Source organism: Saccopteryx bilineata, chromosome 6 (assembly GCF_036850765.1).
Source record: "Saccopteryx bilineata isolate mSacBil1 chromosome 6, mSacBil1_pri_phased_curated, whole genome shotgun sequence".
NCBI lineage: Eukaryota > Metazoa > Chordata > Mammalia > Chiroptera > Emballonuridae > Saccopteryx > Saccopteryx bilineata.
In genome coordinates, this window is record NC_089495.1 from 91,104,823 (window position 1) to 91,249,001 (window position 144,179).

Below are 144,179 nucleotides of genomic sequence, written 5' to 3' on the forward strand. Positions count from 1 at the left end.
CTTGATAGAACAGTCCTTTAAAAAAAATTACTAGCCTATTTGAACTAGCATAATTCCTGTGGTGGTAGAAACAGTATCCAAAAAAATCACAAAAGGTGAAACAATGGACTTACAGATAAAAAAATATATAAAATCCTTGTCTTTATTTCAAACAATAGCTAAATTAATATGGATGTAAGAGGCACAGCTGAGCAAATGTAAGTGCAAAATAGTAGCAGTAAAATTGACTGACAGGAACTTGATATAAATCAATATTTGAGTAGTGGGTGCCAAATAGCTAATGCAATTCTTGGCTGTTTTAATAGAATATTTTGTCCAGATCAAGAAAAATAATAATTCCATTTTATTAAGTCTCTATATTAAACTACATCTAAGTCACATACTTCAAGAAGAAAAGTAAACTGGAGTACATTCAAAGGAGAGTCACCAAGAAGGCGAGTAGAATCAAAGCTATGTTGTACAAAGATTAGCTGAAGGATCAAAGGTGTTTACTAGAGAGAAGATTTTGCAAATATTGTATCAATAATTGTCTTCAAGAGGGAACCAAGATGGCCATGCAGTAGGCAGACGTACCAACTCCCACTTCCCAGAATCAAGGTGGATTACAACTTAAATTTGAGAATACTCATGTGAAAGACAAATTTTGAATTGAACTAGGAGGATTCTACAGCCAAGAACCACCAAAGAACCCACACTGAGTCTGGTAGGAGGGGGAGACATGGAGAAGGCTATACCACTCCTGGTATCAGGGAGCAGAGACTGGGGAGTGGCACCTGGAAGAAATTTTCATGAAGGGAAGGGCTGTCCAGTGAGATGCAGGTCCTTATCCCCAAAACTGGAATCCCAGCCTAGAGCCCTAGAGCCAGGAAGGAGCTGATGGACTATATTTGGCTGAGAAAAAAGCCTAGAAACGGTTTGCAAAAAGGAGGCAGGACTCTCAGATCCAGGCTCTGTATTAAAGGAACTGCATGAAGAGTGAGCTCACAGCCACTTTCCCGGGTCTCCAGGAGGATACCCTAACCCCTGGACTGAGTCACTCCTTAGTTTTAAATTAAACCAGCAACACCAGCAAAGAAAAGAAAGTGCCCCATCCACAGGATGCTCCCTTACCCTAGTTAGAAAAAAGGTGCTTAGCACCAGGCACCATGTTAGGAACAAAAATAGGGAGTGCAGAGATCTAAGCTACACCACCCACCACATTGCTGAGTGTTCACCTGGGAGAGACAGGCCAGAGGCTGCAGGGCACTGCTGCAGAGGTTCAAATGAGCACACACAAACCAGCCTGTGGAGCCCGGGACTGCCATAGCTGCTGGAGAAGCCTGGGCTCACACACACCCCTGCTCCCTGAATGGCCCACCCTAGGCAGACACAGAGGCCCGAGAATCAACAGAGGGGTAACTCATGGGCACACTTGAGCCTGCCAGTGGTGGTCATGGAGGAGGGCTGGAGCCAGCATCACCTGAGCCCAAAAGCCCGGGCAGCAACAGCACCAGTGGCCTAGTAGAGAGACCACAAAATGGGAGCTAAAATGTCTAGATAGAAAAACATCTGAAATGAAGAAGTAGGCCACATCTAATACTATACCTACTCACTGAATTAGAGTACTGAGCCCAACAAGTAGCCAGTAATAAAAGACAACAGAAAGCGGATTTTAGGGGAAATTGAACTTTTAAAGTATCTTTTCTCAGGCCAAGAGTAGATGAAAGCAAGCCTAGGAGTGCAGCTGATATTTACAATGGCACCTGGACCCAGCAGAGGCAGCCACAAGATCTGGATAACCTATAGCTCCCAAAAATTGGATAAGAACCAGTCACAGGCAGTGACCCCCACTGACCTGCCCCAGACCCCAACCAGGGAACTCCAGGGCAACACAGACAAAATGGGAAGATAGAGAAGTGCAATCCAAATGACTCAACAAAAAAAACCCTCAGAAAAAGAGCTGACTAAGACAGACATAAGCAAACTACCAGAGGCAGAGTTTAGAATAACAATTATTAGAATGCTGAAAGATCTTAGAACAATAATGGAAGGTGAAAGTGAGCACATAAATAAAGAAATAGCAAGTATTAAAAAGGACACTGAAATAATAAAGAAGAACCAGTCAGAAATGACAAATACAATATCTAAAATGAAGACTATACCAGAAGCAATTAAAAGCAGGCTGGATGAAGCAAAGGAGCCAATCAGTGAATTAGAAGACAAGATAAATGAAAACAAGGAAGCAGAGCAGCAAAAAGAAAAAAGAATGAAAAAATCAGAGGAAATTCTAAGAGACCTCTGTGATAATCTAAAGAGAAACAACATCTGCATCACAGGAGTTACTGGAAAAAGAAGAAAAAGAACAAAAAACAAGGATTAGAAACCTTGTTCAATCAAATCATAGCTGAAAACTTCCCTAAATTAAAGCAGGAAAAACTCTCACAAGTTCAAGAAGCACAGAGAACTCCATTAAAGAAAAACACAAGAAAATCAACACCAAGACACATCATAATTAAAATAGCAAAGCTAAGAGATAAGAGAAAACCTTAAAAGCAGCTAGAGAAAAAAAGGCTATCTCTTCAAAGGAGCCCCCATAAGGATGACATCCAACTTCTCAACAGAAACACTTGAAGCCAGAAAGGCAATGACAAGAAATATTCAAAGTAATGAAAACAAGAACCTACAACCAAGATTACTTTATCCAGCAAGGCTATCGTTTAAAACCGAAGGAGAAATAAAAAGCTTCCTAGACAAAAAACAAAACAAAACAAAAAAACTCAAGGAATTCATTACAATCAAACCAAGGCTGCAAAAAATGTAAAGGTGCCTGTAGTAAACAGAACAAAGGGGGAAAAGAATACAGCAAAAGAGGAATATAGCTTTAAAGAACAAAACAGCAATAAACAACTACATTTCAAAAATAACCTTAAATGTAAATGGATTAAATGATCCAATCAAAAGACATAGAGTAGCTGCATGGATAAGAAAACAGGACCCATACATATGTTGTGTACAAGAGACATACCTCAAAATAAATGATACACATAGACTAAAGGTGAAAGGATGGAAAAAATATTTCATGCAAATGGAAATGAAAAAAAAGCTGGGGTAGCAACACTTAAGAGATAAAGAAGGTCACTACATAATGATAAAGGGAGCAATCCAACAAGAAGATATAACCATCATAAATATCTACCCACCTAATTATAGGAGTACCTAAATATATTAAGCAGACTTTGATGGCTATAAAGGGTGAGATCAATAGCAATAATATAATAGTAGAAGATTTCAATACCCCACTAACATTACTAGATAGATCCTCAAGAAAGAAAATTAACAAAGAAACAGCAAACTTAAAGGACACACTAGATCAACTCAATTAAATACATATCTTCAGAACCTTTTACTCTAAAGCAGCAGAATATATGTATACATTCAAGTGCTCATGGTACATTTTCTAGGAGAGACCACGTTAGGACACAAAAGCGGTCTCAACAAATTTAAGAAGATTGAAATCATATTAATTGTTTTCTCTGATCACAATGGCATTAAACTAGAAATCAATCACAATAGAAAAACTGAAAAACACTTAAACACATGGAAACTAAATAACATGTTATTGAATAATGAATGGGTTAACAATGAAATCAAAGAAGAAATTAAAAAATTCCTAAAAACGAATAATAATGAACATACAACAAGTCAATATTTATTGGACACAGCAAAAGTAGTCCTGAGAGGGGAGTTCATAGCACTACAGGCATATTTTAAGAAGCTTGAAAAAGCTCAAATAAACAACTTAACCCTGCATCTAAAAGAACTAGAAAAAGAACAGCAAGAAAAGCCCAGAGGTAGTAGAAGAAAGAAAATAATAAAGATCAGAGCAGAAATAAAAGACATAGAAGCTAAAGAAACAATACAGAGGATCAGTGAAACTAAGAGCATGTTCTTTGAAAAGGTAAACAAGATTGATGAACCTTTAATGAGACTCACCAAGAAAAGAAAAGAAGAGAGGACTCAAATAAATAAAATTAAAAATAAGAGTGGGAAATAACAACTGACACAACAAAAATACAAAATATTGTAAGAAAATACTATGAAGGACTGTATGCCAAAAAATTAAAAAAACCTAGGTTAAATGGACAAATTCCTTGAAACATTATAATCTTCCAAAAGTTAATCTGGAAGAATCAGAAAACCTAATCAGACCGATTACAACAAATGAGATTGAAATAGTTATCAAAAAGCTCCCAAAAAACAAAAGCCCTGAGCCCAATGGCTTCACTGGTGAATTATACCAAATATTCAAAGAAGAACTAACTCCTATCCTTCTCAAACTCTTTCAAAAAATTCAAGAGGTGCCCTGGCCAGCTGACTCAGTGGTAGAGCGTCAGCCTGGCATGCAGGAGTCCCAGGTTCGATTCCCGACCAGGGCACACAGGAGAGGCACCCATCTGCTTCTCCACCCCTCCCCCTCTCCTTCCTCTCTGTCTCTCTCTTCCCCTCCCGCAGCCAAGGCTCCATTGGAGCAGAGTTGGCCCGGGTGCTGAGGATGGCTCTGTGGCCTCTGCCTCAGGTGCTAGAATGGCTCTGGTTGCAACAGAGCGGTGCCCCAGATGGGCAGAGCGTCGCCCCCTGGTGGGCATGCCGGGTGGATCCCGGTCGGGCGCAATGCGGGAGTCTGTCTGACTGCCTCCGTTTCCAACTTCAGAAAATACAAAAAAAAAAAAAAATTCAAGAGGAAGGAACACTATCAAGTTCCTTTTATTAGGTGAGCATAATTCTATTTCCAAAACCAGGCAAAGACAAAACAAAGAAAGAAAATTATAGGCCAATATTCCTGATGAATTTAGATGCTAAAATCCTCAACAAAATATTAGCAAACCGGATCCAGCAATACATGAAAAAAAATTATACATCATGATCAAGTGAGATTTATTCTGGGAAGGCAAGGGTGGTACAACATTAGTAAATCAATCAATGTGATTCATCACATAAACAAAAGGAAGGAGAAAAACCACATGGTAATTTCAATAAATGCAGAAAAAGCATTTGATAAAATCCAGCACCCATTTATGATTAAAACTCTCAGCAAAGTGGAAATACAGGGAACATACCTCAACATGATAAAGGCCATCTATGACAAACCCACAGCCAACATCATATTCAATGGGCAAAAATTAATAGCAATTCCCCTAAAAATCAGGAACAAGGCAGGGGTGCCCCCTTTCACCACTCTTATTCAACATAGTTCTGAAAGTCCTAGCCATAGCAATCAGATAATAAGAAGAAATTACAGGCATACAAATTTGAAAAAAAGAAGTAAAACTATCATTATTTGCAGATGATATGATACTACATATAGAAAACCCTAAAGTCTCAGTCAGAAAACTACTGGACCCGTTAAATGAATTCAGCAAGGTGGCAGGATATAAAATTAATACACAGAAATCTGAGGCATTTTTATACACGAACAATGAAATGTCAGAAAGAGAAATTAAGGAAACAGTCCCCTTCACTATCGCAACAACAACAAAAAAATAAAGTACCTAGGTATAAATTTAACCAAGGAGGTTAAAGACTTGTACTCAGAAAATTATAAAATATTGATAAAAGAAATCAAGGAAGACACAAACAAGTGGAAGTATATACAGTGCTCATGGTTAGAAAGAATAAACATCATTTAAATGTCTATATTACCCAAAGCAATTTATAAATTCAATGCAATACCAATTAAAATACCAATGACATACTTCAAAGATATAGAGCACATGTTCCAAAAATTTATATGGAACTAAAAAAGAACACAAATAACCTCAGCAATCTTGAAAAAGAAGAATAAAGTGGGAGGTATCATACTTCCTGATATCAAGTTATACTACAAGGCCATTGTATTCAAAAAGCTTGCTACTGGCATAAGAACAGGCATATAGATCAATGGAACAGAATAGAGAACCCAGAAATAAACCCACACCTTTATGTAAAATTGATATTTGACAAAGGAGGTAGGAGCATACAATGGAATAAAGACAGTCTCTTCAACAAATGGTGTTGGGAAAACTGGACAGTTACCTGCAAAAAAATGAAACTAGACCACCAACTTACACCATGAACAAAAATAAACTCAAAATGGATAAAGGACTTAAATGTAAGTCGTGAAACCATAAGATTCTTAGAAGAAAACATAGGCAGTAAGCTCACCAACTACCGCAGCAATATACATATTTCCTGATTTATCTCCACAGGCAAGTGAAATAAAAGACAGGATAAACAAATGAAACTATATCAAACTAAAAAGCTTTTGCACAGCTAAGGACAAGAAGAACAGAATAAAAAGACAAAGCACACAATAGGAGAACATTCGACAATATATCTGATGAGGTTAATAACCAAAATTTATAAAGAACTTGTAAAACTCAACGCCAGGAAGACAAACAATCCAATAAAAAAAAATTGGGCACAGGAAATGAATAGACACTTCTCCAAAGAGGACATACAGATGGCCAATAGACAGATGAAAAAATGTTCAACATCACTAATCATTAGAGAGATGCAAATTAAAACCACAATGAGATACCACCTCACACTAGTCAGAATGGCACTCATTAACAAAACAAGACTTAAAAATAAGTGTTGGCAAGGGTGTGGAGAAAGGTGAACCCTCCTGCACTGCTGGTGGGAATGCAGACTGGTGCAGCCACTGTGGAAAACAGTATGGAGATTTCTCAAAAATTTATAAATGGAACTGCCCTTTGACCCAGCCATCCCACTTATAGGAATATATCCCAAGAACACCATATCACCGACTGAAAAAAAGAAATGCACCCCCATGGTTATGGCAGCATTGTTCACAAAAGCGAAGACTGGAAACAGTCCAAGTGTCTGATAGTGGATGGGTGGATTAAAAAGCAATGGTACTTATATACAATGAAATACTATGGGGCCATGAAAAATAAGAAAATATTACCTTTTGCAACAATATGGATGGACCTGGAAACTATTATGTTGAGTGAAATAAGCCAGGCAGAGAAAGAAAAATATCATATGACCTCACTCATTTGAGGAATCCAAGGAACAATGTGAACTGAGGATTGGAATTAAACCTGAAGGGAAGGAAGGATCTGTTTGGAGGGGGTAAGGGAGATGTTGAGGGGAATACAAGGGAGGGGGCATGCTTTTGGGGAGACACTAGAATCCATATAAACAATAAATAAATAAATTTTTAAAAATAGTTGTCTCTAAAATTTGTAAGGCTATCATGTCTAAAGATACTAATTTTTTTCCTGATTGGCCCCAAAAGATGAACTTCAGCCTAATGCAAAGTTAATGTCATAGTGGACTGCCTCAATTGCCCAAAAGTGAGATAGACAATGTCACAAAAATATTCTCAATCTTTAGTGTTTGTTCAAAACCAAAACAAACAAAAAATTCACTACAATCTGTATAAAGTTGGCAGCTAAACTTCAGATAATGCGATAAAGAAAACCATTGTGGTACCTTCCAGACATAAATGACAGGCTGCCCAAAGAAGACTTGAAAGAGAGAATCAACTCAGCCAAGATAAACAAAATGGGATAAAATATATGCAAAATATATCTGATAATGTGTTAATATACAAAGTATGTAAGAAACTCATATCATTCAATAGCAAAGAACTAGTCCAATTTAAAAAATTGCAAAGGACCTGAATAGACATTATTTCCAAAGAAGATATTTAAATAGTCAACAAATACATGAAAAGGTGTACATCACTAATTATCAAGGAAATAAAAATCAAAACCACGATGAGATATCACTTCACACATTAGAATAGCTACTGTCAAACGGGCAAGGAAGAAGAGCTGACTCGGGGTAGTGACTGCATGATGCAGTATGGAGATGATGTGATATAGGGTTGTACACTTGAAACCTGTATGGTTTTATTAGCCAATATTACCCCAATAAATTTAATAAAAATTTAAAAAATAATAATATGAAAACATTTAAAATATATACTTTTTAAAAGGCAAGAGATAAGTGTTTTTAAGAATGTGGAGAAAAGAATTCTTGTACACTATTGGTAGAAGTGTACAGGGGAGGGCAAAAGTAGATTTAAAATTGTACAGAAATCAGTACAATAATTAATAATAATAATACAAAAATAAACTCTATGTTTTGAATACTCACAACTACAAACCTACTTTAGCCCCACCTGTATATGGTACAGCCACTGTGAAAAATAATATGAAGGCTCCTCAAAAAATTAAAACTAGAACTATCTTACAGGTCAGTAATCCTACTTCTGGATACATAACCAGAGGAAATAAAACCATCTGGGAAGATACTGTCATGCGTATATTCTCTGTAGCATTATTTATTGATACACTACTCAAGATAAGAAAACAACCTGAGTGCAATTTGACAGAAGAATAAAGGAATTCATAAATTGATAGATGATATGGATTATTATTCAATCATAAAAAAGAAAATTCTGCTATTTACAACCTTGATAGACCTTGAGGGAATTATGCTAAGTGAAATAAATCCCACAGAGAAGGACAAATATTATATAATTTCATTTACATGGAGAACCTTTATAAAATGAAATAATAGAAACAGAGAACAAATTGGTGGTGGCCAAGGGTCGAAGGAGTGGGTGGGTAGGTGAAATGGGGACGGATTGTCAAAGGTACAAATGTCTAGTTATAAGATGAATAAATTCTGGGGATCTAATAAACAGTATGATTGGTGACCTTAGTTAAGAATATTGTATTATATATTTGAAAGTTCCTAAGAGAGGTTTTAAAAGTTCTCATTACAAAAAAAAAAAAAAAAAAAAGAAAGTATTTATTGTGTGAGGTGATGGATGTGTTAACTAACCCTACTGAGGTAACCACTTTACAATATATACAACTGTAAAATCATTACATTTTACGTATACCTTAAACTTATACAATATTATATCAATCATACCTCAAAAATACTAAAAGAATAAAAAGGGATAATGCTGCCCCCATAACAATTAAAGAAAACATGTTGATCAGAATGAGAAGAGGAAATAAATTGAAACCTATTGTACAGTTTACACAGCACTGTATAAGGGAGCTTTCATTTACATTTTTCTATTGAATCTTCATAACATAATAAGATAACATATTATCCCCATTTCAGAGAGGAGAAAACTGTAGTTCAAGGAAGTTAAAAGTAACTTACTCATTGTCACAAATTTAGTGAATAGAAAATATAGATTCCTATGATTCCAAAGTTCTTTACTACAAATGGGAAAACTTCTGGTTTAACTGTTGCCCACATTTTTCAGTTGCTCTTGCCAAATCATTAGTTCTCCCTTCTAAAGAGAGCTGTTGGTGCTGTACCTACAGTCACTCAGGAAGAAAGCATAATCCCACCTCGGACTGTGAGGCTCACTCATTTTGGAGATATAGTCTTGGCCCTGACCATTTAGGATCTTTCATCTCTTTTTTGAAATTTTACTTTTTGTAATGTGGCTAATTTAAAATCATATATATGGCTCACATTTTTTCAATATATTTTATATTAGTTTCAGTATACCATTAGACATTTATATTTTGATCTACATTATGCCTGTTAAAATAAAGAAACAATGCTATTACCAGATTGTCTGACTATGACAATACTTTAAAATTTTATTAACCTAAGTTTTGCACAAAATAGAAGAGATTTAATAGAATCTATTTCTAATGATAATAAGTTTGTAATAACAAGTTTATAATAAATCATCATTCCAAAGAATTCAGAATATAATTCTAAACCTTCCTTCTTCTTTAATAGTCTGGTTTATTTAATAAACTATTATTTATAGTTATTCTAAATTCTTAAAACTTACTATATTTTTGGCCCATGTAACCTAAATTCAAAACCCTCCAGTGGCTTTCCGTCTCTCCTGGAGTGAAAGAAAAAGTGTGTGAATGGCCACATGGCCTTACACAATCACCCTCCTCACCCCACCACCACCTCACCTTCATCTATTATCAGCTTCAAGCTCACCTCCAGCCACAATGACCTCTCTGCTGGTTGTCAAACAGCTCTGACCCCTGAGAACATTTTAGTCTCCTACCCAGGATGCTCTTTCCCCAGATACCTGAATGGTGGGCTTTCTCACAACTTTCAAGTTGTGAAATCAAGGCCACCTTCTCAATTAAAGCCTTCTCTGACCACCAGAGGTGGATTTAACGGTGGACTTCAACTTCTGAAGGGCCCTGTAAAACACCTACTTTACACTTTTTTCTAATGACAAGGGGCCCAATATTTTCTTCTGCTCCCGGGGCCTCAACCGACCTTAACCCGCCTCTGCTGACCACCCTATTTACAATTCCAACACCTTTAGCTGAAGCTCTCTGTTACCCTTACCTCCTTTATATATTATACATGGCTCACAAGCATTAGGGGATACTTGATCGCTTCATATTCATTTTGAAATATCCCCAAATGTTTGTGAGCAGTGTAATTTTTCCTCAGAAATTGTTAGACTTTATATTCTCTACATTTTATTTATTTTATCTATTTTATGTTTCCTACTGACTAGCATATTATTAGCTCCACATAGAGGAAGAAGCACTTTTATTCAATACTATTGTTTAGAATAAATGCTTGTTGAATAAAATATAAATAGATGAATGAATGAAGTAGCAGTGATATTTACACAGTAATAATTCTTTAAAATAAACTTCATGTAGCTCTACTACACAAAGATGATATAATGCACTGTTGTGTTTATAGCCTCTGTATAAACATCTCTACTAGCATTTTGTAAAGACCTCTCTAAAAAATGTTTTGAAAACAGTAAAATACCTATTAACATAGTAATTGCTCTGAAATTCAAGAGAAGAATTATAGTTTAGGTCTTTTCTACACACATAAATGACGTGATTACAGAGAAATATGGTGACTTTCTTTCCGTTAAAACATTGCTAAGAGATAGACATATTAGATTAAGTAATGCATATTTAAGCCTTAGCATCATAGTCTTTCCAAAGCATGAAAAAAAAAATGTTTTCTTACTCCCTCACTCAAGAAATGTATCCTTGAAAATATTTCCATCAACATCATCAAATGCCTTTACAAACTCCTCTATTTAGAGGTCTATATCTGAATTAGTGATGTAAGTAAAGCAAGTGAACAAGAGTCCCGCCCTGGAAAGGATTCCAATTATGGCTGAACAGAACATAAGGGGAGAAACCGATACTGACCAGTGCCTCTGTGGAATTAGCAGAAATACCACCAACACTCTTACAGATGAATGATACACAGGAGAATCTGAAAGGTTTTAGTTGAAAAGCTCACTCCATATTACTTATAACCTGTTCTCAGTTGTTAGCTTTCTTGAGTGCCTTAGAAGGATTAATAAGGTTATCAAGACAGAGTGTCATAACTGTTATGTGTTTTAACCCTTTCTGTGACCTGCCTGGCAGAAACTGTGAAACTATTGATAATAGTATCTAAATTGTTCAGTGCTGGAACAATTTACATATGAGTAGCCTATTTGATTCTTTTATTCCCATGACTAAAGAACTCAGCAATATTTTTTATTGGTGTCACTGCAGGTATAATATTCAAAGCTGCAGTACTCCAAAGGTCTGTGTTACATACTTTTCAATTCTCTACCCTCAAATCTCTCTTAGTAATACTTCTGGATTTTCTTCTAAAATTCTTGCCCTCTCAAGCATATATCCTAGCCAATCCAGTTATAGAAAGCAAATATCTAAAAACATCATTCAATAAAGTCAAAGAAGAACTATGAAATACCATACAATTCAGAATCAATACATATTAATTCTGTTCATAATTTTAAGTGCATTTTTTGTAAATTTTCAAATACTTTATTGGCTCATGCCAACCAACTGAAGCAACTAGGTTGCTTCTTAAAAATATCATGAGTATATTACCTCTTTATGACTTGAAAAGCAAACCAAATGTTGACTTTTTAAAAAAAATCTATTCTAGACATCCTGTATCTCCAAACCCTAGGATAAGATACAACTAAGACTATGGAGAGAAAAGCCAGCTGTTGCTGCTTACCACCACCTGTCCAGGAAGGTTATGCTGCCAACATATATCCACCCTCCCCATATTTTTTTTTAGTGAGGGAGAGAGACAAACAGACAGGAACAGACAGGAAGGGAGAGAGATAAGCATCAGCTCAAAGTTGTGGCACTTTAGTTATTTATTGATTACTTTCTCATATGTGCCCTTACAGGGGGTTGGGGGGCTCTAGCTGAGCCAGTGGCCCCTTGTTCAAACCAGCAACCTTTGGGCTCAAGCCAGTTACCAAGGGGTCATATCTATGATACCATGCTCAAGCCAACAACCCCACACTCAAGGTGGCAACCTTGGGGTTTCAAACCTGGGTCCTCAGTGTCCCAGGTCAATGCTCTGTCCACTGTGCCACCACCTGGTCAGACAACCTTCCCCATATTTGTAGCAATAAATGCAACATAAACTGAAAAGATAATAAATGCTGCATTTTGATAAGGTTTTAATGAAAATGGACATTTTAACAAAGCTATGATGGGTGACAGCTGAAATTCAGTGTCTAAGAAAGCCCTTAATTAAGATTTATAAACCCAGCTATTGGAAGCCAATATAAAATGATAGTTATATATGGTTAAAAAAGAAAAGTGAGATGGTTGATGGCCCCAGTGGTTTATAGCTAACTCTCATTTTACTTTAGATAATGAATTAAAAATCCCAAACTTGGAAGATTTGTAGCTCTGTGTCACAGGAGATGGAGAGGAACCACTCAGAAACTGCACAGGCTGGAACCAGAGAGTCAGCAAGTGGCAGCTCTTAGCCTGAGCGATGAGGAACAGTATCCCAGGGTCCCACTGGCTCTGATGATCAGGAACCATTACTTCCAGCACAGCAATGCCCTGCAGAGTTTCAGTCTCATCCCCTGTAATGTAAAACAGGCCTCTGTTGCTCATTCTCACTCATTCAAAAGTAGGCTCAAAAGTACTTGTGCAGTCACCAGCAAAAATAACACTTTACTGTATCTGGGTTGGAATGAATACTATTAACCTTGAGAGACAGCCCAAAGCCTGGCTCACAGAGCATTCACCATGCACTGCTAGCAACTCTCGCCATACCAGGGTTCACGTAGCAAGGGTCTCCAAACTTTTTACACAGGGGGCCAGTTCACTGTCCCTCAGGCCATTGGAGGGCCACCACATACAGTGCTCCTCTCACTGACCACCAATGAAAGAGGTGCCCCTTCCGGAAGTGCAGCAGGGGGCCAGATAAATGGCCTCAGGGGGCCACGTGCGGCCTGCGGGCCATAGTTTGGAGATGCCTAAGGAAAACTGTAACGTGCACATGTTATGAAAGACATATTGCGGTCATGTTGATTAAGCAGTTGTTTTTGTAGGGTTTTTTTGAGGTATGTGTGGCAGGGGACAGACAGGGATAGACAGACAGGAAAGGAGAGAGATGAGAAGCATCAACTCGTAGTTGTGGTACCTTAGTTGCTCACTGATTGCTCCTCATATGTGCCTTGACCAGAGGATTCCAGCCAATGACAACTTGTTCAAGCCAGTAACCTTGGGCTCAAGCCTGTGACCTTGGGCTTAGGCCTGCGACCTTTGGGCTCAAGCCAGCGACCATGGGGTCATGTCTATAGTCCCACACTGAAACCAACAACCCTGTGCTCAAGCCGGATGAGCCCGTGCTCAAGCTGGTGACCTCAAGGTTTCAAACCTGGATCCTCAGCATCCCAGGTCCACGCTCTATCCACTGTATCACCAGCTGGCCAGGTTAGGCAGTTTTTATTTTAATTGGAACATGGTCAATATCTAGGGAGTAACTATAAAAACCAAGAAATGAAAAAATACTAAAAATAAACCCACAAAAACTATGTGCACTAATTTCTACTATTACCAAAATAATTTAAAGTTTCTTCCAGTTATCTTAGAGTCACATAATATCAGATTTAGAAAGAAACTAATAAGTAGTTCAAAAGACATTGTGAATTTTAAATTCTATAAACTGAAATTAAATGAAATATCTTGTTTTTTAAGTGAGAGGAGGGGAGATAGTGAGGCAGACTTCTATATGCGCCCCAACTGAAATCTACCTGGCAACCCCATCTGGGGTCAGTGCTAAAATCAACCTAAGCTATCCTCAGTGCCCAAGGCAGGACACTCAAACCAACTGAGCCACTGGCTGCAGGACAGGAAAAGAGAAGGAAGGGGGAGAGGGACGGGAAGGGAAGCAGATGGTCACTTCTCCTTTGTGTTCCGACCTGGGGATGGAACATAGGACATCCGCACGCTAGGCTGACACTCTATACACTGAGCCAACAGGCCAGGGCCAAGTAAAATATCTTAAATGCACTCATCATTTTAGAACTTTTCTGTCAAACTATAGTTTCTTTTTTCAAGTAAAATGAAGACAGGGGCTGTAGAGAAGACAATACAACCACATGGGACACAGAATAAGACATAAAATGCAAAATTATTATTTTGCATTTTATTGCAGAGTTAAGGTAAAAGAGTTAGATATCCAAATGATAGTGCTAAACTTGAAGAGAAATTAGAATTATTAAATTTAACGATTAACAAGCAGCTACTCAATATATTTTCATAAGTAAAATTAATATGCTTGTTATAAAAGTAAGCTGATAATGAAGGAAAAGTATTTAACAAAAGTCTTTTATTCATTTTGTTCAATAAACACAAGTTCAACCCCTTTCCTATACTACAGTGCCATCCGCAATCTTCTTAGAGAATATTTTATTGCATATATTTATTTACAGACGAAGTCTATAAATTTACCAAAGCAGAGATTGTTCCTTGGCTATATTGTATTTCAGTACTTGAAGTAGTTCTTATAACTAGCAGGCACTTAATAAATGCTTTTTGAATAAATGAGGGATAAGTGAAAGAATGAATGAATGTCAGGACCTGAGATGAATGCGCTGCTCCTGCTCTCACATAGCTTACGGTTTAGTTGGTACCTTAGTCTTTTTAGGATATTATAACAAAATACCACAGACTATGTGGTGTAATCAACAAACATCTATTTTTCACAGTTCTGGAGGCTGGAAAGTACAATACTAACTGCAGAATAAAACATAGCTGTAATTAATCAGATTTAAGTAAGCACTGGTTCAGAAGAGCATTAGTTAACTAAATTAGCATATAGTTCAGAATAGCTGCAACTAAAGTAGTTGAAATATTTTGAATGTAAATAATGTTTCTTTTAAAGATAAGTTAATATTACAAACAGACTGGAAGCAGTTCCCTCCAGTCTCTATACTAAAATTGCCATCACAGATAAGCCAATTCTCCCTCATAAACAACTGGTTCAGCACTGCCAACTAATTTGAATCACCTCCTCCCTTACAGAGAAGTTTCCCTCTTTTCTAATCAAAACTCGTCCTTATGTTGTAAATCCATTGTTTATCCATTTTGTCTAGGTATATACCTTTCTACCTTTAACCTACGGAGCTTTTAGTTACTATATAGTTTTTGTCAGATATTACTTACTGTTCATTTTCAAGGCAAAATTGGAACAAAATTTAGCAATAATAACCATGTATTCATGAGCCATGAAATCGGTGCAGTGAAATAAATTCCACTAATTTGGCTTAAGGTTTGAACACTGCCAAATGAATCCTCTTAACACAGACTGTGAGATGATATAAAGCCTCATTTTTCACACAGCTCAAAAACATAAGGGTTCATTCTGCGGAAATTAGGTGACAGGATAAAACAGAATACAAATTATAGGCTAGAACGTGGTATTGGCATTTGGACAAACTCTCTAAAGCGGATTAGGACCTTCCAGTTGACCATCATTATGGGCAGTGTCCCCTTGAGGGGAGATCTGTGCATATCCAAGTACATATTGGAAAGACACTCTTATACACACATGGACACAAATGCCTCCTGACAGGGTCTGTGCTGACCATCCTGGAGAAATCTGATTTAAACTGCCGCAAATGTGAAATGTACTCTCCTTCCTTTGACTTTGTTTTGAAGGGCATTAATGAGGCCTTGGGAAAAGTTTGATCCATGGCTGATGGACCTCTCTTGGTCCCACAAATAAACAAGTACTTTATTTCTTGGGGAGGAACATGTCTGCTGTTCTGGAATGTGTCATTATTATAAGAAGCAGCTCTGCATTTTGAAAAGAGAATAAAAATGTCAGTGTAGATATAGAACATTTTTTTCCTTTTAAAAACACATAAAATGTGATGTTGAAGCCATCTGTCCCTGCACCCTTTATCAATTTTAAATCAGCTCTAACCCATTCAGTCTCCTCAGATGTTAAATTACCAGATACCACTCTATTTCTCCATCCTTAATGCTAAGGTCGTATAATTGATTCCTTTTCAGGCCTCGATTGATATTTAAACTAGTTCAGTCGTGTGGGGAGTATATTATCCTCTTTAAAACGGACATAATGTTAATTTATTAGTTGAATACTTGACGTGCCCTAGGATAAGCTGACATTATCTCACAGAACTCTCGAGCATTCTCTACAGCCCCATCAGTAAAAGGCTACTATGGCATCACCCTGATTTGCCAAATAAATGGCATGCAATTTATAACAATTCAATTGCTACCCAAATAGGGCTGCATCTCACAGTCTCCCAAAAAGCTATTTTAAAATAGTTTTTAATAGATTGGGGCTATTTAAAATAGTCTCACTTTACACCTACTGGTGTAGAAAATTTTGATTTCTATACAGTGGTCCCTTGTCTATTGTGGGGGTTAGGTTCTAGAACCCCCTCGATAGGTGAAAATCAGCAAAGTAGCGGCCTTATATTTATTTTATTATTTATATATATTTTAAGGCTTTATAAACCTTTCCCATACTGTTATTAACCTTTCCCCACACTTATTTTGCTTATTTTACTGCAAAAATAATTAAAATAATAAATATATAAAAATACCTATATACCGCAAAATCCCACGATAATAGTGAAAAATCCGTGATACAAAATTAGATATAAACCATTTAAAAACCCATGAAACACTGAAACCACAAAAAGTGAACCACAATATGGCGAGGGACAACTGTATTTTAAAAAAGAGTCAATGAAGACCCGGATGCTACATACAAATCCAGCCAGTCTCTTAACTGCTCTCTGGTAATGAGACAAGATTCATGGAAACTTGCAAGAAGATAAAGCATCCATATAATGTGAGATCTTTCAGATATTTAACAAGCACTAATATACAAAACCAACATTTAACAGAAGAAAAAAACTGAGGCCAGAAGAATCTACATGACTTTTTAACAGCAATAAATCTAGTTTATGGCCAAATGGATGATTATAACTACATTCTAATTGGTGAAGAGAAATGTTAAATAACGTGTTAGTTTAAGCAAAAGAGATAACCAAACACCCCTCTGATTCTTTTGATTATTTTCCAGTATAAATATTTTCCATTGCTCCTTATCTAACTGTCAAGATGATTTTAATCTGAACTGCATAGAAAATAGTTTGATTACAGCTAATTCAAGTTAAAGAGCAAAAACTCTAAAGGATAAAATATAAACAAATTGCTCTCCTTTTTTCAGCAATTAAAACTGGATGTTTTTAAAAGAAAATTTTTTTTAGGAACCTCCATGCAGTTGTTTGTAGTAGTTGTACAAATTTACATTCACACCAATAGTGTATGAGGGTCCCATTTTCTCTATATCCTTGTCAAACACTTGTTACCTCTTGTCTTTATGATGGCAGCCATTCAACAAGGTTGAGGTAATACTTTTTTATGGTCTTGATTTGTATTTCCCTATTGATTAGTGATAGTGAGAAACTTTTCTGTAACTGTTGATCATTTGCATGTTTTCTTTGGAAAAATGTCTACACAGTTCCTCTTTTCATTTTTTAATCAAATTGGTTATTTTTGCTATTGAGTCTTTTATATTACTGCTCACAAAAATTAGGAGATATTTCAAAATGAATATAAAGCATAAAAAAGTATTTGATTTTTTTTATTAAACAAGAACATCAGAAAAGCAAGCAACAAGTCAAAGAAAGTTGATTATGCAAATGAGATGCAAGACCAACTTTTATTTCATTGGTGAAAATGCACTATACAAAAGGCTGAAAGTACTGGAGTATCAGCATGTTCCCTGATTTCCTAATTCTTGTAAGCAGTATATATTTTGGATATTAATCCTTTATTAGATTTAAGATTTGTAAATATTTTCTCCCATTTCATAAGTGGCCTTCTCATCGTGTTGATGTTTTCCTTAGCTGTGTAGAAACTGTTTAGTTTGATAGTTTCACTTATTTTTTTTGTTGTTGATTGTGCTTTTGGTCATATGCCCTGAAAAAATTTATTGCCAAAAACATTATCAGGGAGTTTCTTCTCCGTGTTTTCTTTTGGGAGTTTCATGGTTCCAGGTCTTATGTTTAAATCTTTAGTCTATTACACATTCCTTTTTGTGTGTTGTGTAAGATAGGTTATACAATTTTTCTAACACCAACTTACTGAAAAGCCTACCCATTTGACATTGAGTGCTGTTCATTTTCAGGTCAAAATTAGCTACATTTATTTGTCAAAATGTGAGGGGTTATTTATGGGCTCTTAATTCTGTTCTATTGGTCTATGTGTCTGTTTTTATGGTAGTACCATACCACTTTGATTACTATATCTTTATAGTATAGTTTAAAATAAGCAATATGATGCTTCTAGTTTTGTTCTTCTTTCTCAGGATTGCTTTGACTATTTGGGATATTTTGTGTTTTCATACAAATGATAGGACTATTTTTTCTATTCTGTGAAAAATGCCATTGACCACTGAAATTTTGATAGAGATTGCATCAAATCTATATATGGCTTTGGGTATTATAGACTTTTTAACAGCAATCTCACTTCTGGGTATATATCCAAAGGGAATAAAATAAGGATCTTGAAGAGGTATCTGCAGTCCCATGTTCATTGCAGTATTGTTCACAACAGCTAAGGCATAAATGAATGAAGATGTGGTGTACATATCTATATAATGGAATATTAGACAGTCAGGAGAAAGAAGAAAATTCTGCCATTTGTGATGACATGGATGAAATTTGAGGACATTATGGTAAGTAAAGTAAGTCAGAGAAAGACAACTACTGCATGATTCACTTATATGTGAAATCTTAAAATCCTGGCCTCATAAAAACAGAATATAGTGGTAGTTACCAAGGGTAGGTAGTGGGAGGGGGGTGGCAGTATGAGAAATAAAGAGATGTTGGTCAAAGGTTACAAACTTCCAGTTGGAAAATGAATGAGTTTTACAAATCTAATGTATAGCATGGTGATTATACTTAATAGTGCTATATTATATACTGGAGAGCTGCTAATCAAGTAGATCTTAAACATTCTCACCCCCCAAAAAATAATGTTAATTATGCAATATGAGGGATATGATGGAGGTGTGAGCAAATACTACCATGCTAATCATTTCACAATATATACATGTATTAAATCAATACACTGTACACCTTAAACTTAACGTAATGGTATATTGTAGGGAATCATCCATCTAACCTTGAACTCTCTATGACTTGGATTGAAGAACTTTAGTTAAAAGCCCTGAGTGAATGTCTCTTGGATGCAAACACCAAGAGACTGTGTGGGTGAGTGAGTGACCATTTTGCAGACACAAAGGAATGCATGTGAACTGGGCTTTAGAAATTTAGCCTAGAGGTTCTAGATTGCCCCTTCTTTTGTGCTTAATTAGCAAAAGAAAAAGAATGTACTGATCAAAATTAGCCCTCTCTCCATGTCAGCAAAAAGTCCATTAATCATTCTTCTCCTCGTCACCTGATCTCCCTCCCTTGTAATCCTGTTATCTCTGTTCTGCTTCTGATCAATCAAAGCTGAAGGAGAAGGAAATTCAGGAGGTCTTCTTTGTCTCCCTTGGCAGGCCTCTCCCTCTTCCTCTTGACATCAGTTTGTGTCTTGAATATATTTTTTTCCACATGACACTGGTAGTTCCCAGTAGGCTGGAGTGCTAGAGTATATCTCAATTAAAAAATAAGAAACTGCTATGGGAACATATTGCTGTCAGGGTCCTGTGGAAAAATCAAAAGGAGACACAAGATATCCCCTGCTCCTCACCTTTACTTTATATAAATATTCTGGCTTGCATCCACTTCACCTTCTAACTCCCCATGTTCCTGCCTCACTTCCACCTCACATTACCATTATTAGACTAAGAGGTAAAACAGAGAGGAGAAAACTGGCCAGCCATTGGGAGGTATGTATTGTCTTGACAAGAATGAATTTTTTTCCAGGGAGAATTTAAACATGAGAACCCTAACTATATTACTCTCAACACTCCTTTAAAGATGTGTATGGCCAGGGGCCGCCATCTTGGCCATTCACATGCAGGTTCTTATTGAATTTGGGCAGATGGTAAAGAAATGACGGAGTTGGAGGATGGTGGGCCATTCTGTTTATTGGTGTCTCACCAAGACAGGCAAGCCACAAGAGAAGCCAAGGGAAAAGCAGAAAACCTGCTTTTCCCATGGAGAGCAAGGGATCAGGGAGACCTCTGCAATGCTGATAGCAGACCAAGAGAGAAAGCCCCTGGTCTGTCTCATTTTATAGTATAGAAAACTAAAGCCTTTAAGCCAATATACAAATAAGGAAGTATCTGATACAAAGCCACTTATCTGAGGCAAAAATGGGATTCCTCATAAGAGTGCACCACCCCCTATCATGCAACAGTCAAGGGTGTGAGGAAAATCTTAGTTCTGAGAAGACCTTAGTATTAGAAGGGAGGGAAAAGCTTAGTCTTAAAACTAAGCCTTAGGCTATAATGACTTTGCCAGCTTACAGCCTGTCTCCCACACCCAAAGTGAGCAAATATATATATCATATTTACAAACTTATTTGACCAACAAGATGTATGTTGACCCAAATAAAAAGTATATTAACTCCAGAGCTTGCTACATCTTTAGAGAGGAAAGGAGCATTGTATAGTATATAATGATGCCAAAACTTAGGGAGAAAGAAGGTGAGGGCCTAGTTCTACAATTCTTTCTTATATCATAATGTAAAAATGTGCAACTTTTAAAGCAGGGTACCGTCAAAGTGGAATATAGTGCTCAAAACTATTAATAGCAAGAAGATCAGTGACTATAATGTGAATATCTTTAGCTACAGAGCAATGCTGCTGATTTTGCTATTAGAATCAAGGACAATTATACACAACCAGGTGTGCTGCAGACTATTTTTTCCTTTTAATATTTTAATATGTACCAAGGAACTTTAATAATGATACATTTTAATGAACCAAGAAGTTTTAATAACATGGTATATTGAACCTACACCCAAAAATACATTCATTGCAAACACTACTCCAATAGAAAACTTATACTTCAAATTATAACAATGATGCTATTTATAAAAACCTCCTCTAAGGCATTACATGCATTAATATTCAAATTATTCCCTTTACTTGTTTATTTAGACTCCACCCAATAAACATAACCTAGATTGCCAAAAATATATAATATTATGGGTTAGACATGTCCAATTTTACACTATCAAACATAGAAACACTCAGTGCAGTTTAAATCTGTTGTCATTGTTTCATATCACTTAAAACTTTCATTACTAGTTTCCACATTCCTTTCTAATTTTTCTTTCTTTATCTCAAATACATTTGCTGGCCCCAAATCATACTATTTTTTAAACAACATCTATGAGCAAACAGCTAAATGTAGATTTAAATGTGAAAAAGAAAAAAATGCAAAAGGTGTGGTGATTTGATACAGAGATTGTATCTCACTATATTTAGAATACTGTATTACAATTATTGGTATGATGTCTTGAAAATACTAGGTGCTTACATAGGTTTGTTGAATAAATAAACTTTTGTGCAAAGATCTGCAAAATTTCAGGAAGAGATTGTTTCACCATATTGTAAAAAAGATTACAGTATCCAAAGACTAATTCTAGTTCACGTAGTCCAGAGTGTGTGCCTTTGGATTAAGTCACTTAACCTATCTGAGCCAGTTTCTGTATCTTAGTTTTTTATTTTCATTTGTAAAACACAATGCTCAAAAGATATGTGACCCTGGTTGGTTTGCTCAGTGGTAGAGTATCCACCTGATAGTGGAAGTCCCTGTTTTGATTCCTGGTCAGGGCACACAGGAGAAGCGACCATCTGCTTCTTCTTCCCTGCCCCCCTTCTCTTCCTCTCCTGTAGCCATGGCTTGAATGGTTCAAGCAAAGTTGGCCCCAGATGCTGAGGATGGCTCCATGGCCTCAGCCTCAGGTGCTAAAATAGCTGGGTTTGTAGAGCAGTGGAGCTGCAGCCTAGTAAGGCAGAGCATCGCCTGGAAGGACCTTACAAGGTGGATCCTGGTTGGGGCACATTCGGGAGCCTGTCTCTGCCTCCCCACCTATTACTTAATAAAAAATATATAATTCAGTTTTAATAGTCTATGAAATTGAATAAGTATATAGGTTGATGATACTAGATAAAAATCATTTATAATAGAACAAGCTAATAAATAGAACTATCTTTGTAACTTGTCTAGGAGTTGAGTCTTGTTTCTTACCAGATAGTTTAAATTTCCAAATAGTCAATTACTTCTAAATGCCTCCCAACACACTAATTTCTGTCTCCTCCAACTCTTACCAGGAAGGAGTTGTTTTTAGCTAACACAAAGTTTTAAAAGTTGCAGAATAGATAGACATATTAATATCTTGTAATACATAAACTAAACCTTCCACAGAAAGTTATTTCATTAAAAACACACACAAAAAAATGGAAAGGTGAAAATAACATCACTGGATACAAACATAAATATAATTCCATTAAATTACTACCCCTCTATAATAACAAGTATTAGTTAATTTTGTTGCCATTGTTGACTATTTAAAAATTTACTAAGGTCTTACCACTGGTGCTAAGAATTAATCAGGTGTGTATTTCATCTCTGAGTGTGACTAATCAAAATATGTAAAAATTCCTCACAAAATAAGAAAAAGGAAAATAATAAGAATAGCCTTTTCCTCTTCTCCAAGTCCTCCAAAGAGAAGGGCTCCCTAAAAACTTCATCTTTCTAAAATTGTTTCCTGGCCTGACCTGTGGTGGCGCAGTGGATAAAGCGTCAACCTGGAAACACTGAGGTTGCCGGTTCAAAACCCTGGGCTTGCCTGGTCAAGGCACATATGGGAGTCCATGCTTCCTGCTCCTCCCGCTTCTCTCTCTCTCTCTCTCTCTCCCCTCTCTATAATGAATAAATAAAAAAATCTTTAAAATTGTTTCCTATCACTCTGGTTATTTACCTCAAACTGTGTTAACAAAATTTCTACCTTAAAGGAATACAGCCTCCCAATATGCAGCTTAAATGACAAAATCAGGGACTTGTTGAGATTCTCACCTAAAGAAGAAAAATGTCTGGTTGATTATGTACTGTTTATTTTGTTTCTAATGCAAACTGAATACAGAATAGGAGTCGATATAAGAAAAAGTGTAGCATGACTGCAGCTGTCCTGACAAATAACAGCTAGGAGGAGGGCTGAAGCCCTGCAGCCTCAGGAGTCAAGCAAACACTATCAACACCGTTAGATGCTAGGCTCAGAATCTCTCAAGGAGATGGCCAGAAACTAAAGTTTCAATTCAATGGGCCACCTGATTTTTAACTTGTAGTATAGTAGTAGGAATTATGGTGCAACCTCATTCACTTCTTTTTCCAACAGGTATTAGCTGAGCACAGTCTATGTACCAGAAAACATAATAAAATGTCTGTTTTCGAGGGACCACTAAGCATCTAAGTTCCCTTTTAGGTAGCGGCAATTCCCTGCTTTCATAAATAATGTACTAAAAGCAACTCTGGAAGGGTATATAAAAGTCCAATCATCAGTTGTCCTGTTAAAAGAAAGATTCCAACTTCAAAGACCTAAAACCTTTTATAAAATCTCTAATTAAATATTACTTCATTCCAAGTATTGACAATGTATTTCTGGCATTTCGTTCAGGATTTTATATCATCCTCCTCTTTCTTAATTTCGGTCCCGCGAGCCTTCAGTGAGGCTGAGCATCTGCCATGCTCTCAGTGTGGCTCGTGACTTCTTGCCTTCTCCCAACTGCAGTGCATATACGAGGGCTATTCTTATGAAAACCAGTATTATCAATTTTATCTTTTTCCTTTTTCCAACCTAAAGTAAATTTAAAATTCAAACAATTGTGCAAACTGCTATTTTGACAAGATAAAAAATTTCTTAAAGACTAGCCAGTTGATTGGCAAGCAGTGGCACCTCACTGTACCTCAGAAAGTTAGTTTCCCGCTGCCATATAAATGTCCAATCCAGCTACAAAAGAAGTTTCTATGTTTGATGTATGAAAATGTAGGTTTTAAGAAAGTCAAACTTCTGAAAGTCAGGGATTGCTTGTATATGTAATTGTATTTTAGAGGAAATTGATGGTGCTTAATTAGATAGGTTTTAGCTCTAATATTGGCAAAGGTATTTGTAGAAACCACTTGACTCTTTTGCCCATCCCTAGTCATGTTACCTATCGATTCATTATAACGTTGTGATTCAACTTTTCGGGCCCATATAGCCATACTGCTGCTTTTTTAGTCTTTCTGAATTTTTCTACCAAAGCTTTAATTCTTTCTTTCCAACTCCTCACCAATCATTTGGCCCCTTACAAATTTATCACCTGCAATTAAAATTTATTTCCTTAATCTTTCTAGGATCCCCTTTGTGGGTTCGAGATACAGATGTCTCCACATTCTCACATACTCTTATCTTCTATTTCCATCCTGCATTGAAAACCAGACCAATCAGAAGAAGGCAGCCTGACCTGTGGTGGCACGGTGGATAAATTGCTGATCTGGAGTGCTGAGGTCGCCAGATGGAATCCCCATGGAATATATGAGAAGTAAGTACGAGTTGAGGCTTCCTGCTCCTCCCCCACCACCTTTCGCTCTTTCTCTCTCCTCTCTCTAAAAATCAATAAATAAAATACTTTTAAAAATATATATGTTATCTTAAAAAAGAAAACAAGAAGACAGGTTAATAATATGTGAGCACTGATGATTTCCAAGACTCCAAAGTGACAAATGTCTCCTTCTTAAATTTCAGAAAATTTTGAAATCTCTGTTATATTTAAATCTCTACTGTGCTAGCTTCATAGTACAGGGTAGTGTATCTTTGTGCTAGACAATAACTAATATTACATGATCTGGGGGAATAAGAAGCTGTTATTCCTTCTTATTTAATAAGTCTGTACTGTTACTAAAATTATCTTTCTGGTTGAATGATATTGATATTTAATTCATGAGGCATGTATGAAGCCCTATTGTTAAAATTCCTAACACCAGAATTCTGCCTTCATTTTATAGCAGTAACAAGAATTAAGTGTAAATTAAAATACTATGAAAGAGCAAGGTATGATAATTTATGTTTAAAAGATCAGTAAAACTCATAACCATAAATAGAGATACTTTAAATTTTATCACTAAAATTGGCTCACTAGAAGCAATGTTGTTCTCATTAACTCCCATGTGTACTCTTCTATTCTGTATCTGTTCTGTAATAGTGTTCTCCACTCAAAGAAACCAGTATTGGGGGGAGGGGTAACTGATTCTGTAACAAGTTTAGACTATCCTAATGATGTCAGTGAATAGAATGAATCATAGTTATAAAGAAATAGAGTCAACTTAAAAATGATTCTCCTGGGCAAGTAACAACCATTTATACCTTCTGGTATAAGTTCTGGAACAAGATGAATCTGCAAAAGGACATTACATTAGTGCATTATTAGTACATGGTGATACTCAAAAGAGAAAAGTAAACACAAATGGTTAGAGAAGCAAGGCAGACTCAGGTCCCAACAAAGAATCTAAAATCTAAAAGGGCAAATAAATAAGTTAGATTGTCTATAAATCAATAGAGGAAGGTCATTTATATGGATGTATTTACATGCTTAATATACTTATTCTGTTAAATGTTTCTAAAATATAGACTTGTATTTGCTTCTCTTTGTGTAATGAGAAAACAGAAAGTAACAGTGAAGAAATCAAATAATCTTGGAAAGGGCAGAATTAATCAAGAAAGAAAAGATAGATCAGTTCTATTGGTCATATATAACAGGCAAGAGGGTTAAAAAAATGGGCAATTAACACAATCGATCAATAACAGAGTAGAGTTTCAACCATGTGTTTTAAGGTGATTAATAAAATAAGTGTACTATAAACCAGGGCTAAGATAACTGACTCTATCCTTAATACTTTGTGAAATATAATAAAAACTAAATGCTACAACAATTGATAAGCCTCATATGTTTTTATAAAATCAGCATATCATAATGACAAAATACAGAAGATAGCAAATTGCAAACAACTAAAATCTATGTCAGAAGTATTAATTTTAAAATAAGCATTATTGACCTAACAGTGAAAATTTAACACTATAAAAAGAAGCTCAGAGCCCTGGCCGGTTGGTTCAGCGGTAGAGCGTCGGCCTGGCGTGCGGGGGACCCAGGTTCGATTCCCGGCCAGAGCACATAGGAGAAGCGCCCATTTTCTTCTCCACCCCCCCCCTTCCTCTCTGTCTCTCTCTTCCCCTCCCGCAGCCAAGGCTCCATTGGAGCAAAGATGGCCCGGGCGCTGGGGATGGCTCCTTGGCCTCTGCCCCAGGCGCTAGAGTGGCTCTGGTAGCGGCAGAGCTACGCCCCGGAGGGGCAGAGCATCGCCCCCTGGTGGGCGTGCCGGGTGGATCCCGGTTGGGCGCATGCGGGAGTCTGTCTGTCTGTCTCTCCCCGTTTCCAGCTTCAGGAAAAAAAAAAAAAAAAAAAAGAAGCTCAGTTTGAAGATCAATGGCTGAATTTTGAATTACCTTGGGATAAGCAAGGCAGAGTCAGGTCCCAACAAAAAATCTAAAATCTAATTGTTTAGAGAAGGTATCCTTTATTCATTTGGTCCAACTACAGATAACTACAACCCTGGAAATATATCAAAGTAATATCACTAAACCTTTAACAGATGTCAAAATACTATAGCTGTAATATTTTTGAAAGATATGCTCACAAATAAAAAACTAATAAAATTGAATCACAGAATTGGTCTGTGTGCATAATTAGTCTAGTGATAACTGTGTTGTCTTCTGTTTAAAGAACATGACATTAGTCATAACAATTTCATAATTATAGGTTATTTTTTCAAATGGAATTTCAAATATGTAATCCATTTTTAAAAGTTAAAGTGGTTTTAACTGTTTATTACATTTATGTGTTTAATACACTGAGCATTAAACAAAGAAAAAATAATCACAGATGTGCCTCTTCACATATAAAAACTCTCAGACATAAAAGAACCTTTTGTTAGGAAATAGAATGTACCCATTAGCACATATTGTCACATTAGCGAAAATCATTTCCTTAATAAGAGGAGAGGGCAATATTCTTAGAACACCCTCCTCAGAAAAGATTTTTCTTTTTCTTTTTTTATTTTGAAATTAAATTTAATGGAGTGACATTGACCAATAAGAGTACATACATTTCAGATGAACGTTAGTAGCATTTGAACTGTTGACTGTGTTGTGTATGCCCATCACCCAAAGACAAATCTTTTTCCATCACTATGTATTTGTCCCTCTTTACTCCCCTCCCTCCCATCCCCAGAAAAGTTTTAATAAAAAATGAAAAGTAAGAGCCAGAGGGATTATCCAAATAGGGGAGGCCTGACTAAGACAAGACAGTATAAATATTGTTTCCATCATTGTGTTGATAATTCAACTGTATCAATGATTTCTGACTTATTTAACATTTCTGTATCCTAGCACCTCTTCTGATGATAAATCTGGGTAGTATAACTTCATAGCAAAAACTGGAAATTTGCAGTGTAATAAATCTGGATTTAAATCACTTTCCCATTATTAACTGTGTCTGGGCCACATTATTTAGTATCTCTAATCTTCCATTTTTAACTATTAGTATTGGTTTATTCATTTCTGCTATAAAGGTGAACAAGGATTAGATATATAAAAATGCCTGATATACTGTAATTGATTAATAAATGTTGTTGCCCTTATTTCATAAGGATGAGGTAGAAACAAACATAAATAATGTCTAACCCTCCCTGGCAAGTGAGAGAGATGTTTCATCCTTGAAGATGATGAGACCATGAAAATGTGCCTCTCAGATCTCCCCAAGGAGAAGCATAATTGACCTAGAGTTCTAGCCTCTATACTCTGAAATTCTTTATGACTTCTACCCTTCCCAGTGATGCTCCCAGACACTGGTGGAACAAGGCAAGCCAACAAAGTCTGGCCTACTCCCGAGAGATGGAGGACTATATCAAAAGAAGGTTTTAGTTTTTGGATTCCCCATCAGCCTTACCTTACTGAACTTTATCAGAACAGTACTGCAATCTAAGACTCTTGTCCCTGATCTTCCTTCTTATTTCTCTCCTTCACAGAATCACATCTGCATCACAGTCTAATCATCTCCCAGCTCATCCTAGCCCCCTTCCTGCTTTCTTTCACAACATTTCCCTTAAGAAATATGTATCTTATATGTCTAATACTGTTTTGGCATCTGTTTCTCAAAGGATTTGGACTAATATGGTCAGGTTCTTTTATTTCATTAGGACAATAATTTGTATTATTTTAAAGCTTTTAGTAGGTCAAAGAATTAATCTCTTCTGAAAGAAAACCTTCACTCACAGGTAAAAGCAGAACCAATAAATTTAAGAACCTAAAAGTCCTAACATTAAAAGACTATATTAAATCTATTAAAATAATTAATTTACAAAGACTAATGTTAACATCAGTGAAAATAATGACAAACGCTTATGAAAATGTACACTTAAAATTCAAGATAATACTTGGTCAAGACCATGTGGCCTATATCTTTTTTTTTTTATTTTATTTATTTATTTATTTATTTATTTATTTTTGTATATTTCTGAAGCTGGAAACGGGGAGAGACAGTCAGACAGACTCCCGCATGCACCCGACCGGGATCCACCCGGCACGCCCACCAGGGGCAATGCTCTGCCCACCAGGGGGCGATGCTCTGCCCCTCTGGGGCGTCGCTCTTCCGCGACCAGAGCCACTCTAGCGCCTGGGGCAGAGGCCAAGGAGCCATCCCCAGTTCCCGGGCCATCTTTGCTCCAATGGAGCCCTGGCTGCGGGAGGGGAAGCGAGAGACAGAGAGGAAGGAGGGGGGGGTGGAGAAGCAAATGGGCGCTTCTCCTATGTGCCCTGGCCAGGAATCGAACCCGGGTCCCCCGCACGCCAGGCCGGCGCTCTACCATTGAGCCAACCGGCCAGGGCCCATGTGGCCTATATCTTAAAATCAATCATAAAATATAGTTTCTGAAGTCTGTATTTATTAAAACAAGTGCTCCCAAAAGGCCATGTAAAGATCAAGAAATAAAGAGTAGGGTTCAGACTACATGTTCTAAAAAGGCATAATTTCAAATAGTGTATTAGATATGAAACAGAATTCAGAACCCCAAACTGACACTGAAAAAAAACCATCAAAAAATACTGAAACTCACATTTCATCCATGACCAAAACCTCAAATTTTCTATTACTGAAAAGCGTTCCCATTCTAGTTTATTTAAACTTTTTCTTAGAACCCTGGAAAGAATCTAATATAAATTAGATTCTTGCCAATCAATGAAATTTCTCCTTAAAAATGTTTTCATAGTCTTCTTTCTTATTTTGAATTTTAAAATATACATTTATAAGTATTATAACTATGATAGTAATTCCTTCAGATATCTAGATGCCAAAGAGATAAAAAATTAACCAAATTGAATTAGGAAAGAATTAATACCTTTGCAAAGTGCTCTCTCTGCTAAGTTCACACAGTCTACTTTTGCTCTATGGCTGTATATGAACTCAGACGCTCCACCCAAATGTAGTCACTAAACATTCAAATGCTTACTAAACACCTATTATAGGAGGTACACCATAATAAAAAGGGAAATGTCTTTCTCCTAATTACTCCCACATTATAAGCATTATAAGATATCTAAATACTAGAAATTCTATCTTACTCAAAGAATGGATTCAACTACATAAACCTAATGAATTACTGTTACTGAGTTTTATCTATTTCCTGACCTTTGACAATATTTTTATAGAAGAGCCACACTCAGTTAGTAAATGGACAGAAGTAGTGAACTTCACCATTTTCTGTGTTGATTTACCCACTGAATACAGCTCTTCCATAAAAATATTTAGCTTTCAATTATCATTTCTAAATATTAGTTCCTTTAGTCCCTTAAACATTTTTACCGAAATACTAATTCCTGCCAATCAATGACATTTCTCTGGAACTAAAATTTGCAAAAAGATTTAAAAATGTATTCATAATACATATAATTATATGAACTCTATAATACAGAAAAAATCCAGCACTTTGTCATAATGTTTTTGTTTTGTTTTTTTAATCCAAGGGCAATTATCTTCTGGAATGTCATGATTTAGAGAGGTCTTAAAAGCTAGAACTGTTTATCTTATTTAACAAACACTTATTCAGTGCTTGTTATGAGAAATAATTACCTTTATTTAGAAATACTAACTCATAAAATGCCCTCAGCAAATCCATGAGGTAGGCATTATTCTCAGTGTTGTAGATGGGGTTAAATCATCTGAAGGTCATGCAACACATAAATCACAGGTTAGATTTGAAACCAGGTACCCTTGATCCAGAGTTAACAATCTATGCTGCCCACAGCATGACTCCAGCGCCTACAAACTGTGATTATATAACTCCATGTGATAGGAAAGGAATGATTAGTTTCTCTATAATTTTCATAGATGACAAGGGGATTTCCTCCTATTTCCACTAGATCAGGGGTCTCAAACTCAACTCAGCATGTGGGCCACAGAGCAAGATCACAGCCATTCGGCGGGCCGCACTAGGTCTACAAAAGGCAACTGTTATGCAACACTTTTCTCACTGCAGTTGAAAACAAAAAAAAATCAGTACAACAAGCACAATCATACATGCAGTTTACTCAGTGTCACAAAACCACCAGAAACTGTAGTTCGCATCACAACTGCTGTTAACTAAGCTAATATCTAGCTTGGATGCTAGAGAAATGAAAAATACAAGTAGGCCCCTAGGCTTACTTAATTTTATCCAAAATATTTTGAACTTCGTGGATTAGTCTGCGGGCCGCACAAAATTGTTCTGCGGGCCGCATGCGGCCCACGGGTCGTGAGTTTAAGACCCCTGCACTAGATAATGGCTGATGGTAGCAGCCTGGAGGTCTGTCAAAGAATCTGGAATATGGGTCTGCATCCAGTAGGAGTGTTCCGTAGTCCCCTCCTTATCTATAAATTTGATTTCCACAGTGTCAGTTACCAGGAGTCACCCACAGTCTCAAAATGTTACATGGAAACTTCTATAAATAATTCATAAGTTTTAAATTGCATGCCATTCTGAGTAGTGTGATAAAACCTCACACTATCCTGGGCTGTCCCTCTCCAACTTGTCCTGGAAGTGAATCTTCCTTTTGTCCAGCCTATCCACACTGTATGTACTACCCATCCGTTTGTCACTTAGTAAATCTAAGTTTCCAATCAACTCCTGTGATATCACAAATGCTTATGTTCTAGTAATCCTTATTTTACTTAATAAAGTACTAAAAGCATGACAGTAGTAGCTCAGGTCTGCTAAAGAGAAGCAGTAAACTGCTTCCTTTAAGTGAACAGTTGAGTGCAGTACAATAAGATATTCTGAGAGAGAGATCATATTCACATAACTTTTATTATGTTATACTATTACAACTGTTATATTAGTTATTGTTCATCTCTTACTGTGCCTAAGTTACAAATTAAACTTTATAATTGGTGTGTATATATAGGAAAAACATAGTATATGTAGAGTTGGTACCATACACAACTTCAGGGGTCTTGGAATGTATCCCTCATAAATAAGAGGGGACTACTATGCTGACTGACCACAGATGTCTGACAAGGGCACAGATGGGGTAAACTGTGCTCTCTAGGCACATATTAGCCATCCCTGAGTTATATTTGTCTAATTTAAGTCTATTGCATTTGCCCCTTCTGGACTTCCGAGATGTAGGAGGTTTCTGAAGTAAGACCAAAGGAACTGAGGACTCACCAGAAACTTAAAGAAGGTCCTGAACTGAAAATTTTTCAGAATCACTGAGCCTAACTTTTATTAAATGCAGGAATCATTTTTAACTACTCAGTCTTTTCATTATAACCACAGAATAATGAGATTTGGGGATCTCAAAGATACTTCTTTAAAAAATCAGTATCTTGGCATACTAAAAGTCCATAAAATAAGAAAAGCAATCTGGTATAGCCCTGGCTGAAGTAAGCATGGTCTGTTGGCATATACCTAATTGGCTTCCAGATAGAATTTTAACAGAATTGAGGAAAGGGCACAGTAATTTAAAATAACAATCTTTCTCTATTCCCTATTCTCAGCAAACATTTCCCTCTTTTCAACTTTTTTAAAGATTTTATTTATTCATTTTAGAGAGGAGGGAGAGAGAGGGTGAGAGAGAGAGAGAGAGAGAGTGTGTGTGTGTGTGTGTGTGTGTGTGTGTGTGTGTGTGAGAGAGAGAGAGAGAGAGAGAGAGAGAGAGAAGGGGGGAGGAACAGGAAGCATCAACTCCCATATGTGCTGGGACTAGGCAAGCCCAGGGTTTTGAACTGGTGACCTGACGGTCCCAGATAAAGTGGCGCTTTATCCACTGCATCACCACGGACATGACTCATTTCCCTCTTTTGGAAAAGTACATTTTCAAAGATTTCCTCTAGCTAAAGATCTAGTAACTTTCTCATTACTTTTAAGATATGTTTTTAAAAAATGTGTTATAAATATAAATGGTTAATTCTCTAACCAAAAGCAAGCCAATCACATAAAACGAAAATCTTATATACATTTTCTAGCTGTTCATCCATTCATTTACTCATTCATCAAATGTTTACTGAGAACATTCTCTATGTGTGATGTAATATAGGTACAACTGTACAAAGAATATAACAGAAGCTCCCGGTACTCAGAGTTCAGTATAGGGGAAGTTATAAATAAGCCAAATTTGGAACAAATGACTAGATGATTAGTAGAGATACTGACAACACATAACAATGGGCATAGATGAGAGCATATTTAATTTTTTGCCTAAATTGAGAGGAGAAATCAATTCTTCAATATAACAACTTTTGTTCTGAGTATTAAAATGTATTAAGGATTTGTTAAGTGGACAAGAAATGAGAGATATTTAAAAGATTTTTTAAACAGCAGCTATGAAAAAGCATAGAGAAAATTAGCATGCCACAAAGCAGTTCAATGGAGGAATGGGAACGGTAGAAGAGAAAGCTAGGAAGGTAATCAGGCCAAACTGAGCTCATTTATACTATGAGAAATAGACAATTTGGACTCTATCCAGAGCATAGTAAGAAGCCATTGAGAAATGAATATTTATTATTGATATGACATGATTAGAACTATATATTTTAAATATGTTTTATCCAGACTTTTTTGTCTATCTGAAAGCATAATGAAGGATACAGAGTATGGCACAAGATGAGGGTAAATAAATCAGCTAATTAATTAAATAGTAAAGATGATGTGATGAAGGCCTAATCAACAGAAAACACAAATTCAATAAATATCTATATACAGCTAGTGCTCGACTTACGACTACAATTGGTTCTGACAGACTGGTCGTAACACGATTTGGTCATAAGTTGAGTAGGCTATATGTACAGTACTGTGAAATGATGTTATAAAAATCTTTAAGTCATATTTTATCATAATTTTCTTTCATTATTGTTATATATCATAATTTTCTTTGTTCGTTTTATGCCATTTGTATCATCTTTACACCATTTTGTTTATTTTTACATTTGTCAGGTTTAAGTAAAACACTGAATTACCAGTACAACTGGTTTAATATTTGCAAAACATACAAAATTACAAAATACAGGTGCATACAAAAATACAAAATACAGGTGTACAGGTGTAAAAAATACCATAGGAAACATTTTCCCAATTGCAAAACATATCAAAATATATAAACATGTACAAAACATTTTATTGGCCAGCACTGTCATATGCCTAGCTGGGCAACGCTTGCACTGCCAGATGTGGAGCAGTCGTGGATAGCAAATGTGGTCATAAAGTCGAATGGTTGTAAGTTGCATAGGTCGTAAGCCGATCAATACCTGTATATGAAACTTCCAATAATATATATCTTTGGACTCCAAACTGATTTATTTTATTCATATTTTTAAAAATATTTTCAAATTTATTCATTTTGAGAGGAGAGAGAGAGAAGGGGTAGGGGGAGGAGGCATCAACTCCCATATGCTCCCATATGTGCCTTGACCAGGCAAGCCTAGGGTTTCGAGCTGGTGACCTCAGCATTTCAGGTTGATGCTTTATCCACTGCACCACCACAGGTCAGGCCTGTTATTTATATTTTGATTCTGCTTTATATGCATGTACAGGAAAGGGCAGAAGTAGGTTTATAATTGTGAGTACCAAAACACAGATTTTATTATTGTATTATTTTCTATGTGAACAACCATAAATCTATAGAGTCAGATTTGTGTTTTCACATATTCTTCACAATAGCTTTATGAAATTAGTATTATAACCCAAATTTACTGATAAGAAAATTAGTTCTGGAGAAGCAGTTTACCAAATGACATACTGATAAAAATAATACTAAAGCCAAAGGTCAAAGATGCCAAACCTCATTCTTCTCATTGAACTTTAATTAAAAACTATCAAAGTGACTAAAAAGTTGACTTTTGTTGTGACAATACTTGATTGATATTTCAGTGATCAGTTCTGCTATGCTAAAGTTCAAAATCTATGATTTTCCATGCTGTTAGGGACATCATAATTCTTTCAAAGATTTAAAATGCCAATTAATTATATAAATATAAAATAAATAATAAATTTTATTACCCCATAAAAGTAAAATATTTTATCTAATTCTATAAATTCGCCTTACGAACCATGAGGTAAAAAGCTCCCTATTACTTATTTACAAAGAAATAAAGATGAAACAAAGCTTTCTGTTATGTTCTAGCTATATTTTTGTTAAGATAAAATTTTCATGCAGTGAAATGCACAGATCTTAAGTGTACTGTTCCACACAGGGCTACTTTATGGAGAATTTGTCCATAACAACACTCCATCTTCTACCAAGGCATTAAAATAATCTTTTCTCCTCTTCATAAGAAGAGAAAAACCAGTTTACTTCATCCCTCATCTACAGAGTGTCTAGCTACTCTAAATGTAGGACATTTGACCTCAGTGTCATTGTGTCACTCCAGGGGAAATCATATCCTGCCTGAATGGGGTGGGTGGCAACACCCTTATCAATTATTGTAGAGTAACTAATAAACACTATATCTCTGTGCCAGACTACCTTGTGGTCACATGAAGGAGAAAATTGATAAAGATGAATACCAAAAAAAAACCCTAACAATATGTTAGGAGCCCCATATTATTACATTATTATTTATGCTTTTAACTGTCAGTTAAAATTTACAATTATTTTTATAATAATACAAAAAGTATCATTTATTTATCCACATATTTACCATTTCTATTCTTTTCTGGCCTTTGTGTAGATTCAACTTTCTATCTGGTTTTCTTGTCCTTCTACTGGAAGAATATTTTTTAAATGATTTTTTGTAGTATAAGTCGGTTTCCAGTAAATTCTCTCAGCTCTATTTTCTTTTGTCCAAAAAATATATCTATTTCACTTTCATTTTTGAGAAATACTTCACTGGGTTTAGAATTCTAGGTTGACAGATTTTTTTCACTGATCTTCTCATCTGTAGAGTCTAATCTACTTGTAATCTCTTTCAGTGAAATTGTTCCATTGATATGCCTCCTTTACTCAGAAATCGTTCTTTTCTGGAAGTTCTTTGCCTGGCCTCTGGGGTTTTACCCTACTCATGCACAGATTCAGTAAAACATTAAAGATGACATCTCTGCAGATTTCTGGACCCCTTTCTTTCTACAACTTCCTTCTGTCCAATATTTGACCCTATATAGTTTAGTCATCTTTGCTCTACAAATTCTGACTTTTATTTCCTGAACTCAGTGTAACTGCCCAGCTTAGCTTGGTTTTTCACTCCCTGTACCACAGAATGAAAAGTGCCTCTATACAGAATGCTGAGTCGATTTGGTGGGATGACCTTTTCACATCTCTTCTCTCAGGGGTCAGTTGCATGCCACAATACTGGAAAGTGCTATTTCTAATTCTTAACCTTGAAAGGGTCATTCTGTAGCCTCTTTTGGATGAAAGAAGACTTGTCTAATATTGTTTTTGAGATTCATCCATATTTTTGTGTTTGTTCTTTTTAATTGCTGAGTAGCATTCTATTATTTCAATATACCAATTTGTTCATCCATTTTCCAGTTGATAAATGATTTGATTGTATACAGATTTTATCTATTGGGATAAAGCTTATACAAACATTTATGTATCAGTATTTGTACAGAGATACATTTCTATTTCTCCTGGATATTTACCTACAGGTGGAATTACTGTGTTATAAAATAGATGTATGACTACTAACTTCATAAGAGAGTACATGGCAGTCCTCCAGTATAATTATACCATTTTACATCCTCACCAGCAATATAAGAGCATTCCAGTTCCCTCCAAATTTGATATTTTTAGTCCTTTTTAGTCATTCTAACTGGTATAAAATGGTATTTCATTGTGATTTTATTCTGCACATTCCCAATGACTATTAAATATAGTTTTAGGTGTTGATTGACCATTTAAGCATATTCTATAAAGTGTTTGTTCAACATTTTTGCCAATTTAACTGAGTTTTTCTTTTAATTGAATTTTCTAAGCAGTTCACGTTATTTCTTATTATATGTTGGACATTCTAAGGAATATTACATGTTAGACATTCTAAGGAATAGATCTTTTAAAGCTATTGAGATTGGTGGTGGCAATTACATTATTGGCAGCTCTTTTTGATCTCTTTAGACTTGCTTTTATCCCTTGAAACTATCTGTGGCTTGTCTTTAGTCCTATTCAAACTATGGTATGTTGTCCTTGCTCCAGTGGGCATCTCTGGGTCTCAACTGAAAGCCTGGGAAGCTGTGCAAGGTCTCTCCACTTGAGCAGGTTTGAAACATCAACACTCTCTGTATCTCAGTTCAGCTCTCAGACCACCAACAAATACTCTTAGTTAGGGCACATGGAAGCTTACCTTAAACATGGCTACATTAGCCTTTGGCCAAGAACTTGCAGTATAACCCTCACAGACTTCTAATGCTCCCCTCTGCACAGCTACTTTTTTACTAGTAACCTTTCCTACAAATACTACCCACTTTAGCAGCCCCAAACTCTAATATTTGCCTCCTCTACTCAATGAGACCACCATGCTTTGCTTGTCTGTATTATAGACATATTCTTGTCTGTCGAAGGAAGCATGCCTCAATCAGTCTTTGCAAACACATACTCATCTCATGTTTTTCCTTTATCTCATAGATTTTAAAGACACCTGGCCCATACATTTTGCCTACTCTTACAGTTACAAGGCAGGAGAGCAAGTTGGGTACAAGTTGCTTCATGATGGTCAGAGTGAAAACTCTTAGCTATATTTAACCCTAACCAAGTGTCAAGCAATCCTACCTTCTACTACCTATCTGACTACATTTTCCTTTTCAAAAGCTTCCTGTAATAATTGGAAATATTTCCAACCGTCTTCCCATGCCTTTGAAAGTTCTCTGGAAAGAGGTATTAGTTAGAATCTGCCTCTAAGATCTCTAACCTATGGTAACACTATAAAGCATAGTAATTAAGTTTTTTTAAATTATATATAAATATTAATCTTCACCTAATACAGAAAAAAAACTGTGATTATTAAAACTGTATGGAAAACTATTCATCTAATCGCAGGTTTTTAGAATGTATGAGTAAAGTAATAAAGTTATCTCAAATCAGGTACAAAATCTTTCATATCAATCAAAAGCAATGTTACATATACAGATCTGACATAAAACCTATATAACAAGGCATCTGACAGATGTTTAAGGAACAGTAAAAGATATTAACATGCTGCTTTTAGAAAATCGCAGTTTAGTTTCAAACTGTATGTTATAAGCCACAATGTCAATATATAAGAATTAATAAATCAAAGGATATGTTTTATTCTAAAATAGAATGGGTGAAGGAGGTGAGAATGGAAACAGCAGGAAGCATATATTAATTTTACAAATATTTTATCAGCATGTTTTTAACTTAAAGACATATCATATCATTGCAATTCAATGTTTGACAAACAAGATAGTAATTTTATACCTACTAAAACTAGAGAATCCTAAAAGTATTACTAATTCTGTTCAAACATACTTATGCTGAATAAATTAAGATATTTTTATATTTTCTTACCCGCTTTCTGTCACCAGTTTGTACCGATACAGTATCAAAATGTACATGGATATTTACAGTCCCTTCTAATGTCCCCTTGGGTTCCTGGAAATCTGAGAATACAGCAGCCCTGAGGGGGATGCCTGCCATCACATTTCTAAATATTTATAATGGCATTTGGTCATTTATGAGTCATCTAAAAAATTCAATGCAGACTCTAACATGTTAATGGCCATGGTCTATGAAACATTGGTGAGGATGAGAATGGAATTGGGAATTAAGACACTCAAAACCCTCTTTTACTCACTCATCTTCAGTATTATACTAAATTAAAAAGAAAAAAAATATTAGTTTTTTTCAAATTATCTGAGCCCCTTCATACAAAATAATTATCAGTGCCATGTAAATAAAAATAAAAAAGTAGAGGAAAAACTTAACTAAATGAGGTTGTAAAAATGATCTATCTAACTGATCCTTTCTGTTTCAAATATTATTTGTTTCAGGAATGCAAAAAAAATTTCTTTTCAAAATCATTCAATGGAAGCATCCTTGGAAAGGAAGTAAAGCTGCCTAAAATGATTAATTTGCAGATTATAATGTTCATTTGAAGGTAAACGTTGCGGTATGTTAACAGAAAATCATTGATTTTATCAATATTTTATATGTAGGATTCACATATTATAATCAGAAATAAGCTAAAATTTCCTTGAAAGAGTTTATACCTATTGTCTCAAATCTGTCTACTCCTATTCTCTCTTAAATGTACTCCAACCACATTCTGTGCCCTCCCAACCCCCGTTCCTCTGTCATAGTGACTCCCAGTTCTAAGTCCAATGACCAATTCCCGGGTTCTATCTTACTTGACCTAACAGCAGCATTTAGCATTCTTAAGATATGACCCCATGATTAGTCTCAAGAACACTTTATTTTCCTGGCCATTCATCCTTATTTGCCTTTGTAGACTCCTCATTTTCTCTAATGATCAAAGTTAGAGGCCTCAAAGTCAGTTCTTGAACCTTTTAACACTCTCATTTCTTGGTGATTCTATACAATTTCATGGATTAACTATCACTGATATACTGGCAACTACCAAAGTTATATCTCCAGCCTGTCCTATCCAAATTCTTAATTAAATTAATTCCTTCTAGATTAATCTGACTTGTTGAAATTAATACATCCAAAAATGATTTCTTCATCTTCCCTAATGATAATTCTACTTGTTTGGGGTCAAAAATCTCAGAGTCATCTTTGGTTCTCTTTTTCTGTAGCACTGGATTGAGTTCATCAAATCCAGTCAGCTCCACTTTCAAAATCTATTCAAAGTGCTTTCACTTCTCATCACCTCCACCACTGCCAGCCTAGTCCAAGCACCATGCCTACTGCTTACATTATAGCATTAGCCTCCTAGATGGTGTCCCTTCTTCGGCCCCTTGCACAATCCTTTTCCAACAAGGAAGCCATAATAATGTGGCAAAATTTAGACAGATTATGTCAATTTCCTTGCTCAAAACTATCCAATGGCTCCCATTTCATTTCAAATTAAAGCCAAATTCTTTACAACAGCTAAAAGTATGTGGTTTGCCTTTCCACAATTCTCAAAATTATGCCTCCCTACTTTCCCAAATGGATCTTCTTGCACTTGCTGGAACACTCCAGGCATGCTTCTGTCTGAGGGGCTTTGCTTTTTCTGAAGCTGATGCCCCAAATGTTCTTTTCCCCAGATACCCACAGAACTCACTCCTTTAACTCCTTCACCCTTTTAATGATGCTTTTCATGGCTACCTTTTAATACTACAGCCACATCCTTCACTGTTTAATTTCCTCTTTACTTCTATCACAATCAAACTTTCAAATAGATTGTTTACTGTCTTCTCATTGGACTATAAGCTGCAGGGGGGGCAGAAATTATGCATGTGTTTTTAATGACTGTATCTCCAGAACCTAAAAAAATGCTTAATAGGCACTCATTAAATGATTATGGGTTGAGGAATGTTGCTTTACCAGAAAATGAATAATACCCTTCAGGTAATGAGTTGTTTAACATCACAAATATTGCAGGTTTACAAAAACAAAATATCCATCCCAGGAGCTTTCTTCTATTACAGAGTATTTGGAAAATTGACTTAAAAGGTAAAAAGTCTTGAGGAGGAAAAAAGAAAATGCTGTGTTTCTACTTATTGGTTGAGATATACCACAAAATAACTATAACTTTGTCATTTCAAAGAAATTAAGATGATAAATCTCAAAGGCAGTGAAAGTTTAAGGATGTTTGCTAAACTTTCTTTTACAATGTTTTATGTTTATGGGCAACCCAAATTTCAAATATGTTAAAAATATAAATACTTCTTCAAAAAACTTAAAATGGTTTCTTATTAAGAAATATTTCTATTGAGAAAATCCACATTTTTCACAGGGTATATTATAAATCTCTTTAACCTCTCTGTTTAGAGACAAACAACAAATTATTAAATATCCATTCAGAAATACAAACTTAAGGCCCAGAGAAAGAAATATATATATGATTCTCAAGGTCAAAAGAACAGTTGATTGCAAATTTGTTATCTCATGGTCTCCTAGAGTTAACAATACTGTTTCTAACTTTCTCTGTAATGTTTGGATTTTGTTACTCATAACACATTCCCTTTTAGCAATTTATTTTAGAGAGAAGAGCTCTCAAATTAGTTTAGCAACATAATGTCATACAAATAAAGATTTAACATACAGCATCTTAAATGCCTTAATGCAACAGCTGTTATCCTAATTTCTAGCTGAGGTTACATCAAATAAATCATTTATTATTTATGAATTCAAAGGAAGGGACATGACTTTAAAAAATTTTAATATCTAAATGAAAATTATAAAAATAAAGAGTGATTTATGTTTCTTAGTTCATGATGCCATACCTAATTCCCACCAATGTTCCCTAGACTGTAAATGTATATAATATGTTAGGGAGACACATCTGAATTTGCCAGATAGCTCAGAAATAAATGGCCAAAACGACATTTCAAATCTAGGAGTGGGGTGGCAGCCATCACCTTCAGCATTTCTCTGTTCTGAGATTTTATGAAACCCTCCAAAAAACAAAAAAAATAAATAAAGAACTTCAAAACTTCTTTTTATTCCACTCTAAACCTAATATTTTGTCTGAAACTGGAACAGTGTTACAAGAGTTATATTAAAAAAAAAGAAAAGGTACCCTGGCTGAGTTGTTCCATGGATAAAGCATCATCCCAGAGCACCAAGCTTGTGGGTTTGATCCTAGGTCGGCGCATGTATGAGAAGCAATCGATGAGTGTACAATGAAATGGAACAACTAAGTGGAAAAATGAGTGGATGCTTCTCTCCCTCTTCCTTCTTATTCTCTCTCTTTCTCTCTCTTTCAATAAAAACAAAAATTTTAAAAATTTGTTAAAAAGAGAAGAGGTCAGAAAATTTCTTTGCCATGGTAGAACTTTCTAGAACTAACTTTCCTGGTACTGTATTTCCAAGTCCCAGAATATAAATTATTGCAAAGAAAGAAAAGTCCATGAACTCAACTTGTAAGTACCAACTTATATCTACCACATGCCAAAAAATTTACTAAAAACTAAAAATATGCAGTTTTTTACTGAAGCAATCATTGTAATAAGAGATGCAGGTGTGAACAAATAATTATTATCAGTGTAATGACTTTTACTGGCCTCCAAAAGATACTATTAAATTTTGTACAAGTGATACCAAATTCAGATAGAAAGCAGGAGGAAATTTAATGCTAAGACTCGAGGAAGAGTACGAAAAAGTCAGAGAGGAAACACCAATCATCAAAGCAGAAAGCAAAGAGAATTGAGAAAAGATGATGACACGAGGAAGAATAAATCCATCATTTTCCATATCATCCAATATCAAAGTTTGAAATAAGGTTTTGTTTCTCCCTATCTTCTCCAGTACAAATATAGTCTTCTTATTTTCCACTTCCTCTGCATTAGCTGGTCCAGTGTTCACTAAATGCATGTAGCATGACCACAAAGGCACACCTCCCCAAGGTCATTTTGTCTCAGTCTGGATTCCCTCAAGTTCCTCTAATAAATTATTTGATGATAAAAAGAAACACATATATACAGAATATGTATTATATTATATATAGTAAAATATCTACATATTGGATGATATATATATGTATAACAAAATGCTAACTTTACCGATGTCATTGAAATAAAATAAAGACTATAAATCTTACATAACTAAGGCAATGAAAAATCTAAAGATATCTGCCAAACTTGCCTTTACACTATTTTGTGTGTGTGTGTGTGTGAGTGACAGAGACAGAGAGAGTCAGAAAGAGAGACAGATAGGGACAAACAGACAGGAAGGGAGAGAGATGAGAATATCAATTCTTCATTGCAGCACCTTAGATGTTCATTGATTGCTTTCTCATATGTGCCTTGACCAGGGGGGCTACAGCAGACTGAATGACCCCTTGCTCAAGCCAGTGACCTTGGGCTCAAGCTAGTGAGCCTTGCTCAAACCAGATGAAGCACGCTCAAGCTGGGAAACTTGGTCTCTTGAACCTGGGTCCTCTACATCCCAGTTCGATGCTCTAACCATTGTGCAACCACCTGGTCAAGCTACACTATTTTCCGTTTTTGCGCAACCCAAATTTCAAATATATTAAGAATATAAATATGTCTTCATAAAACCAGTATATACATATTTGATTGGGGGATGGGATCCTTTAATGATTTTAGTGTAAAGCTCAAACTTCTTAAAATGAAGCTCAAGGTTCACCATTAGGTTGGTTTTACCCAATCTGTTCAGCTTTATTTCTTATTTGTCCATACCTATTTACAGTGATTCTTTATATTGTTTCTACATACACACATATTAACACATACACGCCCCCCCCCACAACACACACCCATTCACATTCCACTCCCTTTTGGCCTAAATCTTTTGTTCCTCAACAGCCACCTCAATTTGCAGATTTGTCAGGTTGCTCTTAGCAGGTTTTCTCCTTCATCCCCATTTGTACTGCAGTCCTCTTTCTCATGACATCTGTAACCTCCTCATCCCAGGTTTGTGTATCATCATGCATTCCAGATAGTATATACCAATAGGACCCTGGCCAGAGGCAGATTAAGGTCGATTGAGGCCCCAAGCACAGAAGAAAATATTGGGCCCCTTACATTAGAAAAAAAGTATAAAGTTGGGGTTTTGTGGGGCCTCTCAGAAGTTGGGGCACAGGACACTCGCCCAGTGTGCCTGATGTTAAATCCACCTCTGACCCTCTCATAAGTCTGCAGATACAGAAATAAGCAAAGTAAACATGATTCCTGTGATTTCATGCAGTATTTTTCTGAACATGGTGTTTCACATAGTCACTTTTATATATTATGGACTTCTATACATAAGGATTACGTCAAATAGTTATTTTGTAATCTCTATAATACCTAGTTCACAGGTAGTATTCATAAAAGATAGATGAGTTAAAAAGGATCAAAAAGTACTTGGGGCTAATTTTAAGATGAAATAATTTTTTCTTTATCTCATCTCTTTATACTTCAAGAAAGATTAACAATAAAAAGGTTGTATTTGAATTCCAGATTCAAAACAGTATTTCTCATAGATCTCTATTTAAACTTAAAAATAAAATGATTTTAAAGCCTACTATGTCCAATAGATTGTCATATCTCTTTAGAGAATATAATCTTTCAGAAGCTTTCCAACATTTTTATTAATATGCCTTCTGGGAACTTGCCTGCTATCCTTTTTATTTGTACACTCATTTTTCTGGAGTCTAATCAAAATCCATTCCAATGCATTTTTTTTTTGCAACAAAATTATTTATTAAAATAATTCAGAGCTAATCAAACTAAACAAATAAACCTTATGTGCAAAGAACAAGGGCACCTTTAGAGAAATGTTAACTAAAATGTCTGCCTTATTATTTTTAAATAACAATCATTTTGAGACCTATGACTATAATGGACATAAACATGTTAAATACAATGGCTTAGAGCTAAGAAAATAATGACAGATAACTTTAACTGATACTAGCTCCTCAATAAGTCAAACTAGGCTTTCATTACTGTTATGAGATGGGTTTTGTCCTGCTTTGGACCTACATTTTTAGCTCTGCCTTCTCCTAATTTAAATAGAGACTACAATGCTCATGGCTTTGAGAAAATACTTCAAAATAATGGTATTATTAGGTGCAATAAATTTACTCTTTGTCTATTGTGTAGGAAATGAGGGAAAGTTAAGATATTTTGGAATATGACCAATGATAGCTCTAAGGTGTTTAAACACACACACATACACATGCACACACATGCTCTTGCATGTGTGTTCTCTCTCTTTCCCTAAGAAGGAGATAAATGTTGAAAACAAACATGAAAAGCAATATATAGGGTGTTACTCCAGAATACATCTCATTTATTTCTCAATTGTTTTAGTGCTCCTATTCTCCAAGCCATGATAAATTTAAAGCATACTTTTTAAAAAGAATAACCCTCTCAGCTTCCTACTCTCATTTTACTATAAAGAAACATGCACATTCCTTTTTTTATTTTCCCCTTTTATTGCCAGACCCATAGGACTATCTCTGGGCCTGTTGATCTCTGAAATCTCCTTCTCTCTTCAGGGCCTGATTTAAATGAATGTCCTTCTTTTTGTCTCAAGAGCCCATCTCTGAAGCTAAAAGGTTAATGATCGATTGGTTTGGGCCCCCTTGGAACTAGAACTTGAACATTTCTCACCTAGCCAACATGATTCTTCTTGCATGCCTGATTATCTTTTCTTCACTGTGTTATTTACCTAGGGCTATTCACTAGTATTCAGTTACTAAAAAACATATGATATAGCATTTCATAAAACTCGAGAATGTAAAAGGGAAAACCTGTGCAAGGAAATTGTAATTTTAGAGCCAAGTATTGAAAGAATATGAAGTCAATAAATCATAAATTCCTAAAGAGGCTTTCCGCATTATTTACATATTGTAATCACCTAGAAACGCCACACTCACACTGGAGCCCAGAGTAATTGCATAAGCTCCCAAGGGGATTCCAAGATGCAAGGCTGACAATCTCTAACCCAATAAGAACGTAAAAACTCATATGGGAAAGCTAAAGGAAATCTCTGATTCCTGAATGGACTAAGAGAGGAGCTAAGTGGGAAAGCCAGGTGATGTGACAACCTTTCTCCATTTAGAAGGACCATCTGGGAAACAGAGAATGAGAATCCCAATACTTCTATGGGCAAAATTCAAAAACTGGTATTATGGGTTCACTTACGTACCCCCCAAAAGACATGTTCTAGTACTAACCACCAGCATCACAGAATGTGACCTTTATTTGGAAACAGAATGTCTGAGGGAATCAAGTTAAAATGAGGTTCTATGGGTGCACCCTAATCCTATAAGGTCTTCTCATAAAAAGAAGAAATTTGGACACAAGACATGCACGCATAGCTGGAAAATGATGTGAAAGACACACAGGAAGACGACAGCCATCTAACTGAGGGATCAATTTACAAACCAAGGAACACCATGAATTGCCAGCAACTCCAAAAGCTAGAAAAGAAAGTCAGATTCCCCCATAGGGCAGATAACATGGTCCTGCCGACACCTTGTTTTCAGACTTCAAGTCTCCAAAACTGTGAGACCATCGATTTTAGTTGTTTTAATCCTTACAATGTTTAATATTTCATTATGGCAGACCTAGGAAACTAGTAAGTTGAGAAAGGGGAAAAAACTGACAATTGTTGCAAAACAAACAAACAAACAAAAAAACACTATGCAAGGGTAAGGGAAATACAAAGTAATTTAAAGACTTCAGTATTTTAATAGCTGGAATTGCTTAGCATAATGTTCTATCAGAGACTAACAATTAGGAATACATTTTCCTTTTATTCTAAATTAATTGTCTGCTTATTACTAAGCATGACCATCTGCAAAACCCAACTCAGTTATTTTTCCTTTAAAAATGTCTTTTGCACTATTAATTACATCAGCATGCATTTTGGCTTTGACAGTTTGAAACACTACAGTAACTGTTTTTAATCTGATTTTTTTTCATTGTAGAGATACATATTTCCAACAGCATACGCATCTTCAACATTTTTGCAGGAAACCCAAATACTTCTATTTTATGCAGATGAGAATAACTATTTTGTAAAGAGTCAAAAACAAAACTGAGCACTGACAATATGAATGTTAATGATAAACATAAAATCCAGGAATAGTTTAGTTTTTAAGTTCACTACTGAATTTTACTTATAGTATTGTGATATAAATATGCATGAGCATATAAGCATGCATGCATAGTATATAACTAGTATATAGTTATATATATTACATACATACATTTATACATATATATATACCATATATTATAAACATACTTTTCTTGGTTTAATTTCCTATTTAAAACACTAACATTCAATACCTTATACTATAATAATGAATTTCAAAATTAATCAAAAGGAAAGAAAAAACAGATTGTCATACTATAAAATAAAGCTAATAAGTTAGCTTTTAATTACTAATTTCTACTCCTAACCTCTTATGATGACTCAGAGTAACATGTCCATTATTCTTAGCTTAGATAAAACACTTTCTGATTTTTTGGCTTTATTACAGGGATGGAAACACCCACTGATAACCTTCTTCCAACTTGTAGCATTTATAGGCCATGAGTCACAAGGCCTCTGTTAGAGATCAAAATCTGCCGCTCTTTAGCTACTTGATTTCAGACATATCACAACTTTCCTGAGCTTGGCTGCTTATTAAGACAGAAAGTAATAGTAATAAGTAGCAATAATGTCAAAAAAATAGAGTAGAACCATTCATTAAACAGTTGTCAATTGATGCTTTCGCTTTCTGGCCTATTATTTAAATCAAGTGTCCCCAAACTATGGCCGCGGGCTGCATGCAGCCCCCTGAGGCCATTTATCCAGCACCCTGCCACACTTTCAGAAGGGGCACCTCTTTCATTGGTGGTCAGTGAGAGGAGCACTGTATGTGGCGGCCCTCCAATGGTCTGAGGGACAGTGAACTGGCCCCCTGTGTAAAAAGTTTGGGGACCTCTGGTTTAAATGTTAGAAATTTTTCTATCTGTTGTGATCTCATTCTTTTGTTTTGTTTCTTTTTTTTAAATTTTTAATTTATTATGTTTACATGGATTCAACTGTCCCACTGAATATAATCCCCTCACCCTCCACCCCTTTTTATATCCCCTTTGTCCCCCTCCCACTAACTACATACCCCCTTCCCTCCAGGATTTGCTGTCCTGTTATCTATATCTCTGTTTATGTATATATAGTGTCACTAATTCCTTTACTTTCTCTGATTCCATCCCTTCATCCCCCTCTGCTCCCTGTGACCCCTCCTCTGCCTCTATTCTGTTCCTCAGTTCACTTTGTTCATTAGATTCCACATATATGTGAGATCATATGATATTTTTCTTTCTCTGCTTGGCTTATTTCACTTAGCATAATAATCTTCAGGTCCATCTATGCTGTCACAAAAGGCAAGATTTCCTTCTTTTTCACAAATGTGTAGTATTCCATTGTGTATAAGTACCACTGCTTTTAAATCCACTCGTCCACTGATGGACACTTGGACTCTTTCCAGATCTTCATTATTGTAAACAATGCTGTCATAAACATGGGGGTGCATATCTGCTCTTCAATCAGTGATTTGGTATTCTTATGGTATACACCTAAAAATGGGATAGCTGGGTCAAAAGGCAGTTCCATTTTTAATTTCTTGAGGAAACCTCATACAGATCTCCACAGTGGCTGCACAACTGCATTCTCATCAGCAGTGTAGGAGGGTCCCCTTTTCTCCACACCCTCGCCAGCACTTATTTTTAAGTCTTGTTTTGTTAATGAGTGCCATTCTGACAGGTGTGAGCTGGTATCTCATTGTGGTTTTAATTTGCATGTCTCTGATAATTAGTGATGTTGAACATTTTTTCATATGCTTATTGGTCATTTGTAGATCCTCTTTGGAGAAGTGTCCATTCAGTTCTTTGGCCCATTTTTTAATTAGATTGTTTATCTTCCTGGTGTTGAGTTTTAGAAGGTCTTTATAAATTTTGGTCGTAAACTCCTTATCAATGTATTGCTGAATATGTTCTCCCATTGTGTGAGTTGTCTTTTAATTTTGTTAATGGTGTCTTTTGCTGTGCAAAAGCTTCTTAATTTGATATAGTCCTATTTGTTCATTCTGTTTTTTATTTCACTTCCCCGTGGAGATAAATAGGCAAAAACATTGCTACAAGAGATATTGGAGAGTTTACTGCCTGTTTTCTTCAAGATGTTTATGGTTTCACGACTTACATTTAAGTCTTTTATTCATTGTGAGTTTGTTACTGTGAACAGTGTAAGTTGCTGGTCTAGTTTAATTTTTTTTTCATGTAACTGTCCAATTTTCCCAACACCATTTATTAAACAGACTGTCTTTACTCTATTGTATGCTCTTACCTCCTTTGTCAATATCAACTGACCATAAAGGCATGGGTTTATTTCTGGGTTCTCTCTTCTGTTTCATTGATTTATATGCCTGTTCTTATGCCAGTAACAAGCTGTTTTGAGTACAATGGCCTTGTAGGATAACTTGATATCAGGAAGTGTGATACCTCCAACTTTATTCTTCATTTTCAAGATTACTGAGGCTATTCATGTTCTTTTCTGGTTCCATATTAATTTTTGGAATATTTGTTCTATATCTTTGAAGTATGACATTTGTATTTTAATAGGAATTCCATTGAATTTATAGATTGCTTTGGGTAATATAGACATTTTAATATTTGTCTTTCCTAACCATGAACATGAAGTATGCTTCCACTTGTCTGTATCTTCCTTGATTTCTTTTATCAATGTTTTATAATTTTCTGAGTACAAGTCTTTTACCTTCTTGGTTAAATTTACTTCTAGGTACTTTATTTTTGTTGTTGTTGTTGCAATAGTGACGAGGATTGTTTCCTTAATTTCTCTTTCAAACAGTTTATTGTTTGTGTATTAAAATGCCACTGATTTCTGAATATTAATTTTATATCCTGCCACCTTGCTGAATTTATTTATCAGGCTAGTAGTTTTTTGACTGAGACTTGAGAGTTTTCTATGTACAGTATCATGTCATCAGCAAATAATGATAGTTTAACTTCTTTTCCAGTTTGTATGCCTTTTATTTCTTCTTCTTGTCTGATTGTTATAACACTATGTTGAATAAGAGTGGTGAAAGGGGGCACCCCTGCCTTGTGCCTGATCTTAAGGGGATTGCTTTTAATTTTTGTCCATTGAGTATGATGTTGGCCATGCATTTGTCATAGATGGCCTTTATCATGTTGGGGTATGTTCTGTGTATTCCCACTTTATTGAGAGTTTTGATTATAAATGCGTACAGGATTTTATCAAATGCTTTTTCTGCATCAATTGATATTATCATGTAGTTTTTATCCTTCCTTTTGTTTATGTGATGAATCACATTGATTGGTTTGTGAATATTGTACCAATCTTGCCTCCCCAGAATAAATCCCATTTGATCATGATGTAAGGGTTTTTTTCATATATTGCTGGATCCAGTTTGCTAATATTTTCTTGAGAATTTTAGCATCTATGTTCATCAGGGACATTGGCATAGTTTTCATTCTTTGCAGTGTCTTTATTTAGTTTTGCAATGAGGATTATGCTTGTATCATAAAAGGAGCTTGGAAGTCTTCCCTCCTCTTGAATTTTTTGAAATAGCTTGAGAAGGATAGGAGTTAGTTCTTTGGTAATATTTGCCTGTGAAGCCATCCGGTCCAGGACTTTTGTTGCTGAGAGTTTTTTGATAGTTGTTTCAATTTCATTTGTTGTAATCAGTCTGTTTATGTTTTCTAACTCTTCCAGATTGAGTTTTGGAAAATTATGTTTCTAGGAATTTATCCATTTTGCCGAGGTAGTCCAATTTTTTGGCATACAGATCTTCATAGTATTTCCTTACAATCCTTTGTATTTCTGTGATGTCAGTTGATACTTTTCCACTTTAATTTCTAATTTTATTTATTTGAGTCCTCTCTTTTTTTATCTTTATGAGTCTGGTTAAAGATTTATCAATCTTGTTTACCCTTTCAAAAAACCAGCTCTTGGTTTCATTGATCTTTTGTATCATTTTTTTAGGCTTTATGTCATTTCTTTTCACTATGATCTTTATTATTTCCTTCCTTCTACTACCTCTGGGCTTTACTTGCTGTTTTTTTCTAGTTCTTTTTAAATATTTTATTTATTGATTTTTAGAGAGAGAGGAGTGAGAGAGAGAGAGGAGGGGGAGGAGCAGGAAGCATCAGCTCCCATATATGCCTTGACCAGGCAAGCCCCAGGTTTCAAATCGGCAACCTCAGTGTTTCAGGTCGACGCCCTATCCCACTGCGCCACCACAGGTCAGGCATTCTAGTTCTTTTAGATGCAGGGTTAAGTTGTTTATTTCAGCTTTTTTTTTTTTTTTTTGCTTCTTAAGGTATGCCCATAATGCTATGAACTTCCCTCTCAGGATTGCTTTTGCAGTGTCCCCTAAACTTTGAGTTGTTGTATGTTCATTTTCATTTGTTTCAAGGAAATTTTTTATTTCTTTCTTAATCTCATTGTTAACCTATTTGTTATTTAATAACATGCTATTTAGCATACAAGTGTTTGAATGTTTTTCAGTTTTTCTTTTGTAGTTGATTTCTAGTTTCATGCTATTGTAATCAGAGAAGATGCTTGATATGATTTCAATATTCTTAAATTTATTTAGACTTGTTTTGTGTCCTAACATGTGGTCTATCTACAGAATGTACCGTTAGCACTTGAAAAGAATGTATATTTTGCTGCTTTGGGGTGAAATGTTTTGAAGATATCTATTAAATCCAATTGATCTAGTGCAGTGATGGGCTTGAGCTTGTTGTGTCAAAATTCGCCAAAAAACCGAGCATAACTTGGGTGGTATGTCATTTCAAGAAAAAAACCCCATAATTTTGCGATATTTATAGTTTAAATAACAAAAATGTATAATTGTAATATATAACTATTTAATAAACCAAAAACTAATTATTTAACTTACCTGCTTAGTGACTTCTTTGTTCATCTGTCAGTCGGTTTCTTTTGTTGGTCTTGATATTATTTAACTTGTGTGGAGTGCCGTAAACTAAGATAAGTGATGGGGAGGGGGAGTTCTTTAACTAATCTGCCTATTAGTGACTTTTTTGTTGCTGAATTTTATTGGCTAAATCTTCAATTGAAGGTTAGTATTTTGTACACTTCAACCCTAAGCAAGCACTACTAACTCCATATGTCAATCTGTTTCTTTTGTTGGTTTTGATATTATTTAATGCTGAGAATTAGGTCTCACAAAAGTATGTAGAGGGAAAAATTGTAAGTAAAGCCATTGTTATATTTTTCAGGGTGCTAAAAGTGTCTGGTAATCGGTTCCAGGCACTCCAAATTTCCTGTTTCTTAGTGGCACTGCTCTTGATTCTGCAAGCCACACCTTTCCAGATTCTCAAGCTTTGACCTCAAATTAACAAACACCTGAGCCCAGATGTTGTCTTGAAATTCTGCAAGTTGCATCTTATGTAAATTAAGATGGCTGCCACTATTTCTAATGGCGGGAAATGGCACCCAAAGCACAGGCCCTCGCCTCTCCCAGCCTCCCCCTCACTTATCTCAGTAATGATGATCAATTATAAATCCATGAAACCCCAGAACAGTAGATTGGATGATGGTTGCTGTGGTTATGTGGTTGCTGGTAATGGCAATCGCAGGGCCCCCAAAGATGCATCCCCATGGCATTCCACTGCTTCCTGCTCCACTGGCTGGAAGTGAGGTCAAAGATCCCCTAACGGCCTAACTGGAAGTCCCAGAACTAGATGCTCTGTGCCGCAGTTCTGTTGTTTTGGTCTACAGACCTCTGGCACAGAGTGTCTACACTAGAGCAAATGTTTTATCCTCAGTAACTGCACCAGGCCATGCAGGAGCTGAGGATAAAAGGTCCTTCTTGGCATACGGCCCCATACTTCTCTAGTATGCATTCGCGTGTCATCAAAAATGGCTATGTGTGTCAGTGCTGACATGCGTGTCATAGGTTCACCATCACGGATCTAGTGTGTCATTTAAGGTGACTGTTTTTTTTGTTAATTTTCTGTCTGGAGGAGCTATCCATTGATGTTAGTAGGGCATTAAAATCCCCTACTATTATAGTATTGCTGTTGATCTTGTCATTTATGTGCATCAAAATCTGCTTTATATATTTAGGTGCTCCTATACTAGGCACATAGATATTTTCAATGGTTATATCCTCCTATTGGATTTCTCATTTTATCATTATTTAGTGGCCTTCTTTATCCCTTACTAAAGCCTTTGTTTTAAAGTTTATTTTGTCAGATATAAGTATTGCTACCCCAGATTTTGTTTCATTTCCATTTGCGTGAAATTCCTTTTCAATTTTTTCAATTCATGTGTATCTTTTATTCTGAGGTGGGTCTATTGTAGACAGCATATGTATGGCTCCTGGTTTTTTTATTCATTCAGCTACCCTATGTCTTTTGATTGGAGCACTTAATTCATTTACTTTTAAGTTTATTATACATATGTACTTATTTATTGCCATTTTCTTTAAATCTACAATCCTCTTTTTCTAGATTTTTCCCCCTTTGCTCTTTTTATAGCAGGCCCCTTAACATTTTCTGCAGTACTGGTTTGGTGGTAATGAATTGCTTGAGTTTTATTTTGTGTGGGAAGCTTTTTATTTCTCCTTCAATTTTAAATGATAACATTGGTGGATAAATTCTTGATTATAGGTTCTTGTTTTGCATCACCTTAAATATTTCTTGTCAATCCCTCTGGCCTCAATCGTTTCTGTTGAGAAGTGGGATGTCATCCTTATAGGGGCTCCTCTGTAGGTAATTAACTGCTTTTCTCTTGCAGCTTTTAGTATTCTTTCTTTGTCTCTTAACTTTGACACTTTAATTATGATGTGTCTTGCTGTAGGCCTCCTTGGTTTCCTCTTTAATGGAACTATCTGCTTCTTGAACTTGTGTGAGTTTTTCCTTCATCAATTTAGGAAAATTTCCAGCTCTAATTTCTTCAAACAGGTTCTCCATTTCTAGTTCTCTTTTTTTTTAGGAGCCACTATGATGATGATGTTGTTTCTCTTCATGTTGTTACAGAGCTCTCTCAGAGTTTTCTCCTTTTTCAGCCTCTTTTCTTTTTGCTGCTCTGCTTCTGAGCTTTCATTTATCTTGTCCTCTAAATCACTGATTCATCCTTTGCTTCATCCAGCCTGCTATTAACTCCTTCTATTTCAGTCTTCATTTCTGATATTCTATTTGTCATTTCTGACTGGTTCTTTTTTATGACTTCAATGTCCTTTTTGATGCTTGCTATCTCTTTGTTTAGGTGCTCATTATGTCAATTCAGTGTTGCTCTAAGGTCCTTGAGCATCCTAAAAATCATAGTTTTAAACTCTGCATCTGGTATTTTGGTTACTTCTATCTCATTCAATTCTTTTTCTGAGGATATCTCTTGTTGATTCATTTGGATCGCATTTCTGTCTGCCCATTTTGTCTGTGTATTAGGTAGTGCTGTCTGACTTTGAAATTTTTATGTGGTCTTTATAAAGAAGATGGGCTCGGTGGTACTGTCCTCCAGGCTACTTGTTTTCCTTGTTCTAGGAATGTTTCTTGAGGGTACTATTTTCCCTCTTGTTGTATGTATTAGATGCAGTTTGTCCTTCTATGGGTATAGTTATCCCTTCATGCTGGCTGGCTCTAAGGGTCAACCTTGATTATGTGTATTACACACTGTGCCCTGTCTGTCCTGTTGGGTATATTTATTCTCCACGGTGTCTGGTGCTTGCGAGACTCCACCTTTGGGTGGGCTGATTGTGTAGGTAGTTGAGTCTAGGGTTGGTGCTATCTACCACCCACTACTAGTAGTATTGGCTCTAGTTCTTCTTGGGTTGGCATTAGCTGTTGTTTATAACCCGCTGTAGGCTACAAGTCTGAAGGTACTGCACTTTTCGCTTTTTGCGTCTGTGTTTTTTGTGACTGGGTACTCTGGGAAGAGCCAACATTTGTATAAGGATCAACTTCTTCTGCTTCAAGATGACAACAGGTTGTAAAAGCCCCAAACTCTGTAAGATTTTTCTCCACTTTTCAGCTGCTCCTCCTCTTCTTGAGCTGCTTGGTCTTCCCACAGAGTCTTCTGTAGTAAGACTGTAGTGTGGGCTCAGATTGGCCTCACCCAACAAACCCCTCTACAGGTTGCAAGTTTGGTGGGTTACAGCAGCTGAGGTTGTGAGTACAATGTTTGTGGGACCCCCTACCTCAGAAGTCTCTTGGTCAGGAGGTCAATACAGGTAATATGGTCCCTACTCCAGAGCTTGATCCCTCAACCACTGCTGGACACTCAAATTTTATTTCTCTCCAACAAGGTAGGCAGCAGGTTTAGACTGAGTGTGGCCAACAGTCCTGTGGGTCAAATAAGTTTGCAGATATGATGTATATGTTTGCTTGCTTATAATTTGCATTGGGTATGGGGAACAGGCTATAAACAGGCAAGGTCCTTATAGCCTAAGGCTTAGTTTTAAGACTAAGCCTTTCCCACCCTTTTAATCCTAAGATTTTCTCAACACTGGGCTTTTCCCCACACCCTTAACTGTTGTATGGTGTAGGGTGGTGCACTCTTGTGAGGAATCCCATTATGCCTCAGATGGGTAACTTTGTGTCGGAGACTTACTTGTTTGTATATTGGATTTAAGGTTTTGATTTCTACACTATAGAATGGGGCAGAGGAGCCCATGCTGGAGGAGAGCAAAGAAAGGCCATGTGGAAGAGAGGAGAAGCAGCCAAGATGGTGGAATGCTGAAAGAGAGGCCAGTTTGTGTAGAGTTTGTGCAGAGAGGAGGAAATCTGGAACAGAAGGAAATGGGAACAGAGGTGAATAAGGCTGGTGAAGTAGAACCTTTGATTCTAGGAAAATCAGATAAGTCAGTGACTTTGGGAGCCCTGAATGGAAAAAGAAGTGTTTCCCCACTGTATTTCTCACCCACCAGGTGCAAGCTAGGATTGAAGGTAATGGCCCACCAGTTCTTGGCTTCGTTGTTTCATTACTGTCTGTCTGAATCAAATGCGAACCTGCATGGGCCAGGTGGCTGTGATGGTGGCTGTGGTCACTGGCTTTACATTTGGTGTAGTCTGTGGCAGGATTCAGATGAGTTTGGTATGAAGCCACCATCACCTATGAGCAATGGAGTAGAGGACTGCTGCTGTTATAGTTCCCCATGGCTGTCCTTTTGGGAGCCGTAGGCTGGCTGACTTTTACAGCCATACATAAGGAAACCAAGAGCTCTGTGGAACAGGCTTCCCAGGACCTGCAAATCAAGCAGTGGAAGGAGCTGAAGCAAATGTGAGAGAAAGAGATGCCGACCCTGGAGCTAGAGCAAGCACCGAGGAGGCCAACCAGGTTCATTAGATCCACTTGGAAATGGAGCAGTGACTGGAGAAGGAATCACAAGTTTATGAATTACAGATTGCCCTGGACATTGCAGAGAACCACCAGTGGCAGGAGGTCAGGGCTGAGGCTGAGGCCAGGAATGCAAGGCCTGTGGAGCAGAAGGCAGCAGCAGCCCAGGACTCAAGCCCGGCAGCAGGAGCTGATGTTTTCAGTTCCTCTTTGGAGGATGAGGAGAATTGGGCTGGAGTTGTGATTCGCAGTCTCCAGAAGATGAGAGCCCAGCATCAAGGAGTACCTACTACACCCCTGGTAGATCTGCGATTTTGGGACATAGGGTTGAATGCTATCATGCTCTCTGGAGCAGAGATGGAAATGCTGACTGTTATTGCCACATGCTCCTCCTTAGGACAGTGTTAAGTCCTGCCAGGATGGCAGAAATGAAGGTGGTGGTTGAGGCCCCATGTGCGTGGACTGATTCCTGGACTACAACCAGAGTGGGCACTGGCTCCTTTGTTGGATGGACTTATGTATTTTGGACAATGTGAAATACCCTGATAGGGGTGGGGGGGCAGTTTTGCTGGAGGCCCTACCCCTGCCCTGGGAAGCTGTTCGTACGGCTAGAAAGAAGTCCGAGGACACTTTGCACTTTTGGCAAAGTGCTCAGAAACTGGTGAAATGTACTTTTGTAATTGTTGAAACTGTATAATTTGTGCTATTGTAATTTGTGTAATGTACCTAATTTCCTTGTGCAGGAATACGTGTGCTTTAGATTGTAAGTGAGCAAAAGGGTTGGAATGTGGGTCAAATAAGTTTGTAAACATGATGTATATGTTTGCTCGCTTATACTTTGCATTAGGTCTGGGGTCAGGCTGTAAGCAGGCAAGGTCCTTATAGCCTAAGGCTTAGTTTTAAGACTAAGCCTTTCCCACCCTTTTAATCTTAAGATCTTCTCAACACTGGGCTTTTCCCCACACCCTTGACTGTTGCATGGTGTGGGTGGTGTACTCTCGTAAGGAATCCCATTATGCCTCAGATGGGTAACTTTGTGTCAGAGACTTACTTGTTTGTATATTGGATTTAAGGTTTTGATTTCTACACTATAAAATGGGGCAGAGGAGCCCATGCTGGAGGAGAGCAGAGAAAGGCCATGTGGAGGAGAGGAGAAGCAGCCAAGATGGCAGAGTGCTGAAGGAGAGGCCATTTTGTGCAGAGTTTGTGCAGAGAGAAGGAGATTGGGAACAGAAGGAGATGGGGAACAGAGGTGAATAAGGCTGGTGAGGTAGAAGCTTTGATTCTAGGAAACTCGGATAAATCAGTGGCTTTGGGAGCCTGAATGGAAAGGGAAGTGTTTTCCCACTGTATGTATTTCTCAGCCACCAGGTGCAAGCTAGGATTAAAGGTAATGGCCCACCAGTTCTTAGCTCTGTTGTTTCATTACCATCTGTCCAAATCAAATGCGAACCTGCATGGGCCAGTGGTTGTGATGGTGGCTGTGGCCACTGGCCTTACAACTCTCCTCTGCATAAGTTCTTTTAGCTGGTGAGACCCCAGTCTCAGGGAGGAAGACTGAGAGAGTCCTCTCCTAGGGCTGACTGTGCCCCTCCCAAAAGTGGCTAAGCCTCTCGACCAGATCCAACAATAGAATCACAGGGACCCACACTTTAAATGTCCATATTCCAAGCCTGTCTCCCTTCCCCTTGTGGAATCTAGCCTAGTAGGACAGAATATCCAGTGCCCAGGCCAGCTGACCATGAAGCTCCACTCTATCAAATGCACATGAGCCTCTGTGCCAATGCTGATTACAGAGAGTGGAACTCACCTCAGCTGGGCCCAGTGAGAGGAGGTTTTCTTTTTTTTTTTTTTTTTTTTTTTTTTTTTTTTTTTTACAGAGGCAGAGATAGACAGGGACAGACAGACAGGAACAGAGAGAGAGATGAGAAGCATCAATCATCAGTTTCTTGTTGTGTGTTGCGACTTCTTAGTTGTTCATTGATTGCTTTCTCACATGTGCCTTGACTGTGGGCCTTCAGCAGACCAAGTAACCCCCTGCTGGAGCCAGCGACCTTGGGTCCAAGCTGGTGAACTCTTTGCTCAAGCCAGATGAGCCCGCGCTCAAGCTGGCGACCTCGGGGTCTCGAACCTGGGTGCTTCCGCATCCCAGTCCGACGCTCTATCCACTGTGCCACCACCTGGTCAGGCTGAGAGGAGGTTTTCTTTATGATACCACTCTAGCAAGGGTTTTTAGGTCCTGAACTAATGCTTTCCACAATTGGCCCCTGGATGTGCCAGCCCTGGGCCTCCCAAGCAGGAACCCAGCACAGACCAGTGGGAGACACTGCCAGTGACTGGCCCTCAAGAACCTTCTTGGAGCTACAAGCAATTCATAGTTTGTAGCTGCCTCTGCTGGGCCCAGGTATACATGGAAATACCAAGCTACATTCCTAGGCTGGCTTTTACCCACTCTGGTCCTGGGAGAAAGTCCACTCAAACGGCCGAGTTTCTCTCAGTCTCACCTTTTGTAGCCTGTCTGCTGGCTGCTCTTGGGCTCAGCCACTGAATATACTTCTGCTGGAGTCTAGAGCCTGCAGCAATTCAGTGATTAGGAAGTGTGGTGGGTGTAACTCTGCTCCTTGTCTCTAGGTGTCAATATGTCCAGACCTTTTTCACTGAACTCAGTAGGGTGAGGCCCAAGGAGTCTAGGCGTGTGTCCTCTGAGATGCAGAGGTGTGGTCTACTCACCCACATTTTCAACTGAGTCTCTTGTGAGGTCTAAGCACCAGTCATAGATTCGGGAGAGTGTGGTGGGGGATCTCCAGTCTCAACACAAGAATGCTGAGTCACTAATATGCCTCATGCTTCCTGGTCTCTCAGAACGACTGTGGCCATCAATGGGATAGGAGAGACTCCCAAGGGTGGAACAGTTGCTTTTCTCCAGTCTGATGCCACTCAGAGGGAATTGCTCCACCCAAGAAAGATGGCGACTGTAGTACTGGAGAATGACTCAGCACAGGGGTTCTGGTGGCTGTCCACAACAGTGTCTCTCCCTGTGCCTCTAACTTTGCACTCTCATCACATTCTATAGTCCTCTTAGCTCTCCCCTGCCAGAGTCCCAGGTAAGTGGCTGAGAACAAGGTTTTCTGAGTGGGCCCTTTAAAACGGAATCTGCGTCTAAGAGTTGTGTCTCTTTCTTGCAGACAGAATCCTGGCTCTTTTCACAGCTAAATCTTGTCTAGGTGCCTCTTCTAGGCTCTGTGGCTCTAGGCTGGGGCTCTGGGGCTGGGGCTGAGCACCCAGACCTCTCAGGGAAACCCACCCCTCTGGATCCTCAGCCACCACTGGCTCCTGGGAGCGGGGCAGCCCTTTCCATTTCTCTGCCCTTCCTACCCATCTCGGTGTGGCTTCTTCTGTGATCCTTGGTTATAGACTCCTCTTAGTTTAGTTCAAAGTTGGTTTTTCAAGATGATTGTTCTTTAATTAAGTTGTAATGCAATTTAATTCTGGGAGGTGGCAGTTGGAACATCCGCGTACTCTGTTGCCATCTTTCTTCCGCTGCATTCTCTTTTTAATCTAAAACAAACTCTCTCTGCACAATTATCTTCTGCCAAAGTTCCTATTGTTCCCCTCTAAGCTCCAATTTCCAAAGTTGTTTATTAAATTAACTATTACTAAAAATCAACTATGTTTGCATCACAGTCTCTCTCTCTTGACAGTTATATTTGTATACCCACCTTCTGGTCACACACCCTTATCTAGCTGTCTCAGAGATAGCAAAAACTCACAAAGTCTGAAAGAGAAGTCATCTGCTTCTCTTCTCATGTTCTCTTCTTTGTGACTGGCTTCCTCTGGAAAAACTAACCCTTCGAAAAACCAGGTCTATAGGTGAACATTCTCTTTGGGTCTGTATTTTTATTGGTGTCTGTGCTCTGCTGGAGACAAAGACATGAACTGGTATCAAAATAATTTAACAAGCCTGACCAGGCGGTGCCGCAGTGGATAGAGCATCAGACTGGGATGCGGAAGACCCAGGTTCAGACCCCAAGGTCTCCAACTTGAGCGCAGGCTCATCTGGTTGGAGCAAAAGCTCACTGGCTTGAGCCCAAGGTCGCTAGCTCGAGCAAGGATTACTTGGTCTGCTGAAGGCCCGTGGTCAAGGCACATATGAGAAAGCAATCAATGAACAGCGAAGGTATTGCAACACACAACAAAAAACTAATGATTGATGCTTCTCATCTCTCCATTCCTGTCTGTCTGTTGCTGTCTATCCCTCTCCCTGACTCTCTGTCTCTGTAAAAACAAACAAACAAATAATTTAACAATCTCCAACCTCAGGCCTTCAGCTCTCTCTAGCATGTACTTTATTTTGAGGGATGTCAGTGGGTTCCATGGGCACATATGTATGATACACACTGTTAAACAAGTTATATAAGCTTCTTTACTGAAGGAATTCTTGGTTTCTAATAAGTTAATGAGCACCGCAAATTTACGAGAGGGTGGGAGAGTTGTAACTCTCAGCATTCTCAAATTCATTTGCTCGTACAACCCCTGTCCCTGGACCATCTCACAGAGAAAATGTTCATAAGAGCATATTTTGATTAGCTCTTGTGTAGCAGACCCAGGATATGTCCAGACTTCGCCAAAGCCAGCCCATCAACCTGGACAGAAATTAACCTCCTGGGGTCTTCTTCATCTTCAGCACAAGGAGCAATATGGACTTTGAAAGATTAACTTGCTTTACATTAAAGTAGCTCCTAGTAGCTTTTTTTTCTAACCAATAGAACCCAATTATTTTCTTTTTAATTCTCTGAGGTATTGTTACCTCTAGTTTACAAAGAAGGAAATAGGGTCCAGAAAAATCAAATATATACTCAGGGAACATAGCTATAAACTCACAGAATTGAAGATTTAAATTTTACCAGATAATAACTAAATCAATATTCTTACCCCTGTTTTAAATGTCTATAATTTAGAATTTTTAGCATAAAAGAAAGAATAGCAAACTGTGGGGGGAAAATCTCTCATTTGAACTAAGTTAAAAATTAATGTAAATCAATAGGAAGTCAAAATTACTAGATACTTTCAAAGAAATACATTTTTTCCTACTATTTAAATATATACAGTAATATTAACAAGTATACTTTTAATTTATACTTTTCTGACATTAGAACAATTTATAATAAAATCATAAAATATTTTATGCAGCCTTTTAGATTTATGAAAATGAAGAACTCTTCCCTTAAAATTTCTTTACATTACCAATTTTTTAAAGAAAGCTTTATATCATGATATAAACTTCAATCCTAACTCTCTGTGAAACAGTAATAATGGTGATGATAATAGTCAACATTTACCTAGAATTTATAATATGTGGTATTACAGTGAAAGCTTTACGAGCAGTATCTTAATTCTCACAACCAACATTTGATGTAAGTCATTACTATCCCATGGTACAGAGCTATAAAACCATCCCCAAGCCATGAACTAGTAGGCAGAACTAGAGCCAGACCTCTGCCCACCTGGCTTCAGAAATCAATCCTTAATGAACATACTTCAGTGAGAGCTGAGTGAAATAATACATATCATTAGTAATTTAAGAGGACTACCTCAGGCTAGAGTTTGTTACATATTTAAAATATGTAACCACACTGGAAAGAGATTTTAAATTAAATATATTTGTGCATTTCAGAAAGCTCTCCACAAAAAATGAACAAAGTCCGGATCACATCATTTGTCTTTTGACATTAAAAAAAATTATAAAGCCGACTCATCTAACAAGAAAATGCCTTAAGATTTGGTGGCTCCCATTCCAGAATTGACCTGGAATTACTTTTCTGGTCAGAAAGAGGAAGGGAGTGAACCTAAGATGATCCCAAGGCCACGGGCCTGCCTTTGGGACTGGAGCTGCACGTACTATGTTTGTGTTCCTGTGCCTCTCTGGCCCAGGCCTATACAGATGACTACTCAAAATTCCTTCAAACTGCTATTCTATGAGCCTATGAGTAAAGTAAACTACTCCCTCGATGTGAGGTAACAATTCTTCTAGGAGACATGTTATTGCTTCAGGCTCCCAAATTGCCAATTAGTGTACTGGAGATGAAATGTAAAGTCCTGAAGAGTTAGTGTTTGTTCCATAGAGCCAACAAGATGTACCTTATTCACCTTGAGGGCTGGCTGGTGGAAGTTACCTAAGAACCAGTACACCATTTTGAAATATGTACCCTGAGAGTCAAGTTAGGTTTGCTTACCTTTATCCAAATCTGCAGCAAACTTACACATAAAAAATGAAAAAAAACAAAACAGGTGTTTATGAGGAAAAGTGACATTATCGGAGAAAAAGTAATTGGAAAACTTTTATTTAATCTTATAATTCCCTGCTGATATCACTTATCAAAGACATTTGTGTCCTGAGCTATTATATATGATGCTACCCAAACAGTGAGCTGCTAATTCACTGCCTTATCTCCTCAGACCCTTCATATCTTTTCTCATATTTAGTTCTCTTGAATCTGTAATGAAGTGTAAGGCTGTGGGGAATCTGTGTGCTGCACAACACCAGGCGCTTCTAGGCCCACCCACTGATACACTTTGGCTTCCCTCCTGTCAACACCACTGTCATTCCCATGTAAGTGGGACCTGCCCCTAGGTTCAGCTCCTTGTGTCTATTCTTCATCAACTTTACCTCTGGTGGTCCTATCCCTACCATATGTCACCCCTAGTCACACACATAGGTAAAGGGTACATTTAAACTTGACTTTAAGGTGAGAGAATTTCAAGGCACCCTCTACTGTTGTTAAGAGACATGGTGATTGTAATACCTGAATTTTCAGCTTAACTAGTAATTTTTAAGATTTTCAGTTACTCATTCCCTAGGTTGTTAGAACCCAGGTCTTAAAAATATCAAATGATTTCACCAAGTTTTGCTTGCCAATCATTTGCAAATATTTGTTAAGAAATACCTATGTGTCAGAATTTGTGATACAACAGCGCCCACCAAGAATATGGACCTTCTCTACCTGATCTTCAGAATAAAGTGAAGATGCTTGCTAGAACACAAAACTTTAATATGGGTGTTCAGCACCATGATGAGGGAAATAAAAGTGTTGAGTATATGAAGTTAAGGAGTGCCTGGCTCTTCCCTTTTCTAGATCCTCCCTTCACTGGCCCTCCTGAATGTTAACTGAATGTAGTGCTCTGCCATCTGGAGCAATATGAAGTACAGTGAGTCGCTTGCTAGGTCACAGGACTGCTGGCAGTACTTAACACATGTTACTTCAGTTAATCACTCTAATGGCCCACTGAAGCTAGTATTATTACTATCCCCTCTAACAGATGAGAGACCAGAGGCAAGAAAGTTTAGATAACTTGCCCAGTAATCCACAGTAGTAAACTGTAGAGATAATATTCCATCCTGGAAAATCAGGTTGCAGAGCCAACATGTTTAATCACTCCCCTAAACTGCCCATTTTTCTGTACCTTTGTCATTAGAGTTCTCTTCAAACTCTATCAGTCACCCACTAAATGCATTCATATGTTTAGCCAACAAACACTGATTAGGCACTTACCAGGTACAAGGCACTGTAAAGAAAAAACTATAGACATTCTCTCTGCCCTCCAACAAATTTAAAGTCAAGGTTATAAAACACATTGGAAGACAAGGTCAATACAATCCCAAGAGACAACACCTAACTAACCCCAATCTTAGGGGATGAAAAGAATATTTTCTCTATTTAATCTCTCTCACACTGGAAGGGTGACCAGAAGTTAGCCAAATAGGTCTTTGCAACAGAGAGAAAAACATGTCCATAAACATCAACAGAGAAAGAAAGCTTAGTCTATCCATGCAAAGCAATGAACTGGTGGTTAGCAGAGCCTGACTGTGCTGGGAGTGAGATCAAGACATCAGGCTGGAGAGAAAAGCTTGTGTCGCAGCATGAAGGTATACCTTTAACCCTGGGCTAATAAGGACCTGCTGAAGGAAGGAGGAATTTTAATCAGAAGTTACAAACCAGAACTCTGTTTTTCTAAAAAAAACTCTGACTACATATCACTTGCCTCCTTTCAATACTACCATCTAACCAGGTTCTTCATCTGAAGGTAGAAAACAGCCAATTTCTCTCCCTCTTTCCTTTTCTGTCTTTAGAACTTCACCAATGATTCAGAATAATAGCCTTTGAGAAAGCTATTTTATCAAAATTCTGCAGTAAGACAAGTTTGATTCTTGCCCCAACTTCCTTCCTTGTCTTTTACTTTTAGCCTCACAAAGCAGAAATAGAACAGAAAAATGAGCAGGATGAGAAAACTGCCACATTGGCTGTAATAAATGGCAGTATTATGTTTAATGTTCTCCTGGAATGTTTTGCTTTTTAGAAAAACATTATTAAATAGTTAATAAAACATGCCAAAAGACAAAGCATCTTAACTTAACTCAGTTTAATCACCAAATACCTATATATAATTCAAGCTTTTAATGGCATTACTTTACCCCTTGACATTCCTTCTACCTTTAATTAATACATCTACGCCTTCTTACAGTTTGAAAAACATTGCCTCCACTGCATTTCAGTGACTATCTTTTTCTTCTTTTATGCTCTTCTATGTAAGTCATGTAGACAAAAGAGTATGTCAGGTATATGTATGCATGTATGTATATATTTATTTACAGCTATAAAAGAAATACATACAAGAGTATCCATCATCCAGCATAATATATGACAAATTAAAAACAACTATGAGGCCCTAACTCTGCTTCTATCATCTTTCTCTTCCTCTTCCCAGGAGTAGCAACTTTGCTACTATTTTGTTAACTGCTTCTTTGTTTTCTGTATGTTTAGAATACTTTTGTGGGAGTCTGTAAATAACATATCTCAGCTTTGACTCTTTTGAACTTTGTATAAATAAAATGAAAATAGATTAAGAATCATCCATGCAGCTCTCTTAGTCGAGCAATAGGATTTCTGTGAAGCTTACAGGTCTTTTTCCTCAGCTGTCCAGGAGGGGCCCAAGGCCAAAAAGGAGTTATTGTAAAGAGACTTGAGGGGTAGCCTTTATCAAATGAAATGAGCCCCATGAGAATATACAGAAGACTACAAAGTTCTTAACAGTTGCGTATGCAGCATCACAGCTTGGCCTGAGGAAGATATAAATAGTATAGAATTAGGAGAGACTGTTGGATCTCCAGAATTTTACCAACAGAAAGCAGGCTGAGAGATGCTCAGCCACACACACATGCTGCATTTTATAAAAGGTAAAATATGGAGATGGAAACAAACTGAGAATGTAAAGCTAGAAGCCATGGATAATTAACCCCAGGGATTGAGACCTGATGGGGGACCTCTCAATATTTGCCTGCTGGATTCCAGAATTGCTAATGGACGAGAAACTCCTTTGGGACTTCCATTTCATCCGTTTTGAACAAGAATGTCTATAGCAGGTATGTTATGCCTGCCCCACAATTATATGTTAGGGTGTAGGGGGGAAATAACTTGTCAGTTTTGTTTCACACATCTGCAAATCAGGAGGAACTGTACTGCACTTGGGAGCCATATTTAAGGAATTACCCGAAAGAATCTCATTTACATCTGGTCCTGCTTTAGAGACAGGGTGCTGGGTTATAAGCTAATGTGATAATAGAATAAGACGGGGCCTTGGGAGGAGAGTAAGCATATTTTGCCTGTGAGAGGGACATGAGTTCCACTAGGGACCAGAAGACAAACAACAGCAGACCCTCACTTAGGTGGTCTCTAATAATACCTGCTTTTTGGAGTCCTTTTTATAATCCCCTTGAGTATAGACTGAACTTAGTGATTCTCTTCTAATAAATAAAACATGGTGGACATGATAAACTGTCACTGTCAAGATTAGGTTATAAGTGTAACTTCCATGTTGAGTTTCTCTTTCTCTCTCGCTCTCTCTCAAATTGCCAGTGGAGAAACCCATATGTGGAGAGAACAAGACCTTCCAATATCCTGTGAGTGAGCTTGGAAACAGATCAACCCTTTCAATTTGAGCCTTAAGATTAAATCACCGGGCAGTCCAAGATGACAGCATAGGAAGATCCTGTACTGACCTCCCACAGAGCTTCTCTCTAAAGAGCTAGAAGCTCGTGCCCCACATAAGGTACCCCAACCCATGAGACCTTCCCCAAAGAGAGAAACTCCCAACATGTCTTGCTTTAAACACCAGTGGAAATAACCAAGGAACCCAAAGAGCTGTAGGTATCTGAGATACTGCTTTTCAAAGGGCGTGCAGACTGACTCACCACAGGATCCAGCACAAAGCACCACTTGAGAAGCACATGGACTATATGTGAAGGAGATTCATCTGCTAACCTTACAGTATTTGCCAGAGTGGCAGGAGCCATCCGGGACTCTGTCTGGGGAAGAAGTATCTTCTAGGTGCCATTTTTGTCTCTGCCTCTATCCAACAGATGTAGGCAGATGTGCATAGATTCAGCACTCTTCTGCTGCCTTGTACAGCCAGCGGAAATGTACAGCCAAAGCACTTTCCTGCCACCTATCTAAAGCTGGTGGGCAGGCTCTAGCAGTCACAGCAGTATCCTGTGACTTTGCTAAAACTGCAGGTACATGAAGACCTCGCATTCATCCTGCCTCACTAAGGCCAGAAACTTCACATAGTCAAAGCATTCCCTGCTGCTTTATTAAACTCAATGAGCATGTCTTGCTTCTGTGTGTTCCCACTGCCTAGCTAAAGCCAGTGGGTATGCCCTGCCCCCAGGACTCTCCCGCTGCTTCATAAAAAACAGCTGGCACTCCAAATTTATGTGAGGGATGCCCCTTGATCAGCTAACCACAGTGGCCAAGGCAACTTACATTCTTGGACTGCACAGAACTTTACCAATCAGAAAGACAGTTCTTTGTAGGCTACTATCCCAAGGGTATTGCACAGACAGCAGACATAAACACACCTGTAGTTTTCCTGTGAAAAATGACTATTTACTTGTCTTAGAGCTTTAGCCTGAGGGACAGCTTCATATTTGCCATATATCTAAAAGCTATGAAGGTGCTTTCAGGGAAGAAAGACATGGCGACACCATCTTTGCTCTCTCTCTCATCCTCACTACAGCTTGCTTATACCTCCCAAAAGGAAACTTATATACTCCACTGAAGCCCTGATTTTTGCAATTTTTTCCCAGGAAATACCTCCAGATGTCCTCATCTGGAAGCTGCAAGGGTTTATGACTGTGGCCCCACAGCACTGTATATATTTAAATACTTTAAAAGCTGCTGTCTGAGGATCTGGCTTCCTGAAACTAAGTGCTGATTAAGATTCCTCTCTTTGAAACATTAAAAGATCTTGGCAAACTCTCAACAACTGGGATATATTAAGAAAATATAAAGTTCTCCCTGGGCAGTTGGTTCAGTGGATAGAGCATCAGCCCAGCATGCCAACATTTTAGATTTGATCCTCGGTCAGAGCACACATAAGAAATGACCATCTGCTTCTCTTCCCCTTCCTCTACTCCTTCTCTCTCTCTTCCCCTCTCAGAGCCAGTGGCTTGATTGGTTTAGTCATTGGCTCCAGGTGCTGAGAATAGCTCAGCTGGTTCAAGTATCAGCCATAGGCACTGAGTATAGCTCAGTTGACTTGAGCATTGGCCCCAGATGAGGGTTGCCAGGTAGATCCCAGTAGGGGCAATGTGGAAGTCTCTCTAGCTCCCCTCCTCTCACTTAAAATATATATAAAAATAAAAAGAATAAATAAAATTGCTTCAATAATCACAAAGGTTTTACAGACAACCAAGAGCTATGATAAGTGCTATCTCACACCAAAGGCCACTCTTTCAAAACTGAGAAAGGAAATTATTTCACCTAATACATAGAAACAAACACAGGAAGATAAGCAAAATGAGGATCCAACAGAATATGTTCCAAATTAAAAATACAAGGGGAATTGATGAAAATAAATGGAGATATGCAATATACTTGATAAAGAGGTCAAGGTAATGGTCATAAAAATGCTCACTGAACTCAGAAGAATAAATGAACATGGTAAGTACTTCAACAAAGAGATAAAAAAATATATAAGAAAGTACCAAACATAAGTCACAGATCTGAAGAATACAATAACTTAACTGAAAAATACACTAAGGGGATAAAATAGCAGATTAGGTGAAGCAGAAGAATAGATCAGCAATCTAGAAAACAAAGCAGTGGAACTCAATCAGAGCAACAAAAAAGATTTAAAATAAGTGAAGATATCTTATGTGATCCATGAGTAATATCAAGCAGAATAACAGTCACATAATAGGGGTCCTAAAAAGAGAAGAGAGAGTGATAAGAGAGCAGAAAACTTATCTGAAAAATGATAGTAGGGATACATCCTTAACCTAGGAAAGAAAATAGATATCCTGATTCAGGAAGCACAGAGCATTCCAAATAAAATGAACAACAACAAGAAGAAAACCACAAAGATGTATTATAATTAAAATGTCAAAAGTTAAAAATAAAGAGAAAAGTCATAAAAGCAACCAGAGAAAGATTATTAGCAGATTTAGCAGAAATTTTGCATATCATGAGGAAGTGGCATGATATATTTAAAGTGCTAAAGGAAAAATACTTCTAACCAAGAGTACACAGCAAAGTTCATTAAAAATTGAAGGAGAGATAGAATTTTCCATATGAGCAAAAGCTAAAGGAATTTATCATCACTAAGCCACCCTTACAAGAAATATTACAGGGACTTTTGTAAACTAAAAAGAAAAAAACTAATTAGTAATAAGGAAATAAATGAAAGTAAAAATATTACTGGTAAAGGTAATAAAGTAATCAGTTATTAGGCTAGAATAAAAAATAAAAGACAATATTAGTAAAATTACAACTACAACATTAGTTATATAATACAAAAATAAAACAATGTAAAATGTGACATTAAAACTTAAAACTTGTAATGGAGGCCCTGGCCAGTTGGCTCAGTGGTAGAGCATCAGCCTGGTGAGCAGGAGTCCTGGGTTTGATTCCTGGCCAGGGCACAGAGGAGAAGCAAACATCTGCTTCTCCACCCCTCCCCCTCTCCTTCCTCTCTATCTCTCTCCTCCCCTCCTGCAGCCAAGGCTCCAATGGAGCAAAGTTGGCCCAGGTGCTGAGGATGGCTCTATGGCCTCTGCCTCAGGTGCTAGAATGGCTCTGGTTACAACAGAGCAATGCCCCAGATGGGCAGAGCATCGCCCCCTGGTAGCATGCCGGGTGGATCCCGGTCAGCGCATGCGGGAGTCTGTCTGACTGCCTCCTCGTTTCCAACTTCAGAAAAATAACAATCAAACAAACAAACAAACAAAAACTTGTAATGGAGTAATAAAAATGTAGTTTTAGAATGTGTTCAAACTAGTTATTAATTTAAAATAATTTGTTACATATATGGGCTGTTATTATATAAACCTCAAAAACCTATAGTATGGCCCTGGCCAGTTGGCTCAGCGGTAGAGCGTCGGCCTAGCGTGTGGAGGACCCGGTTTCGATTCTGGCCAGGGCACACAGAAGAAGCGCCCATTTGCTTCTCCACCCCTCCGCTGTGCCTTCCTCTCTGTCTCTCTCTTCCCCTCCCGCAGCCAAGGCTCCATTGGAGCAAAGATGGCCCGGGCGCTGGGGATGGCTCTGTGGCCTCTGCCTCAGGTGCTAGAGTGGCTCTGGTCGCAACATGGCAATGCCCAGGATGGGCAAAGCATCGCCCCCTGGTGGGCAGAGCATCGCCCCCTGGTGGGCGTGCCGGGTGGATCCCGGTCGGGCACATGCGGGAGTCTGTCTGACTGTCTCTCCCCGTTTCCAGCTTCAGAAAAATACAAAAAAAAAATTAAAAAAAAATTTAAAAAATTAAGAAATTCATCAAACTATAAGACAACAAAAGAAGAAGGAACAGAAAGAAACTAAAAAAAGCCAGACAACAGTTACCAAATGGCAGTAAGTACATACCTTTAAGTAGTTACTTTAAATGTAAATGAATAAATTCTCCAACCCAAAGATATAAAGTGGTTAAATACATTAAAAGAAAAAGACTCATCTATATGCTGCCTATAAGAGACTTACTTCAGAAGTAAGAATATAAATACTGAAAGTAAAGGAATGAAAATAATATTTCATGTAAATGGAAACCAAAAATATCTGATGTAAATATATCAGACAGTATTGACTTTAAAACAAGGATAGTAATAAATGACAAAGAAAGGTATTACATAATGAGAAGTCAATCCAATAAGAAGATAGAACATTTGTATATACATATCTACATAACCAACATAACCATACCTAAATATATCAAGCATATAGTAATAGACCAAAGGGAGAAATTGATAGCATTATGCTAATAGCAGAGGTCTTTAATACATTGCTTACATCAATCAATAGGTCATCCAGACAGAAAATCAATAAGGAAACATTAGTCTTAAATGATACATTGATCAGATTTATTTAAATGTATATACTAAACATTTCATCCAAAAGCAGAAGAATACACAATCTTCTCAAGTGCACATAAAACATTTTCTAAAACAGATCACAAGTTAGGCCACAAAACAAGTATCAATAAATTTAAGAAGACTAAGTTGGTATCTAGCATAATTTTAAACCACACTGGTATAAAATTAGAAATAAATTACAAAAAGAAACTTAGAAATAGTACAAATATGTTAAGATTAAATAACCTACTAGTAAACAAGTAATGTATTAATAAAGATATAAGAAAATATCATGAGAAAAATGAAAATTAAAACAGAGCATACAAAAATCTATAGGAAGCAGCAAAAGGAATTCTAAAATGGAAGTTCATAGAGTCATTGGCCTACCTAAATAAATAGATAGATAAATAAACAAACAAATAAAGAAGCTAACTTCTACAGGAACTAGAAAAAAAGAACAAACATACTCCAAAGTTAAAAGAAAAAAATAATAAATATCAGAGTGGAAATAAATGAAATAAAGAATTAAATGATAACAGAAAAGATTAAGAAACAGAACTGATTCTTTGAAAAGATATGTAAAATTAACATACCTTAGGCTGGACTTACCAAGAAAAAAAGAAGCTCAAATAAATAAAGTCAGAAATAAAAGAGGAAAAGTTATAACTGATAGCAGAAAATACAAAGGATCAAAAGATAGACTGTGAATAATTGTATTACAACAAGGTTGAGAACCTAGAAGAAATAAATTGCTAGACATATACAATTTTCCAAGAATGGACCATGAAAAAATAGAAAATCTGAAGATAGATGGATTACTACTAAGAAGACTTAATCAATAATTTTAAAGCTCTCAGCAAACTCAAGTTTAGGACAAGAAATCTTTACTGGTGATTACTAACAAACATTCAAAGAAGATATAATATGTATCATTCTCAAACTCTCCAAAAAAATTGAAGAAAAAGGAGTGTACTCAAATTCATTTTAGAAGACCAGCATTACTGTGTTACCAATACTAGAAAAGGACGAGAGAGAGAGACAGCGGGAGGGAGGGAGGGAGGGAGGGAGGGGGGGGAGGAAGGAAGGAAGGAAGGAAGGAAGGAAGGAAGGAAGGAAGGAAGGAAGGAAGGAAGGAAGGAAGAAAGGAAGGAAGGAAGGAAGGAAGGAGACTGTAGTCCAATATCGCTAATGAACATATATGCAAATTCCTCAAAAAATATTAGCAAATTATATTCAGTAATACATTAAAAGCATCATGCACCATGATTTATTCCATGGATGCAAAGATGGTTCAACATCTGCAAATCACTCAATGTGATACACATCAATAAAATAAAAGATAAAAACGATATGATTAAAAACCACAATAAGATATCTCCTCACACCTGCCAGAATAGGTATCATCAGTAACTCAACAAAAAACATCTGTTGGCAATGTTTCCCTTGGAGAAAAGGGAAACCTCATGTACTGTGGGTGAGAATGCAAATGGGTACAGCCACCATGGAAAACAGTAATAAAACTGCCTTATGACTCAGCAATTCTACTTCTGGGTATTCATCTGAAGAAACCCAAAACACTTATTAGAAAGAATACATGCACACAGATGCTTACACCATAGCCAAGATATGGAAGCAATCCAAGTGACCATAAATGTACTGCTCACAAAAATTAGGGGATTATAGAATATGCAGACACTCCAGTATTTTCAGTTTTTTGTATAGTGCATTTTCACCAATGAAATAAAGGTTGTTTTTGCATCTCATTTGCATAATTAAACAACTTTTATTTGACTTGTCATTTGCTTTTCTAATGTTCTTGTTTAATAAAAAAATTAATGCTTCTTTTATCATTAATATTAAATTTTTATATTAATTTTGAAATATCCCCTAATTTTTGTGAGCAGTGTAGATGAGTGGATAAAAAATTGCGGTACATTATATATAAAGGAATATTACTTGACCATAAAAAGAAAATCTCACCATTTGTGACCATGGACCTAGAGGGTATTATAGCAAGTAAAATAAATTAAAAAGAGAAAGACAAACACCATATTATTTCACTTATATGTGGACTCTAAAGAACAAAATAAACAAACAAAATAAAAACAGACTGATAGACATAGAGAAAAAACTGATGGGTGCTGGGCAGGGGGTGGAAGGTAGATAGAGGATTGGGTGAAAAAAATGACGAGATTAAGAAGTACAAACTAAAACCCTGACCAGTTAGTTCAGTTGGTTTGAGCATAGTTCCAAAACACCAATGTCACAGGTTGCATCTTCAGTCAGGCATGTATGGAAAGCAATCAATGAATAATCACCTAAGTGGAACAACAAATGAATACTTCATATTTTCTCTCTCTCTCTCTCTCTCTCTCTCTCTCTCGCTCTCTCTCTCTCTCTCCATCTCCCTTTCCTCTCTCCACATCTCTAAAAATCATTCAATAAAAAAGATAAGAATTGGTCGTTATAAAACAGTCACAGGTATGTAAAATACAGCATAAGGGAATAAAGTCAATACTACTATAATAACTAAATATGGCTTGAAAATTCAGGGGAATCACTTTGTAATGTATATGAAGTCTAACCACCATGACAACTATTAACATCCATTTGTGATAAAAACTCTCAACAAACTGGGTATAGAGAAAACATACTTGAGCATAATATGTACAGGCCATATATGACAAGCACACAGCTAACATCACACTGGATGGTAACAAGCTAAATCTGTTTTCTCTAATATAAAAAACAAGACAAGGATGCCAACTCTTGCTGCTTTTCTTCAACATAATATTGGAATTTCTGTCCAGGAAAGTATGCACAAAAACAAAAGACATTCAAATTGAAAAGGAACAAGTAAAACTGTCATTATTTGCAGATGACATGATTCCATATAGAGAAAATCCTAAAGATGCTGACAAAAAAAAAAACTGTTAGAATAAATGAATTCAAAAAAGTTGCAGAGTGCAAAGTCAATATCCAAAAATTGGCGGCAGCCCTGACCAGATAGCTCAGATGACTAGAGCATCGTCCAAGTATGCAAAGGTTTCCAGTTCAATTCTTGTTCAAGACACATACAGAAATAGTTTGATGTTTCTGTCTGTCTCTTTCTCTCTCTCTCTCCCCCCTTACTTTCTCCTTAAAATCAACTTTTATAAATTGGCTGCATTTCTATACCTTAATAATGAAATATCAGAAAGAGAAATTAAAAAAACAATTCAATTTATAATTACATCAAAATAATAAAATATCAGGGAATAAATTTAACCAAGGAGAGAAAGACTTATACACTGAAAACTAAAAGACAATGATGAGGAAACTAAAGAAGACACAAAAAAATGAAGAGATATCTCATGCACATATTTGGAAGAATATTTTTAAATGTTTGTATTATGCAAAGCAATCTACAGATTAAATGCAACGACTTTCAAGGTTCTGGGATGTTTATAAAAATAGAAAAAAATCTATACTTTGTACGGAACCACAAAAGTCCATAAGTGACTAAAGCAACCTTGAAAAAGGAAAACAAAGTTGGAGGTATCACATTTTCTTGTTTCAAACTGTGTTACAAAGTTATAGCAATCTAAACAATATGGTACTGGCACAAACACAGGTCAAAGGAAAAGAACAGAGAGCACAGAAATAAACCCACATATATAAACCCACATATATATGGTACATTAATGTCCAATAAAAGAGGCAAAAATATCCAGTGTAGGAAGGACAGTCTCTTCAATAAATGGTACTGAAAAACTGAACAGCCACCAAAAAAAGAAAAGAAAAAAATAAAATGAGACCAATAACTACTATTATCATACACAAAAATTAACTCAAAAAAGTATTAAGAACTTGGATATAAGATCTGAAACCATAAAACTCCTGTAAGAAAACAATGGGTGTAAGTTCCTTGACATTGCTCTTGGTGATAAATTCCTGGATCTGATCCTAAAAGCAAAAGCAAAAAAAAAAAAAAAGCAAATATAAACAAGTGAGACAATATCAAACTAAAAGCTTCTGCACAGCAAAGAAAATCATCAACAAAAGAGAAAATATTTGCAAATCATACATCTGATAAGGGGTTAACATCCAAAATATACAAGGAACACATACTACTCAATAGCAAAAAAAAATAAAAATAAAACAAAACACAATAAAATACAATTAAAATATGGGCAGAGGATCTAAACAGACTTTTCTCCAAGGAAGGCATACAGATAGCCAACAGGGACATAAAAAGATACTCAACATCCCTAATGATGAAATGCATATTAAAACCACAATGAGATATCACCTTACTTCTTTTAGAATGACTAGTATCAGAAAGACAAGAACTAAGTTTTGGCAAGGAAGTGGAGAAAAGGAAACTCTGCTGCACTGTTAGTGGAATTGTAAGTTGGTACAGCCACTATGGAAAAGAGTACGGCAACTCCTCAAAAATTAAAAATAAAGCTACTTTCTGATTCAGCAATCCCACCACTGGGTATTCATCCAAAGAAAATGAAAACAATTATTCAAAAAAACCTATGCGCCCCTATGTACACTGCAGCATTATTTACAATTAGCCACTGCATCATTATTTACAACAACCTAGTTGTCCATCAATAAATAAATGAATGGATAGAGATGTGGGAGACACACACACACACACACACACACACACACATACTTCTGAGTCATAAAAAAACAATCTTGCCACTTGTGGCATCATGGATAGACCATAATACAGTGTGTTCATAAAGTCATGGTGCACTTTTGACAGGTCACAGGAAAGCAACAAAAGATGATAGAAATGTGAAATCTGCACCAAATAAAAGGAAAACTCTCCCAGTTTCATACCGATTCAATGCAGTTCGATGTGGGCTCACGCACAGATTTTTTAGGGCTCCTTAGGTAGCTATCCCATATAGCCTCTACAGACTCATCACTGACTGATGGCCTACCAGAACAGGGTTTCTCCACCAAACTGCTGGTTTCCTTCAACTGCTTATCCCATTGAGTAATGTTATTCCTATGTGGTGGCACTTCGTTATAAACGTGCCGATATTCACATTGCACTTCGGTCGCGGATTCGAATATAGTGAGCCACAGAGTACACTGAACTTTCCTCTGTACCGTCCACATCTTGACTGGCATGGCCATGGGCTGCTCTGCTGTATACACGGTGTTACATCATTATCTGCACATGTACACATGCTGCCACATCATCCTCCAGAAACTGGGAGGGTTTTCCTTTTATTTGGTGCAGATTTCACATTTCCATCGTCTTTTGTTGCTTTCCTGTGACCGGTCAAAAGTGCACCATGACTTTACGGACACACTGTATTATGGTAACTGAAATAAGACAGATGGAAAAAGACATAGTGTTTGATTTCACTTGTAGGTGGAATCTAAGAAACAAAACATCTGAATGAACGAACAAAACAAACTCATAGGTTGGAGGTTGCAGAGAGGAAGAAGGTTAGGGAGTTGAAGAAATCGGTGAAGCTGGTACAAACAACCAGATATAAAATACATAAGTGATGGGGATGTAATGAACAACAGGGTGACGAGAGTCAATAATATTCTATTGTATATCTGAAAGTTTCCAAGAGAGCACATCTTAGAAGTTCTCATCGCAAGGTGGGAAATAATGCACCCACTCCCAGATAAGAGTTTGACGTCAAACTAACGAGAGACTGAATCAGAGGTACCCGGCTAAGCTTCCCCATAATATTTTTGATTCACAGAAACAGTAATATAATAAATGTTTGTTATTTTAAGTTTTAGGTTAATTTGCAATACAGCAATAAATGACTAATACATATTCTGTTGTGTGGATATACTAAACTAATCCCAGATTACCACAGATCCTCAGACAATGATGGTCTAAATTATGTGATTTCTAAATCTGAATGGTTTATCAAACAAAAGCAATAATTCTGTAAGACTTATTTCAAAATGTTTTACTGGTTAGGCTTGATAACAAGACTTTATACAAACATTGGTATACTCAGTGATAATTGCTTAATGAAAAAGTATTATAGCAGGAATAATAAAGTGATAATTATAATAGTACATTTTAAAGGGTTTTAACATTTACAAAGCAATTTCACATAAGTGACCTATTTTATTTTCAGAAATAACTATATAAAATTTATTACTATAATTTCAAAGCTGAATAAAGTGGACAGCAGAAAAGTTAGTCCCAAACTCATCATCTGATAAGTGGCAAAATAGTCTGTAAATTTTTGCCTTCTAATTTTATAATCCACAGTCACCATGACTCTAAAGTTTTTCTGATTTGATATAGATGTGGAGCAATGTGTGACTGCATGGACCTAGAGGAATAATTCTAAAATGTCAGATGTCACCTGATATCAAATACAGCTAAAACATCACTGATAATGTACTAGTTTACTTATATTAAAATAGCTGATAATTAAATGGTTCTGTTGCATAACAAAACTGTCAGGCTTTCTAACAGACCAAATCACTATTAGATGAGCAGTTTATTTTACTATCAATAGCCTTGATATAAAAGAAAAACAATTTCACATTCAGACACATGATGTTTTGTCTCTGACTCTCAAAATGGACATCTAAAGATATAATAAAAATTCAATTGCATCTTTGCTCATTTTTTGCTACTACAATCATTCTAAAATATTCAGGGCTCCTATTTGCCTCAACTCGCAGAGGCACTGAAAGTAATTTCCTGTAAAGAAAGAGGACATGGCAGATAATCTATATCATATACGTCAAAATAATTTAACATTCCATTCTCAACTTAAAATGGACCCCAAGTGTCCCTGTGATTTCATAGAGGGACTGAAAAGATACCTAACAGAACACTAGTAAGGACAAAACAAAAAGTTGTTTTCTCAAGCAAAACTTTCTAAATACCATTGCTAAGTTTTCAGATCCCATTCATTTCAGGAGAAAAGTAAGCAAAAAATTCTCGTTTGGTTTACATTTCCCACCCACCAAAGACATCTTAAAAAAATTATTTTTCATCATTATGTTAACAATAATTTTGGAATAGAGGTGTAAAGGTATTTTTAATCTTTTTGTGATAAGCCTACAAAAGTCACTTTCATAAAACAAAAATTTGTATTTCAAATCTTTTAAGTTGTTTTTTGTAAGTTTTTAAATTGCAGTTTACATTTATTAAGGGATTCACATGCCTAGTAAAAACATGAAAATTCATTTAGTTAAGACATTCCTGTTTATATAGCACTTCTAATGAACAATTTTTTGGTATTTTTCTTTTAATATTTTAAAACTAAAGATGTTTCATAAAAATAGTATCTACATTTATAAGGCTTCGTCTGTTCCTCATTCTCCTTGACTCAAAATCATATTTTGTTTACAACATCGTGATTCTTTCTAGGGAACAAAAGCTGCTGTTATAACGAGCCATTAAGATTCCACATAAGCAATAAGCACAACAGCAAATAAATTCTCTCACAGGAAAAAAAAAAAAGCTTTCTTAAAGGAATTTCATAGCAGTTGACATAATATTCAACATTTTACACCTGTTTTATTCAGCAGATACCTAAAAGTCTTTATACTTCTAAGGTAGTATGTGAAGTATGATTAAATATATAATAGCATCATTTTAATATCTTATGAGGAAGAGTCTTCATTCTTGGCCCTGGCCAGTTAGCTCAGTGGTAGAAAGTCGGCCCAGCATGTAGATGTCGTAGGTTCAATTCCCAGTCAGGGCACACAGGAGAAGCAACCATCTACTTCTCTATCTGTCCCCCTCCCCCTTTTCTCTCTTTCTCTCTCTCTTCCTCTCCCTCAGCTATGGCTCAATTGATTCTAGCACATAGATCTTAGGTGCTGAGGATGGCTCAGTGAAGCCTCTGCCTTAGGTATAAAAATAACTCAGTTGCAAGCATGGCCCCCAAAGGTCAGAGCATAGGCCCTTTGCTCTGATGAGGTGTGCCAGGTGGATCCCAGTCAGGGCATATGTCTCTATATCTCCCCTCCTCTCACTTGGAAAAGAAGGAAAAAAATGTATAATAGCATCATTTTAATATCTTACAAGGAAGAATCTTCACTCCTGATATTTTAACAAAATTATCATTCTCTTTCACAAATGAAAAGAGGAATTTCTTTAATTCTTAACAATAAAAATCTGCTGAAGATGCTATATCTTTGGAAACTTTAAGGGTCTCACACTTAGTTAATTATTGTTTTGTGTATATGTATTACACTGGATTTTTCTTCATATCTTCATAAAACACACATTAGACCACGTTAGTACCTTCCTTAAAACTGTTCCCTATGTTTTCTAATAATCTCAAAATCTTATTTCTTCTCCATGACAGGTATAATTTGGTCGCTGAATATGTATCATCATTTTTTACCTCTGTTCTCCCCTTCTTCCAATCCCTTTCCTGATTCACACAGTAACAGATTTTAATGTCACAAACTCTATTATAGCTTCAATAGCTTTTAAATTATTTCATACTTGAGAAATTGTTCTTTTCCAATTTCTTCAGTCATTTGATAAACACTTTCAAAAACTTAGTGGGAATGCCACCATTTTCCTGAAGTATTTCTTGATCCTCAGGCAAAATATGTTATTATTCCCTCTTTTGAGTTTACAGAACTTTGGTTTAGAAAGTGGGTTTAAATTATTTGTTTCTCTTTTTATCTCAACCTATTAGAAAGTAAGGTCCTTGAGGTCTGTGTCTCCAGGGAATAGCAAATAGAAGATAGGAAAGATGTTTCTTGGAAGGAAGGAAGGAAGGAAGGAAGGAAGGAAGGAAGGAAGGAAGGAAGGAAGGAAGGAAGGAAGGAAGGAAGGAATTCATGGTGGACTATAGGTAACTATTTCTAACTAGAGATTAGACTCGTGACCCAAATTCTGATAAAGATAAGAGAAATGATGCTTTATCATTTTGTATATTTTCTTTTATAAGCACTAAAATAACAACTTAATACATCTTCAAAGAGAAAGCCATGCAAATTCCTTCAAACAGGACAGAAATGATCATAACCAGCGTTTAATGAACCAACTTCATGGGCCAGCCATGACCAGTATTATCCCATTTAATTAAGAAAATTTTTGCTCTGGCCGGTTAGCTTAGTGATAGAGTGTCGGCCTGGCGTGCAGGAGTCCCGGGTTTGATTCCTGGCCAGGGCACACAGGAGAAGCACCCATCTGCTTCTCCACCCCTCCCCCTCTCCTTCCTCTATGTCTCTCTCTTCCCCTCCCACAGCCAAGGCTCCATTGGAGCAAAGTTGGCCAGAGCACCGTGGATGGCTCTGTGGCCTCTGCCTCAGGCACTAGAATGGCTCTGGTTGCAACAGAGTGATGCCCCAGATGGGCAGAGCATTGCCCCCTGGTGGGCGTGCTGGGTGGATCCCAGTCGGGCGCATGTGGGAGTCTGTCTGACTGTCTCCCTGCTTCCAACTTCAGAAAAATACAAAAAAAAAGAGAAAAAATAAAAAAGAAAATATTTTACAAGGCAGGCCCTGGCCAGTTGGCTCAGTGGTAGAGCATCAACCCAACATGTGGAAGTCCCGAGTTCAATTTCCAGCCTGGGTACACAGGAGAAGCACCCACCTGCTTTTTCACCCTTCCTCTCATTTCTCTCTATCTCTCTTCCTCTCCCTCAGCGAAGGCTCCATCAGAGCAAAGTTGGCCCGAGCTCTGAGGATGGTTCCATGGCCTCCGCTTCAGGTGCTAGAATAGCTCCAGTTGCAACTGAGCAATGCCCAGATGGGCAGAGCATAGCCCCTTGGTAGGCATGCCGGGAGGATCTTGGTCAAACATATGCAGGAGTCTGTCTCTCTCTGCCTCCCTGCTTCTCACTTCAGAAAAATACAAAAAAAAAAAGCTTTTACAGGGCAGATTAGCACTGGTTCTATATACCAGTATGCCAGGTAATAAATTTGATGCATGTGGTCTGTCCATTTTGTGCCCAAACTCTCACTGCTACACTCGAAGTCACCTATTAAGTTAAAAAGGAAAAGTGGTGTCTATAGTTACATATCATAAAAATGACTAAATGAATATTGCATCATGAAAATGACAAAGTAAAATTTCCCCAATCATAAGCTAGCAGGGGTCCCCAAACATTTTACAAACATTTTACACAGAGGGCCAGTTCACTGTCCCTCAGACCATTGGAGGGCCGCCACATACAGTGCTCCTCTCACTGACCACCAATGAAAGAGGTGGCCCTTCCAGAAGTGCGGTGGGGGGCCGGATAAATGGCCTCAGGGGGCTGCATGCGGCCCGCGGGCTGTAGTTTGGGGACACCTGAATCCAAGTCACTATTTCTTTGACAAATTGAAAAGACATAGCAGGCAGCAAGTTAGGACTCAGTATACCCTTGGTTACAGTGTTATATAAAACAAATGTACCTAAGTACTCTTAGGAATAAAACATGCATCACATTATTTGTAACTTAGCTAACCTTGTAGAAATGTTTGGTAAAGTACTGAGTTCATTTTCATTATACTTTTAAAATATTTAAATTAAATATTTAGATTCAGATAAATATAAACTATCTATTAACAATAAGACTACTTTGTTGCAAAAGAAAATGTTTGCTACTTTATCAGGACTATGATCCCAAGGATTACTTTCCTACAATTCCATTCAGGTGACTATTTCTTCTAAATGACTTGTACATAGACAAGCCTTCTAAAGTTCAACACAAAGTTATGCATCTCTGACATATAAACAGACACAATAGCCACCATTAACTTCAAACATGGCCCAGAAATTCCCTGCACTAAAATATCCTCCAGGCAGATAAATGGCTTTCGCAGAATTTCTTTTCCAGCAGGAACACTACAGAGCTTATTTTACCTTGTTATGCTTATGGCAATGTCTGACAGAAATCATAAACATCATCTCCCACAATGGTTTTCAAACTGTGGTATCTGTGTTCGCATGGCCTAGAAAACTATTAGAAATGCAGTCTGGACCTCCCCAAACTATCTGTGACAGAAAGTAGGGTGTGAAACCTACCAATCTGTGTTCTAGCATGCTCTCCATGGAAATCTAATATATACCAAAGTTCCAGAACCACAGATTTCCCCAATCTTGTTTCCCAAGTGAAGAAACTGATACCTAGACAAAGTAACTTCTTATACAAAAGCCAGTAAATTCTCCTAATTTTTGATTTCTCACTCAGTGATTCCCATAAGAGTCAAGCTGCTAGGGCCACAATACAGAGAAGTCATTGTAAGTTTTCTGAATACCATCATATTTAAAGTTATAAATTCTGGACAATATACATGGAAACAACACCACTGATCAAATTTTCTTTAATTTAGACTAGAGAGCTCCTACACTATGAATCCAAAATCCTGATAAATTTCCCAGACATCATCTCTATTATTGATTTATTCAAAATGAACCTATTTTAACTCCCTTACAGAATAAAAGAGACTTTTCCCCTTTCTTAAAACAATCCTTAAATTTGACCATTTCCATTTGAAATAACCCATGTAGATGACCCATATACTATACAAGAGTTAGAGTCTCGGCATGTGTGGGAATTTCAGTACGGTCAGGTAATTTATAATATCTGGATCTTTGTGTTATCTCATTTGGCCCTCTGTCATCTTGATTTCCAGTTCCAGTATGATCACAACCCTATCACTATCTCTGGGTAGTTTTCTAATGTAAAAATATTTGCTCTCTCTTTTAGAGGTGGAAGGAAAAATTCTCCTTATTGACTGCCAGTTTCTCCAGTGTTCTGTAAGAATTTCCACTTATATATTCAGCAGTACATTGCCAACACAGTTCTCAAAGCAAGTAGAATTTATATGTACATAATAATTTTACTCAAGAACATAGAAAATGTATCCTTCTATTCGGTCAACAAAATATTTCTGGATGGGATCAGATAAGGAAAAGAGATTGGTGAAATTATATTTACAAAACGCAGCATTATAGAGAGCAGAAAAGCAAATCCTGGAGAGAAAGTGGGAGGGTGTTGGGGAGAGGGGCCAAGGGGGATGTGAAGGGGAACACAGGGGTGGGGGAATGTATTCGGTGGGACACTTGAATCTATGTAAACACAATAAATTAAAATCAATAAAAAAATTTAGAAAAAGAAAATATTTCTTCTAGAATTAGATTGTAGTGCAAGTAAAACAGGGAGGCCTGATGAGAACTGCCTGATACCAGTTACTTTTTTGAGGTTTCCCAATGGGAAGTCTCCTGAAATTCCTGTCTGTATTCAAGTACTGCATGTTCACTGTCATGGTTTTCTGTGTGGATTAGGCATCTATATTAGAAAATACTTTTTATTCCAAAAAAAGTGTCATGTACTATCAAAATAAGAATGTATGCTTGGAGGCAGGTCCAAGAGGGCAGCTTAGGAAGACACTGAACTTGTTCCTTCCCATAAACACACAGAATTTACACCTACATATAGAACAATTCCTCCTGAGAGGCCACTGACTGTTGTATGAGCAGTTTCTGTACAACAACGATAAAGAAAAACCATATAGAGAAAGTTAAGGAATCACAGGATCTTTCTGGCAACAATGGGAACACTCTAGGATTGGAGTACCTATGAGTTCCATGGTTCATGCCCTCCTCACCTAGATAGAATGAGTCAAAGCTCCACCTAGGTGCTCTGGCTGACCTGAAAGCCTCTGCAGCACATTCTCAGCTTCACTGCCCTAACCCCATCAGGCCCTGAATAGCCATCATGCTGCTGTGTGTGCATGCACAAGAGGTCTCCACACCCAGCCCATTCTGGTCCCAGACAGCTGACCAAAAGGGTGCTACCATACCCCAAACCCACTCCAGTCTGGGCCAGCCAGCACCTCAAGTGCCAACTGCACCCAACCTGGTTCCAACAAGCCTGCAAAAACCAACCAGAACACACAGTCTGCATAGAGGTTACTTCTGCATAAAGCCACTTTAAGATTTGGAGAGATAGCTAATTTATGTCATTCACAGAAACAAACACAGAAAGTCAAACTAAATGAGAAAACAATGGAAGACAATCCAAATAATAGACCAAAATGGAAAAAAGGGCAAGAAAAAATTTCTAAGCAATAAGTAATTTGCCTAATAAAGAATTCAAAGTAATGATAATAAGAACACTCACAAAACTTGAGAGTAGAGTAGAAAGAGTAAAACTCAATGAGAACTTCAACAGAGTTTGAAAATGTAGTCAGAAATCAATCAAAGCTGAAGAATACAATAACTAAAATGAAAAATAAACTAGAAAAAAACTGACAAATTAAAGAATACAGAACAGATTAGTTACCTAAAAGAATTGTGAAAATCACCCAATAAGAACAACAAGAAGAAAAAATATATATATTTTAAAAAGTGGAAGATATTTTAAGGGAATTTTGTAATATGGTAACTTCAAAAGCATTAACATTTGTTTTATAGGAATCCCAGGAGAAAAGAAAGAAAGAGGCAGAAAATTTATTTGAATAAATAATGGCTCAAAATGTCCCTAACCAGGGGAAGGAAACAAACATCAGGTCTAGGAAGCACAGAGTTACAAACAAGATGAAACCAAAGAGACCCATATAATAACATAGTATAATTAAAATAGCAAAGTTAAAAATAAAAAGACAGTCTTGAAGGCTATAAAAGAAAAACAACAAATAAAGCTATCAGCTGACTTACCAGCAGAAACTTTACAGGTCAGAAAGAAACAGTGGGCATATTTAAAATTCTGAAGGAAAGGAACCTAAAACCTAGAATACTCTCACTGACAAGATTATCATTCAGATTTGAAGAAGACATAGTTTTGCAAACAATCAAAACAGTAAAGGAGCTTATCACCACTAAACCAAATGTTAGAAATGTTGAAAGGTCTTCTTTAAGTAGAAAGGAAAATGCTATAACCAGAAATTAGAAAATATATGAAAAAATATTACTGGCAGAAGCAAATATGTAATTAACATAGACAATTAGCCACTTAAAAAGCATAAAAGTTAAAAACAAAATCAACTATAACTACAATAAGTAGTTAAGGAATACAACTTGGTAAAGGAAATAAAAGTGTAGTGCAGAGTGACATCAGAGTAATGGTGTGGTAGGAAGTGATACGATAAATCTCCCCAAAAACTCAACAAGACCTTCAACCACAAACAGAAAAACCTATCCTTGGAGCCTCCAGATATTTTGCATACCCGAAGGTATGGTCGAGCAAAAAATTGGCTAAATATATAATCAAACCCCGAAGGAAATAGGGAGTAAGAAATGCTCTGCCTTCCTCACTAACCTAAATAGGTCTGCTTTCACTGGGAACTGAGGGTATAGAAACTAAGGCGGGCAAAGGGGGTGAATAGATCCAGGCCGCAGCACAAACGGCTGAACCAGGCTGTGGCATAGAGATCCAAGCCGAGGAAAAACTGTGCCTGTGGCAATCCAGGCAATACAAGCTAACACTAGTGGCAAACCCAGACAAAGAAAGACAAGTGGGGCAGCCATTTGCCCCGATCTCCTGGTCAGTGTGCACAGATAGTGGACGAGAGATTCCTTCGAAAGCCCCGGGAGTGGGTGCCTGTGTTATCCCACAGAGAGGCAGAGTCAGAGGCCTTTGCATGGGCTGAAAGCGGAATCTCTGGGTCACCCCAGTGCTCTGAAAAAGCCATGCATGGGGAGGGAGCGAGAGCCAATTCCAATGCTGGAACTTTTCCATGCGGGCGGGAGTGTTTCACTCAGAGGGCAAGACTGCCGGCCTGATATCCTGGTATGCGCATACAGATAGTGAGTGAGAGTTTCCTCCAAGCACCCCAGGAGTGGGCGCCCGCCCATGTTACCAGACAGAGTGGCAGAGCCAGAGGTCTTTGAGTAGGTGAAAGCCCCGGCTGATTATGCTAGCAGCTCTGACTAACTGAGCCTTACCCAGAGCCCTGTGCTGAGTGGGAATAGAGTAGGGAGTTGCCAGCTCTTTGAGCTTCTTACTATCCAGGCAGAGGCAGCAGCAACCCTATAGCTGGATTATCAGGCTACTAATTGAGGAAGGAAAGACTAGGAGAGAGGCTCCAGGAACACGGACTCTCTCACTGTCAGAGCCTATAAATGCTAATGAGCCTCGACTGCCAACGAGACTAAAGCACAATACATGACATCACCATAGAGATTTATCAACTGCAAATCTCTACCTGAGCATGCCACAGGGGCAAAACCCAGGGTACAGAGTCACCAACCAGGAAGAGGGAGAGAAAAGAAAAAGCAAGAAGATAACCTCTCAAAATCAAGAATAATCCTCAGACTTTATAACCTATCCCATTTTATTATATTTGTTCATTTGTTTCTCTTATCTTCATTCTTAATTTCTTTTTTTTTTTTTTTGTCCCTCCTCCAATTTGATCGTTTAACTCTCTGCCGGTCTTAGTCTCTCCCCTCCTTGAATTACACTACCCATAAGTGTTACATATCCCATTATCTTTTCTTTCCTCTTCCTTTCTCTCTATGAGGGTTGCACTCCAAAACCCTTAACTCTCTCTCTCCTCTTTTTTCTTCTTTTAGTGGTTCCCTCTTTTTTTTTCTTCTCTCCCTCTATATTAGTTTCTTCCTTTCTCCTTTACGTCTCCTCTCATTCAAAAATCAATAACGAACAATTTATCTTATCTGGGACTCAAACTTATGTTTGTGGCATTTTGGGGGTTTTTTACTTCACCTTTTTAACTCACTAGCAGAGCTCCCATCCCTGGCTCTCTATTTTATCATGTTCTTATTCCACTAAATACAACAGTAATTCTTTAATCCCCCCCCCATTTTCCTGTTTCCCACTTATCCTCTCATCATATCTCTTAGTCAACCAACACCTAAAAGCAAATCATTTTATTCTTGACCCAAATTTTTTCCTTATTTGCTTTTTGTGGGTCCATTCCCTTTTCTTTTTCTTTTTTTTTTTTTTTTTGCCCCTTTATTACTTCTCCCCAATTCAGGCCCTTCATTACAGGTATTGTTTGTTCTATATAGTACAATATAATTCACAGTTCACCACAAGGTTTTCTCAAGAAAGAGGGGAGAGGAGAGGAGATGAAAAAAGGAGGGGGGGAATAATTTTTTTTTTAATTTTTATTTTATTTGATTTGATTTTTCTTTATTTAATTATTAATTTTTTTAAAAAACTGATTTTTTTATTTTTTAACTTTTGATTTTTTATTAAATCTCATTAATACTATCAACAAAACCACCCTCAGATGCCATTAGGGAAGAGAAAATCAAATATCATGAATACAAAAGAAAGAGAGGTAACAGATAGAGGAGGAAAAATCTATGGAGAAAAAATTTAATATATTGGAAACCTTGGAGTTAAATGACAGAGAATTTAAAATAGAAATCCTAAAAATATTCAGAGATATACAAGAAAACACAGAAAGGCAATTTAGGAAGCTCAGAAAACAACTAAATGAACACAAAGAATATATTTCCAAGGAAATTGGAACTATAAAAACAAATCAAACAAAGATGAAAAACCCAATTCATGAGCTGAAAAGCAAGGAAACAAGCTTAGATGATAGAACAGGCCAGATAGAAGGTAGGATTAGTGAAATAGAAGACAAGCAACTTGAGATACAACAGAGAGAAGAAAAAAGAGACTCAAAAATTAAAAAAAAAATGAAATGGCCCTACAGGAATTATCTGACTCCATCAAAAAGAATAACATAAGAATAATAGGTATATCAGAGGGAGAAGAGAGAGAAAATGGAATGGAGAGCATACTCAAACAAATAATAGATGAGAACTTCCCAAGCCTGTGGAAAAAACTAAAGCCTCAAATTCAAGAAGCAAACAGAACTCCGAGTTTTCTTAACCCCAACAATCCTACTATAAGGCACATCATAATAAAATTGGCACAAACCAATGGCAAAGAAAAAATTCTCAAGGCAGCCAGAGAAAAGAAGAATACAACATATAAAGGAAGGCCCATTAGATTATCATCAGATTTCTCAAAAGAAAATCTACAAACTAGAAGAGAGTGGACCCCAATATTTAAAGTCCTAAAAGAGAGGAACGTTCAGCCACTAATACTATACCCATCAAAGCTATCCTTCAAATATGAAGGAGAAATAAAAACATTCATAGATATAGAAAAGATGAGAAAATTTATCATCAGAAAACCCGCACTCCAAGAATTACTAAAGGGGGTTCTCCAATCAGATACAAAGAACAAAAAAAAAAAAACAAAAACAAAGCCACAAGTAAAAGCTCCAAGAAGAACACAATAAAACCAAATTTAAACTGTGACAACAACAAAAAGAAAGTGGGGGGAGAGGATGGAGATTAACAGTAACAAAGGACGATGGAGTGCAAAAGTACTCATAAAATAGTGAACTACAATGAACAGGGTAGGAACCCTTTTCATTACTTAAAGGTAACCACCATTGAAAAAACCACCACAGAAGCACATGAGATAAAAAAGATAGCAACAGAGGAAAGATGTATGGAATACAACCAAATAAATATAAAAGATAGAAAAACGAAAGAGAAGGATCAAACGAGACACAAAACTAACAGAAAGCAATCTATAAAATGGCAATAGGGAACTTACAAGTGTCAGTAATTACACTAAATGTAAATGAGTTAAACTCACCAATAAAAAGGCACAGAGTAGCAGAAGGGAATAAAAAAGAAAATCCAACTGTATGCTGCCTACAAGAAACTCATCTAATCAACAAGGATAAAAACAAATTTAAAGTGAAAGGCTAGAAAACAATACTCCAAGCAAATAACATCCAAAAAAAAAAAAGCAGGCGTAGCAATACTCATATCTGATAGTGCTGACTACAAGACAGCAAAAGTACTCAGAGATAGCCCTGGCCAGTTGGCTCAGCGGTAGAGCACCAGCATGGTGTGCAGTAGTCCCGGTTTCGATTTCCAGCAAGGGCACACAGGAGAAGCACCCATCTGCTTCTCAACCCCTCCCCCTCTACTTCCTCTCTGTCTCTCTCTTCCCCTCCAGCAGTTGAGGCTCCATTGGAGCAAAGATGGCCCAGGCGCTGGGGATGGCTCTGTGGCCTCTGCCTCAGGTGCTAGAATGGCTCTGGATGCAACAGAGCAATGCCCCAGAGGGGCAGAACATCGCCCCCTGGTGGACATGCCGGGTGGATCTCGGTCGGGCGCATGTGGGAGTCTGTCTGACTGCCTCCCTGTTTCCAGCTTAGGAAAAATGAAGAAAAAAAAAGTACTCAGAGACAAAAATGGCCATTTCATAATGGCTAAGGGGACACTGAATCAAGAAGACATAACAATTCTTAATATATATGCACCAAACCAAGGAGCACCAAAGTATATAAGACAGCTACTTATTGACCTTAACACAAAAAACTGACAAAAATACAATCATACTTGGAGACCTCAATACACTGCTGATGGCTCTAGATTGGTCATCCAAACAGAGAATCAACAAAGATATAGTGGCCTTAAACAAAACACTAGAGCACCTGGATATGATAGACATCTACAGGACATTTCATCCCAAAGTGACTGAGTATACATTTTTCTCCAGTGTACATGGATCATTTGCAAGAATTGACCATATGTTGGGCCACAAAAACAACATCAGCAAATTCAGAAAAATCGAAGTTGTACCAAGCATATTTTCTGATCATAAAGCCTTGAAACTAGAATTTAACTGCAAAAAAGAGGAAAAAAATTCCACAAAAATGTGGAAACTAAACAACATACTTTTAAAAAATGAATGACATTTTCATTGTCATACAGACAAATGAAAATGACAATAAGACATATCAGAATCTATAGGATGCAGCAAAAGCAATGACAAGAGGGAAGTTCAAATCACTTCAGGCATATATGAACAAACAAGAGAGAGCCCAAGTGAACCATTTAACTTCACACCTTAAGGAACTAGAAAAAGAAGAACAAAGACAACCCAAAACCAGCCAAAGAAAGGAGATAATAAAAATCAGAGCAGAAATAAATGAAATAGAGAACAGAAAAACTATAAAAAAAAATTAATAGAACAAGGAGCTGGTTCTTTAAAAAGATCAACAAAATTGACAAACCCTTGGCAAGACTTACCAAGGAAAAAAGAGAAAGGACTCATATAAACAAAATCCAAAATGAAAGAGGAGAAATCACCACAGACATCTTAGATATACAAAGAATTATTGTAGAATACTATGAAAAACTTTATGCCACTAAATTCAACAACCTAGAAGAAATGGATAAATTCCTAGAACAATACAACCTTCCTAGACTGAGTCAAGAAGAAGCAGAAAGCCTAAACAGACCTATTAGTAGAGAAGAAATAGAAAAAACTATTAAAAACTCAAAAAACTGAAAATAGAACTACTTATGAGCCAGCAATCCCTCTACTGGGTATATACCCCAAAAACTCAGAAACATTGATACGTAAAGACACATGCAGCCCCATGTTCATTGCAGCACTGTCCACAGTGGCCAGGACATTAAAACAACCAAAAATAGATGACGGGATAAAGAAGATGTGGCACATATACACTATGGAATACTACTCAGCCATAAGAAATGATGACATCAGATCATTTACAGCAAAATGGTGGGTTCTTGATAACATTATACGAAGTGAAATAATCAGAAAAAACCAGGAACCGCATTATTCCATACGTAGGTGGGACATAAAAGTGAAACTAAGAGACATTGATAAGAGTGTGGTGGTTACCGGGGGAGGGGGGAGAGGGAGAGGGAAAGGGGGAGGGGGAGGGGAGGGGCACAAAGAAAACTAGATAGAAGGTGACAGAGGACAATTTGACTTTGGGTGATGGGTATGCAACATAATTGAATGACAAGACAACCTGGACATGTTTTCTTTGAATATATGTATCCTGATTTATTGATGTCACCCCATTAAAAAAATAAAGTTATTAAAAAAAGTGTAGTGCATTTAGAATGTGCTTGAAATTAAATACCTAACATCTTAAAATAGACTACTATAAATATAGACTGATATACTCATTTTAATCTCATGTTAACCACAAACCAAAATTCTACAAAAGATACACATATACAATAAATGCACTATTATAATTACTTTAAATATAAATAGGCTAAATGCTTCAATCAAAAGACATAGGGCAGATAAATTTAAAAAATAAAATCTAAGGCTTTGGCCGGTTGGTTGGCTCAGCAGTAGAGTGCCGGCCCTGCGTGTGGGAGTCCCAGGTTCGATTCCCAGGCAGGGCACATAAGAGAAGAGCTCATCTGCTTCTTCATCCTTCCCCCTCTTCTTCCTCTCTATCTCTCTCTTCCCCTCCTGCAGCCAAGGCTCCACAGGAGCAAAAGTTGGCCTGGGAACTGAGGATAGCTCCATGGCCTCTGCCTCAGGTGCTAGAATGGCTCTGGTTGCAACAGAACAACACCCCAGATGGGCAGAACATCGCCCCCTGGAGGGCAGGCTAGGTGGATCCTGGTCGGGTACATGAGGGAGTCTCTCTGCCTCCCTGCTTCTCACTTCAGAAAAATATAAATAAATAAATAGAATCTACACACTGCCTACAAAAGACTCACTTTATATTGAAAGACACACTCAGACTGAAAGTGAAGGAATAGAAAAATATATTCTATGCAAACAAAAAGAAAGCTAGGGTAGCAATACTATTATCAGACAAAATATACTTTAAAACAAAAACTTTAAAAAAAGAGACAAATAAAAGCATTATGTAATGATCAAGGCTTCAATCCAAGAATATATAACAATCATAAATAACTACATACCAAACATAGGAAGACCTACATTTATATATAAAGTAAATATTAACAGACATAATAAGAAACTGACAGCACACAATAGTAGGGTACTTTAATACCCCAGTTATATAAATGGATAGATCACCCAGACAGAAAATCAATAAGAAAACAATGGCCTTAATTGTCATATTAGAACAGATGAACTGAGTAGACATTTACAGACATTTCATCCAAAAATAGCAGACTACACTTTCTTTTCAAGTGCACATGGAACATTCTCCAGGATAGATTCCATATTAGACCATAGAACAACTCTCAATAAATTGAAGAAGACTGAAATCATATTAAGAATCTTTTCTGACAAGAGTATAAACCTGGAAATCAACTACAAGAACAACACTGGAAAGAAACAAACACATGCTATTAAATAACCAAGTGATCAAAGAGAAAACCAGACAGAGTCAAAAAATATATTGCCTAACTGTTCTGCCTCAGTTTCCTCTTCATAAAAAAGAAATAGCAATAGTACTTATCTTCCAGGGAGGATGAAATAAAGACATATTAGACCTGTGCTGTCCACGGTGAAAGCCACTATCCACATGTCCACTTGAAAGGTCTGGATGGTGACATGCTTTAAGTGAAAAATACATGCCAGGTTTCATAGACTTTATATAAAAAAAATTGTAAAATGTAACCTTAACTTTTTATATTAATTACATATTGAGATGATTAAATTTGGTTTAAAAAACATGCTATTTTTTTTAAGTGAGAGGAAGGGAGATAGTGGGACAGACTTCAGCATGCCATCTGACCAGGATCCACCTGGCAACCCCTGTCTGAGGCCTATGCTCTAATCAACTATGCTATCCTCAGCACCTGGGGCCAACACTAGAACCAATCAAGCCACTGACTGGAGGAGAGGAAAAGGGAGAGAAGGGGGAGGGGGTTGGAGAGAAGCAGATGGTCACTTCTCTATGTGCCCTGATGGGGAATCAAACCCAGGACAACCATACACTGGGCCAACACTCTATCCACTGAGCCAACCAGCCAGGGCCAAAAACACACTATTAAAATGAATTTTACCTAAAAAAAAAAAAAAGAAAAGAAAAGAACTAGCAGTGAAGAATAGTTGTACAATATCAGGTGATAAAAATAGTATCTTAATTCTGCAATATATTGCATTTGATAGTACTATTTTTATACAGGAATGCAACAATCTTGCAGGAAAACAAGAAACAAGTAATAAAACTGTTCAACTTCTTCATTTCAAAAACAATATGCTGAGACAAATAAAAATGGAAATACAACTTTCCAAATTCCATAGGATGTAGAAAAAGAAGGTCTAAGGGGGGATTAATAACTATGCAGGCCTACCTCAAAAATGAAGAAAAATCCAAAATAAATAACCTAATTATTCACCTAAAGGAACTAGAAATATAAAAACAAAAGAAAGCCAAAGTAAGTAGAAAGAAAAGCAGAAATAAACATAATGCAAACTAAAAATACAATTAAAATATCATTAAACTTAAAGCTGGTTCTTTAAAAAGATTTAAAAAAAAATTGACAAAATTTTAGCCAGATTCATCCAAAAAAAGATTAAAAGCCCAAATAAATAAAATCAGAATGAAAGAGAAGTAACAACAAACACTACAGAAATAAAAAGAATCATTAAAGAATACTATGAACAAGTATATGCCAACAAACTGGACAACCTAACAGAAGTGGATAAATTTCTAGAAATATACAACCTTCCAAAATGAACCAGAAAGAAATGAACAATATGAACAGACTGATTACTAACCATTAAACTGAATCAGATATCAAAAAAAAAAAAATCCCAACAAACAGAATTTCAGGACCAGAGAGCTTCACTGGTAAATTCTACCAAACATTTAAAGAAGAATTAATACCTAGCCTTCTCAAACTCTTCCAGAAAATTGAAGAGAAAGGACAGCTTCTAAACTTATTCTATGACACTAACATTACCATAATTCTAAAATCAGACAAAGACACTACAAAAAATGAAATTTACAAGCCAATATCCCTGATAAATATAGATGCAAAAATTCTCAACAAAATATTAGCAAACCAAATTCAACAATACATTGAAAGGATCATACAGTATGATTCAGTGGGATTTATTCCAGGGATGACAAGATGGTTCAACACCCACAAATTAATCAGTGGGATACACCACATCAACAAAACAAAGGATAAAAACCTCACTTGTATAGTCAATTATTCTATGACAAAGAAGGTAAAATATACACTGGGAAAATAACAGCCTCTGACCTGTGGTGAAAAACCAAACAGCCTGACCTGTGGTGGCACAGTGCATGGGGCATTGACCTGGAGCGCTGGGGTTGCCAGATTGAAACCCCAGGCTTGCCTGTGAAGAGCACATATGAGAAGCAACTGCAGGTTAATGCTTCCTGCCCTCCCACTCTCTCTCTCTCTCTTCTCTCTCTAAATCAATAAATAAAAATTTTAAAAATATATTTAAAAAAAGGGAAAAACAAAACAGATACATGCCAAAAAAGAGAGAAACAGCACCATTTTTTTTGCCAGATAAAAAACTAAATGCGAAATGAACTAAAGACCTATATGTAGTAAGTGAAACCATGAAGCCAGAACTGTAAATAGGGAGCGAACTCTTTGACATCGGTCTTGCAATACTTTTTTGAACATGTCTCCTCAGGCAGAGGCAAAAAAAAAAAAAAAAAAAAACCTGCAAAAATAAACAAATGGGACTACATCAAACTCAAAAGTTTCTGCAAAGTGAAAGAAGCTACTAACAATGAAAAGACAACTTACTAAATGGGAGAAGATATTTGCAAATATATATCCAATAAGAGGTTAATATCCAAAATATGTAAGAAACTTATATACTCGACATAAAAAAACAATCTGATTAAAAATAGGCAAGAACCTGAATGGACATTTCTCCAAAGAAGACATATCAATGACCAACAGACATATTAAAAGATGCTTAACATCACTAATCACCACAAAAATGCAAATTAATACCACAATGAAATACCACCTCACACCTGTCAAAATGGTTATTATAAAAATGACAATAAATAACAAGTGTTTGGGAGGATGTGGAGACAAGGGAAGCCATGTGCATTGTTGGTGGAATTGTAAATTGGTGCAGGCACCTACAAAATAGTATGGAGATTTCTCAAAAATTGAAAATAGAACTACATACAATTCAGCATTTCCACTTCTGGGTATTTATCTGAAGGAAACAAAAACACTAATTCAAAACAATATAGACACTCCTATGTTCATTGCAGTATTATTTACAATAGCCAAGACATGGAAGCAAACTAAGCAGCCATGGATAGATGAATAGATCAAGATATGGCATATATATATACAATGAGATATTATGCAGCAATGAAAAAGAATAAAATCTTGCTACATGTGATAATATGGACAGACTAGAGGGTATTATGCTAAGTGAAATAAGTCAGAGAAAGATAAATACCATATGATTTCACTTATATGTAGAGTCTAAACAAAACAAACAAAAACAGACTTATGGATAGAACAAACTGAGGGTTGCCAAAGGAGAGGTGGGTGGTGAATAGGTTGAAAGGTAAAAATGAATAAAAGGAACAAAATTTCAGTTATAAAATAAATGAGCTACGAGAATGCAGTATACAGCAGAGGGACTGTAGTCAGTAATACTGTAATAACTTTGCATGGTGACAGATGGTAAGGCATATAAATGTCAAGTCACTAAGTTGGACACCTGAAACTGAAATAATATTGTATGCCAACTATAGTTTAATAACTTTCTTTAAAAAAGAATGTATGATTAGTTTTCTGTGAAAATATTAACGCTTCATGATGACTGATCACTGTCTTCTAATTTCAACCACCTGGTGTATCAATGCATTAACTAAATTCTTGTTAAGTCTCTTAAGGCTAATAAACATTTCCTCATTCCCAGGATTTATTTGTTTACAGTATTTTAAATTACTAGAGATCATAAACAATAACCCTTCATCTTCCTTATGGTCATAACCTTTCAGAATGAAGAGGGCTATGAAATTAAAAAATAAATAAATAAATAAGGAAACACTTCTACATCATTTCAAGTCTCTATGACAGCATCTGGCTCAGTTTTACAATAGCTTGCTGCTTTCCTAGTGATCCCCTTTTCCCGTTTTATTTCCTCAAATCCATTTATTTTTAGGACTGCAAAAAGCATATACTCTCTGTCTCTCCAGATACATCATAGCAGTTTCCACAGATTAAATAATATCTAATCACAAATTTGAAAGAAAAAATTTAGCAAAAGATTGCCTGTTAGTAGTAGGCTCCAGCCCAGAAAGTAAAGTCTGCCCTTAGACATTCAGAATGTCATCAAGTAAAGGGGGTTCCTTCCAGACCTACGATGACACACATATGCATTGCACAGGAACAGCACATGGCAAATCATGCTGGGAACAGCATTTGCTACCATGCTTTTACACGATATTTACAATAGTGGCAGCTTATTTTATCACGGTCAGTGAATTATCCACCTAATGTGGGGTTGCCATTGCTTAATTTGTTAAGTTATTGATAACACAAAAAGGAGGCCATTGAGAGAAAACCTTAGACCAATGGTAGACTAAACTAACTTTAAAAAATAGTATATACAGCCTTACCTATTTACATGGGTTTTTGTATTTTGTTTGCTTTTCTGTGTATAGGAAAAACACTGTTTCTCCTTTAATCTTATACAGTACTTCTGACACCAGATCTCTGAGGTTTTTTCCCCACACCAAGAATTCTCTGACATCAGCCAGCTGCCTTATAATTTAATTCAATTCTGACACTAACAAGTTAACACAGATCCCCTTGGTTAAGGACTTAGTCCTACAAGACAGCCCCCGTGTCAGAGGTAAATTGCAAGTAGCAGGCCCCAAGGTTACCCAAAATTTCTGTTCAACTTGGCTACAAATATGAGGTTCCCATGAACCCCCTCACTGTACTCAATCATTTGTTAGAACAGCTTATGGAACTGAGAAAACTTACTTATGCTTACCAGTTTATTATATTCTAAAGGATGTAATGAAGGATATAAATAAACTGCTAGATGAAGATATACATTGGGCAAGATCTGGAAGGATCCTCCTGGGGTGGGTTACTGTCCCAGAATATAGATGTGTTCACCAACCAGGGAGTTCTCTGAACTCCATAATTTTGAGATTTTTATGAAGGCTTCCTCATATAGGTATGAGGGATTGTTAACTCAATTTCTAGCCCCTTCCCAGAGGATAACAGTAAGCTTGAAAGTCCCAAGCTTATAATCATGGCTTGGTCTTTCTAGTACCCAGCCCCCATCCTGAGGTCATCCAGCAGCCCACCAAAAGGCACCTCATTAGAACAAAAGACATTCCTATCACCCAGGATATTCCAAGGGATTGAGAACTTCTGTGTAAGAAATTGGGGTCAAAGACCAAATAACAGAACAAAAGATGCCTCTAGTGCTCTTATAACTTATGGAATTACAAGAGTTAGGAGCCCTGTGCCAGAAACCAGGAGCAGAGACCAATATATAACCATATTTATAATCCACTATAATAGAAATATATTTTCTATTATTTCATGATTTGCTTAATAAAGTTATATCTTCTGATGAATTTCCTATCCTGGGTTTTTCTGAAGTTTTCTGTAGTGCTCTCATTGGCTTCTATTTCTGCCAAATGGTTCTAAAGTTTTGTTGTATTTGTTCACATTAGGAACGGAATCAAGAAATGCTTTAGAATAATGAAGCACAAACACAATAAAAGATTTAAATTTACAGGGCCCTGGCTGGTTGGCTCAGTGGTAGAGCGTCGGCCTGGCGTGCAGGAGTCCTGGCTTAGATTCCTGGCCAGGGCACACAGGAGAAGTGTCCATCTGCTTCTCCACCCCTCCCTCTCTTCTTCCTCTCTGTCTCTCTCTTCCCCTCCTGCAGCCAAGGCTCCATTGGAGCAAAGATGGCCCTGGGCACTGAGGATGACTCCATGGCCTCTGCCTCAGGCACTAGAATGGCTCTGGTTGCAGCGGAGCAACGCCCCAGATGGGAAAAGCATCGCCCCCTGGTGGGCATGCCGGGTGGATCCCGGTCGGGCGCATGCAGGAGTCTGTCTGACTGCCTCCCCGTTTTCAACTTCAGAAAAATACAAAAAAAAAAAAAAAAGATTTAAATTCACAAAATGAGATATTCATTATACTGGAGACTTTCACTGTAGGTATAATTTATTTCACTCACTTATCAATATTTTTGAGGAATTAAAACATGCTATTCAGGGCATGGGTGGTTAGCTCAGTGGATTAGGGGGTTGTCCCAAAACACCAAGGTTGTGAGTTTGATCCCAGTCAGGGCATGTACAGGAAGCAACCAATGAATGCACAATTAAAGTGGAGCAACAAATAAATCTCTCTCTCTCTCTCTCTCTCTCTCTCTCTCTCCACTTTCTCCCTCCCTTCCTCTGTCTCTCTAAAAATCAATCAAAACAAAAACAAAAACATGCCATTCACTGGACTAAATACTTAGAGAAACAAAGATGAATTAACCATGGAATCTACTTTATACCATCAGCTATATTTTAAAGGATAAGTCAAACTTACTATGTTTTCCATGATAATTAGCTTGAAATGCTTGTTTTGCTTCATTACCTAGAAATAAATACATTCCCCCAAAAAATATATTTCTAGAAATATAAGTGCCATTCATCTTCAGGAATGAACAACCCCTCAAGAATTCTCACTTTCAAAATAATCCCCAAACTTCAATTATTTGTACTTTCATTTAAGAAATAAACCACTCCTATCTTGGAAAATGCAGTTATAGGTATGGGAAGTAGTCTTCTGTAGAAACAGGCTAGGCTTTGCCACCCAACTCTATTCCGTACTTTCCCCAGCTTTCCCAGGGACCTCACTATGTCACTAAAGCAAAGGCACCTCCCAGAAACACTGCCCAGCCTACCAGCTCATTCCCTCACTGTATCTTTCCCTTCCCTACCACAAACCAGATTAATACAAATGGATTTGAGCTGCCTGAAAAGGTTAGAACACAGCATCCATACTAAGGAGGCAATAACTTTAAAGTGTAAATCTGTCACTTCTCCCAAAAATTTTATTTGTAATTTAATGACATAACGCCTTAGGTGGAAGAACTTTTTCACTGGGAAATGAAGTCCTCTGTCATACCAGCAAGTGAGCTATTTGGGAACGGGGGTTCTTTCAGTATCCAAAGTGGATCAGCTTCTGGAGTCCTGAGAATTAGTCTCTACTCCCTGTCTCCACTTCTCCAAACACTACTACAATCTTCAAAACATTCTCTCAAGCTCCACTCCTTCCACAGGCTTTTCCTCACCACTTCAGTCCTAAAATTATATATAGCTCATGAGATGGCAGGCTGAGTTATATGAAGGCTACATTTTACATGATTAATTCATTCATCAAATTGATATTTCTTTAGCCCCTAACATGTGCTAGACATGTGACAGGTGTTGGAAATTCAGTAATATGTATTGTAGTAGGTACTGAAGATTCCATGCTGTTATATATGGCCTCATGAGCTTCAGTCAACTAAAATCAATAATAATTAAGCCCATAAAAAAATATAATAAGGCCTAACCTGTGGTGGCGCAGTGGATAAAGCGTTGGCCTGGAAATGCTGAGGTCGCCGGTTCGAAACCCTGGGCTTGCCTGGTCAAGGCACATATGGGAGTTGATGCTTCCAGCTCCTCCCCCTTGTCTCTCTCTCCTCTCTGTCTCTCTCTCTCTCCTCTAAAATGAATAAATAAAATAAAATAAATATATATAATAAGGACCTATAACTCCAAAATGTGATCATTGCACTTCATTTAAAAATTTGTGTTATAATACCACAATAGAATTAAGTGGGTGTTGGTCAAATAAGTTTGTAAATATGATATATATGTTTCCTTGCTTATACTTTGCATGGGGTGTGGGAGACAGGCTGTAAGCAGGCCGGGTCGTTATAGCCTAAGGCTTAGTTTTATGAGTAAGCTTTTCCCCACACCCTTGACTGTTGCATGATGTGGGGAGGTGCACTCTCATGAGAAATCTCATTATGCCTCAGATAAGTAACTTTGTATCAGAGACTTCCTTGTTTGTATATTGGATTAAAGGTTTTGATTTCTATACTATAAAATGGGGCAGTGAAGCGCATGCTGGAGGAGAGCAGAGAAAGGCCACGTGGAGGAGAGGAGAGGCAGCCAAGATGGCGGAGTGCTGAAGGAGAAGCCAGTTTGTGCAGAGAGAAGGAGATGGGAAACAGAGGTGAATAAGGCTGGTGAGGCTGTGTGTATTTCTTGCCCGCTGGGTATGAGCTAGAATTAAAGCTAATGTTCCACCAGTTCTTGGCTCTGTTGTTTCATTATCGTCTGTGAAAATCAAATGCAAACCTGCATGGGCCAGGTGGCTGTGATGGTGGCCAGGGCTACTGGCTTTACAGTAGGCTTGTTAAAAATCTTTGCTTAGAAATGAAAGCATTATGAAACTAGTTGAAAGTTGGCCAAAATAACACAAGTTAAATACTGCAAGAAACAATGCATTAAACTTCTCAGTCCTGTGCCTGTCACATAGAAATCTAGCCTAGTGGCAGGTGCTCTTTTTAATTATTGATTCAATTCTTTTTTTCTTTTCTTTTTTTTTTTTTTTTTTTTTGTATTTTTCTGAAGCTGGAAAAGGGGAGACAGTCAGACAAACTCCCGCATGTGCCTGACCGGGATCCACCCAGCACGCCCACCAGGGGGCGATGCTCTGCCCATCTGGGGCATCACTCTGTTGTGACCAGAGCCACTCCAGTGCCTGGGGCAGAGGCCATGGAGCCATCCTCAGTGCCCGGGCCATCTTTTGCTCCAATGGAGCCCCGGCTGCGGGAGAGAAAGAGAGAAACAGAAAGGAAGGAGAGGGAGAGGGGTGGAAAAGCAAATGGACGCCTCTCCTGTGTGCCCCGGCAGGGAATCGAACCCGGGACTTCTGCATGCCAGGCCGACGCTCTACCACTGAGCCAACCGGCCAGGGCCTGATTCAATTCTTAAACTCAATAATTCCATAGAAATCCTTGATAATTATTGTTAGCTTGATGGGTGATCATCACACTCCACACCATAGCAGAACTTCAACTTCCAATGAAGATAAACTCTCAAAAATTTAATTCATTTATTCATTTATTTGACATATTAAAACTATATGCTAGGTGTAGAGCCAGTAGCCAGGGCTGCCAACACAGTAGTCCCGCCCATGCAGGTTCCCATTGGATTCAGACAGTCGGTAAAGAAACAACGGAGCCAAAAACTGATGGGCCATCATTTTTAATCCTAGCTTGCACCCGGCGGGCAAGTAAAAACACACACTGGGCTCCAAAACCCACTTACATTCAGTGCTCACAAAGCTACTGACTTATCCGAGTTTCCTAGAATCAAAGGTTTCTAGCTCATCAGACTTATTCACCTCTGTTCCCCATCTCCTTCCTTCTCCCTGCACAAACTCTGCACAAACTGGCTTCTCACTCAACACTCTGCCATCATGGCTGCTTCTCCTGGCCTCCTCCATGTGGCCTTTCTCTGCTCTCTGCTCTGCTCTCTCCTCTAATCATAATCTCAGGAACCGAGAGAGCAAGCTCCCATTCTGCCCCTATTTTATAGTGTAGAAATCCAAACCTTTAATCCAATATACAAAATAGGGAAGTCTCTAATACAAAGTCACTTATCTGGGGCATGATGGGATTGTACCACCCCACATCAAAAAGGGTGGGAAAGGCTTAGTCCTAAAACCAAGCTCCAGGCTACAAGGATTCTGCCTGCCCACAGCCTGCCCCCAACACACATTAATATCACCCGGGTGACGGCTTCTGTGTGGGCAGCGTCATCTTTAACAAAGTGAGCATAATACATTTTATCTGCCCAACACTAGGCACTGGGAATACAAAAATAATTTAGTTACATCCCTGCCCCCAAGGATTTTGCAATTTAGCTGGGGAGCCATACAAGGAAACTGATCATTTCAAAAGGTAGTAGTTAAATTGGTTTTCTATTGTGGGAAAATGGAAGAGTGACTGCCTATTCCTGTTTATAAAAGAGATAACAAAGAGAGTTAGTCTCATAAGCATTCTAGGCAAATTGACTAACAAAGATGCAGAAAAATAAGAAAAAAACAAGCCAGAAATGCACATGAATTGTTCAGACAAAAGCTAATAGTAAATCTGGTACTCAGGCTACATGTGACTAAGTTGCCTATAAAAATACCTAACCTCTGAAGGCTTGGCAGGTGTGAGAGTGTATATCATGAAGGGCCCATATGCCATGCTCAGGGACTTTTCCAATAGACAATTTAAAAAAATCATAAACCTGGCTTTGAGATAAAAGTATTTATCTCTTGTCTCTCCAAAACTCATCTCAAAATAATAATCACATGGAACAAAAATTCTACTACTTTATCTTCAGTGCAACCAGAAACAGTTGTAGTGCCAACTACTGTATATAAAGGCTGAATGTACGGAATCACCATCTAATCTTGAATTCTCTATGACTTTGATTAGGAAACTTTAGTTAAAAGCCGAGTGAATGTCTCTTGGATGCAAACACCAAGAAGCTGTGTGAGTAACTTTTGTGCAGACAAAAAAAATGCATGTGAACAGGCTTTAGAAAATTAGCCTAGAGCTTCTGAATTGCCCATACCTTTGTGCTTGTTAATTAGCAAAAGAAAAAAGAATGTATTGACCAAAATTAGCCCTTTCTCCATGTCAGCAAAAGTCTATTAGTCATTCCTTCCCCTTATTACCTGATCTCCCTCATAATCCTGTTACTTTTGTTCTGCTTCTTATCAATAAAAGCTGAGGGAGAGGGAATTCAGGAGATCTCCTTTGCCTTTTTGGCAGGGCTCCCCCTCTTCCTCTTGACATCAGTTTGTATCTTGAGTAGGTTTTTTCCACACAACACTAGTAGTTCCCAGCAGGCTGGAGTGCTAGAGCTGAATACATAGAGGAATGGCAAATACTTTTAAGTAGCAGTGTAAGGTCAAATCAAACTTCCAGCAGAGGATTATAGTAAGATGACCAATCGTCCTCCTTTAGAAAGGACAGCCCTTCTTTTGTAAGTTCCATCCTCCCTTGAAAAGTGTCCTCCTACATGTCCTCCTTTTTGATATTGGAAGATTAATCTGTAAATGTCCATATTCATTCAATGCACAGTCAATCCATTGCATGTGATGTGATGTATTTGCATTTGACATGACGATTTATCAAGGATCAGTACAGTGCAGTGAGACGCGATTATGAGATACTTGCACTCCACACAGGACAACTTGACAGAGCGCGCATGATATATCAAGCACTCAAATGGCTTTGTGTACTTCTTACTGAAACACAACATGGCACATACAACATTGTAGACTCACAATTATTTGATTATTTCTTTCTCAGTGAATATTCAATCATAGACAGGTAAGCACAATTCACGTTTTATTAATTCATTATCTATTTAATAATTTCCAAATATGTATAATCTTTTTTATTTACAAGTAATTTCCCAAAATTTGAGTTTTAAAGGAATTCTAACCTCAAACTATATTGTAAAGCCAGTAGGTGCAGTCACTATCACAGCCACCTGGCCCATGCAAGTTCATATTAGATTCGGACAGATGGTAATGAAACAATGGAGCCAAGAACTGGTGGGCCATTATCTTTAATTCTAGCTTGCACCCGGTGGGCAAGTAAAAACACACACTGGGCTCCAAAACCCACTCATTCAGTGCTCACAAAACTACTGACTTATCTGAGTTTCCTAGAATCAAAGGTTTCTAGCTCACCAGACTTATTCACCTCTGTTCCCCATCTCCTCTCTGCACAAATTGGCTTCTCCTTTAACACTCTGCCATTTTGGCTGCCTTTCCTGGCCTCCTCCATGTGGCCTTTCTCTGTTCTCTGCTCTCTCCTCTAATGCTAATCTCAGGAACCAAGAGAGCAAGCTCCCAGTGTGCCCCACTTTATAGTGCAGAAATCAAAACCTTAATCCAATATACAAAATAGGGAAGTCTCTAATACAAAGTCACCTATCTGAGGCATGATGGGATTGTACCATCCCACATCAAAAAATGTGGGAAAGGCTTAGTTCTAAAACCAAGCCCCAGGCTACAAGGATCCTGCATGCCCACAGCCCGCCCCCAACACACATTAACATCACCTGGGTGATGGGCTTCCATTTAGGCAGTGCCATCTTTAACAAAATGAGCATAATATATTTTATCTGCCCAACACATATCTATTAATAATGCACTTTGATTAAATAGTTGCATAAAACAGATGTTTTTTAATTAGAAAATGATAAATAGACCTGAATATCACTCCAAATTAGTGGTTTGTTTGATATTTAGTTTTACTAAATGAGTACTTTTTTCTTATAATTATTATTAAAAATTAATAGGCATGTAAGCATAATTATAATATGAAATATTACAAATGTTTTTATTATGCATTTATCATATTATAGTGTATTACTGTTACAATGAATAAAATGTTTCTTTTATTTAAGATATTGTTTTCTTCAATTTATTGTTGTCCTTTTCATTGTAAAAAAGTTGGCCACTGTAAGGCCAGGAGCTGCCACCGTGGCCATTCACATGCAGGTTCCCATTGGATTTGGGCAGACAGTAAAGAAATGGCGGAGTTGGAGGATGGTGGGCCATTCTGTTTATTGGTGGCTCACCAAGACAGGCAAGCCACAAAAGAAGACAAGGGAAGAGCAGAAAACCTGCTTTTCCCATGAAGGGCAAGGGATCAGGGAGGCCCCTGCAAGGTGATAGCAGGAACTGAGAGAGAGCAAGCTCCTGGTCTGTCCCACTTTACAGTATAGAAATCAAAACCTTTAATCCAATATACAAACAAGGAAGTCTTTGATACAAAGTCACTTATCTGAGGCATAATGGGATTCTTCATGAGAGTGTACCACACCACATCATGCATTCAGTCAAGGGTGTGGGGAAAAGCTTAGTCTTAAAACTAAGCCTTAGGCTATAACAACATGGCCTGTTTACAGCCCATCCCCCACACCCAATACAAACTATAAGCAAGCAAACATATATCATATTTACAAACTTATTTGACCAACATTCCACCCTTTTTGCTCACTTCACAATCTAAACCACAGGTATCTTCCATGATGGTCACTGTGCAAAGAGTGGGGTACATTGCATAAATAGAAACAGTACCAACTACAGCAATAGGATTAACAAATCAAAAGCTATGGGCGAAATGAGAAAGCTGTCAGTGGCATCAAGAGAGGTAAATCTTTTCCCTCTGGCAGAATATAGGACAGAGTTTTGTCTGCAGACAACAATGTAGCTGTACCAGAGGCCACCCTGAGCGGGTATACCAAACCTTATTGGCCAATGCACCAGCATCTGCTGGTTCTATGTGTAGTAAAATAGGAGAAATCATTATCCACAAAGAAATTATGAAGGTGCCCTTCATAATGCTGTCTCCCTGAGCACTCACTTCTACCTTAAGTGGCCAGGTGCTGGTAACCCAAGGAGTTAACTGGAGGTCCACCTCTAGTCCCTTTCCCCATGGTGCCAACAAGGCCACCCATCTCAGGTGGGATCCTGTACAGTCCAGGGCCAAGTCCATCGAAGCCGTTGTCCTTTAAGAAGGGCTGTTGGAGCAGGCAAGAGCACGTCGCCCTGCTGTCCGAAACCTGGCTTGAGTAAAATGTCCTTAGTGCGTATCTGCAACTGAATAGGGGCAGCTGCCTGATGTAGGAGGGCCTCTACTGGAGCTGGGCTAACCCGTCAAGGTCTCTTATTCAAAATCCAGAGTACTGTTCATAAGCAGCATGTTCATCCAGTAAGGAAGCTGGTGCCCCCCCTACCTCCTGTCGCAGTCCCTGCTTTAAGAGTTCATTATACCACTCAGTGATATCAGCAGCCTGGGGGTGGTAGGGAACATGGTACTTCCAGTCCATCCCTAGCTCCTGAGCCCATTGCCTCACCATTGAACCAGTGAAGTGGGAACCATTGTCACTTTCAAGGACCAGGGGTCACCCGTATGCAGCACTAAGGCAGTCAGAGACTGTATGACTGCCCTCTGGTCAGGGTTATGGGTGGGGTAAGCAGCAAGCAGACCGGTGGCAGTATCTACACAGGTGACTGCATACTGGTACCCTTCTGACCTTGGTAAGGGTCCAATGATGTCTATATACAATTGTGTCAGTGGAACATGACCCCTCTGAAGCTGTCCAGGTGACACCAGTGGTCTCCGACGGTGCTCCTTGGAATACACTACATATTGCTCACAGGCTGCAAATACTTCTGCATAAGACACAGGCAAGTTCCAAGCCTTAACCATAGCCCACATAGTTTCTGTCCCGCATGGAGGAGGCACCAGTGGAGCCACTGTGCCACATCACCTGCAGATGCAGTTTCCAACCATCACACCCTTGCCAACGTATCTGCCTCATTGTTCCCAGGATGAGCTAGCAGTGCATGCCCTGTGACATGATATACTGTCACCTGCTTCTGGTGTCCTACTTTCCATAAGTCCTGCCACATGGCCTGACCCCATAGTGGATGGTGCATTACCATCCACTGGTTAATGTGCCAAGTAGCAATTCAAAGGGTCAGTCCACAATAAACAGCCCAGCTGTCAGTACAGATCACCAGAGGCGAAGGTTCATTATGGGCAACTAGCCAAACAGCTCTTAATTCTGCCCATTGGCTGCTTTGGCCTGTACCCGTGTCCATCCAAATAGTCTCACTGGCTGAATGGAAGGCTGTAGCCATCCACTTGTCAGGTTGGCCCCTGCTGGAACCATCAGTATACCAGGCATCCTCGGAGATGGGCACCCACCCCTCCTGGTAGGGACTGACTTCAGGTTCTGCCTCCTGAGCCTCAGCTGCACCTGACTCTAAGGTTGCATAGGTGACTGGACCCAGGACTTCCTGCAGTTCTGCCCTCAATGGGCTGGTGCTAAGAGCACAGCATTGGTGCAGGTAGGCACCCCACTTGGCCAGGGTGGACATTTGGGCCATACCACTACATGGTTTGGTCACCAAATCTCTCACCCATCCTGCAATAGGGTATGTTGTCTTGACTGTAACTGGTGTTATGGTTGAAATACTTGCAGTGGTCAGGAGGGCAGCATACAGAGTTGCCAGCTGTTTCTCCACTAATGAGTAACAAACTTCAGCACCTTTCCAGAACTGGGACCAAAACCCAATAGGTTGCCATAAGCACTCTGTCTGTTGCCACAAAGCCCCATCCAAACCCCTTCGAGGTTACATGAACTTCCAGCTCACAGGGCCTGGCAGGATCAAACACATTCAAGGCCTCTGCCACCTTGATAGCTCTCTTAGCTGCTGCAAATGAACCTTGCACCTGCTCAGTCCAATCCCAATGAACCCCCTTCCAAATAAGGTTGTACAAGGGGCGTAGTAACTGAGCCAAATGCGGTATAAATGCTCGCCAATACCCCAACAAACCTAAGAACTGTTTTACCATAGTGGGCACGGGGTATGCTTGGATCTTATCTATAACTGTGTCAGGGATTACTTTTGTCTTCCCCCACCAGACAACTCCCAAGAATTTAACAGATAACCCAGGTTCTTGTAATTTTTTCTCCTTGACTGCCCAGTCACATGCTTTCAAATGGGATAGCAGGGTAGGAACTGCTTGCTCCAATTCTGGAAGAGAATCACTAGTTGCATAATATCATCAATATAATGGTACATGCGAACTGCCTCTGTTTCCATTTAGCCAGGTCAGCAGCCACCAGCCCATGGCACAAGGTGGGGCTATGCAAATAGCCCTGGGGTAACACTGTAAAAGTCTATTGTCTCCCTTCCCAACTGAAAGCAAATTGGTCTTGACTCTCTGCAGCTATATCAATAGAGAAAAAAGCATTGGCCAAGTCTGTCACAAAGAGGTATGTCCCCAACTCATGGCTTAGCCGATCCATCATGTTAGCTATCGAGGGAACAGCAGTGTGCAAAGGGAGAACAACTTTATTAAGTTCTCTGTAATCTACTGTCATTCTCCAGGTTCCATCTGCTTTGCGCACAGGCCATACTGGGGAGTTGTAAGGACTGTGTGCTGGCCGGATAATCCCCACCTTTTCTAGTTCGAGGATTGTCCCTGTGACTTCTTCAGGTGGTACTGCTTGGTGTTAGTCACACGCCAAGGGATGGGTTGCAAAGGGGAATGTGATACATGTCCCCGCAACACTGCCTTCACAACCCTGATCCGCAGCAGGAACTTCCCGGCTGTAGTTTCCAACCACAGTCCTTGCAAGACATCTACCCCCATAATATATACAGGAATAGGAGACACATGCACCTTATATGGCTTAGGAGGCTGTCTTCCTATTCCCAATGGAATAGTTATTGGCTTCACTTGAACAGTTTGGCCCCCATAACCGTCAATGGCCACTGGTGTCCCAGCAAACTGTTCTGGGTTCTCATAGAGGAGGGAACATTCTGCACCTGTATCCACTAAGGCCAACACCCATTGTACATTGGAAGGGGACCAGTGGATAGCCAGTTACATGTGTGGCCTTCCGTCCCTGCCCATCCTTGTTAGACAAGTCCCTCGGCCCTCTTCCTATTCAAACTGGTACAATGGGTCTTGGGAGTTCTCCTCTCCCTCGGACATCTCTATCATATAATCTTGTAACTGAGCTGCCCATGCACCAAACGTTTTATTGGTAACTGCTGGGGCCTTTCGTCTCAGTGGCTGGAACTTCTGATCTGGTTTAAGCTGCCGCCAAAGTTCCAAAAGAATTTTATTAGACTGGCCATCCAATTTCCCCTTATCTGCACCAGCTGCAATCAAATCTACCCACATCTATGTTCAGGTAACCTTTATAGGCCCATTTCCCTTGTTAGTTGGGGGGCAACATAGGCAGCAGTCCTCACTGCTTTATGATCCCAAGTGGCCTCCAGCTCTTCCAAATCTGCTACCATCTGTGTAACTGCATTGATGGGCTGCCCCACATAGGGGCTCAAGATAGCCACAAGTGACCCAAAAAGGGCTGATGGGGCGCTAGCAAGGATAAATTCCCTCATTTTGGCTGTAAACACTTCCTCGTCTGGCCCACGAGACCCAGGGTAAGAAAAAAAAAAAAAAAAAAAAAAACACCAGCATTCTTCATACCTAGTTCCTGAAGGACCTTTACTAACTCACTGTAGCACTGCCACCGACTCATTGTCCTTGGCAATTCTCCAGCATTCTGCTAGACCATACGAATGGTAGCCATCACCGATTCTAATAGGGTATGGTCTCCAGGGTTGCCATGACATTTCAGAAGATGCTGCCTCAAGGAGAAGTGTGTAGTAATAGCGGCCAATTTCTACATCTTTGTTCCAGAGAGCATAATGCTATCCACCCCTATGTCCCATAATCGTAGTAACCAGACTACCAGGGATTCAGTAGGTTTCTGCCTAAATTGTGCCCCCAACTCCATCAGCTCTGCCTGGGTATAGGGCTGGACCACAGAGTGTTCCATTATCTGGACAGGAGGCTGTGGCTGCCCCTGAGGGACTCTTCGCTGCTGGGTTTTAACCTTCTTGGTGACCATTGGTTAGGCTCTGAGTGTGTGTATGGCAGCTTCAGCCTGAGCTTTCTCATCCTCAGAAGAGGAGTTGCAAGTGCCTGCTCCCGCTGACTCAAAGCCAATCCACCAACACTGATGCTTCTGCTCCTTTGGCAACTGTTTAGGCTCCTGTAGCTGCTGGCTTTGGCCAGAAGCTGAGACTCTAGCTCTTGAATCCACAGTTGTTTCTCCAACAACTGCTGGTGAAAACGTTCAGCTTCCAAGGCAAACTGCAACTCGCGAACCTGTAATTCCTTCTCCAGTGCTTGCTCCAATTCCAGCCTTTTCTGCCATTCAATTTGCAATTCATACTGAAGTTTTTTACCTCAGGCAGTTTCTGGCACAGAATTCCTGGTTTCTTCTTGAGTAAAAAACACGTAACCCATGGCCCCTAAAAGGACAGCCATGGGGAGCCAGAGTAGCAACCAGTCCTCTACCCCACCAGTCAAGGGTGGTGGCCCCATACCATTCTCCAAATCCTGCTGCAAACTATGCCAGTTGTAAGGCCAGGAGCTGCCATTGTGGCCATTCACATGCAGGTTCCCACTGAATTAGGGCAGACAGTAAAGAAATGGTGGAGTCAGAGGATGGTAGGCCATTCTGTTTATTGGTATCTCACCAAGACAAGCCACAAGAGAATTCAAGGGAAAAGGAGAAAACCTGCTTTTCCCATGAAGGGTAAGGGGTCAGGGAGGCCCCTGCAATGGTGATAGCAGGAACTGAGAAAGCAAGCTCCCGGTCTGCCCCACTTTATAGTATAGAAATCAAAACCTTTAATCCAATATACAAACAAGAAAGTCTCTGATACAAAGTCACTTATCTGAGGCATAATAGAATTCTTCATGAGGGTGCACCACCCCACATCATGCAATCAGTCAAGGGTGTAGGGAAAAGCTTAGTCTTAAAACTAAGCCTTAAGCTACAATGACCTGGCCTGCTTACAGTCTGTCCCCCACACCCAATCCAAAGTATAAGCAAGCAAACATATATATTATGTTTACAAACTTATTTGACCAACAGTCACCTTAAGTATAGTGAAAAGAAACAAGTTGGTTCACTCTGAGGAATCTAAGAGATGCCAAAAACTTGAGGAACTAGGTACTGGCATGGTCAGTGTCTGGAACTAAAGATAGCTAGATCTTTTAAAGTCTGTATAAAAATCATCCAACACAAGGTTTGTCTATTACCCCTTAAGCACAAGTAAAGGGAGATGTTACCCTCGAGAAATTACACCAGACAAGTTCCTACCTCTGGGACTCCCCCTCACATACAGAAGAGCAAGAATGAAGCAAAGTATCACAGATGAAGAAAATGAATAATGGCAGAGTGATGGGAGAAAAATGGCCGTGTGAGGGATGCTCCCAATAACTCCTCTTGAAATTTCAACAAATTCAACAACTAAAGACAGAGAAAAAAAATTAGGAACACCTGAAATATACACACACCAGATAAAGGTATGATTGGGCGAAAAGGTGGCTGAATATATAATCCACTCTGAAGGAAATAAGACAGAGAATGGAGTATTTTGCTTTCCTCACTGATTTGAGGAAGGACCTCTTTAGTCTGGAGCGGAGCAGAGCATCTGAAGCAGAGGGCAGAAGCTGGGTTAGGGTGGATGATCAAGCAGAAGAAAAAACATGCTAGCTCTGCCTGAGATCACAGACACAGGGCAAGCACAGGTGGCAAGCTCTGAAAAAGGTTACCAGTGTGGGATGCCCGCAGGACACAGCACCAGTGCTAGCAGCTTTGTGTGCTCCCAGCTCCGCAATCATGGGCAGTGTGCAAGTGGCTCCATTTGGCACCACTGGCATAGGTGTATGCGAGTAACTGGAGGGCTTAGCCTGAGATTATCAGCAATAGACATCTGTGTGGGATGGTGCCAGCATCTTTGTGCATTCCCAACTCCACGATCAACAGCACGAGAAGTGTGCAAGGACCAGGATCCCTAGGACTGGGACTGCTGGGCCAATACAGACTTCAAGGCACATTCTTGCATTCCCAGCTCTGACTGAGATCACAGGCGCTGTCCACCTAAGTGGGCGAGTGCAAACCTTTGTGTGCACTGCTAAAATTGTGGAGGTTGGGCACATACATGGCTTGCTGTGGGCTACCAAACAGTGCACAAGGGAGAAGCCTGTGGAGATTAGACCTGCAGAGTGCTAAGGCATACTAGACATGCCCAGGGACCCTCAGAAAGGCGCTTGATCTGCAATCAACTCCCAGCCCACAGCACGCTGAGATGTGCTCGACCTGTCTGCCAACCCTTTGAAAGGCACTAGATCTGCAATTGGTTCCCTGCCTGCTCTTGTGGGAAGCTCTGGGTGGTACAGCCTTACCCAGAACTGTGCTTTGAATGGTACTGAAGGAAGGAACTGGCTGCTTTTAGAGCCACTTACTCTGCAAGCAGTGGCTGGGGCAAACCTCACAGCTAAGTCAGGTGCTAGCTCAGATGGGAAAGATGTGGGAAGGAGCACCTGGAAAACTGAGACTCCAATTGTGAGAGCCTCCAAGCCCTAAAAAGTCCCACCTGACAACGGGACTGAGACTCAGCCTATATCAATGCCACAACAACACAACAATAAACCTCTTGAGCAGAGGTTTATACTTACCTGTTATAAATAAATAACAGGTAAGTATAAATCCTGTAGTACACACAACCTTCCAAAAAAAAAAGAAAGAAGCTACCTCTCAAAACCAGGAAAAAATTACATTTTATAACTTTTTTTTCCATTTTGGTCATTTTATCTTCTTTCCTTTATATTCTTTCCTTTTCCTTTTGAACTTCATTATCCATAGTTGTTACATTTTTTATTCTTTTTTATGAGGGTTTCATTTAAAAAACCTTTCCTTTTTCAGTTTTGATTTTTTTTGGTTTTGTTTCATTCTCTTTTTCTTACTTTTTCTCTCATTCAATCATCATTTATCAACAAATTTTATTTTGAATTCATAACATTCTTTGTGGCATTTTGTGTGTTTCTTTTTTTATTATTAAATTTAATGCAGTGACATTGATAAATCAGGGTACATATGTTGAGAGAAAATATCTCTAGATTATTTTGACATTTGATTGTGCTGTATACCCCTCCTGCAAAGTTAAATTGTCTTCTGTCACCTTCTATCTGGTTTTCTTTGTGCCCCTCCCCTCCCCTAACCCCTCTCTCCTTCTTCACCCATCCCCCCTCCCCCAACCCCCCGCCCCTGTTGACATCACATTCTTGTTCATGTCTCTGAGTCTCATTTTTATGTCCCTTCTATGTATGGATTCATCTCAGTTTTTTTTCTGATTTATTTATTTCACTCCGTATAATGTTGTCAAGGTCCATCCATGTTATTGTAAATGATCCGATGTCATCATTTCTTATGGCTGAGTAGTATTCCATAGTATATATGTACCAAAGTTTTTTAATCCACTCGTCCTCTGACGGACACTTGGGCTGTTTCCAGATCTTCACTATTGTGAACAATGCTGCCACAAACATGCAGGTGTATTTCTCTTTTTCGAGCCGTTCTATGGTGTCCTTGGGGTATATTCCTAAAAGTGGGATAGCTGGGTCAAAAGGCAGTTCGATTTTCAGTTTTTTGAGGAATCTCCATACTGTTTTCCACAGTGGCTGCACCAGTCTGCATTCCCACCAGCAGTGCAGGAGGGTTCCCTTTTCTCCACATCTTCGCCAGCACTTATTCTGTGTTGTTTTGTTGATAAGCGCCATTCTGACTGGTGTAAGGTGATATCTCATTGTGGTTTTAATTTGCATTTCTCTAATGATTAGTGATGTTGAGCATTTTTTCATATGCCTATTGGCCATCTGTATGTCCTCTTTGGAGAAGTGTCTATTCATCTCTTTTGCCCATTTTTGGATTGGGTTGTTTGTCTTCCTGGTGTTGAGTTTTACAAGTTCTTTATAAATTTTGGTTATTAACCCCTTATCAGACGTATTGTCAAATATGTTCTCCCATTGTGTAGTTTGTCTTTTTATTCTGTTCTTGTTGTCTTTAGCTGTGCAAAAGCTTTTTAGTTTGATATAGTCCCATTTGTTTATCCTGTCTTTTATTTCACTTCCCCGTGGAGATAAATCAGCAAATATATTGCTCCGAGAGATGTCCGAGAGCTTACTGCCTATGTTTTCTTTTAAGATGCTTATGGTTTCACTGCCTACATTCAAGTCTTTTATCCATTTTGAGTTGATTTTTGTGAGTGGTGTAAGCTGGTGATCTAGTTTCATTTTTTTGCAGGTAGCTGTCCAATTTTCCCAACACCATTTGTTAAAGAGGCTGTCTTTACTCCATTGTATTTCCTTACCTCCTTTGTCAAATATCAGTTGTCCATAGAACTGTGGGTTTATTTCTGGGTTCTCTGTTCTGTTCCATTGATCTATATGCCTGTTCTTATGCCAGTACCAGGCTGTTTTGAGTACAATGGCCTTATAGTATAACTTGATATCAGAAAGTGTGATACCTCCCACTTTATTCTTCTTTTTTAAGATTGCTGAGGCTATTCGTGTCCTTTTTTGGTTCCATATAAATTTTTGGAATATGTGTTCTATATCTTTGAAGTATGTCATTGGTATTTTAATTGGTATTGCATTGAATTTATAAATTGCTTTGGGTAATATAGACATTTTAATAATGTTTATTCTTCCGAACCATGAGCACGGTATATGCTTCCACTTGTTTGTATCTTCCTTGATTTCTTTTATCAATGCTTTGTAATTTTGTGTGTTTCTTATTTCATTTTTTATCTGTTTTGTCATTTTTTCTCATTTCCTACTTCTTGTTTTTTGCAGTTTTTCTTCCACTTCTCATTATAGAATTTTCATTTTTTCACTGTATCTTTTTAATTTTTATTTTATATCATTTTAATTATATCTTATTAGTGTTATTAACAATACCACTCTCAAGTGCCATTAAGGAAAAAGAAATAAAATATCATGGATACAAAAGAGAGAGATATAGCTCAGATAGATGATGAAATATCTCTGAAAAAAATTTTAATTGCTTGGAAATCTTAAAGTTAAATGACAGAGAATTAACAATTGAATTCCTAAAAATAACTGAGGGAAATACAAGAAAGCACAGAAAAGAAATTTAGAGAGCTCAAAACAAACAATTTAATGAACAAAAAGACTATTTCACCAAGGAAACTAAAACTATAAAAAAAAAACCAACCAGAGATGAAAAACTTAATATATGAACTGAAAAATAAAATAACAAGCTTAGCTAACAAAACAGGCCAGATAGAGGAGAGAATTAGTGAAATAAAAGGCAACTAGAGATGCTACAGTGAGAAAAGGAGAGAGACTCACAAATTTAAAAAAAAAAAAGAGAAAGACTTACAGGACTTGTCTGACTCCATTAGAAAGAGCAAAGTAAGAATACTGGGTATAACAGAAGGAGAAGAGAGGGAAAAAAAGAATAGAGAACATATTCAAACATATAATCAATAAAAACTTCCCAAGCCTGTGAATAGAATTAGAGCCTCAAATCCAGAAAGCAAACAGAACACTGAGTTACCTTAACCCAAACAGACCTACTCCAAGGCACATGGTAATGAAATGATCACAAATCAATGACAGAGAAAAAATCCTCAAGGCAGCAAGAAAAAAGAAGAATACAACATATAAAGAAAGGTCCATCAGAAAATCATCAGATTTCTCAGCAGAAACTATACAAGCCAGAAGAGAGTGAACCCCAATATTTAAAGTACTAAAATAGAGGAACTCCCAGTCAAGAATACTATATCCATCAAAGCTATCCTTCAAATATAAAGGGGAAATAAAAACATTCACAGATTTTAAAAAGATGAAAGAATTTATTACCAGAAAACCTCCCCTTTAGGAAATACTAAATGGGGTTATCTGACCAGATACAAAGAACAAACAAAACAAAATTTCAAGTAAAAGCTCCAACAAGATCACAATAAAAACAAGATTAATCTGTAACAACAAAAGTAAAAAAGAGGAGAAGACAAAGATTAACAGGAGCAAAGGAGGATAGAGTGCAGAAGCACTCATGAGATAATGGACAACAATGAATGTGATATATATCATTTTTGTTACCTAATGGTAACCACCCCTAAAAAAACCACTACAGAAACACATGGCTTAAAAAAAAGAAGAAACAGAGGAAAAAAGTATGGAATATAAACAAAGAAAAACAAATGACAGAAAACAGAAGAACCAAACACAAAACAGAGCTATCAGAAAGCCATATATAAAATGATAATAGGAAACCCTCAAGTGTCTATAATTTCATTAAATGTAAATGGATTGAACTCACCATTAAAAAGACTCAGAGTAGCAGAGTGGATCAAAAAAAATCCAACTATATGCTGCCTTCAAGAAACATATCTAAGCTACAAAGATAAAAACAAATTCAAAGTGAAAGGTTGGACAACAATTCTCCAAGCAAACAACATCCAAAGAAAAGCAGGTGTCGCCATACTTATATCTAACAATGCTGCCTACAAGACAGCAAAGGTAAACAGAGACAAAGATGATCATTTCATAATGATGAAGGGGACACTGAATCAAGAAAACATAACACTTCTTAATATATATGCACCAAACCAAGGAGCACCAAAGTATATATGACATCTACTAACTGATCTAAAAATAAAAACTGACAAAAATACAATCATACCTGGAGACCTCAACACACAGCTGATAGCTCTAGATCATTCATCCAAACAGAAAATCAGTAAAGAAATATTGGCCTTAAACAAAACACTAGAACAATTGGATATGACAGACATCTACAGGACATTTCATCCCCAAATGCCAAGAGTATACCTTTTTCTCCAGTGTACATGGAACATTCTCAAGAATTGACCATATGTGGGGCCACAAAACTAACATCAACAAATTAACAAAGATTGAAATTATACCAAGCATATTCTCTGACCATAATAAAGCTTTGAAACTAGAATTTAACTGCTACAAAGAAGTAAACAAACCTACAAAAATGTGAAAATTAAACAACATACTTCTAAAAACTGAGTGGGTCAAATAAGAAATAAAAGCAGAGATCAAAAGATAAATACAGACAAATAAAAATGACAACACCATACCCCTCTTAACACTGGTAAATTATAAAATGCACGACCTTTTTAAAAATTATTTTTCTGGTGGGCAAGCAAGAAAGGCAGGAAGGGAGAGATAAGAAGCATCAACTCATAGTTGTAGCACCTTAGTTGTTCACTGATTGCTTTCTCATATGTGCCTTGACCAGGGGGTGCCAGTCTAGCCAGTGACTTGCTGCTTAAACCAATGACCTTGAACTTCAAGTCAGCTACCTTTGGGCTCAAGCCAGTGACCATGGGGTTATGTCTATGACTCCATGCTTAAGCCAGCCACAGCACACTCAAGCTGGTGAGCCTGGGCTCAAGTATGATGAGACTGCACTCAAGAGGGTGACCTCAGGGTTACAAATCTGAGACAGTGCTGCAGTCCACATTCTGTCCCCTATACCACCACTGGTCGGGTGAAAATGCCAAACTCTTCATGCAAAGCAGGGACCACCTTCTATCCCAGGCAGCTACTGAGTAGACCATGATCTAGGCTGGGTAATAATTAATTACTGGCATAAAAGAACTCACCTGAAAATCTGTGGCTCCAAACAATGTTTTTATTTGCTCACAAAATCTCATGATCTGCTGACTTCATTTATGGGAAATTATTTTTGTCACTATTTCTTCCTTTTCTTTTCTCTTTTTGGAACTGCTATTGTTGGGTACTGGATAATCTGAACAGATTTTCTAACTTTCTACCTTCTTACCATTTTTTGCATTTTTGTTATCTATCAATAAAATATTTCATTGCCTTTCAAATTTATAATCAGAATTAATTTTTGGTTTTACCTCTCTTATTTTTTTTTTAAATTTATTTTTCTGAAGCTGGAAACGGGGGTGGGGAGAGACAGTCAGACAGACTCCCGCATGCGCCCGACCGGGATCCACCCGGCACGCCCACCAGGGGGCGACGCTCTGCCCACCAGGGGGCAATGCTCTGCCACTCCGGGGTGTCGCTCTGTTGCAACCAGAGCCACTCTAGTGCCTGGGGCAGAGGCTAAGGAGCCATCCCCAGCGCCCGGGCCATCTTTGCTCCAATGGAGCCTCACTGCGGGAGGGGAAGAGAGAGACAGAGAAGAAGGAGAGGGGGAGGGGTGGAGAAGCAGATGGGCGCTTCTCCTGTGTGCCCTGGCCGGGAATCGAACCCAGGACTTCTGCACGCCAGGCCAATGCTCTACCACTGAGCCAACTGGCCAGGGCCTTACCTCTCTTATTTTAATTTTCCTAAGAGCTTGTCTTTTTCTACAACATCCTGTTTTTATATTTTACATGAGAAATCTACTCTTTCCTTATCTTCCTAAGAATAATAATTTTAGCATATTTGATGCTTTCCTCTCATAATTTACACTTTATTTCTTTTACTTGATATGCTTGTACCTATATTTTATGTTGAAGACTTTCTAAAACATCTGATTATCATTACCTTTCAAAAGGTGATTGCATGTTTTGAGTATTAGGTTGGCTTTGTGTGATAATGGTAGGATGTCCAGACTGTTCATTGGAGACTTTTATATAAAGATCTGTTAAATATTCTCTTCAAGGAGGCTACATTTCTCTAGTGACCTTAAAAGACCTATCCCATCAACTCCTTCCAGGTAATTTGATAGTAAAATGTTGGCTGATATAAGTTCATTCTGTAAATGGGTAGCAAAAGGAAGTTAGAATGTCTCATCATTCATATTCTCTTTTTTATTTAGACAATTTTAATAGGGTAACATTGATCAATTAGAGTACATAGAGTCAGAGAAAACATCTCCTGATCATTGTGACATTTGATTATGTTGTATACTCATCAACAAAAGTCGAATTGTACTTCCGTCACCTTTTATTTGGTTTTCTTTATGCCCCTCTCCACCCGCCACCTCCTCCCTCTCCTCCCTTCCCTTCTCCCTGGTAACCACTGCACTCTTATTCATATCCATGTATCTCAATTTTGTGTCCCGCCTATGTATGGAATCATACAGTTCTTAGTTTTTTATGATTTACTTAATTCACTCAGTATAATGTTATCAAGGTCCAACCATGTTGTCATAAATGATCCTATGTCATCATTTCTTATGGCTGAGTAGTATTCCATACTATATATGTACCACATCTTCTTTATCCAATCTTCTATTGAAGGGCTTTTTGGCTCTTTCCATGTCTTGGCCACACGTGAACAATGCTGTAATGAACATGGGGCTGCATGTGTCTTTATATTCCAGTGTGTTTGAGTTTTATGTATGTTAATCATTTTATGTATGTTGAACCATCTTTGTGATTCTGGGATGAATTCCACTTGACCATGGTGAATTATTTTTTTAATGTGTTGTTGTATTCGATTTGCTAGTATTTTCTTTAGGATTTTTGCATCTGTACTCATTAGAGATATTGGACTGTAGTTTTCTTTTTTTTTTTTTTTTTTTTTTTGGTATTTTTCTGAAGCTGGAAACGGGGGGGGGGGGGAGAGACAGTCAGACAGACTCCCACATGTGCCTAACCGGGATCCACCCAGCACGCCCACCAGGAGCGATGCTCTGCCCACCAGGGGGCGATGCTCTGCCCCTCTGGGGTGTCGCTCTGCCACGACCAGAGCCACTCTAGCGCCTGGGGCAGAGGCCAAGGAGCCATCCCCAGCGCCTGGGCCATCTTTGCTCCAATGGAGCCTTGGCTGCGGGAGGGGAAGAGAGAGACAGAGAGGAAGGAGGGGGGTGGAGAAGCAAATGGGCACTTCTCCTATGTGTCCTGGCTGGGAATCGAACCCGGGTCCCCCGCATGTCAGGCCACGCTCTACCGCTGAGCCAACCGGCCAGGGCCTGTAGTTTTCTTGTTTGTGCTGTCCTTACCATGTTTTGGTATGAGGATTATGTTGGCCTCATGAAATGTGTTTGGAGGTGTTGCTTCTTCTCCAATTTTTTGGAAGACGTTGGAAAATATAGGAACCAAATCTTTGAATGTTTGATAGAATTCACTAGTATAGCCATCTGGCCCTCGGCTTTTATTTTGGGGGAGGTTTTTTATAGTTGTTTCTATTTCCTCCCTGCTTATGGGTCTGTTTAGGCTTTCTACTTTTTCACAATTTAGTCTAGGAAGATTGTATTTTTCTAGGAATTTATCCATTACTTATAGATTGTTAAATTTGGTGGCATAGTTTTTCATAGTACTCTACAATAATTTTTCTATATTTATGATATCTGTGGTAATTTCTCCTCTTTCATTCTGGATTTTGTTTATGAGTCCTTTCTTTTCTTTTCTTATTGAGTTTTGCCAAGCGTTTGTGAATTTTGTTAATCTTTTTAAAGCACCAGCTCCTTGTTTTATTGATTTTTCAATAGTTTTTCTGTTCTGTATTTCATTTATTTCTGTTCTGATTTTTATTATTTCCTTTCTTCTGCTGGTTTTGAGTTACCTTTATTCTTTTTTCTAGTTAATATGTAATGTTAAGTTGTTTACTTGGACTATATCTTTTGTTCATATAAGCCTGCAATGATATGAACTTCCCTCTTATTACTGCTTTTGCTACATCCCAGACATTCTGATATGTTGTGTTGTCACTTTTGTTTGTCTGTACATATCTTTTGGTCTCTGCTTTTATTACTTTCTTGACTCGGTCGTTTCTTAGAAGTATGTTGTTTAAATTCCACATTTTTGTGGGTTTGTTTGCTTCTCTTTTGAGGTTAAATCTAGTTTCAAAAATTTTTGGTAAAGGCCCTGGCCAGTTGGCTCAGCGGTAGAGCGTCGGCCTGGCGTGCAGGGGACCCGGGTTTGATTCCCAGCCAGGGCACATAGGAAAAGCGCCCATTTGCTTCTCCACAACCCCTCCTTCCTCTCTGTCTCTCGCTTCCCCTCCCGCAGCCAAGGCTCCATTAGAGCAAAGATGGCCCGGGTGCCTGGGGATGGCTCCTTGGCCTCTGCCCCAGGAACTAGAGCGGCTCTGGTCGCGGCAGATCGACGCCCCGGAAGGGCAGAGCATTGTCCCCTGGTGGGCAGAGCGTCGCCCCTGGTGGGCGTGCCGGGTGGATCCCGGTTGGGCGCATGTGGGAGTCTGTCTCACTGTCTCTCCCCGTTTCCAGCTTCAGAAAAAAAAATTTAACAAAAATTTATGGTAAAAAAAATATGCTTTTATAATTTTAATATTTCTTAATTTATTGATGTTAGTTTTGTGGCCCAATATATGGTCACTTCTTGAGAATGTTTCATGTACACTGGAGAAAAATGTACTTTGACGCCTTGGGATGAAATGTCTTGTAGATGTCTATTATATCCAATTGTTTTATTGTTTTGTTTGAGGCCAGTGTTTCTTTATTGATTTTTTGTTTCCATGAATAATCTAGAGTCATCAGCGGTGTATTGAGGTCTCCAAGTATAATTGTATTTTTATCGGTTTTTACATTTAGATCAGTTAGTAGATGTTGTATATACTTTGGTGCTCCTTGGTTTGGTGCATATATATTAAGAAGTGTTGTCTTCTTGATTTAATGTCCTCATCATTATGAAATAACTATCTTTGTCTCTGATTACATTTGTTGTCTTGTATTCAGCACTGTTAGATATGAGTATGGCTACATCTGCTCTACTTTGGATATTATTTGCTTGGAGAATCATTTTCCAACCTTTCACTTTGGATCTGTTTTTATCTTTGTAGCTTAGATGTGTTTCTTGAAGGCAGTATACAGTTAGATTTTCTTTTTTGAACCAAACTGCTACTCTGAGTCTTTTTATTGGTGAGTTCAATCCATTTACATTTAATGAAATTATAGATACTTGAAGGTTTCCTATTGCCATTTTATATATTGCTTCCTGATAGCTCTGTTTCATGTTTGGTTCTTCTCCTTTGTTTTTCTGTCATTTGTTTTTTGTTTGTTTATATTCCATACTTCTTTCCTCTGTTTCTTCTTTTTTTAAGCCATGTGTTTCAGTAGTGGTATTTTCAGGTGTGATTACCATTAGGTAATTAAAAATATATACATCATATTCATAGTTATTCATTATTTCATGAGTGCTTTTGTACTCCATCCTACTTTGCTACTGTTAATCTTTGTCCTTTCCCCTTTTTTGTTTTTATTGTCACAAATTACCCTTGTTTTTATTGTGATTTTGTTGGAGCTATTACTTATGATTATGTTTGTAATTTGTATCTGGTCAGATCACCTCTTTTAGTATTTCCTGAAGTGAAGGTTCTGGTGATAAATTCCCTCATATTCTTTATACATGTGAGTGGTTTTATTTCCCCTTCATATTTGAAGGATAGCTTTGATGGATATAGTATTCTTGGCTCAAAGTTCTTCTCTTTCAGTACTTTAAATATTGGTGTTCACTCTCTTCTGGCTTGTAGAGTTTCTGCTGAGAAATCTGATGATAGCCTGATGGGATTCCTTTATATGTTATATTCTTCTTTTCTCTAGTTGCCTTTAGTATTTTTTTTGTCATTGATTTGTGATCATTTCATTACATTGTGCCATGGGCTTTGTCTGTTTGGATTAAGGTAATGAAGTGTTCTGTTTTTTTCTTGGAATTAAAACTCTAATTCTTTTCACAGGCTTGGGAAGTTCTCATTGATTGTTTGAATATGTTTTCTATTCTTTCTCTCTCTCTTCTCCTTTTGATATACCCATTATTCTTATATTGCTCTTTCTGATGGCATCACACAATTCTTTTAAGGTTTTCTTTTTTTAAAAAAATTTGTGAGTCTCCCTCTTCTTCTTTCTGTAGTATAACTGATTGCCTCTCTTCTATGCCACTAATTCTCCCCTTTACCTTGCCCATTCTATTAACTAAGCTTGTTAATTCAGTTTTCAGTTCATATAGAGTTTTTTATCTCTGGTTTTTCCTTTTTATAATTTCAATTTCCTTGGTGAAGTATTCTTTCTGTTCATTAAATTGTTTTTTGAGCTCACTCAATTATCTTTCAGTGCTTTCTTGTATTTCATTAAGTATTTTTAGAACTTCAATTTTGAATTCTCTGTCATTTAACCCCAAAGTTTTCAATTATTAAAATTTATTTCTAGAGATTTTTAATAATTTATTTGAGCTACATCTCTGTCTTTTGTATCCATAATATTTTATTTCTTTTTCTTGATGTAATTTGATAATGGTATTGTTAAAGCACTAATAATAAAAAGTAAAATAAAAATTGAAAAAATATAGTGAGAAAATGAAAATTCTATAATGATAAGTGGAAAAAAATTACAGAAAATAAGGTGTAGGAACTGAGAAAAAAATTTTAAAAATGAAGTAAAAAACAAAATGCCACAAAAAATATGAGTTGTAAATACAATAATTTGATGATAAATGATGTTTAAATGAGAGCAAAGAAAAAATAAAGAAAAAAGAAGAAAATGAAGAGAAAAAAGAAAATGAAAAAGAAAAAAGGAGAAAAAAACAAAAAAGAAGTGAAGGTTTCAAAAATTAAAAACTTACAAAAAACAAGAATGAAAAATGTAACAACAATGGATAATGCAGTTGAAAAAAAAAAGGAAAAAAGAAAAAGAAAAATGAGAAAAACATTTAAAAAATGTTATATTTTCCTGGTTTTGAGAGGTAACTTCTTCCTTTTCTTTTGATGGGTGGTGCTGTACTACAAGTTTTGCCTCTGTATGGCTTTTGGGCAGAGGTCTCCTTGTATGTTGCTGTGTTAATGGTGTAGGCTGGGCCTCAATCCCATTGGCAGGCAGGGCTTGTTAGGACTTTGCAATTTTATGACTCTAACAATGGCAGTCTGTTCTCCAGGTGCCTCTCCCCACGACCTTCCCACCTGAGCTAGCTTCCTGGAGACTTAGCTCTGGGGTCAGCCTCAACCACTGTTTGCACAGCAAGGGGAGCTGTGTGTAGCCAAGTTCTTCCTTCAATACCAGTCAAAGCAGAGTTCTGGGCAAGGCAATGGCAATGAGAGCAACCAGGGGGAGTGGGCAGGGCAGGGCCCAAATCGCAGATCAAGGGCCTCTCTGCTAAATACAGGCAAAATTCTATGGACCGGCAGGTAGATCTAGCATGCCTCAGTGCACCACAGGTCCTATCTCCAAAAGCTTCTCTTATGCTGTTTGGGAGCCCACGGTAGACCACATGTGTGTCCTGCTCCCATGACCCCAGCAATTTACACAGATGCTTGCACTGGCCCCCACAGGTGTGCAGCACCTGTGATATCAGAGCTGGTAATGCACACAGATGCTTGCACTGGCACACTGAGATGCCCAGTGCTGAAAGTCTTAGGCCAAGGACTCTGGCCCATGTGCACTCCCAGTGCCAGTGATGCTAGGTTTAGCTGCTTGCACTGGCCTGTGCGGGTGCTCAGTGCAGGCAGTCTCAGGCTAAGCATTCCCAGTGCCAGTGATCATGGAACTGGAAATTCAGAAAGATGCTTGCACCAGCCCATGCAGGCACCCAGTGCTGGGAATTTTAAGTGGAGCCCGCTGCCAATGTGTGTGCCCAGTGTCCACGATTTTAGGTAGAGCCGGTGTGTTGTTTCTTTTCTTTGAGCACCTACTCTAACTAAACTCCTTCCCCTCTATCTCAGACTCTCCACTTCTCTTGGCTCCAAATAAAAGGGCCCCTTCCTCAGATCAGTGAGAAAAGCTAAATACCCAGTCCTCTGTCTCCTTTCCTTCTGAAGAGATTAAATCTTCAGCCACCTTTTAGCCCAATCATATCTTTATCTGGTGTGTGTATATTTCAGGTGCTCCTGGGATTCTTTCTCTGTGTTTAGTTTATAAATTTGTTGAAATTTCAAGGGGTAAGATCAGGAATATCTCTCACACCCCCACTTCTCTGATCCTAGTCATTGCTTTCTAAATAAAGTAATAGAGTAAGAAATGTACCCACAGAAACAGATAGGTTTGAGTGTCCATGACAACACCAAAGAAAGAGAGAGACCAGGAGAAACATAGCTCATTAACCATGTTAGCACTTGGGCTGATGTGAGCAGTAAACAGGTCATGTTTATCTCAAAAAAAAAAGAGGTTCCATAAAAGATAAGTTTCTTTAATATGAATATATCAAAACATAATTTTGGAGACCTGAAAATGGCATTGGAGTAGGCAGACGCACAGACTCCCAGCTCACACCACCAAACAGGATTACAAACTAATTTAGGAAAAAGCAGTGTGAAAAACCAAATCTGGACTACAAGAACAGCTCTCAGAAACCAAGGAGCAAAAAAGAAGCCACAACAAACCTGATAGGAGTGCCTGAATCTCCCCTGCTTACAGGGACAGAGAAGGGGGGCTTAGAGCCCAGAAGAGATCTCATTCAAAGCAAAAGAGCAGTAAATACAGCTCACAGCCACTTATATGGCAACCAGAGAATGAGATGTGTTGAAAGGGCCAGCTAGTCTTCCAAAAAAAAAAAAGGAGAGAGAGAGAGAGAGAGACAGATGGTGAGGAACAGAGGAATGCAGGGGATGATCTGGAAAGCTGAATCATTCAGTGCTAGAGGTGGCCATAGCTGGGGGAGTGGCTGATCCTTCCACAAACAAAATTCAAAATACTTTCAAGTCACAGATCTCCAGACATCTCTCCAGCACCAATCAGTGCAACAAGACACAGCTGAAAACAAGATGTGGGAGGAGGGCAGTAACTCAGGTCTCCATGAAGATCTGAGATACACCTACCCCTACTGAAGCTGAGAAGGCAAACCACCCCCAGAGAGATTAACTGGCAGAAGAGGACTTCAGAGTCTCAGGTTACACTCACCTCATTCCTAAATACAGTTTCAAATAAGCCCCTGCTGAGATTAGCAAAGAAGACAAATACCTGTTAAAAAAAACCAAACAAATCAAGACTTCAAAGTGGCTTAAATCAGACAGTGGAATATAAATAATAGCTGATGCCAACCCAAAAAGACCTAGAAATAACACAATTGAAAACTGGAGGCACACAACACCAAGCCTAGACTCAACAGGCTCTACAAATGAAACACCCAAACACAGAGATATAATGAGAAGACAGAGAAGTGCAATCAAAATGAAACCACACACAAAAAAAACCATCCGGGAAATGAACTGAGTGATGTGAAAATAACCAAATTTTCGGATGTGGAGTTCAAAATAATGACTGTAAGGATACTCAGGGATCATAGAACAACAATGGATGGTCATTACAAACACCTAAATAAATAGCAAGTATAAAAAAGGATATTGAAATATTAAAAAAGAATCAGTCAGAGATAAAAAATGTAATATCAGTAATGAAGACCAGAATGAAAGGAATTAAAAACAGGATGGATAGAGCTGAGGATTGAATCAGCGAGTTGGAGGACAACTGGAATGAAGGCATGAAAGCAGAGAAGAAAAAAGAAAAGAGACTCAAAGAGTCTGAGGAAACTCTTAGAGAGCTCTGTGACAACATAAAGAGAAATAACATCTGCATCATAGGAATTCCTGAAGAATAAGAGAAAGAACAAGGGATAAAGACTTTGTTCAATCATATCATAGCTGAAAACTTCCATAAATTAATGCAGGAGAAACTCTCACAAGTTCTAGAAGCATAGAGAACTCCATTAAAGAGAAACCAAAAAAAAACTACATCAAGACATATCATAATTAAAATACCAAAGGTAAGTGATAAAGAGAAAATATTAAAAGCTACTAGATAAAAAACAGGCCATCAACTACAAAGGAGCCCCTATAAGATGACATCAGAATTCTCAACAGAAACACTTGAGGCCAGAAGGGAATGGCAAGAAATATTCAAAGTAATGCAGAACAAGAACCTACAACCAAGACTACTTTATCTAGCAAGGCTATCATTTAAAATTGAAGGAGAAAAAAAAAGCTTTCCAGACAAAAAAAATCAAGGAATTCATTACAACCAAACCAATGCTGCAGGAAATGTTAAGGGGCATGGTGTAAACAGACCAAAGTAGGAAAAGAATACAGCAAAAGAGAAATAGAGCTTTAAAGAATAATATGGCAATAAACAACTACATATCAATAATAACTTTTAATGTAAATGGATTAAATGATCCATACAAAAGACATAGGGTAGCTACATGGATAAAGAAACAAGAACCATACATATGTTGTCTACTAGAAACACACCTTAAAACAAAAGATGCACATAGACTGAAGGTAAAGGAATGAAAAAAAAAAAAACAAAACAATTCATGCAAATGAAAATGTAAAGAAAAGCTGGAGTAGCAATATTATATCAGACAAAATGGACTTTAAAACAGAGGCTATAGTAAGAGATAAAGAAGGCCACTACATAATGATAAAAGGAGCAATCCAACAGGAAGATATGACTATTATAAATATCTATGAACCTAATATAGGAGCACCTAAATATATAAAGCAGACTTGGATGGATATAAAGGGCGAGATCAACAGCAATTCTATAATAGTAGGGGATTTTAATACCCCACTAACAACACTAGATAGATCCTCAAGAAATAAAATTAACAAAGAAACAGCAGACTTATTGGACACACTAGATTATCTTGATTTAATAGATAAATTCAGAACCTTTCACCTAAAGCAGCAGAATACACATTCTTTTCAAGTGCTCATGTTACATTCTCTAGGATAGACCACATGTTTGGGCACAAAAATGGTCTCAACAAATTTAAGAAGGTTGAAATCATGTCAAGCAATTTCTCTGATCACAATGGCATAAAACTAGAAATCAACCACAACAGAAAAGCTCAAAAATTCTCAAAAACATGGAAACTAAACAGCAGGTTGTTAAATAACAAATAGATTATGAATGAGATCAAAGAAGAAATAAAAAAATTCCTAGAAATGAATGATATTGAGCATACAACAACTTAAAATTTATTGGACAAAGCAAAAACAGTACTGAAAGGAAAGTTCATAGTACTAGAGGCACAGTGTAAGAAGCTAGAAAGAGCTCAAATAAACAACTTAACCCTGCATCTAAAAGAACTAGAAAAAGAACAGCAAGTAAAGCCCAAATGTAGTAGAAGGAAGGAAATAATAAAGATCAGAGCAGAAATAAATAACATAGAGGCTAAAGAAACAATACAGAGGATCAATGAAACTAGGAGCTGGTTCTTTGAAAAGGTAAACAAGATCAATGAACCTTTAACTAGACTCACCAGAAAAAAAGAGAGAGGACTCAAATAAATAAAATTAGAAATGAGAGTGGAGAAATAACAACTGACACAACAGAAATACAAAATATTGTAAGAAAATACTATGAAAAACTGTATGCCAAAAAACTAGACAACATAGATGAAAAGGACAAATTCCTTGAAACATATAATCTTCCAAAAATCAATCAGGAAGAATCAGAAAACCTAAACAAACCAATTACACCAAATGAGATCAAAACAGTTATCAAAAACCTCCCAACATAGAAAAGTCCTTTGTCAGATGGCTTCACAAGTGAATTCTACCAAATATTCGAAGAAGAACTGACTCCTATCCTTCTCAAGCTATTTCAAAAAATTCAAGAGGAAGGAAGACTTCCAAGCTCCTTTTATGAGGCGAGCATAATTCTGATTCCAAAACCAGGCAAAGACAGCACAAAGAAAGAAAATTATAGGCCAATATCCCTGATGAATATAGATGCTAAAATCCTCAACAAAATATTAGCAAACCAGATTCAACAATATATGGAAAAAATCATACACCATGATCAAGTGGGATTTATTCTGGGGATGCAAGACTGGTACAATATTCGCAAATCAATCAATGTGATTCATCACATAAACAAAAGAAAGGAGAAAAACCACATGATAATTTCAATAGATGTAGAAAAAGCATTTGATAAAATCCAGCACCCATTCATAATCAAAACTCTCAAAAAAGTGGGAATACAGGAAACATATCTCAACATGATAAAAGCCATCTATGACAAACCCACAGCCAACATCAATCTCAAAGGGCAAAAATTAAAGCAATCCCCTTAAGATCAGAAACAAGGCAAGGGTGCCCCCTTTTACCACTCTTATTCAACATAGTCCTGGAAGTACTAGCCACAGCAATCAGACAAGAAGAAGAAATAAAAGACATTCAAGTTAGAAAAGAAGAAGTAAAACTATCATTATTTGCAGATGATATAATATTGTATATAAAAAACCCTAAAGTCTCAGTCAAAAAACTACTGGACTTGATAAATGAATTCAACAAAGTGACAGGATATAAAATTAACACTCAGAAATCAGAGGCATTTTTATACACAAGCAATGAACAGTCAGAAAGAGAAATTCAGGAAACAATCCCCTTCACTATTACAACCAAAAAAATAAAGTACCAAGGAGTACATTTAACAAAGGAGACTAAAGACTTGTACTTGGAAAATTATAAAACATTGATAAAAGAAATCTAGGAAGCACAAACAAGTGGAAGCATATACCATGCCCATGGATAGGAAAAATAAACATCATTAAAATGTCTATATTACCCAAAGAAATTTATAAATTTAGTGCAATGCCAATTAAAATACCAATGAGATACTTTAAATATATAGATCACATTATTTCAAAAATTTATATGGAACCAAAGAGAACACGAATAGCCTCAGCAATCTTAAAAAAGAATAAAGGGGGAGGTATCACACTTTCTGATATCAAGCTATACTATAAGGTCATTGTACTCAAAACAGCCTGGTACTGGCATAAGAACAGGCATATAGATCAATGGAACAGAACCCCAGAAATAAACCCACAGCTCTATGGACAACTGATATTTGACAAAGGAGGTAAGGGCATACAATGGAGTAAAGCTAGCCTCTTAAATAAATGGTGTTGGGAAAATTGGACAGCTACCTGCAAAAAAATGAAACTACACCAACAACTTACACCATTCACAAAAATCAACTCAAAATGGATAAAAGACTTAAATGTAAGCTGTGAAACCATAAACATCTTAGAAGAAAACATAGGCAGTAAGCTCTCCAACATCTCTTGCAGCGATATATTTGCTGATTTATCTCCACAGGCAAGAGAAATAAAAGACAGAATAAATAAATGGGACTATATCAAACTAAAAAGCTTTTGCAGAGCCAAAGACAATAAGAACAGAATAGAAAGACAAACTACACAATGGGAGAACATATTTGACAGTACGTCTGATAAGGGGTTAATAACCAAAATTTATAAAAAAAAAACTTGTAAACGTCTTATAAGGGGTAAATAACAAAAATTTATAAAAAAAACTTGTAAATCTCAATATCAGAAAGACAAAAAATCCAATCAAAAAATGGGCAAAAGAAATGAATAGAGTAGACCAGGGGTCTCAAACTCACGGCCCGCGGGTCGCATGTGGCCTGCCGAACAATTTTGTGTGGCCCGCAGACTAATCCACGAAGTTCAAAATATTTTGGATAAAATTAAGTAAGTCTAGGGGCCTACTTGTATTTTTTATTTCTCTAGCATCCTAGCTAGATATTAGCTTAGTTAACAGCAGTTGTGATGTGAACTACAGTTTCTGGTCGTTTTGTGACACTGAGTAAACTGCATGTACGATTGTGCTTGTTGTACTCATTTTTTTTTGTTTTCAACTGCAGTGAGAAAAGTGTTGCATAACAGTTGCCTTTTGTAGACCTAGTGTGGCCCGCCGAATGGCTGTGATCTTGCTCTGTGGCCCACATGCTGAGTTGAGTTTGAGACCCCTGGAGTAGACATTTCTCCAAAGAGGACATACAGATGGCCAATAGGCATATGAAAAAATGCTCAACATCACTAATCATTAGAGAAATGCAAATTAAAACCACGAGATATCACCTCACACCAGTCAGAATGGCGCTCATCAACAAAACAACACAGAGTAAGTGCTGGTGAGGATGTGGAGAAAAGGGAACCCACTGCTGGTGGGATTGCAGACTGGTGCAGCCATTGTGGAAAACAGTATGGAGATTCCTCAAAAAATTGAAAATCGAACTGCCTTTTGGCCCAGTTATCCCACTTTTAGCAATATACCCCAAGAACTCCATAGAACTGTTCCAGAAATGGAAATGCACCCCTATGTTTATTGCAGCATTGTTAACAATAGTGAAGATCTGGAAACAGCTCAAGTGTCTGTCAGTGGACGAGTGGATTAAAAAGCTTTGGTACATATATACTATGGAATACTACTCAGCCATAAGAAATGATGACATTGGATCATTTACAATAACATGGATGGACCTTGATAACATTATACGGAGTGAAATAAGTAAATCAGAATAAACTAAGAACTATATAAACCAATACATAGATGGGAAATAAAAATGAGGCACAGTTCGCTCAGTGGTAGTGCATTGGCCTGGTGTGCAGGAGTCCCAGGTTTGATTCCTGGCCATGGCACACAGCAGAGGTGCCCATCTGCTTCTTTACCCTTCCCCCTATCCTTCCTCTCTGTCTCTCACTTCCCTTCCCGCAGCCAAGGCTCCATTGGAGCAAAGTTGGCTCTGGCACTGAGGATGGCTCTGTGGCCTCTGCCTCAGGTGCTAGAATGGCTCTGGTTGCAACAGAGCAATGCCCCAGATGGGCAGAGCATCACCTCCTGGTGTATCCCAGTTGGGCGCATGTGGGAGTCTGTCTGACTGCCTCCCCGTTTCCCACTTCAGAAAAATACAAAAAAAAATGAGACTCAGAGACATGGACAAGAATGCAATGGTAACAGTGGGTGTGGTGGGGGGGTGGGGAGGGAGCAAGGAAGGAGAGAGAAGGGGCGGGAGATGGGGAGGGGCAGAAAGAAAACCAGATAGAAGGTGATGGAAGACAATTTGACTTTGGGTAAGGGTTATGCAACATAATCATATGTCAAAATAATCTGGAGATTTTTTCTCGCAACATAGGTACCCTGATTTATCAATGTCACTGCATTAAAATTAATAAAAAAAAGATAAAAAACATAATTTTGACCTCTAATTTTAGATAGAACTTTGGTTTCTGTCCTGTTGAAAAGCTTCTAAAACAATGTGAATTTCCTGGATCCACAGACTTTTCATTGTAAGAGCAGTTCTCAAATTCTTCAGTTTAGGACCTCTTAACACTTTTTTTTTACAGGAACAGAGAGAGAGTCAGAGAGAGGGATAGATAGGGACAGACAGACAGGACAGAAAGAGATGAGAAGCATCGATCATCAGTTTTTTGTTGCGACACCTTAGTTGTTCATTGATTGCTTTCTCATATGTGCCTTGACTGTAAGCCCTCAGTAGACTGAGCAACCCCTTGCTTGAGCCAGCAACTTTGGGTCTAAGCTGGGGAGCTTTTTGCCAAGCAGATGAGCCCACACTCAAGCTGGCAACCTTAGGGTCTCGAACCTGGGTCCTCTGCATCCCAGTCCAATGCTCTATCCACTGTGCCACTACCTGGTCAGGTGGACCTCTTAAAACTTTTAAAAATTGAGGACCCCACAGAGATTTTGTTTATGTGGATTTCAACTATAAATATCCCTCATATTACATATTTCTACTGAGAACTTCTAAAATACTTAATTATTTTTAAAAATAAAAATAAATAGCTCATTGCATATATCATAAAAAGCATTCTTATTGTTAAAAACGTTTTCTTTCTAAAATAAAAATAATTTATTAAGAATAGCACTATTTAACATTTTTGCAAATCTCTTCATTATCTTTCTTAATGAAACTAGATTTTCCTTCTACATTCATGTTGTTGCATTATAATGCATCATGTAGCCTCTAGAAAATCGTAGAAGGTAATTATAAAATAAAGAGAAAGAGGCAAATAACATCACAGAATTATTATAAAAATGCCTTTGCCCTTGTTGATCCTTCAAAGGAATATTTTGTCCCTGTCAGGCATTTGGCAAGGGGAAGTGGTAAACCATCTTTACCTAATGTTGGTAGCATTTTCAAGGTAATGCAACTCTAAATTACTATTTATTTAGAACCCAAGGAAATAAGCTAAACTCTTTAGTACCAAACAAAATATCCTTCTACACAGTCTGCTAATATTAGTAAGTACATTACTTACTGAAATAAAAAGAGGCTTTCTGCACAGAAGCAAAGCAGCAAAATAAAAAAAGCCTCAAAGAGACTGAGGAAACTCTAGGAGACTTCTATGACAACATGAAGAGAAACAACATCAGCATCATAGGGGTTCCTGAAGGAGAAGAGAATGAACAAGGGATAGAGAACATGTTTGAAGAGATCATAGCTGAAATTATTTCTAAATTGATGAAGGAAAACATCACACAACTTCAAGAAGCAGAGTCCCACTAAAGAGGAATCCAAGGAGGCCTACATAAAGACACATCATAAAATACCAAAGTTAAGAAACAAAGAAAGAATACTAAAAGCTGCAAGAGAAAATCAGTCAATTACCTATAGAGGAGCCCCCATAAGGATGACATCTGACTTCTCAACAGAAACACTGAGGCTAGAAAATATTGGCAAAAAAAAATTCAAAGTGATGCAAAACAAGACCTATAACCAAGACTACTTTATCCAGCAAGGCTATCATTTAAAATGGAAAGAGAAATAAAAAGCTTCCCAAACTAACAAACAAAAAAACCCACCGCCAGTTCGAAACCCTTGGCTTGCCTGGTCAGGGCACATATGGGAGTTGATGCTTCCAGCTCCTCCCCCCTTCTCTCTCTCTGTCTCTCTCTCTCCTCTCCCTCTCCCTCTCTGTCTCTCTCTCTCCCCCTCTCTCTCTCCTCTCTAAAAATGAATAAATAAAAAATAAAATTAAAAAATCCCTATACTTAAATATATATATATATAAACTATTTCAGAAGAAAACATTTGAGAGAGAACTAGAGAATGGTAAAAATGTGGCAAAATGTTTACAATTGATAAATGAGGTTAAAGGATACATATAAGTATGAATTTACTTCAAAATAAAAAAAATTCAAAAAAAAAGCCCACAAGGAATTCAATATAACCAAACCAGGACTACAAGAAATGCTAAAGGGCCTGCAGTAAAAAGAGCAAAGAAAAGAAGATATTGAGAGAAAGAGGATTGTAGAATTAAAAAATAAAATGTCAATTAAGAAGAACATATCAGTAATAACTATAAATGTAAATGCATTAAATGTCTAATCAAAAGACATAGGGTAACTGCATGGATAACAAAACAAGACCCATATATATGCTATGTATGTACAGAAAACCTACCTCAGAACAAAAGATATACATAGACAAAAAGTGAAGGAATGGGAGAAATAGAAATGAAAAAGAAACTGGGGTAGCAGTACTTATATCTGACAAAATAGACTTTAAAACAAAGGCTATAGTAAGAGATAAAGAAGGTCACTATATAATGATGAAGAGAGCAATCCAAGAGGAGGATATAACCATTGTAAATATTTATGCAACTATATAGGAGCACCTAAATATATAAAGCAGATTTTGATAAAAATAAAAGGCAAGATCAACAGCAATAGTATAATAGAAGATTTTAATACCCCAAAAACATCAATGGATAGATCCACCAGATAGAAAATTAACAAAGAAAGAGCAGCCTTAAATGACACACTAGATCAACTGGATTCAATTGATGTATTCAGAACTTTTCACCCCAAAGCAGCAGAATATACATTCTTTTCAAGTGCTCATGGTAAATTCTCTAGAATAGACCATATGTTAGGACATAAAAGCTGTCTCAACAAATTTAAGAAGATTGAAATCATATCAAGCATTTTCTCTGATCACAATGACATGAAACTAGAAATCAACTACTATAGAAAAAACTGAACATTCAAACACTTGGAGGCTAAATAGCATGTTATTAAATAACAAACTGGTTAACAATGATAGCAAGGAAGAAATAAAAATTTTTCTTTAAACAAATGAAAATAAACAGCAAATCAAAATCTATGAAACACAGTAAAAGCAGTCCTGAGAGGAAAGTTCATAGCATTATGGGCATACCTTAAGAAGCAAAATAAAGCTCAAATTAACAATTTAATCCTGCACCTAAAACAAGAAAAGAACAACAAATAAATCCCAGAGTAAGTATAAGAAAAGAAATATTAAAAATCTGAGCAGAAATAAATGACATAGAGGCTAAAAAAAATACAACACATCAATGAAACCAAAATCTACTTCTATGAAAAGGTAAAATGACTGACGAACATTTAACCAGACTTGCCAAGGAAAAAAGAGAGAGTGCACAAATAAATAAAACTAGAAATGAAAGTGGAGAAGTAACTGACACTACAGAAATAAAGAATTGTAAGAAAATACTATGAAGATCTATATGCCAAAAAATTGGACAAGCTGGGTGAAATGGATAAATTTCAAGGAACATATAATCTTCCAAAACTCAATCTGGGAGAATCAGAAAACCTAAACTGGCTAATTACAACAAATAAAATGGAAACAATTATCAAAAACTCCCAGCAACAAAAGTCCTAGACCAGGTGACTTCACATGCGAATTTTACCAAACATTTAGAAAAGAACTAACACCTATCCTTCTTAAGCTATTTCAAAAAATTCAAGAGGAGAGAGGACTTCCTAGCTCCTTTTATGAAGCAAGCATTGCCCTCATTCCAAAACCAGGTAATGATACTACAAACAAAGAGAACTATAGGACAATTTCCCTGATGAACATAAATGCTAAAATTCTCAACAAAATTATAGCAAACCAGATCCAGCAATATATGAAAAAAATCATACATCATGATCAAGTGGAATTTATTCTGGGGTGGCAAGACTGGTACAATATTCACAAATAAATCAATGTGATTCTTCATATAAACAAAAAGAAAGATAAAAATCATATGTTAATATCAATCTATGCAGAAAAAGCAGTTGATAAAATCCAGCACCCATTTGTGATTGAAACTCTCAGCAAAGTGGGAATATAGGGAACATACCTCAACATAATAAAGGCCATTTGTGACAAACCCACAGCCAACATCATACTCAATAGGCAAAAATTAAAAGCAATCCCCTTAAGATCAGGCACAAGGCAGGGGTGTCCCCTTTCACCACTCGTATTTAACATAGTTCTGAAAGTCTTAGCCACAGCAATCAGACAAGAAGAAGAAATAAAAGGTATCCAAATTGGAAAAGAAGAAGTAGAACTATAGTTATTTGCTGATGTTATGACATTGAACATAGAGAATCCTAAAGTCTCAGTCAAAAAACTACTAGACCTGATAAATGAATTTAGCAAGATAATAGGATATAATATTAATGTTCAGAAATCAGTGGCATTTTATACACCAACCAAAACTGTCAGAAAGAGAATTTAAGGAATCAATCCCCTTCACTATTGCAACAACAACAAAAAAAGTACCTAGGAGTAAATTTAACCAAGGAGGTAAAGGACTTATACTCAAAAATTATAAGACATTGCAAAAAGAAATCAAGAAAGATACAAACAAGTGGAAGCATATACCATGTTCATGGATCAGAAGAATAAACATCATTAAAATGTCTATACTACCCAAATAATCTATAAATTCAATGCAATTCCTATAAAAATACCAATGCCATATTTCAAAGGTATAGAATAAATATTACAAAAATTAATATGGATGAAAAGAACGCAAATAGCTTCAGCAATCTTGGAAATGAAGAATAAAGTGGGAGGTATCACATTTCCTGATATCAAGTTATACTATAAGGCCATTGTGAGCAAAACAGCTTGGTACTGGCATAACAGGCATATAGATTGATGGAACAGAGCAGAGAACCCAGAAATAAACCCACACCTTATGGTCAGTTGATATTTGACAAAGGAGGTAAAGCATACAATGGAGTAAAGACAGTCTCTTTAATAAATGGTGTTGGTAAAACTGGACAGGTACATGCAAAAATATTAAACTAGACCACCACCTTACACCATTCACAAAAATAAACTCAAAGTGGATAAAAACTTAAATGTAAGTTGCTGAACCATAAACATCTTGGAAGAAAATGTAAGCAGTAAACTCTCCACTATCTTTTGTAGCAATATTTTTGCCAATATAGATCCAGTGGCAAGTGAAATAAGGAACAAAATAAACAAATGGAACTGTATCAAACTAAAAGGCTTTTGCACCCCAAAAAACACCGTTAACAAAATAAAAAGTCAGCCTACACAATGAGAGAACCAGTATGTTTGATAAGGGATTAATAACCAAAATTTATAAAGAACTTTTAATACTCAATACCAAGAAGGTAAACAATTCAATTAAAAAATGGGTAAAGGAACTGAATAGACACTTCTCCAAAGAGGACACACAGATGGCCAATAGGCATTTGGAAAACATTCAATGTCAGTGATCATCAGAGAAACGTAAATTAAAACCACAATGAGAAACTACCTCATACCTGTCAGAATGGCGTTCATTAACAAATCAGTATACAGTAAGTGCTGGCCAAGGTGTGGAGAAAAGGGATCCCTCCTGCATTGTTGGTGGGAATGCAGACTTGTGCAGCTACTGTGGAAAACAGTGTGACATTTCCTGAAAAAATTAAAAATAGAACTGCCTTTTGACCTAGTTATCCCACTTTTAGGAATATATCCTAAGAACACCATATCACTGATTCAAAAGAAGACATGCACTCCCATGTTTACTTCAGCATTGTTTCCAATAGCCAAGATCTGGAAACAGCCCAAGTGCCCTTCAGTGGAAAAACAAATTAAAATGCTGTGATACATATACACAATGTAATACTATGCAGCTGTGAAAAAGAAGGAAGTCTTACCTTATGCAATGGTATGGATGGACCTGGAGATTATTATGCTAAGTGAAATAAACCAGGCATAGGAAGACAAATATCATATGATCTCATTTATATGTGGAATCTAATGAATAAGATGAACTGAGAAATGGAATAGAGGCAGAGGCAGGTTCACAGGGAGCTGAGGGACAGCTGTCAGAGGGAAGGGGGATGAGCAGATGGGATCAGAGAAGGTGAAGGGATTAGTAAAATTATAGATACAGATCACAGGATAGCAAATCCCAGAGTAAAAGGGGCGAGGGAGCTAGGGGAGGGGGGGCAAAAGAGATATAATGGGAGGCACATGGTTGGGGGGTGGGGATGTTGTTTTGAGTGGCACACTTGAATCCATGTTAACACAATAAATTAAAATTAATAAAAAATAATAAACAAAATGAGGCTTTCTTAATGAATTCTAATACACAACGTGAGCTGTTCTGTTCTTTGAGCAATTATATAAATTCAGCGATTATCTGCATTATCTCCTTCTAATTATTCTAAAAACTAGAAACTCTACAGACAGCTCTCTTCTCTTTAGACACAATCATCATTTCATAGTAATTATGAAGTACTAACTAAAACTTCTTGAGTGTCTCATGCTTCAAGAAATGTTCAGTGTGCTTTATTGCATTATTTTATTTCATCTTAAAATTAACCTCTGAGGTAGATAATATTATCATTATCATTTTATGATGAGAAAACTGGAAATCTACCAAGATTAAGTAATATGGCCAAGGTCATGCAACTAATATAAACAAATCTCAAAATTTTAACAACTGTTCCATATAGCTTCCCTAATTATGAGTAAACTAATATTTTCTACTTTTCTTTTAACTACTCAATTTTCATTACAGCTTTAAATGACTTTTGAGGTCTAGTCTGAGAAACTAACCTTGTTTTCAGAATCCTACCCATGTAAAAGTGTATATATACCCAATTCCTACATCCCCCATAGAAACAGAGATTCAGAATACAACACCTTTCTCTACTCCGCTCAGCTTCATTTCAAACAATTCCTAGATCATTCCTAAAACACCACCACCTCCATTCCTGTCATTCCTCTGGTCACCCTTGTCTCTCCCATTTGAACTGTTCATCATCACTGAAGACAGGCTGAAAACTAGATTACAGTGATGATGAAGAATCTTCCAATAGCCTCATTGCCAACATTAGAACATTCAAGGAGCTGTGTCCCACCTTTAGTCTTCTTTTCAGAAATCTTGTCAGCAACAAGTTCCTGCAGACTCCAATGAATTAGAAAATAGCCACTCTATAAACTGTGTAGAAATAAAAAGCAGATGTGTGCTAGAAGCCCTGGGAAATTCAAAAGTGTCACTTTAATATTCTAGGCGTTGCTGGCTGAACCTGGAAAGTCAATTCAGGTTATAACATTTTTAGTAGATTGCCACAAATCCCTGTATATTATCTTCAGTTCAAGTAGAGCAAGGGTAATGGGCCACAGGAGAAATGCAAGGGAAAAAACAATGAATCCCATCTCACTAATTGAGAGCTGGCTCTTGAAAAGGACAATGATACTAAAGACCCTCTTTCCCCTCAGCTCCTAAGTTTAGAGTAAGAGAAATACGTGTGAACCATCAGACACTCCACTGTCACCATAGGCAAGACAGAATGGACTCTTAAAAATATTATTTTCTTCTATTGTAACTTTATTTATACCAGATAAAGTACACAATCTTTGCCTCTCTGTCTATAACTCAGTTGCCAAGGTTTTTATCATCAGTTATCTGTACTACAAATCACATTATCACTGATTCAACTTTTAAAAAAATTACAATGGCAACTTAATTTAAATAATGGAATAATGTGCTTTCTTTTCCAGAAATTTTTCTTTAGCTTAAATTTTGAAGCATTATATATTGTTTCTGCCAATTTAATCACTTACTCTGTCATTATGATTCCATAGAAAACATATTCATTTACTACCTAAAAGACATAACCATGTTATTGTGGCATAAATGTCCCAAAGGAACTTAGCTTTTATGGAGTGTACAGAAAAATTACTATATCCAAAGCATTTCTCACTCCAGCTAAGTATGATTAATTAAATGTACTATCACTGAAGCAATAGTTTTCTAATATAATGCAGCATTTTAGCAGATGCCTACATTGAGGACTTAAAATTAGTTTGTTCATTTATTTATTATCATTTAATAAGCATCTACTCTATAGCAAACAGTGCACTAGATGCTATATATGTGAAGACTGACAGGTGTTGGTCATTTCTGTGTATGAGTTCACAGTCATATCTAGCAGACCTACATGGGATTAAATATAATACAAAGTGATATATTTTATAATTTTAAAAATTTACAAATCAGGTATTGGACACTGATCAATAATCTAAACTATGTATAGAGACATTAGGAGGAGTTTCAAAATAAGTTTAAGTGTTCTGAACTCAAATGAAATTCTTTTATCCACTGGTTTATTTTATTATAAAACAAAGCCTCAAATATTATCAGTATTATCTCACTATCTATCCATAAATAATTATACTAGCAACCAAAACAGCACACCTGCTTGAAGAATCTATCACAATAATATTATCACTGTCACAAGCCCTCTGTGAGGGGTCAGAAATATCTCCATTTACAGATGGGCAAAGGAAAATGTAAGGGGATTAAACAATTGCCATTGAATTGTAATAAATGTTCTAACTGGGTTGAAAACCAATTCCTGAGCCTAGGATTTTTCTGCTCTGCTAGACTGCTCAACTAACTAATCTGCCCAACCAAGCAATCAGAGATATGTCCTATGTACATACTCAAACATGTATTTCAATGATTTAGAGGCAGAGTTGACATGCTTGAGCATCACATTTGATCATCTGAGAAATAATATCACCTTAGTGAATAATCTGACAGCACAGAGACTCCAAGGGCTAACAGTAATGAGTAAGACTGGGGACTACAGCAATTACATGTGTTCCATTTGAAGGTTTACATGATTGACTTCAAACTGCTTGTGTCCTGGTATTTTCCTGCCATATTTCCTATATGTACATTTCACTAGAGTATACTCTGAAATAAATTTGTCTTCCAAACAAGAATGATTGGATAAGCAGTACTGCAATTATAATTACTTGAGTATAAATGGAAAATCATCGGTCAAATAACCTACTACAAAGGGAAAATTAATGTTGTAAACCACATACAGGTCCAGAGAAGCAACAGGGCAAGGAGGTTAAGGGTTTAACTTAAAATTAGATGCCCTGTGCTCAATCCTGGCCTCTAAAACATTATTGTTATGTAGTTTTGGGCAATCTTGGGAAATATCTCCATTTTACTGATGGGTAAAGGGAAATGCAAGGAGATTAAACAATTGCCAAGCACTAAATTATAATAAATTCTCTAGCTAGGCTGACAACCAATTCCTGAGCCTAGGATTTCTCTGTGCCTTACCCTTATTACTTATAAAAGAGGAATAATAATAACAGTGTCCACCAAAGGGTTGTTATGAGAACTGAATTACTATTTGTTAAAGCATCGAACAATGCCTGGCTCAAAGTAGTGTGCCATAACATATGCTATTATGCTACGCATAAAGTACATTTTTATTATTACAGTATTATTTATGGTCTAATGCTATCTTGTTTGGAAAGAACAGGTAATGTAAATTCAGCCCTTAAAGTAGTGGCATACACTCAGAATTAATTTTCAAGGAGCAATGCCAATTATATTTGGCATTCTATTTAAAGAACAAAAGAGAAACCTATTTTAGTCTGTATGGTCCTAACGGACTATTGCCCTCCATAATAAAGAGTAATAAATGGCTACACTCTATCCAATGTTGATCTGGAAAGATTGTAAAGCACTCCACTTTGGATGTGCTGGACTGCATCCAGCTTTTTAGTGAATCACTTCTAAGGCTCCTACTGTCTTCAAATTCAAGATAAACATTAAAAAGATTCAGAAATATGACTGAACCATAGCCAGTTAAGGATGGTTCTCATTTCAGTCTTGGAAATGGACAGGAGCAGAGACAGGAAAAGTGTATGCAGTGTGACAAGATTATTTCATTTCACATCTGTCTTTATTTCTTCCTCCAAACAGGTAAAGAGCATGATCTTCAAGGCTTTCTGCTTTTCTGTTCTTGTCAATGTCACTTCTGTCAATGTCCTTGAAGAGGTAATTAACCTCATACTCATAAGCAATTTTTTCCAAGAGCATGCTTTGCTAGTCCTCCTACAGCTGTTATACTCTGAACAGGGATCGTGTTCACTTCCATGTTCCCTTCAAAACCTGTCAAGGCTCTGCAAATATTAGGTAATTACTTCTCATTAGTACTTCCTTTGGCTTTAGGATGTTAAATTTAATTCGGCCATGATGTCAGCACGTAAAAATCAAGATATTCTTGCCAAGTCCAAACTTTCTATGGCTCTACTAGATATTATTTCTGTATTTTTCAATGTCCCTGGAAACTCCCATACAAGATATAACCTATATGGAAGGTATGTAGCCCTACAAAGGTAGGGAATGGGATATCATATCGCAGCCCAGTGACAGGCTGAAGCCCCAGGGCAGTGTGACATTTCCTCTGAGCCCACTTGTACATCACCATAACACTCATCATCTGTGGCAGAAAACATGTTTTAGGGCAAAACAATGAGAACATCAGAAAATTATCTAGCAAGTATGCCAGACAGAAACTTGACTACAAATTGGCTTCTGAAATTATTGTTTTCTGTCCATTTCTACCAGCTGCTTTAATTACTCTGTTAATATGTGAGTTACTAGGTTCTTGACATTTGTAATTGCTACAATTTTATAGGTGAGATTCAGACTATTTTAATAATAACTTTATTTCTATTTCTTTAGGAAGTAAAAAAAAAACAAATGAAATTTTAAGAAAGAGAACATGAATTTTATTTTGGGCTCATGTTCACTAGCTATTAGAGAAATGTAAATCAAAACTTCAATGAGATACTACCTCACACCGATTAGACTGGATATTATCAACTAGACAGGTTGAAGAGGCTGTGGAGAAAAAGGAACTCTCATTCACTGTTGGTTGGAATGTAAACTAGTACAACCACTATGTAAGAAAATATGATGGTTCCTCAAAAAACTAAGAATATAACTACCATATGACCCAGCAATTCCTCTACTAGGTATCTCCCCAAAAACCTTGAAAACATTGATACATAAAGACACATTCACCCCCATGTTCATTGTAGCATTAGTCACAGTGGCCAAAACATGGAAACAACCAAGGCATCCTTTAATAGAGGATAAAGAAGATGTAAATATATACAATGGAATATTACTCAGCCATGATAAATGATGACACATTGCCATTCACAACAACATAGATGGACCATAAGAACAATATACTGAATAAAATAAGAAAATCAGGAAAAGCTAAGAACTATATTATTTTGCACATATGTGGGATATAAAACTTAGACGTATGGACATAGATAAATGTGAAGTAGTTACTACAGGGAGAGAGGTGTGGGGGAGAGGATAGAGGGAGAGAAGTAAAGAAGGACAAATATATGGTGACAGAAAATGCTATGACTTTGGGTGATGGGTACATGATATAATCAACAGTTCAAATGCTATAGAAATGTTTTTCTGAAACCTATGTACTCTTATCGATCAATGTCAACTCTTTAAATATAATTTTCTAAAAAAATTTTTTTAAAGGAAAAAATAAAGAATATAAAATGGATAATGCCTGTAAAAGTTATTTGTAAATATTGAAGACCTTCCCTTGCCAAAGGGAAGAAGTCTTGCATTGTCCTGATCTTTCTTGGGGAACATTTTAACAAACCTGAGTGATAAGACAAACACAGCTAGTTCACTGCCAGGCCTGGAATGTAATGATCCCAACCTGGAACTGCAACAATGTGAACCATGTGCTTCTCATACTCCTCCTACTCTCTTCACCTGGGGAGAAGGACTGTCTGCACAAATTCTGTTAGGAAGGAAAGCTATTATTTAAATAATGCTGTAGAAAGCTTCTAATAGCAAGAGTGAACATATTATCTTTCAATGACAAAAGTTTACAAGTTTGTAGCTATACCATGATACCATTTGGTAAATACATATATAGATCATAAAAATATAAAAATGTTAATAGTTGTCATCTCTAGGTACTGGGATTACAAGTAATATTTTCTTCTTTAAATTTCTTTAATACGCCCTGGCTTGTTGGCTCAGTCATAGAGCATTGGTCCAGTGTGTGAATGTCCAGGGTTTAATTCTCAGTCAAGGCACACAGTAGAAGTGACCATCTGCTTCTCCCCCCTCCACCCTTCTCTCTCTCTCTCTCTCTCTCTCTTCTCCTCCCCCCAGTCATGGCCCACTTGGTTTGAGCACATTGACCCTGGGTGCTGAGGATGGCTCCATGGAGTCTCTGCCTCAGGTGCAGAGACTGTTGTCAGCATGACCCCTGATGGGCAGAGCATTGGCTTGACAGGGGTTGCCAGCAGGATTCCAGTTGGGACACATGTGGGAGTCTCTCTAACTTCTCTCCTCTCACTTGGAAAAGAAGAGAAAAAATTTTTTTCTTTAACATATTTCCAACCATTAACATATATTTTAGTAACAAGCTTAAGATGTTATTTTGAAAAGCGAAAGATTAGAAAATCTTAAAATTGTATTTCTGTGCAGTTTCAAGTCCTAAAACTCAATTGTTTTCACCCCAACTTTACTATCTACATTTCTTTCCCTGATCACTTTATAAATGATCATGTGTCATTGTATTATTTTTCTTCACATCTCTTCCCAAGCCCCTGGCATTTACCTTTACATTCTTGGCCCTTGATTCCCTATGAACTGTGGAACACAATATTACATTGTTCCCAAGTATCCTCTCATTACTCCACCTCATGTTCCAGCGAGTTCCCAGGCCCACCTTCCTAAGCCACTGTTTTCCTTATCCCCATTCTCTATGATCAAGACTCACATCGAACTAGACGAATCTACCATCCCAGTTCCAAACCCTTTAAGAACCTACCCATTTTACTTCCTCATTTACCTCATTCAGTCCTCCTGAAAACTTTCATTAATATTAGGGGAAAATATTTTTTTAACATATTCATAATCTGTTCATTCTATCCCCTGCCACGCACTGAAAGGTTACCAACTGTGCTTGCCTTCAAACTCACCATTTCCCTCTAACAGTGAAGAGAATTCACTTGGCTCCTTGCTTTCTTTTCCTATATCCTTGGTTTTACCCAGGTCAAATGTCTCAAATACAGATACCCACATAGCTTCAAAATTTATCTGTCTATAGTCTTCCTTTTTCTACAAACACTAAAACAATATAACTGAAACTTAATTTGAACATAAAATTTTTCTAATTCAAAAATCTGCATTTTGTTGTAATTGCCTTATTATATACTGCCTGCGGAGTGATGTCTGAGAAATGGTGCTGTGAGGAGTGCACCTGATACCTCTCCCCAAAATTTCAACAAGTTCTACAACCAAAGACAGAAAAATCTATCCCTGGAGTGTCTTGAAGTCCTACATACTGAACACGAAGGTATGATTGAGCAAAAAATTGACTAAATATATAATCAACCCTGTAGGAAATAAGATGGAGAATGGAACACTCTGCCTTCCTCACTAACCTGAGCAAGGGCTGCTTTCACTTGGAACTGAGAAAGAGTGGGGACTGGGGGCATGGAGGGAGCTGAACTGGGGCACAGACGTTCAAGCTGAGGAAAGAGTGTGCCCGTGGAGACTCAGCCCATGCAAGCTAATGCAGCACTGGACCCCGGCAAAGGCGGGCTAGTGGTGGCCACCATTACCCCTGATATCCTGGTTGGTTAGTGCAGACAGTGTGCGAGAAGTTCCTCCTAGTGCCCCGGGCATGGGCGCCCATGTTCCCGGACAGAGGGGCAGGGTCAGAGGCTTCTGTGTGGGCTGCAGATAGAGTCTCAGTGTGGTCCGTGCTCCCTGAACAGCGGTACACAGGGAGTGTGAAAAAGCAAATTTCTCTAAGCCTGGACTTCTCCGAGCGAGTGAAGCACCTCACCCAGCCATTCACGTTAACATCCCAGGGAAGAAAAAATATGGAAGCGCTAGGGGAAGGGGTGTGCAGGAAGCTTGCAGACTGTCTCAGGAGCAGATCTGAGGATCCAATCACTGAAATTAGCTTAACCCACAGTCTGCTCACCACCCA